This window comes from Mesoplodon mirus (genome assembly GCF_964341445.2).
Source record: "Mesoplodon mirus genome assembly, chromosome: 19".
Lineage (NCBI taxonomy): Eukaryota > Metazoa > Chordata > Mammalia > Artiodactyla > Ziphiidae > Mesoplodon > Mesoplodon mirus.
In genome coordinates this window covers 29,170,923-29,309,361 of record NC_138995.1, presented here as the reverse complement: position 1 = coordinate 29,309,361, position 138,439 = coordinate 29,170,923, and the positions used below count along the sequence as shown (strand labels likewise).

The 138,439-nt window shown below is 48.7% G+C and overlaps 9 protein-coding genes and 2 long non-coding RNA genes across 14 annotated transcripts; 3 read left to right on the top strand and 8 right to left on the bottom strand.

The window, feature by feature from the left end:
- The first annotated feature begins 30,546 nt into the window (after positions 1-30,546).
- On the top strand, positions 30,547-59,923 carry LOC309795425 (liver carboxylesterase-like). Of its 2 annotated transcripts, none has more exons than XM_082607747.1 (14): positions 30,547-30,639; positions 34,509-34,713; positions 38,947-39,091; positions 41,534-41,667; positions 43,656-43,809; positions 45,287-45,391; positions 47,495-47,599; positions 50,241-50,279; positions 50,605-50,745; positions 52,893-52,973; positions 53,677-53,824; positions 58,098-58,229; positions 59,182-59,254; positions 59,530-59,923. In XM_082607747.1, exons 1-14 carry the CDS (start codon positions 30,588-30,590, stop codon positions 59,711-59,713), a joined length of 1,698 nt encoding a protein of 565 aa, XP_082463873.1. In that variant the 5' UTR covers positions 30,547-30,587; the 3' UTR covers positions 59,714-59,923. The 2 variants fall into 2 exon arrangements, with proteins under 2 accessions (XP_082463873.1, XP_082463872.1); XM_082607746.1 differs by having other exon boundaries at positions 34,506-34,713.
- A 4,137-nt stretch (positions 59,924-64,060) lies between these two features.
- LOC309795423 (metallothionein-1E-like) lies at positions 64,061-66,338 on the bottom strand. The gene is made up of 3 exons (XM_082607744.1): positions 65,638-66,338; positions 64,997-65,062; positions 64,061-64,291 (listed from the first exon to the last, which is right to left on the bottom strand). The coding sequence occupies exons 1-3, from the start codon at positions 65,663-65,665 to the stop codon at positions 64,200-64,202; spliced, it is 186 nt and encodes a 61-aa protein (XP_082463870.1). The 5' UTR covers positions 65,666-66,338; the 3' UTR covers positions 64,061-64,199.
- Positions 66,339-69,392: 3,054 nt separating this feature from the next.
- LOC309795421 (metallothionein-1E-like) lies at positions 69,393-71,837 on the bottom strand. Its single transcript, XM_082607742.1, has 3 exons — positions 70,970-71,837; positions 70,329-70,394; positions 69,393-69,623 (listed from the first exon to the last, which is right to left on the bottom strand). The coding sequence occupies exons 1-3, from the start codon at positions 70,995-70,997 to the stop codon at positions 69,532-69,534; spliced, it is 186 nt and encodes a 61-aa protein (XP_082463868.1). The 5' UTR covers positions 70,998-71,837; the 3' UTR covers positions 69,393-69,531.
- A 2,887-nt stretch (positions 71,838-74,724) lies between these two features.
- Positions 74,725-76,439, bottom strand: LOC309795422 (metallothionein-1E-like). Its single transcript, XM_082607743.1, has 3 exons — positions 76,302-76,439; positions 75,661-75,726; positions 74,725-74,955 (listed from the first exon to the last, which is right to left on the bottom strand). Exons 1-3 carry the CDS (start codon positions 76,327-76,329, stop codon positions 74,864-74,866), a joined length of 186 nt encoding a protein of 61 aa, XP_082463869.1. The 5' UTR covers positions 76,330-76,439; the 3' UTR covers positions 74,725-74,863.
- A 3,628-nt stretch (positions 76,440-80,067) lies between these two features.
- LOC309795424 (metallothionein-1E-like) lies at positions 80,068-81,673 on the bottom strand. The gene is made up of 3 exons (XM_082607745.1): positions 81,645-81,673; positions 81,004-81,069; positions 80,068-80,298 (listed from the first exon to the last, which is right to left on the bottom strand). The coding sequence occupies exons 1-3, from the start codon at positions 81,670-81,672 to the stop codon at positions 80,207-80,209; spliced, it is 186 nt and encodes a 61-aa protein (XP_082463871.1). The 5' UTR covers position 81,673; the 3' UTR covers positions 80,068-80,206.
- A 3,738-nt stretch (positions 81,674-85,411) lies between these two features.
- On the bottom strand, positions 85,412-87,262 carry LOC309795420 (metallothionein-1E). The gene is made up of 3 exons (XM_082607741.1): positions 87,127-87,262; positions 86,348-86,413; positions 85,412-85,642 (listed from the first exon to the last, which is right to left on the bottom strand). Exons 1-3 carry the CDS (start codon positions 87,152-87,154, stop codon positions 85,551-85,553), a joined length of 186 nt encoding a protein of 61 aa, XP_082463867.1. The 5' UTR covers positions 87,155-87,262; the 3' UTR covers positions 85,412-85,550.
- Positions 87,263-87,382: 120 nt separating this feature from the next.
- Positions 87,383-89,498, top strand: LOC309795427. The gene is made up of 3 exons (XR_014292256.1): positions 87,383-88,248; positions 88,705-88,858; positions 88,974-89,498. It is a non-coding gene; the product is annotated as an uncharacterized lncRNA (long non-coding RNA).
- Positions 89,499-90,086: 588 nt separating this feature from the next.
- On the bottom strand, positions 90,087-91,862 carry LOC309795419 (metallothionein-1C). The gene is made up of 3 exons (XM_082607740.1): positions 91,703-91,862; positions 91,026-91,091; positions 90,087-90,320 (listed from the first exon to the last, which is right to left on the bottom strand). Exons 1-3 carry the CDS (start codon positions 91,728-91,730, stop codon positions 90,229-90,231), a joined length of 186 nt encoding a protein of 61 aa, XP_082463866.1. The 5' UTR covers positions 91,731-91,862; the 3' UTR covers positions 90,087-90,228.
- Positions 91,863-91,896: 34 nt separating this feature from the next.
- Positions 91,897-109,017, top strand: LOC309795426. Of its 3 annotated transcripts, none has more exons than XR_014292253.1 (5): positions 91,897-92,093; positions 100,338-100,479; positions 102,009-102,075; positions 103,842-103,961; positions 108,632-109,017. It is a non-coding gene; the product is annotated as an uncharacterized lncRNA (long non-coding RNA). The 3 variants fall into 3 exon arrangements; XR_014292255.1 differs by having other exon boundaries at positions 108,925-109,013; XR_014292254.1 differs by lacking the exon at positions 91,897-92,093 and adding an exon at positions 99,631-99,959.
- Positions 96,575-97,513, bottom strand: LOC309795418 (metallothionein-2). Its single transcript, XM_082607739.1, has 3 exons — positions 97,359-97,513; positions 96,999-97,064; positions 96,575-96,783 (listed from the first exon to the last, which is right to left on the bottom strand). Exons 1-3 carry the CDS (start codon positions 97,384-97,386, stop codon positions 96,692-96,694), a joined length of 186 nt encoding a protein of 61 aa, XP_082463865.1. The 5' UTR covers positions 97,387-97,513; the 3' UTR covers positions 96,575-96,691.
- LOC309795417 (metallothionein-3) lies at positions 103,957-106,120 on the bottom strand. The gene is made up of 3 exons (XM_082607738.1): positions 105,796-106,120; positions 105,555-105,620; positions 103,957-104,693 (listed from the first exon to the last, which is right to left on the bottom strand). Exons 1-3 carry the CDS (start codon positions 105,824-105,826, stop codon positions 104,590-104,592), a joined length of 201 nt encoding a protein of 66 aa, XP_082463864.1. The 5' UTR covers positions 105,827-106,120; the 3' UTR covers positions 103,957-104,589.
- Positions 109,018-138,439: the final 29,422 nt, after the last annotated feature.

The window sequence follows — 138,439 nt, the reverse complement described above, 5'->3', positions numbered from 1 at the left end:
AATTAGAGCCTTGGAGTGGAGAAATCCACTCGGGTAATCCAGAAGTACTAGACATAGGTACTTGGCCACAAACCCAACAACTGGATTGATTTTTAAAACTAGCATAGGATCGTGCCTATGATAGAAAAACATTTGATTCATATGCAAAGGTCCAAGAAGTCAAGAGAACATTATAAATGGACATATGAGTCAGGTCCAGGATCTTGGGTAAGCTGTCTACTTCTGATGCTGTCTTTTTCTCATCCTGGTGTGAGTGTAGTTCCTCCTCTGTTTGAGCATTGTTTTAAGGTGATTTTGAGGTCAGCTGCCCTCTCTATAGGCCAGTCCAGGGCAGGGGCCCTTTGTGAGTGGAAATTAATCCAAGAATTAATTCCCTTTAGTTTTACTGTGTATGAGCTAGTTAAGAGTACCTGATAAGGGTCCTTCCATCCAGTTTGGAGATAGTCCTTTAAATTATGTCTTTTCCAGTATGTATAATCCTCTGGTTGTAGGTCGTGGGTCATCTGATCTTCATTCAAAGATAGATTACTGACATAAGCTTTAGAAACAAACTTAGAGTGGCCTTTAATAATTCAATTAAACTTTTTAGCAATATAACATAACAGCAAGGAACTATCTGGGAAGTGAGTCTTGGTAAACACAGGCCTCAATGAACAAAACTAGAATTTAATATTCAGTAAAACATAATTTTTTTTCTTCACTGTGAGGGCATTAACCTTGCAGCCAGGGAAGGCTTTATCCCATCAAATAAAAAATGAGGTTAGGGAGCCAGAAAAAGCCAAGCAGTCTTGGATTTTCCATAGCCCTGACTGTTTGATTGACAGCTATTGTTTACACATTTTTAATTCCCTGATTTAGGAGTAGGCTGTTGTCATGTTTTCAGGACATCAGGATGGCAAAAGTCTGACAATGAGGGGTTAATTTTTGTAGAAGCAGAGTGAACTTTATCTACATGTGCCATCATAATCTTTATAGATCATTGTGAAATAATACTTATTTACTTTGAAATAATACTTATTTACTTTACCGAAGTAACAAAAGATTTTAAAAGCAAATGTAAATCACTTAAAGGCAAAGAAATTTACATAGTCTGTTATTAAAGCAGCATTCCAAGAAAACTTTGTTCTCTTAACAGAGAGAGAGAACCAAATTTTAGTCTGGTATCAATAAACTTGGCCTGATGATTTATATAACTGTAATTGATCATATAGGCTTTTTGCTTGCTGAAACTTTTATAAGGAATCTCAGATTGAACTTTTAAAAGACCTCTCAGGGAAGTCACACCAAGGGCTTGTCACAGATTTCGCTTACCAGATGTAGGTGAATTCCTCCCTTTTCAAGGTCCCGAAAATACCATGAGATTCCTATACCTGTTAGTGAGGTAGCCTTCCTAATTTATCTGATAAAGCTGCTGGGGACCTAAGAGTTTCCAGTCTCTGGATGGAGCAGATAGAGAAGATAAATGTTTTAATTTTACCCATAAGTGTAAATCACCAAATTGTTGTAAACCATAAGTAGCTTGAGGAGAAGAGCTTCTTTTTTTTTTTTTTTTTTTTTTCTTTTTTGCAGTACGCGGGCCTCTCACTGTTGTGGCCTCTCCCGTTGCGGAGCACAGGCTCCGGACACGCAGGCTCAGCGGCCATGGCTCACGGGCCCAGCTGCTCCACGGCATGTGGGATCTTCCCGGACCAGGGCACGAACCTGCGTCCCCTGCATTGGCAGGCGGACTCTCAACCACTGCGCCACCAGGGAAGCCCGAGAAGAGCTTCTTTATATCCAATTTAGCATTATGGTCTGAAAGTCAGAAACTTGTATTTATCCAGAAGTCCTTTTTATAAATCTTGAAGAGGAAGCATTTTTGCAAAGGCATCAGAGTGAAACTGTGTCTATAGAGACAAAAGACTTAAGGCAAATTTAAAATCTGATTACAATGTAATTAACAAGGTAACTTGGTTACTGTTGTGACATATGACACTTAAGATAATAACTAGAATTATGACTGATAACATTTTACCAGGACATATCAGAATTTTTTTGAAACTCTATATGATTTCTAGACTATCTATATTAGTAACAATTACCATACAATATAACCTAAGAAGATTTATTACACATTTGACAATACTTCCCACATACTTTTAACATACCAAATGAACATAATTAGTGTAATCTCTCTCTTTGGGATGTTTCAGGGGCCATTTGAAGCACCCCAAAGTTACCTAGAGGTCAAAGAAACTTCATTACATTTGGTTTGGGAAGTTTTATCAAAAAAATCAAAAGCGTTTAGAACACTCAGTCAGATAAGATCATACATCACTGGGAAACAGTAGTTATTCACTTAGCCAAAGTGACGATAAAAGATTTTTTTTTTTTTTTTTTTTTTGCGGTAAGCAGGCCTCTCACTGCTGTGGCCTCTCCCGTTGCGGAGCACAGGCTCCGGACGCGCAGGCTCAGCGGCCATGGCTCATGGGCCCAGCCGCTCCGTGGCATGTGGGATCTTCCCGGACCGGGGCACGAACCTGTGTCCCCTGCATGGGCAGGCGGACTCTCAACCACTGCGCCACCAGGGAAGCCCTCCTCCGGCTTTTGATTATGGAGCCACCTAGAGCAGAATTATAATAAAAGGGGCACAAAGTCCTGAACATAAGGGAACCTCAGTCTATTTTCCCCATCCTGTGGCAATAAAGATCTAATTGTAGGAGACCCATTTTCAGGCCATTTTTCTTTGTCATTGGATCATAGCTACAGGTCGACCAGTCATTTAAGATTTTCCCTAAAAGTTCCCAGATGCGGGTGGAACCTTAGAGGAAGCGCTTCCCATTTTGTCTAGAGCAGTTGGTAACAGACATTAGATGTTAGCGTGCTCAAATCAAAACATAAACCTTCACCTCGTCAGCTGGAAGTCACACATAAACATAAACCATAAAAGGAAACAGCAAAGGGATGCTCAAAAAGAAAAAAGAGAAACATATGGCAGAGACCTGCCCAAACGTGACTTCCGAGTCCCACTCGACCTGGACGGTTGCCCCAAAGCGGCACCTTACATCAGAATCTCCCTTTGCAGGGAGAATTCCACATCAGGATTTCCCTTTGCAGGAAAATCCCCCAAATTGGAACCGAAATTCCCCTATGGGGACGGTCGGAGGTCACGGAGTGCACTCCTGGAGACTCACCGTAGGTGCAGACGGGGTGTGTCGCGACCTCCGTATGCCCTCTTTCTGATCCTCCAATATTTAGTGTTTTCTCAGAGTGGAAGTCCAGGCCGGCACGGGCAAGAGAAGAGAAGGTGTCCTTAAGGCAAAAGAAGCCTGGCAGCTGCTGGGTCAGCCTCTCCCGCGTTCTCTGCCGCAGCCTGGGAGTTCCGCAGCCAAGTCGTTGGGCCGGGTGTGATCGGGGCACAGCCCTGGGGCAGGGAGTCCCTGGCGATCTTGACTCAGGGATATCCTCGAACCCTCCGCTCTCCTGAAGGGCGTGGAGAGAGATCCCCAAGCTTCCGATCAAGCCGAGGGGCACTGCGGAGCCGCCTGCCTGCAAGCAGATCACGGAGGGGCCCCCATTTTGTGGACGAAATCTCGGCTTCTCTGTGCACCGATGCGGAACAGAAATTTGGAGCCAGAGATTTTGGAGGAAGAGAGAGATGACTTGACTTTTTTGCCAGGCACAAGGGAAGACACAGCAGGCTAGCGCCTCAAGGACTGTGCCCCCCACCCTCCTTCGGGAATCGGAGAAGATTTTATATGTGGGGCTACAGTCCGGGTGGGGGTATATGATAAGGATCAAAGTAGTGAAGGTCTTGCATTCTTCTTCCCGCATTATTTCAAAACAGTCACAGCTGGCGTCAGGCGGTCGGGTAATTGGGTCCGTTTGTCTCTGGGTTATCCGTCTGTGACCTTTTTTCTGAAATGCAAATCCTACAAGGGGTGATTTACTACAAGGGAGTGCAGGATGTAATTCATATAGTGTTAAAGAATAATAGGTTAGCTTTGTGAAGTACAAATCGAGTTACAGAAACTACAGATGCTAGTAACAGAACAAAAAACAAAAAACTAGGAGTGATTAACTCTTTCAGGCAAGATTATGTTTCTTCTCTAGCCTGTTCACTGTTCCTTTTATTTTCCTTGTTCTCAGGAGAAGGGAAACTTCACTTCTATTTTTGCTGCAACAGAACATCAAGCCAAGGAGGAAAAAAAGGCAAAGAGGCATTTTTAACCTCAAGCAGAAACTATGAGATCTCTGTGTCTGTCTGGATACATGTATGTCTCATTACATGTCTTTGGATAATATTGATGAGGTTAATTTGTAAATGAGCTCAATTTAATTGTCTTAAAGTAAGCACTTACAAATCAAACATTTCTAAATACAAGAGAAATTAAGCTAAATAAATTTCAAGTTCACATGATCAGAGGAATATTAAGTATTAAATTAATATCTAGTAATAAAGTCAGTTTAAGTTCATTGTTTAAGTATGTTAATTAGCAAGGCACATCTTTAGAATCATCAACGTTAAGTATAGTACTTTTATTGTACTTGGGCTTACTGAGAGTCAATAAGTTCATACTATTGGGATTGCCAAAAAGTGCCTTCGGTTTTTAAGTAAAAATAAGACACAGTTTTCATTTTCATCAAGAACTTTATTGAACAACGTATTCACCCTTTTGTTCCACTACCTTCTGCCATTTTTCAGGCAACTTCATAATTCCATCTTCCCAAAACCTATCTTTTTGAGCAAAGAACTGTTCCAGGTGCCTTTTAGAGTCTTCCAGGGAACTGAAATTTTTTCCATTAAGAGAATTTTGTAAAGACCGAAATAAATGGAAATCCGAAGGTGCAATGTCTGGTGAATATGGCAGATGAATCAGAACTTCCCAGCCAAGCTGTAACAGTTTTTGTCTGGTCATCAAAAAAAACATGCAGTCTTGCATTATCATGATGGAAGATTTTGCGTTTTCTATTGACTGATTCCGGATGCTTTTCATTGAGTGCTGCTTTCAGTGGGTGTAAATGGGAGCAGTACTTGTTGGAATTAATCGTTTGGTTTTCTGGAAGGAGCTCATAATAGAGGACTCCCTTCCAATCCCACTATATACACATCATCTTCTTTGGATGAAGACCAGTCTTTGGTGTGGTTGGTGGTGATTCATTTCGCTTGCCCCACAATCTCTTCCGTTCCACATTATTGTACAGTATCTACTTTTTATCACCCGTCACAATTTGTTTTAAAAAGGGAACGTTTTCCTTACGTTTAATTAGAGAATCACGTGCAGAAATACGGTCAAGAAGGTTTTCTTAGCTTAACTTATGTGGAACCCAAACCTCAAAGCAATTAACGCAACCAAGATGGTGCAAATGATTTTCAGTGCTTGATTTGGATATTTTGAATATGTTGGCTATCTCCCGCGTGGTATAATGTTGATTGTTCTCAATTAATATCTCGATTTGATTGCTATCAACTTCAGCTGGTCTACCCAACCATGGAGCATCGTCCAGCGAGAAATCTCCGGCACGAAACTTTGCAAACCTCTTCTGACACGTTCGATCAGTCACAGTACCTTCTCCTTACACTGCACAAATCTGTTTTGCATTTCAGTTGCGTTTTTACCTTTCTTGAAATGATAAACCATAATATGCCAAAAATGTTGCTTTTTTTCTTCCATCTTCAATATTAAAATGGCTATACAAAAATTCACCAATTTTGATGTCTTTTTTTAAATGCAGGCTGATATGACAGCTGTCACATACAGTCTAACAAAATTGTTTCGAATGAAGTTAAAGAAAACTAAGTGCTACTAGAGACATCTTATGAAAAAACCGAACGAACCTTTTGGCCAGTCCAGTATATCTATTGCAAAATTTGTCAACAAGAAAATTAACTTGGTATGGGATAAAAGCTTTTGGGTGAACACTTTGGGAATAATTATGTTTTAGAAATGTCTACTTAAAAATAGTTTTTCCAGATTTCTGGTAACTTGAAATTTAAGAGTTTTGCTAAATTAAATTAAATGATAACATTAAATGTCAAAATCATTTTTAAGGTAAAATACTGGAACATTGATTGCTGAACAAATCTAAGTTTACCTACTTTTGTCTTCTTACGAGAGGGAAACTAAAGATGTTTGGGTTTATTAGACATGCATCTTGTACCACATGCAAGAGAAATCATGCTATGAGGAAACTGTATGTTTTTGGAGGTTATGAAATAAATTCTTAAGTTTGCTAATCAAGGAATGCTGATATCACAACCAGTTAAATTACTTGTTTCTTGGTTTTGTTAAGGTTTCTAAGAGTTCAAAAATTATTATATATAACTAAAGCTACTAAAATAATAAGGGAAACATTTCAATATGTAAAGATAGTAGGATATATGTTGTCAGTGACAGAAGACATGAAGACTGGAAATATATTCATGGGGGAAAAAAAGGAGAATAATTTTGTCCTAGAGCTGGTTGTTTATAGTTTTAAAAAAGGGGACAAATTAACATGGACATATAAAGTTATGGAAGGTTTACAGAAAAAGAACCTTGAAAAAAGGAGGGTTTTTTAATGGTCAGGATTGATTAAGATTAGATTGAATTTAATTAAATAAATGGATTTTGTTATTAACAGTAAGGTGGTACCAAAAAAAAAAGAATTTGGTTTTCTCTCTGTTAAAAGAACAAAGTTTTCTTGAAATGCTGCTTTTGATAACAGATTATGTGAATCTCTTTGCCTTTAAGTGACTTGTATTTGCTTTTGAAATCTTTTATTACTTTGGTTGAGTGAATAAGTATTGTTTCAAAATGACCTATAATTCTGTTCACCAAGTGTTTTGAAACTTTTTGATATTTTTGACAAACTTCCCAAAAGTCAAATTCTAGTTAAGGTTCTTCTGACCTCCAGCTAACTTTGAGGTGCTTCAGAGGGCCCCTGATGCATCTCAGAAAAAATATTAAACTAACTAGGATTATTTGGTAGATTAAATTAGAGGGGAAGCATTGTCAAATAAAAGGTAACATTAAGCCTTCTTTTTGTTATGTCTATATAAATATATTGTGGGTGTTACAGAAATTATATGAAATTCCTTAAAATCTTATATACCTGACATAAAATGTTATCCATCATCAAAATTGAGGCTCACACCAAAGGGACTGAACCTGAGTATTAGGGAAATGCCCTAACTGACTTTCATGCAAAGGCAACAACAGAATCTATAAAGATTATAGCACATGTAGATAAACTCCATTCTGGTTCTACAAAGAAACTTAACCCCTCATTGCCATCCTGATGTCTTTATAACATGGCAACAGTCTGCTCCTAAATCAGAGAAATTAAGATAGGTAAACAATAGCTGTGAGTTAAACAGTCAGGGCTATGGGAAACCCAAGACAGCCACTTGGATTGTCCCAGCTCCCTGGCAAACCCCATTTTTTATTTGATGGGTTAAAGCCTTCCCTGACTGCAAGGCTGATGCCCTCACAATGAAAAAAGAAATGGTTAGAAAATGTGTTTTCCACTTGGGATATTCTTTCTACAATCATAATTTGGCTATATTTGGTAAAAATGAGGGTACTTTTAGAGAGAAAAGATTGTTTCAATAGATGTTAAATTCTAGTTTTGTTAATTGAGGTCAGTATCTACCATCTAAAACTCTCTTCCCAAATAGCTCTTTGTTACTATGTTACGTTATTGTAAAGTTTAACTGCATTATTAAGAAGATATCCTAAGCTTATTTCTGAAGCTGATCACTGTAATCTATCTTTGGATGAAGATCAGGTGCCCCATGATCTATAACAAAGGGGTTATGCATACTGGAAAAAGCATCATTTAAAGGACTGCGTCCAACCTAGATGAAAGGCTTCTTATCAGGTATTCTCAAGTACCTCATGCACAAGGAAACTGAAGGGAATCAACTCTTAAATTCGTATTTCCCAATTAAGAAGGACCTCTGCATTGAACTGTCTATAGAAAAGACTGCTGACCCCACCAGGATAAGAAGACGACAGCAGTGGTAGGCAGCTGACCCAAGAATCTGTATCAGCCTTGAAGAACCATCCAACTAATTTAATTGAACTGTTTACCAAATGTTTGTCTTCCTATCAAAATGGAAAGTTATTGTTTTACTTCTGACCATACTTTTAACCCCAATGTTCAGGATGGAAAGAAAATTCTCTAGTGAAGTTGTCTAACTATTCATGACATATATCATTGCTTGCTTTGAGTGTACTGCTAAAAGCACATCTGCAATGTTTGAATGACAATTTGGTACAATTGCTTAAATGCATAGCCTATAAAGTGTTTCCCTGTCAGCATACCTCACTATATTTGTTTGTCCTATTTGATTAGTTTTCCCCCAACGTGGAGAACTAGGCAAAGGTATAAATGAAGAGTAAGCCTAGCACTGAGGGACATGAATGGACCTGGAGCAGGCAGCTAAACCACTCCAACAACAATGGAAAAATGTATTGATTATCAATGCTTTCTATGGAGAGATTTGCAACTAAAGGGAAAATGATGGAGGAAATTTTCACATATTGAGGTATGGGAAAGTCATTCTGGCTTATACATTATTTTGAACTTCAGGCTAACCAGAACAGCCTGTTTATGTCCTGTTATATATACTTTGTACATCTGCTTTAACCATTAAGAAAAAGTATACATTTAAAAATCAAAATAGAGTAACTGTGGTTCAGGCATTGAATACAGAGCTGGATGGCTGTTATGGATGTGGTTTCAGACATGTTTCTGTACTACTGAGAACCTGGTGGCTGACTGCAACCTTATGCCCTCCAAGGTGTTAATATAACAAAAGGTGACATCAGGCCAGAAAGAAAGAAAAAGCCTCTCTGCTTATCTTGCAGGATTCTAGAGCATCTTTTGGGACAAGCGAATCCTTTAAAATGAAAGTCCAGAACTTTCTCTCTTCTAATCCTCCCCAATTTTAACACTGCCCCTGTTCAGCAGGAAGTAGCCAGATGACTTTTTAGTCCTCACTCCCATAGATATGGAGGGTTATAATTGACAGTGGGGAATATGTAGCTGAATATAGATTTAAAAATTTAACAACTGACCTTCTCTTTTAACTCATGCATTAAATCAAATAATGTACACATGCTGTTTCTGTCTGCTAACTATGCTGATAAGTTCTAGCCTGTTTGGCTAGTTCTTCTTAATTTGAGTCACAGGTGTGTAGGATCAAGCAGAAGAAAAACAGAACATCTTGACCAGAGGCAGACCACTGCAATGGCCATGAATCACAGATATATCGAAAGAAACAGCACCAGCCCAGTGAGGTCTTGGTCACGTAATCCTGTGACCCCTACCCTCAAAATTCTCCTTAAATAGACCTGCCCTCTTTCAGAGAGTAAGACAGTAGTTTTCAAGATGTTAGTCTCCTACCCTCCTCATTTGCTGGCAAAATAATGTTTCTCAAGGGAATTCCCTGGCAGTCCAATGGTTAGGACCCTGCGCTTTTACTGCAGAGAGCGCAGGTTCAATCCCTGGTCAGGGAACTAAGATCTCACAAGCCATGTGGGGTAACCAAAAAAAAAAAATATATATATATATATATATATATATATATATATATATATATATACACACACACACATATATATATATAAATGTCTCAAGGACTCCAAAATGACACTGGCCAGCACCAGTGTGCTTGTGGTAGAATGAGCTACCAAAAATGGCTACTGCCAGCAACTGTGTCCCCAGGGTGAGCTCCAATTGCTTCCCGCCTCTCCAGGAGACTCTTCTAGAACAGCAGAGGTGACTCAGGAGGCCCTGGAAGATCTCAGCATCACAAGATGGAGAAGCCAGATACCAGATCACAAGGGAAGGCCAGTTGCAGTTGGCAAAACTCATTTGGACTGTGATGTGAGTGAAAAACATATGCTTGTTGAATGAAGGAATAATCAAAGAGCTAAACAACTGGAATGTTTCTAAGTACCAAGAGCAGAAGAGTACAGGGTTTTCTGTGAAACTTTGGAAAGGATGATGAACTACTTGATAAGAAGTTTTTCTCACTCCAAACAATTGGGTTGGGTCAACTGGCACTTTGGTGAAGCTATCCTGAGAAGCCACTATTCTTTTCCATTTTCTCCTGCTGCCCCCACATCTAAAGAGCACAAAGTGTTTCTAAGGCTATAGATAGCCATGTGGGATGGTATTGTAATTAATACTGAGTTCTGAAGACCCTGGTTTTGCTAGTGCAATGATAGGAGAATGATGTGTGTACGTTAAAAGAAGTGCTGTTATATTTAAATCTTTTCTCTCTTTCCTTTATTCTCAAAACCTTGTCCTCATTATCATTTGGCATTGGGAACGGGGACCAAAATTTTGGTTACATGCTGAGCAGAGCATTTCTGCCCACTCCAGGCTCCTGCTCCCCTCCTCTGTCCTGACAGGGCCCCTTGGCAATGGAGGAAGACAATCAAAATAGAACATGAGGCTTCCCCCACCTCCACAGTGCGGGATGTTTTAATCCCAGAGGTGTCGCCCTCCTGGCGCTCGCCAAGGTCCCCACGGACCCGGAACAGCCCCCATCTAATCAGCCGGGAAGAAATAAGTGCAGCAAGACACTCCAGGAAAGTCGAAGAGAGGAATCTTCCATTCTTCCTCCCAGAGGATGTAAGCTGATCTACCATCATTCTGGCTGCTGGGCAGGGAAAGTGGGTGAGGCATTCGCCACCCGCCTCCAGCCGGGTAGATGAAAGGCTCTTGGTGCTACAGCCAGGAGTCAGTGCTGTGCCTCTGAAGTGGGAGAGCCAACTTCAGGACACGGGTCCACAAGAGACCTCCCAGCTCCACATAATATCAAGCAGCGAAAATCTCCCAGAGATCTCCATCTCAACACCAGCACCCAGCTTCAGTCAACGACCAGCAAACTACAGTGCTGGACACCCTATGCCAAGCAACTAGCAAGGCAGGAACACAACCCCACCCATTAGCGGAGAGGCTGCCTAAAAACATAATAAGGCCACAGGCACCCCAAAACACACCACCAGACGTGGACCTGTCCACCAGAAAGACAAGATCGAGCCTCGACCACCAGAACACAGGCACTAGTCCCCCCCACCAGGAAGCCTACACAACCTACTGAAACAACCTTAGCCACTGGGGACAGACACCAAAAACAATGGGAACTACGAATCTGCAGCCTGCAAAAAGGAGACCCCAAACACAGTAACATAAGCAAAATGAGAAGACAGAAAAACACACAGCAGGTGAAGGAGCAAGATAAAAAACCTACCAGACCTAACAAATGAAGAGGTAATAGGCAGTCTACCTGAAAAAGAATTCAGAATGATAGTAAAGATGATCCAAGATTCTATTTCCAAGATCCAAAATCTTGGAAATAGAATAGACAAAATGCAAGAAACAGTTAACAAGGACCTAGAAGAACTAAAGATGAATCAAGCATCGATTAAAAACACAATAAATGAAATGAAAAATACTCTAGATGGGATCAATAGCAGAATAACTGAGGCAGAAGAACGGATAAGTGAGGTGGAAGATAAAATAGTGGAAATAACTGCTGCAGAGCAAAATAAAGAAAAAAGAATGAAGAGAACAGAGGACAGTCTCAGAGACCTCTGGGACAACATTAAACGCACCAACATTCGAATTATAGGGGTTCCAGAAGAAGAAGAGAAAAAGAAAGGGACTGAGAAAATATTTGAAGAGATTATAGTTGAAAACTTCCCTAATATGGGAAAGGAAATAGTTAATCAAGTCCAGGAGGCACAGAGAGTCCCATACAGAATAAATCCAAGGAGAAATACGCCAAGACACATATTAATCAAACTGTCAAAAATTAAACACAAAGAAATCATATTAAAAGCAGCAAGGGAGAAACAACAAATAACACACAAGGGAATCCCCATCAGGTTAACAGCTGATCTCTCAGCAGAAACTCTACAAGCCAGAAGGGACTGGCAGGACATATTTAAAGTGATGAAGGAGAGAAACCTGCAACCAAGATTACTCTACCCAGCAAGGATCTCATTCCGATTTGATGGAGAAATTAAAACGTTTACAGACAAGCAAAAGCTGAGAGAGTTCAGCACCACCAAACCAGCTTTACAACAAATGCTAAAGGAACTTCTCTAGGCAAGAAACACAACAGAAGGAAAAGACCTACAATAACAAACCCAAAGCAATTAAGGAAATGGGAATAGGAACATACATATCAATAATTACCTTAAATGTAAATGGACTAAATGCTCCCACTAAAAGACACAGATTGGCTGAATGGATACAAAAACAAGACCCATATATATGCTGTCTACAAGAGACCCACTTCAGACCTAGAGACACATACAGATTGAAAGTAAGGGGATGGAAAAAGATATTCCATGCAAATGGAAATCAAAAGAAAGCTGGAGTAGCAATTCTTATATCAGACAAAATAGACTTTAAAATAAAGACTATTAGAAGAGACAAAGAAGGACACTATATAATGATAAAGGGATCGATCCAAGAAGAAGATATAACAATTGTAAATATTTATGCACCCAACATAGGAGCACCTCAATACATAAGGCAAATACTAACAGCCATAAAAGGGGAAATCGACAGTAACACACTCATAGTAGGGGACTTTAACACCCCACTTTCACCAATGGACAGATCATCCAAAATGAAAATAAATAAGGAAACACAAGCTTTAAGTGATACATTAAACAAGATGGACTTAATTGATATTTATAGGACATTCCATCCAAAAACAACAGAATACACATTTTTCTCAAGTGCTCCTGGAACATTCTCCAGGATAGATCATATCTTGGGTCACAAATCAAGCCTTGGTAAATTTAAGAAAATTGAAATTGTATCAAGTATCTTTTCCGACCACAATGCTATGAGACTAGACATCAATTACAGGAAAAGATCTGTAAAAAATACAAACACATGGAGGCTAAACAATACACTACTCAATAACGAAGTGATCACTGAAGAAATCAAAGAGGAAATTAAAAAATACCTAGAAACAAATGACAGTGGAGACACGACGACCCAAAACCTATGGGACACAGCAAAAGCAGTTCTAAGGGGGACATTTATAGCAATACAATCCCACCTTAAGAAACAGGAAACATCTCGAGTAAACAACCTGACCCTGCACCTAAAGCAATTAGAGAAAGAAGAACAAAAAACCCCCAAAGCTAGCAGAAGGAAAGAAATCATAAAGATCAGATCAGAAATAAATGAGAAAGAAATGAAGGAAAGGATAGCAAAGATCAATAAAACTAAAAGCTGGTTCTTTGAGAAGATAAACAAAATTGACAAACCATTAGCCAGACTCATCAAGAAAAAAAGGGAGAAGACTCAAATCAATAGAATTAGAAATGAAAAAGGAGAAGTAACAACTGACACTGCAGAAATACAAAAGATCATGAGAGATTACTACAAGCAACTCTATGCCAATAAAATGGACAACCTGGAAGAAATGGACAAATTCTTAGAAATGCACAACCTGCCAAGACTGAATCAGGAAGAAATAGAAAATATGAATAGACCAATCACAAGCACTGAAATTGAAACTGTGATTAAAAATCTTCCAACAAACAAAAGCCCAGGACCAGATGGCTTCACAGGCGAATTCTATCAAACATTTAGAGAAGAGCTAACACCCATCCTTCTCAAACTCTTCCAAACAATTTCAGAGGAAGGAACACTCCCAAATTCATTCTACGAGGCCACCATCACCTTAATACCAAAACCAGACAAGGATGTCACAAAGAAAGAAAACTACAGGCCAATATCACTGATGAACATAGATGCAAAAATCCTCAACAAAATACTAGTAAACAGAATCCAACAGCACATTAAAAGGATCATACACCATGATCAAGTGGGATTTATTCCAGGAATGCAAGGATTCTTCAATATACGCAAATCAATCAATGTGATACACCATATTAACAAGTTGAAGGAGAAAAACCATATGATCATCTCAATAGATGCAGAGAAAGCTTTCGACAAAATTCAGCACCCATTTATGATAAAAACCCTGCAGAAAGTAGGCATAGAGGGAACTTTCCTCAACATAATAAAGGCCATATATGACAAACCCACAGCCAACATTGTCCTCAATGGTGAAAAACTGAAACCATTTCCACTAAGATCAGGAACAAGACAAGGCTGCCCACTCTCACCACTCTTATTCAACCTAGTTTTGGAAGTTTTAGCCACAGCAATCAGAGAAGAAAAGGAAATAAAAGGAATCCAAATTGGAAAAGAAGAAGTAAAGCTGTCACTGTTTGCAGATGACATGATACTATACATAGAGGATCCTAAAGATGCTACCAGAAAACTACTAGAGCTAATCAATGAATTGGTAAAGTAGCAGGATACAAAATTAATGCACAGAAATCTCTGGCATTCCTGTACACTAATGATGAAAAATCTGAAAATGAAATCAAGAAAACACTCCCATTTACCATTGCAACAAAAAGAATAAAATATCTAGGAATAAACCTACCTAAGGAGACAAAAGACCTGTATGCAGAAAATTATAAGACACTGATGAAAGAAATTAAAGATGATACAAATAGATGGAGAGATATACCATGCTCCTGGATTGGAAGAATCAATATTGTGAAAATGACTCTACTACCCAAAGCAATCTACAGATTCAATGCAATCCCTATCAAACTACCACTGCCGTTTTTCACAGAACTAGAACAAAAAATTTCAAAATTTGTTTGGAAAAACAAAAGACCCCGAATAGCCAAAGCAATCTTGAGAACAAAAAACGGAGCTGGAGGAATCAGGCTCCCTGACTTCAGACTATACTACAAAGCTACAGTAATCAAGACAGTGTGGTACTGGCACAAAAACAGAAAGATAGATCAATGGAACGGGATAGAAAGCCCAGAGATAAACCCACGCACATATGGTCACCTTATCTTTGATAAAGGAGGCAGGAATGTACAGTGGAGAAAGGACAGTCTCTTCAATAAGTGGTGCTGAGAAAACTGGACAGGGACATGTAAAAGAAGGAAATTAGAACACTCCCTAACACCATACACAAAAATAAGCTCAAAATGGATTAAAGACCTAAATGTAAGGCCAGAAACTATCAAACTCTTAGAGGAAAACATAGGCAGAACACTCTATGACATAAATCACAGCAAGATCCTTTTGGACCCACCTCCTAGAGAAATGGAAATAAAAACAAAGATAAACAAATGGGACCTAATGAAACTTAAAAGCTTTTGCACAGCAAAGGAAACCATAAACAAGACCAAAAGACAACCCTCAGAATGGGAGAAAATATTTGCAAATGAAGCAACTGACAAAGGATTAATCTCCAAAATTTATAAACAGCTCATGCAGCTCAATAGCAAAAAAACAAACAACCCAATCCAAAAATGGGCAGAAGACTTAAATAGGCATTTCTCCAAAGAAGATATACAGACTGCCAACAAACACATGAAAAAATGCTCAACATCATTAATCATTAGAGAAATGCAAATCAAAACTACAATGAGATATCATCTCACACCAGTCAGAATGGCCATCATCAAGAAATCTAGAAGCAATAAATGCTGGAGAGGGTGTGGAGAAAAGGGAACACTCTTGCACTGCTGGTGGGAATGTGAATTGGTACAGCCACTATGGAGAACAGTATGGAGGTTCCTTAGAAAACTAAAAATAGAACTACCATATGACCCAGCAATCCCACTACTGGGCATATACCCTGAGAAAACCATAATTCAAAAAGAGACACGTACCAAAATGTTCATTGCAGCTCTATTCACAATAGCCCGGAACTGGAAACAACCTAAGTGTCCATCATCGGATGAATGGATAAAGAAGATGTGGCACATATATACAATAGAATATTACTCAGCCATAAAAAGAAACGAAACTGAGCTATTTGTAATGAGGTGGATAGACCTAGAGTCTGTCATACAGAGTGAAGTAAGTCAGAAAGAGAAAGACAAATACCGTATGCTAACACATATATATGGAATTAAAAAAAAATGTCATGAAGAACCTAGGGGTAAAACGGGAATAAAGACACAGACCTACTTGAGAATGGACTTGAGGATATGGGTGGGGGGAAGGGGAAGCTGTGACAAAGCGAAAGAGAGGCATGGACATATATACACTACCAAACGTAAGGTAGATAGATAGTGGGAAGCAGCCTCAGAGCACAGGGAGATCAGCTCGGTGCTTTGTGACCGCCTGGAGGGGTGGGATGGGGAGGGTGGGAGGGAGGGAGATGCATGAGGGAAGGGATGTGGGAACAGATGTATATGTATGACTGATTCACTTTGTTATAAAGCAGAAACTAATAAAAAAAAAAATAGAACATGAGCACTGTGGCCACCAGGTAGCACCAGCACACACTCCTGCTGCCAAGCAAAGGCTGAGGGAAGCCCAGAGGACTAGGGGTCTTTGTTCTCTGGACCCGTCTCAGAGCCTATCTGAACCCTCAACACCTCCCTGACCAGGGGAGTGAAAAGCGGTTCTTGTTTGGATGAAAAGACCCATTGTGTTTTGTATTGTTATATCTTGGGTGGCATTATTCACTCTTTCATTCACTGATCAAAATCATACCCAGCCATTCCAGGAAGGAAATAGAGAATACAAAGAAGGAATAACCCTGTCCTCGGGAACTCTCAGTCTAATGGAGAAAACAGACGGTGTGCTAATAAGGAAACAGTTATTGAGCACCTATTGCATGCTTTCTTAAAGTCCTCTAGTGGCTCCCATTGCCTTCAAGGTAAATCCAAACTCCCCCTCCTCAGCCCACCCTACCTCTCTGCTCCAGTCATCCTGTACTACCTGCAGGTGTGTCCCCAAGCACACCCAGCCCCTTGGGCCTCATACCTGTGCATTTCTCTGAAACTAATTCCTATTTGTCCCTCAAGGTGTCACCTCTAAAAAAGCCTTTCTGAACCTATCCTTGTCACTGCATTTACCACAATTTGTCAAACTGATCTTTCAGGGGACCAACAACTTTGGGGCCAGGAGGTCACAACCACTTACTTTTATTTGTATATCCAGTGCCTAGACAAGTATCTGGAACATGGTTGGCCCTCAGTGGGTGGTTGGGTTTACAGATGAATGAGAGAAGGCCATTTCATGACCTGGCAGTGAAGTCACGCACAGAATCCCACTTAGGGAGACAGGGCTCCCCATTACCGATGGCACTTGAGCTGAGTCATGAGGGAAATTCCAGGTCGTGAGAGTCACAAAAGTGACAGCACAGAAGTATGAAGCAGTACAAGGAATACAAGGGTTTGCAGATTTGAAGGGTCTACGTGAAAGGGCTGCAGAGGGACATAAAATCCAGAAGACAGGGGCCCTCCTATTCTGGATAAGGAGATGGAACTTCTTCCAGAGGGCAGTGGGGAGTCACTGAAAAGCTCTAGATTGGTGGAATAATGTGATCAGACTTGGGTGTTATATAGTGTATCAGTGAGCAATTGCTGTGTAACAAACCACCCCCAAACTGAAAACAACAACCATATATTTGGCTCCTGAGTCTGTGGGCTACCTAGGAAGTACTGCTGATTTGGACCAGCCTCTGCTGATCTTGACTGGGCTCACCCATGTGTCTGCATCTGTGGGTCAGCCAGAGGCTGGCTGGTCTTTGTTGCCTCCAGGTGCTGTCTCATTCTCCAGCAGGCTCAGCTGGGCTTGTTCACATGGCGGTCACAGGGGCGCAAGAGAGTAAGTGTTTGCATGCAAGGCCTCATATCCAGAGCTGAGAGCTGGCACACCATCATGTCTGCTGTGTTTTATTATCAAAGCGAGTCAAGCAGCTGGCCCAGACTCTTCATGAGTGCAGCTGCAAAATCACATGGCAAAGGACACGTACAGAGAGATGTGAAAACGACTGTGGCCATTGAGATGAATCTCTCTGGGTCTGCAGGGTGGAGAACAGCAGCAGGGAGGACTAGTTAGATTAACCCAGGTAAGAGGCAAAAGATAGATATTCTTCTGAGAAATGCCCTGTGAGTGAAGTCTCCTTAGCACTTCCAAGGTGCCAGGTACTGGATTAGTTCCATCTTGGAGGCTGGGGAGTCCACCTGACCAGAAGGCATTAAATCTCAGTTTGAAGAGGAGGAATAAGATTTGGGAAGCTCCCACCCAAGTAGCCGCTGCATGGTTGGGGCTCTAGAGGCTGCAAGAGCCAAGGGATCAGTCCGAATGGTGTCCCTGGAAGTGTCAGCTCAGGCATAGTCACCATTATTAGGGAAAACTGCTGGGAGTCTGGCCCTGGGGTTGTCGTCCAGCTCCATCCCTGAAGGAGGGGTGGCTATATGGACAAGAGGACAGCAGAGAATCACCAGTCAAATGGGTGCCTTTCTCCAGAATCAGGCAATGATGTTAAAGATGAGAAGCCCAGGTAAAGATTTTTAAACCATGTTCTGTGTAGGAAGGAAGGATTACTTTGCACCTAAGGACTCAGGTTCTAGAGCCAAACTGGCAAGGGTCATATCCCGGCTCTGTCACCAGCTCTGTCATGGGTGTGAGACCTGTGCTGTCACACAGTACCCACTCAGAAGCCTCCAGGCTCCGTGGTACTCGGCTGTTGCCATCTTGAAATTCTTAATAATTTTTAAATTATTGCATGTGCAGTCCAGTTCCTTTAATCTTCACAAAGCCTTACTAAGTAGACATTAATATGCCCATTTTACAGATGAGGTAACTGATGAAATGGAGGCACCCAGTATGGGCTTTCTAAAGGTGGAACTGGCGTGGCCCTGCCAGGGGGTAAACAGCAGTAAGGGAATAATCTGCCCCTAATTTGGTTCTTACTCTGCTCTTACCCTCAGTTCCAGGCCTCTCACAGTGTCATAGGCCCAGGAAGAAGATAAAACCCAGTGGATCCTGGGCTGTCAGTGCACTGACAGCCAGAGCACTGGCTCTGGACTCAGGAGTTAGAGATAAAATTCAGAGCGTGATTTTCCGGTTGACCTTGGCATGTACATTTCCCTCTCTGAGTCTCAGTTTCTCCATCTATAAAATGGCACAGATGCATTCTGAGGTCTCTTGCCACACCCTTGTATTAACCAGGTCTTTTATGTTCTGTATTCTGATGCCTTGACATCTGGGGCCTTGCTGATTCTGGAGGGACTGCCCCTCCCAGAGTGCGCCCATCCCTAATGATAGGAATGAACTTCCCCTTCAAGCGTGCCAGAGCCTGTACCCCAACTACCTTCTTTACCAGGCCCTCCACATCTGGCCACTGTCATCCTGCCCTAATCACTCCAGGCCAAGTACCTGACAACTGTGGGAACTCCCTAAGCCCCGGAGCCCATTGCAATCGGCTGCCAATCCCAAACCTGCTTATTCTGCTTCACCTCTACCTTCCCCCCAGTAACCAAGATAAAGGTTCTTGCGCCCAATTCCTCCTTCCTTCCTCTGCCTCCTGATGCACCGGGTGCCTCACCTTGTGGCCCACCATGGTGGTGTCACGCCCCCTCCTCTGGGGAGCTGTGGGTAACAAACTATCTTTTCAGTGGCAGTTGGCTCCTGATCCGTGGCCTTACCACACCTCAGATTGTCTATTAATACACTATATCTTAAAACAACCCTTTTATTTATGAATTCCTTTTTTGCACTGTCTCCATTCCAGACACATTTTAGAAACAGCAACCCATTTCAATCTCACAGTAGCCCAATGAGGTAGATAACAGCTGTCACCCCCATTTTAGAAATACAAAACCAAGGCACAGAAAAGGGAAGGTTCTTGCCTCAGGACACACAGCTAGTAAGTGCTGAGCTGGGATGCAAGCACATGCACTATGGCTCCAGAGTCGGTATTAATATTCTGGTATGCCACTCTCCATGTTTTGGCCTCATCCATACTAATAATCAAGAGGAAAATAGTAGGCACTCTCCAAAGTTCTCAACAGCAAGGCGGGAGGTCAGCTGATTTCCCTCCTGCACGTGGCCCGTGCAGCTGTGTCTCTTGGTGTTTACCCTCCCCTGTGTCTCCTGCCACCAGATTGGCTAGGCTCAAAGCTCCAAGTCCAGAGGGTGAGCCATTGCTAGGGAACTTTTGCCCTGTATGCATCTCTGGCACCTTGTCCCAGACAGATTTCAAAACGTCACCCCGCTATTTGCATTTCAGGAGGATTCATGCCAAGCTGTGGAAGTGGAGAGGGAGGTCAGGACCAGAGCAAAGAGCCACAGTACAGAAGAGCAGCTCCCATGCCTACAGGTCTCTAGGAGTTTGGAGAGGCAGTACGGTCCCACCCCTCAGCTCTGTCCCCCTCCAGTCCTGCCCTCTCCAGCTCTGGCTGCAAGCTCTTACCCCCCGAACCCCCCCGGCCACCTCTAAGACACACCCTCCCCTCCCCAGAGTCTGCCCTCTTTTATACTGACAGCCAAGACTAAACCCTCCAATTACAGGTAGCCAGAGATTCTTCAAACAATTTGTTTCATAAGTGTTTTTGCCTTCCTGGACTCTAACCTTAGTGTGCTGTGGGCTACCAGGGCAGACACCAGCACACAGAGGCCTTTGGACAAGGGGAGGCTGTGGTCTGGGGTCCTCAGAACAACTCGAAAACTTTCAGAGCAACTCCCAGACCCACAGCTGCCCAGCTGGGGAATTAAGGGCAAATCTTTTCATTTCCCTGGGCTTCTATTTCATAGAGTTCCATGCTCTTATTTTGGAAACATCTTAAATCTCATTCAGTCTCCCTTCTGATGCCTAAATTAACTTCACAGTATTCCTGCTAAGTGACTCAGCCTCCTGTTGCACACCTGCAGGGTCAGGGAACTCATTACCTCTCCAGGCAGGGATCTTTGGACAGAATGTTCTTACAATAAAGGGACTCCCTCTCTCCATAGTCTTTGGCTCTATTCATTCATCCATCCCTCCATCTTTCCTTCCATTTATTCATTATTTCATTTATTCATTCATTCTCCAAACATTTACCAAATGCCTGGCACTATGCTAAGTGTAATGGATACAAAGATAAATCCAAGACATGTTGCTGTAAACTGGACTGGATCCTGAATTTTTCTAGTTTCCTCAAGTATCTGGCTATGACTCTCCAAACTAAAGTTTCAAGTTTTTTCCCACCCTTCTGATTTGGAATCACTAAGCACAAAGACTGTCCTTGAATCTCCTTGGAAGGGAACCCATTATAACAGGTCCTCCTGACTACCCAGATGACAGCCAAGTATCGGGGACTTATACCTTGGGTCCTCATTTCCTTTTTTTTTTTTTATTAATTAATTTAGTTAGTTTTGGCTGCGTTGGGTCTTTGTTGTTGTACACGGGCTTTCTCTAGTTGCGGCGAGCGGGGACTACCCTCCGTTGCAGTGCACAGGCTTCTCATTGCAGTGGCTTCTCTTGTTGTGGAGCACGGGGTCTACGCACACAGGATTCAGTAGTTGTGGCACGTGGGCTCAGTAGTTGTGGTACATGGGCTTAGTTGCTCCACGGCCTGTGGGATCTTCTCAGACCAGGGCTCAAACCCATGTCCCCTGCTTTGGCAGGCAGGTTCTTTTTTTTAATATATAAATTTATTTGTTTTATTTATTTATTTTTGTCTGCGTTGGGTCTTCGTTGCTACGCGCGGGCTTTTCTCTAGTTGCAGAGAGCAGGGGCACCTCTTCGTTGCAGTGTGCAGCCTTCTCATTGCAGGAGCTTCTCTTGTTGTGGAGCACGGGCTCTAGGCACGCGAGCTTCAGTAGTTGTGGCACACAGGCTCGGTAGTTGTGGCGCATAGGCTTATTTGCTCCACGGCATGTGGGATCTTCCTGGACCAGGGCTCGAACCCATGTGCCCTGCATTAGCAGGCGGATTCTTAAGCACTGCGCCACCAAGGAAGTCTGGCAGGCGGATTCTTAACCACTGTGCCACCAGGATAGTCCTTTGGGTCCTCATTTCTCAACTTAAAAGTATTCCTCTAGACGCTAGGAACTGCACACCTGCTGGAGACCTCAAAATCAAATTGACTAGGAAAAGAAGTAGCCAACATTGAGGTAGACTACTTCCTACCAAGACATTGGATCCAGAAAGTTTCATTCCATTTCTCCTTTGCTATTTGACCATTCTTTTCCTAATTCTTACACCATGAAAATATTTTATGATTCTTTTGTCCACCTTTTGCCTTGCTCTGGCCTGGAAAGATAATGCCATTGCTCAAATACCATTGCAAATAATGGTAATCCAACCACCAAATGGCCATTAGATTTGCCACGACGGTGGTGATTCTGTAGTTTTTCCTGTCACAAACTTACCCTGATTTCCAGTGCCTCAGTTTCCCTGGAACAAACTCAGTCCCCTCTGTACTGTGTCAGACAGCGTGACCCTGGGGGTCCATTTCCCTGTCTCTGATTCCCTGCCTGTGATCCCAAACTGTGTACAAAAAGATGGACACAAGGCAAGGATAACTGGAATAAATACGCCTGTGTGGTCTATCAACCCTCAAATTTTATTGACCTCCATGGCTGATGCCTTTCCAGCCCTGAGACACAGATTCAAGTGGGAATTATCAGAAGGCATTCATTATTCAGAATTAGCTTCCTGGGCTTCTCTGGTGGTGCAGTGGTTGAGAGTCCGCGTGCCGATTCAGGGGACACGGGTTCGTGCCCCGGTCCGGGAAGATCCCACGTGCGGCGGAGCGGCTGGGCCCGTGAGCCATGGCTGCTGAGCCTGCGCGTCCGGAGCCTGTGCTCCACAATGGGAGAGGCCGCAACAGTGAGAGGCCCGCGTACCGCAAAAAAAAAAAAAAAAAAATTGGCAGATTACTACTCTCACGGGTAGGAGTAAGTGCAAATGAGGCTGTGATCTGAAACCTCTCCTCAACTGTTAAAAGTATTGCAGGATCTTCTGCTAACATAATGGTTGCCCAACAAAAATCCTTAGACTCTCTAGACAGGTTGTTTTTTGTTTGTTTTGTTTTTTTAACATCTTTATTGGAGTATAATTGCTTTACAATATTGTGTTAGTTTAACAAAGTGAATATATAACTGTATAACAAAGTGAATCAGCTATACATATACATATGTCCCCATATCTCTTCCCTCTTGCGTCTCCCTCCCTTCCACCCTCCCTATCCCACCCCTCTAGGTGATCACAAAGCACCAAGCTGATCTCCCTGTGCTATGCGGCTGCTTCCCACTAGCTAACTGTTTTACATTTGGTAGTGTGTATATTGGACAGGTTGTTTTTGATAATAAAACTGCCATTGATTATCTTTTAGATGAACAAGTAGATGTCTTTGCTGTGGACCACGACACTTGAGGCACCTGGATTGACACTTCTGGGGAAGCTGAACATCAGTTGAGCATGAGATCACTGAGCAAGCCACATGCCTTAAGAAAGTGACTCTTTCAATGGGGTCTTTCCTTAACTTATTTGATTTTGATTGATTTTAGGTCTTGGGGACCACGGCTTTAAAGTACACTCTAGACATTGGGAATTATCCTGCTTCTAATAATCATAGTAATCTCCCTGGTGTGTTGTAGCCTCTCAAAATCTTAAATACATATTCGTAGCTAATCTCCCTAAGACTGGAACATCAGAAAAGGAACAAAGAGAATAACCAACAAAAAAAATGTGAATCGAAAATCATGACCTCTGAATACAACAGAGATTCAGCAAAGAACATCATGACCTGTGAAGACGACACAGAAGATCAGCAAAAACTTCAGAGTGGTAGCTGGGAGTGGCACTGATGCCTTAAATTTTTATCACGTCTCTCAGTTAAGCTGAGACTCTGACCAAAAGCAGAAAACTGTCAAAAGAGACAACAGCCCCAAAATGGAATCACTTGCACTAAGCACACATCACCAAACAGGTTTAACATCTAACTTAATTATAGTTCAACTTCTCCCAGGAATAAAATGTTAAACCAGTCAATCTGGAACTGCCTAGTCAGCACCAGTGAGGGCATTGGCCTGATAGACCCCTGCCATCCCCTCCTGTAAAATTTTTTTTTTATTGTGGTAAAAGTCACATAATATAAAACATACTGTTTTAACCATATTTAACTGTACAGTTCAGTGGCACATTGCTGTGCAACTCTCACCGTCATCCATCTACTGCATTTTTCACCTTCCTAAACTGAAACTGTCCCCATCAAACACTAACTCCCCATTCCCCCTCCCCATCCCCCCAACCCCCTAGCACCTGGCATCTACAAATGTACTTTCGTACTCCATGAATTGACTATTCAAGGTACCTTGTATAAGTGGAACCAAACAGTATTTGCCTGCACCTACTGTATATTGGAATGCATTTTTAAGGTTAACTTAATATATGTCCTACAAACAGATTGTACCTTCTTTTTTTTTCCCCTGTGCTAAACAATAGGTTCTCATTAGTTATCTATTTTATACATAGTAGGATATATATGCCAATCCCAATTTCCCAATTTATCCCACCCCCTTTTCACCCTTGGTGTCCTTTGTTCTCTATGTCTGTGTCTCTATTTCTGCTTTGCAAATAGGTTCATCTGTATTATTTTTCTAGATTGCACATATATGTGTTAATGTATGATATTTGTTTTTCTCTTTCTGACTTACTTCACTCTGTATGACAGTCTCTAGGTCCATCCACATCTCTGCAAATAGCACAATTTCATTCCTTTTTATGGCTGAGTAATGTTCCACTGTATATATGTACCTCATCTTCTTTATCCATTCATCTATTGACAGGCATTCCATGAACTGGCTATTGTAAATAGTGCTGCAGTGAACCTTGGGGTGCATGTATCTTTTCAAATTATGGTTTTCTCTGAGTATATGCCCAGGAGTGGGATTGATGGGTCATATGGTAATTCTATTTTAGTTTTTTAAGGAACCTCCATAGTGGCTGTATTAATTTACATTCCCACCAACAGTGTAAGAGGGTTCCTTTTTCTCCACACCCTCTCCATCATTTATTGTTTGTAGATGTTTTGATGATGCCCATTCTGACGGGTGTGAGGTGGTACCTCACTGTAGTTTTGATTTGCATTTCTCTAATAATTAGTGATGTTGAGCATCTTTTCATGTGCCTCTTGGCCATCTGTATGTCTTCTTTGGAGAAATGTCTATTTAGGTCTTCCGCCCTTTTTTTGATTGGGTCGTTTGTTTTTTTGGTATTGAGCTTCATGAGCTGTTGTTATATTTTGGAGATTAATCCCTTGTCAGTTGCTTCATTTGCAAATATTTTCTCCTATTCTGAGAGTTGTCTTTTCGTCTTGTTTATGGTTTCCTTTGCTGTGCAAAAGCTTTTAAGTTTAATTAGGTCCCATTTGTTTATTTTTGTTTTTATTTCATTACTCTAGGAGATGGGTCAAAAAAGATCTTGCTGCAATTTATGTCAATCCGGAATTGCCTGGTCAGAACCAGTGAGGTCATTGGCCTGATAGACCCCTGCCACCCCTTAATGTAAGGTGACCATGCCACAAAAAATCCACTCTTATTTAGTAACTTCCTTGTCCCACCTCCTTCTGCCTATAAGAGTCTTTCATTTTGTATAGCTCTCTGAGCATCTTTCTTTCTGCTATATGGGATACTGCCCGATTCATGAATTATTGAATAGAGCCAATAAGATCTTTAAATTTTACTCAGTTGAATTTTTACCTTTTTAACACCTTTAATTGATGACAATTTATAAACTTCCATTTATGGAAATGGGTAAAATTTTCTTTTTGAACAATTGCATTAAAACAAAAAGAATTAATTCATTTAAGAAAACTGCTCATAGGAACTTCCCTGGTGGCGCAGTGGTTAAGAATTCGCCTGCCAATGCAGGGGACATGGGTTCGAGCCCTGGTCCAGGAAGATCCCATATGCTGCGGAGCAACTGAGCCCATGCGCCACAACTACTGAACCTGCACTCTAGAGCTCATGAGCCACAACTACTGAGCCCATGGGCCACAACTACTGAGCCCATGAGCCACAACTACTGAACCCGTGTGCCACAATTACTGAAGCCCGCACGCCTAGAGCCCGTGCTCCGCAACAAGAGAAGCCACCGCAATGAGGAGCCCGCACACCGCAATGAAGAGTAGCCCCCGCTCATCACAACTAGAGAAAGCCTGCGTGCAGCAACAAAGACCCAACACAGCCAAAAATAAATAAATTTAAAAAAAAAAGAAAACTGCCCATAATAGTACAGACAGTATGCTGATATGGCTAAAAATGTGGTGTTAGCATGAGAGTAACAGATTCCAGAAACACTGTATATGTCTAGGCTGCATTGAAAAATTTCATAGAATTCCGGGTTCATAGAATGTTGATCCAAGGTGGATGGCGCATGAGGGATCCCCTCAGCCATCACCACCCCTGCCTCTCACCACTCCCTTTCCAAAAAGGACGTCCGAAGTCACCCTGTGGGTTTCCAGACCTCTGGTCCCCCAGTGCAGCGTTCTCCACCACGAAGACTCTGCCTGATTAATCCCATGATTAATGGACAGAGTCCAGCTGAATGGTCCTGGGCTCAGACTTGTCCAGTGCTTGTTCTAGTATGTGCTCGCCATGTATCTGCTGAGTGAATTGATGGAGACGGCAGGGGTCTGATTTGGAGCTTAGAGGTGTCTTCTTTCCCAAGACCTGCCCAGCTCCCTCGGCATTAAGGCCAGTATAGGATTTTCCTCTTCAGACTAGTTCCATATGGCAGTTTCCCAAGTTAAAAGCTGTAATCTCTATCAAATGCCACTGAAACCAGAGCTGTATCACTTACAGCTGGTGCGACCCAGGGATGGGGCACAGGTTAAGCAAATTGAGGTCTGGCTTGATGCCTCACCCATTTCTGCAGAGTCATCATGAGCCAGGAGTGGGCATGCAGGCTGCAGACACTTCAAGGTCTGGGCGTAGCTGCGCGTGTTTGCAGAACTGTGGGTGTCACAAGAGGGCATGTGATGGAACAGTGGGGCTGGGAGAATAATTCATCCTTACCTTTTATATTTTGCTAAGACAGCATCCTGCAGTCTTCATAGTCTAAGAGCCAGGTCTGCCTCAAGTTGCAAAGGCCAGCTGGCCAGGGCAAAAGGCAGGATGTTTTTGCCTTAACAGCTGTGTGTGTGTGTGTGTGTGTGTGTGTGTGTGTGTGCACGCACATGTGTGTGAGTGTATGAGTGCAAAGTGATTAGAAACAGCTTTGTTTTCTGCTTGGGAAGACAGCCTGGGTTGTTCATTGTGGATAGAGATAGGGGTGTTCTTTATTAGGGTGTTCTTTAGGACCCATGTTTCTTTCCTGGTAAAAGGGAGGAGCCCAGCCCAGGTCAGTCTTTGTAGAAGCAGTCACCTCTGGGGCCTGACTCTACTGCTGTCCCAAACTCAGCCCTCACCAGCCTGCCACAGTGGCTAGAATGGGTGCAAATGAGCATCACTCTTAGAATGTGGGTCTCCAGAAGCTTCATTTCAGCTACAACCTATGACGTTGGCCAAGAACCCGTGAGCTTTTCTAAGATTGTCATGTGCTTTATGGTTGCCCAATTCTTCCTAATGTTAATATTGGTCTGGCCTGGACAAGGTCAGTTTTGACAGATGACAGTTGGAAAACAGTGCAAGCATGGAGAAGGCACAGCTGCCTCTTCAGTCTGCTGCCCTAGAGACAACCCCTTCACATCTGCTCCCTCTCCATGGACAAGAACAAATTTCACATCTCACGACTCCGGTTAACACAATGTTTAGAGTAAGGTCTATAACACTGTGCAGCTTTTGTTCAAGTCTCAGCTCTTCCTCTTACTTGCTGTGTGACTGTGGGCCATTTCCTTGTCCTCACTGGGCACTGGGAGATCACAGTATCAATTCACAGGTTTATTTTGAGAACTAAGTGAGATCCTACATACAAAGCCCTCAGCACGGTCATTCCCACACTGTGAGTGCTCCGTAAATATTTGTCAAATGAATGTCTGAGTGAATACAAGTGGAAAATACTAATAAAAACACTCGCAGTATTATAGCCAGGAAATGGCTGTTGCAACACAAATTAGAGGTATAACCTTCCAAAATTTTTCCTCCCCAAAGAAAGATATTTTTTATATTATAATGGGATATTGTACATGACTAGATTTTTTATTTTAATTTATTTTTAAAATTTTTTAAAATAAATTTATTGATTGATTTATTTATTTTTGGCTGCGTTGGGTCTTTGTTGCTGCACGTGGGCTTTCTCTAGTTGAGGTGAGTGGGGGCTACTCTTCGTTGAGGTGCGTGGGCTGCTCATTGCGGTGGCTTCTCTTGTTGCGGAGCATGGGCTCTAGGCTCGCAGACTTCAGTAGTTGTGGTGTGCAGGCTCAGTAGTTGTGGCACACAGGCCCAGTTGCTCTGCGGCATGTGGGATCTTCCCAGACCAGGGCTCGAACCCATGTCCCCTGCATTGGCAGGCGGACTCCCAACCACTGCGCCACCAGGGAAGCCCTAGATTTTTAAAAATATTTATTTATTGAAAGATTATCCACACACCATAAAATTTCACCTTTCTAAGGCGTACACTTCAGTGGTTTTCGGTATATTCACAGAGTTGTGCAACCATCACCACTGTGTAATCCCAGAACATTTTCATCACCTCAAAGAGAAGCCTCTACACATTAGCAGCCACACATCATTCCCCTACCCCAGGCCTGCAGCAGCCACTAAACTACTTTCTGCCTCTATGGATTTGCTTTATCTGGACATTTCATACAAATAGAATCATACAGTATATGTCCTTTCATGTCTGGCTTCTTTCATTAGCATAATATTTTCAAGGTTCATCCATGTTTAGCGTGTACCAGTACTTCATTTCTTTTTATGGCTGAATAATATTCCGTTGTATAGATAGATATTATTTTATTTGCCCATTCATCAGTTCCTGGATATTTGGGTTCTTTCCACTTTGGGCCATTGTGACTAATGCAGCTATTTGTGTACAAGTTTTTGTATAGATATATTTTCAGCTATTGTGGGTATATACCTAGGAGTGGAACTGCTGGGAAATCTGGTAACTTTGTGTTTGATTTTTTTTAATTTTTAAATTTTTTTAGCCTCATCACATGGCATGCAGGATCCTCAGGGATCGAACCCGCGCCCCCTGCAGCGGAAGCATGGAGTCTTAATCGCTGGACTGCCAGGGAAGTCCCTGTGTTTGATTTTTGAGGAATTGCCAAACTGTTTCCTAAAGCAGTCATAACTATATTATAATCTGGTTTTTTCCCCTTCGCAATAGATCATGACTGCCTTTCCTTGTCAATAAATAGAGGTGTGTATGACTTCCCTGGTGGCTCAGTGGTTAAGAATCCACCTGCCAATGCACGGGACACGGATTCGAGCCCTGGTCAGAGAAGATCCCACATGCCACAGAGCAACTAAGCACATGTGCTACAACTACTGAGCCCGCGTGCCACAACTACTGAAGCCCCCACACCTAGAGCCCGTGCTCTGCAACAAGAGAAGCCACCCCCGTGAGAAGCTCGCGCACCGCAACAAAGAGCAGCCCCTGCTTGCCTCAACTAGAGAAAGCCCGCACGCAACAACAAAGACCCAATGCAGCCATAAATAAATAAATAAATAAATAAATAGATAGATAGAGGTGTGCATCACTAGTTTGAGTGAAAGCATAGTATTTCCTTAGCCAGCTGTACCAGAATGTATTTAGAGAATGTCCTATTGTTCAACATTTAATAATTCTGTAAAACAGGCTTTGAGCATTTTCCTTGTGTCCCTAGTGAGTAAGTGGCACTTTCACAGGTGTACTCAGAGCACTTTGTATCCCTCTACTTTGGTGCTTTCAGACTGCACTGCAATCTACCTATCACCTCTCCCTGCATCTGTCTTATTTATTACATGGTGAGTTCCTCCAGGAGATGGAACATGTCTTGAATTTATCTTTGTATCCATTGCACTTAGCATAGTGCCAAGTATTTGGTAAATGTTTGGAGAATGAATGAATGCGTGAAATAATGAATAAATGGAAGGAAAGATGGAGGGATGGATGAATGAATAGAGCCAAAGACTATGGAGAGAGGGAGTCCCTTTATTGTAAGAACATTCTGTCCAAAGATCCCTGCCTGGAGAGGTAATGAGTTCCCTGACCCTGCAGGTGTGCAACAGGAGGCTGAGTCACTTAGCAGGAATACTGTGAAGTTAATTTAGGCATCAGAAGGGAGACTGAATGAGATTTAAGATGTTTCCAAAATAAGGGCATGGAACTCTATGAAATAGAAGCCCAGGGAAATGAAAAGATTTGCCCTTAATTCCCCAGCTGGGCAGCTGTGGGTCTGGGATTTGCTCTGAAAGTTTTCAAGTTGTTCTGAGGACCCCAGGCCAAAGCCTCCCCTTGTCCAAAGGCCTCTGTGTGCTGGTGTCTACCTTGGGTAGCCCACAGCACACTAAGGTTAGAGTCCAGGAAGGGAAACACTTATGAAACAAATCGTTGAACCTGTAGGTGACTACCTGTAACTGGAGAGTAAAGTCTGGGCTCTTGATTTAAAAGAAGGTAAATTCTGGGTGGGCATGGCTTACAGCCCTAAACAGCAGCCCACAGGGAAGGGTGGGAGAGCTTTTCTGTTATTTCCAGATTAGGCTACTGAGCAACTGGGGCGGGAGCCTGTGCAGAGAGCTGGGGGCGGGGACTGGGGGCGGGGACTGGAACAGCCCCTCTGAGCAGGGCCGAGACCTGCGGGCACAGGAGCTGCTGTCCTTCCACGATGTGGCTCTTCGCTCTGGTCTTGTCCTCCCTCACCACTTTCACGGCTTGGGGTGAGTCCTCCTAAATTCAAATAGTGGGGGACCTTTGGAAATCCTTGTGTGGGACAAGGGGAAGGAGTGACAGGCGTGGTTCTGCAGCAGTGTGCGCTCTGTGGACTTGGACCCTCTAGCCCAGCCGGTTCCATGCAGCAGGAGACACAGTGGACTATAAACACCCTAGACTCGGCTGCACGCCGCCACACCAGAGGAGGACAACCAGCTAACCTCCTGGTTGGACAACCAGCTAACCTCACCCTCCAGTTGAGGACTTCGGAGAGTTCCGTATCTTTTCCTCTTGATTACTAATATGGACGTGGCCAAATCCTGGAGGTTAGCTTTACCAGAATATTAATACCGCCTCTGGAGGCAGAGTGTGTGGGTTTGCATCCCAGCTCAGCACTTACTAGCACTGTGAGCTTAGGCAAAGGACTTCCTTTTTCTGTGCCTCAGTTTCCCCCTCTGTAAAATGGGGGTGAAAGCTGTATCTACATCATTAGTCTGTTGTGAGGTTGAAGTGGGCTGTTGTTTCTGAGAGAGTGCCTGGAATGGAGAGAGTGCAAAAAAGGGATAAAGAAGTTGTTTTAAAAGACAGTGTTGGGCTTCCCTGGTGGCGCAGTGGTTGAGAGTCCGCCTGCCGATGCAGGGTACACGGGTTCGTGCCCCGGTCCAGGAAGATCTCACATGCCGCGGAGCGGCTGGGCCTGTGAGCCGTGGCCACTGAGCCTGCGCGTCCGGAGCCTGTGCTCCGCAACGGGAGAGGCCACAACAGTGAGAGGCCCGCATACAGCAAAAAAAAAATTAATTAATTAATTAAATAAAGACAGTGTACTGGAACTTCCCTGGCGGTCCAGTGGTTAAAGACTCTGCACTTCTACTGCAGGGGGCGCAGGTTTGATTCCTGGTCGGGGAACTAAGATCCCGCATGCCTCGCAGGGCAGCCAGAAAAAAATGACAGTGTATTAATAGACAATTTGGGGTATTCTAAGGCCCACAGATCAGGAACCAACTGTCATTGAAAAGATGGTTTATGAGTCAACTTCCCCACAGGAAGGAGTACAGAACTACCATGGTGGGCCTGGAGGTGAAGCCCTGGGTGGGTCATAAGACACAGGGAAGAAGGAGGAACTGGGGGTGAGGGGCTTTATCTTGGTTGCTGGGGGGAAGGTAGAGGTGAGGCAGGATAAGCAGGTTTGGGATTGGCAAAGTAGCCAATTTCAACAGGTTCTGGGGCTTAGGGACTGCACAGTTGTCAGGTACTTGGCGTGGAGTGATTAGGGCAGGATGACAGTGGCCAGATGTGGAGGGCCTGGTAAAGAAGGTAGTTGGGGTACAGGCTCTGGCACGCTTGAAGGGGAAGTTCATTCCTATCATTAGGGATGGGCGAACTCTGGGAGGGGCAGTCCCTCCAGAATCAGCAAGGCCCCAGATGTCAAGGCATCAGAATACAGAACATAAAAGACCTGGTTAATACAAAGGTGTGGCAAGGGACCTCAGAATGCATCTGTGCCATTTTATAGATGGAGAAACTGAGACTCAGAGAGGGAAATGTACATGCCAAGGTCAACCGGAAAATCATGCTCTGAATTCTCTATCTCCTGAGTCCAGAGCCAGTGCTCTGGCTGTCAGTGCACTGACAGCCCAGGATCCACTGGGTTTTATCTTCTTCCTGGGCCTATGACACTGTGAGAGGCCTGGAACTGAGGGTAAGAGCAGAGTAAGAACCAAATTAGGGGCAGATTATTCCCTTACTGCTGTTTACCCCCTGGCAGGGCCATGCCAATTCCACCTTTAGAAAGCCCATACTGGGAACTTCCGTGGTGGCCCACTGGTTAATAATACACCTGCCAATGCAGGGGACACGGGTTCGAGCCCTGGTCTGGGAAGATCCCACATGCTGTGGAAACTAAGCCCATGCGCCCCAACTGCTGAGCCTGCGCTCTAGAGCCCGCATGCCACAACTACTGAGCCCACACACTGCAACTACTGAAGCCACATGCCTTGAGCCCATGCTCTGCAACAAGACAAGTCACCCAATGAGAAGCCCACGCACCGCAATGAAGAGTAGCCCCCGCTTGCCACAACTAGAGAAAGCCCGCGCACAGAAACCAAGACCCAACACAGCTAAAAATAAATAAAATTTGAAAAAAAAAGGAAGTCCATACTGGCTGCCTCCATCTTCTCAGTTACTTATTCTGAAAAATGGGCATATTGATGTCTACCTAGCAAGGCTTTTGTGAAGATTAGTTTAAAGGAAATGGAATGCCCATGTAGCACATAGTAAGTGCTCAATATACTAACATTACATATAACACAAGTGGTAACTGCTGCCGTTACCTCTCAGCCAATCGCCCTCTTTTTCACCCTTGCCAGTTGGACATCTGTCCACTTCATCTCTCTTGAAGGTTATCATCGGATTTGTCTGTAAGACCAAATCTGGGTTATTCTTTTCTGTTCTGGCCACATACTTTGAGAGAGAGGTTGACCTTGTGTCTATATCTAAAAGGGAACAATTGGGAGGATGAGAGGCTGGAAATCGTTTCCTGTTAGGATGCTTAAACAAACTGAAGCTGTTGAGGACGGACAAGAGAAGACTTGAGGGATGGGTATGAACATGGGTCACTAAGGCTGCCTGTCACATGAAGGTGCAGGATGTCCCAGAGCAGGTAGGACCAGGACTGATGTGGCAGCTGCAGGGAGATGCATTTCAGCTCAGTGAGAAAGAACTGTCTGCTCCACGAGAAGGGGACAGATGGAATCTGAGCCCCAGTGTCGCTCCCTCTGGATGACCGTGCTCAGAGCCAGCAGAAGGAGCCTCTTCAAGCTGATTGTGTCACTCTCTTTTACTCCAGGACGGTTCACCTCTGCTCATTTACCCACTAGATAAAGCCCGAATCACTCGTCTGGCGTTTGAGACCCTCCCAGACATGAACCTGTCTCATCCGGGATTATGTTCCTCCCCCATTACTCTTCCTGACCCAAATGGGCCAATCGCTCTTCCTCAAGCAGGTCTTGCACTTTGCTGTCACAGAGCCTCACCTCTGCACAATCTCATCTCTGTTTATACCTTTAAGCACCCTCTTCCACCTCCCCTTGTCACTCCTTCCACTACTGCAAGTCCCAGCTCCAAGGTCACTGCCTCCATGAAGCCACCAGGCAGAAGGCCTCGCTCCCTCTTCTGTCTCCTATGGCACCTTACTTGGTACCTCTCTCAGGACACGGACCACTTTCTTCCCAGCAGTAGGGTCAGGTATGTATGTGGCTCATCCTCCACATAAGGCCAGATTTCTGAGAGGAGCAGCCTGCTCTTGTTCATCCTCTCATCCAGCGTACAGCTCGGCACCAGCGTCCAGTGATTGTTTCTAGATGCTCCTAAGTGTGGAAACTGAATGCCTTCTTCATTCCCAGTGGCTCTTCGTTTTGCATTTATGTCTTATTGGATGCTGTTATACCTCCAATTCCAATTCGCTCCTTCAGAGAGCGCTGTGAGTTAAGAAGGACAGTTAGCTTCACTCTCTCTTACATAAGAAGAAACTGAGGCTTAGAGAGTTGAGGGGACATTCAAGATCACGTGGCAATGGGCCTCCCTGGTGGCGCAGTGGTTGAGAGTCCGCCTGCCGATGCAGGGGATACGGGTTCGTGCCCCGGTCTGGGAGGATCCCATATGCCGCGGAGCGGCTGGGCCCGTGAGCCATGGCCACTGAGCCTGTGCGTCCGGAGCCTGTGCTCCGCAACGGGAGAGGCCACAACAGTGAGAGGCCCGCGTACAGCAAAAAAAAAAAAAAAAAAAAAAAGATCACGTGGCAAAAGTAACAAAATTCACCCAGAATCCAGTTCACACCTTCACCACTGACATGTCCTCATTTCCTCTCAATGTCCAGCAGGGCAACCACCCTCACCGCCTGTTGTGGACACCGCGCAGGGCAGAGTCCTGGGGAAATATGTCAGCTTAGAAGGTTTTGCACAGCCTGTGGCCGTTTTCCTGGGAGTCCCTTTTGCCAAGCCCCCTCTTGGATCCTTGAGGTTTGCTCCGCCGCAGCCTGCAGAACCATGGATCTTCGTGAAGAATACCACCTCTTACCCTCCCATGTAAGTCAAGGTGTGACTCTGGCATCTTCCAGTGGGAATGTTAGCCTCAAAGGGACGCAGGAAGGAGCCAAGGCAGTCCTCTGAGTGGCTCGTACTTCATCCTGGAATCCTCAAGATACTGTAGATCGTAAAAACATCCCAGGGGCTTCCCTGGTGGCGCAGTGGTTGGGAGTCTGCCTGCCGATGCAGGGGACGCGGGTTCGTGCCCTGGTCCGGGAGGATCCCACATGCCGCAAAGCGGCTGGGCCCGTGAGCCATGGCCACTGGGCCTGCGCATCCGGAGCCTGTGCCCCGTGGCGGAAGGGGCCACAGCGGTGAGGGGCCCGCGTACCGAAAAAAAAAAAAAAATTCCAGAACTCTCATAGCATTCTAGAGCCCTTTATTCAACTACTATTTATTGAGCAACTTTGCCAGGTATTTTCTAGTTTCCTGTAATCTATTAGTGAACAGAACAAAGATCCCACCTTCATGGAGCTTGCATTCTAGCAGGGGCAGATAGATAGTAAACAATATGCAAATTAATAAATAGACTATACAGTATGTTAGAATATGATAAGTGCTGTGGAAAAAAATAGAAAGTTGAGCAGGTGAGGGGTTTCGAAAGTAATGATTCTGTTAACCTAAAACAGTAAAACAACCAGATATTTTACCAGCAAAACCAGAGATTTATTTGGGAGCAGCAAAGAATTGCAACTGGGGACATACAACTATGGCAAACCACATGCAATTCTGGTAAAAGGAAAGGAAACTCTTTTATAGAGGCAAAGAGGAAACTAGGAGGCACTGTTATAAACAAAAAGTCCATTGGAGGAAACTGGGAGTTTGTTATGTAGTGGCTTTTAATTGGCTGAGTAATGGTAGTCTCTGATTGGCTGAGCTGTTGCCGGGCAAGAAGGAAATCTTTCCTGTAGTAAAGTCGTGTCACTTCTGGTCAGAGGTACACAGTATGTCTCTTCCTAGGGGGATCTGTATTGAGGTGGAGTGATATCTTCCTGAGATCTCCCCCTCCTGACCTCCAGATTCCATTTTAGTGAGGGTTCTCTTTATTAATTTTCAAAGTTCTATTCATTTTCCTTCTTGAACTTTACCATAGTGGGAAGTGAGGTGGGCCAGGAGATGTGTGGATGGGTAGTGCTTTGGGGTGTTGACTGGGCAAGTTCTCAACTCCCAAATGTGTCTAGGTACCTAGTCACAAGCAGAACAATGGTTGAGGTGTTCTAGTTAGCTGGTCAAGTTGGGCAAGAAGACTCACAACTCTCCCCCAAGACACCTTAGCTGTCTACAAGCATTGATTCAGACCTTATTTATCTCAGCAAGAGATTTCTAATAATTTCCAGGGTCCTGCCTCTTGCTGAATTTTCTTTTCTTCTCTTCTCTCCTTACTCCCTTCCTTCCTTACTTCTTCCGTTCTTTTAAAATAATATTCATTCTTTTTATTTCCTGATTGCAATTAATATGTTTTATTTATTTTTATTGCAAGTATACATTTTATTTCCTGATTGCAAGTAATAAGTAATACATACTTATTACATAAAAGTGAGAAAATATAGGTAAGTAAAGGTAAGAAAATGAAAATCATACACCACCTAGCAAGAACTGTTGTTCATACTTTAGATTCTATTTTTCCAGTCTTTTATCTGTTGCATAATTTCTCCCTTAAAATGTAATCACATAATTTTCTGTACCCAATTCTAATGTGTGTGTTTTTTCCCCCGCACCAAAAAGCAATTCTCACACACCATATGTGTGTACAACAATTTAGCTAATTCTGACGCTCTCTTCCTAGAGATAGCATCAGATTCCACAGATTAAGGGCTCAGCTCCACAATAACTCCCTCTGCTTCAGATGCCAGTTCCATGTCCAAGTTGTCACCTATGCTTCTGACCAACTGGCTATAAATTAGAGGTTCCTGTGACCCCTTCCTTAGGTTCTATTAATTTGCCGTAGCAGTTCACAGAACTCAGGAAATTAGCTTTTTCACTAGATTACCAGTTTATTATGAAGGATATTAAAGGATACAAGCCACTAGCCAGATGAAGATATCCATAAGGTGAGGTCCCTAACAAAGGAGCATCCATCCGTCCTTCTGGAGTTTGGGACCCAGCACGGTGGCAATTAGAAGAGTTCTGGTTCACCTACCAGGACGCCCTCTGAACCCTGTCCTTTGGGTTTCATGGAGCCTTCATTACATGGGCAGGATGATTGAAAGCATTAGTCACTGGTGATTGATTCCTCTCCAGCCCATCTCCCCTTTCCAGAGGTCGGGCCTGTGGCGCAAAGTTCCAGCCCTCTAATCACATGATTGTTCCTCTGGCAACCAGTTCCTGCTCTTAGATGAGGTCCAAAAGTGACCTCATTAACCCAACAGTATACACCACTCAGGAGATTTCAAGGGTTTTAAGAGCTCTTCAGCAGAAACTGGACAAAGATCATATACATATTTCTTCTTATATCACAATATCATATTACACGATACAGATACTTTATTTTTTAATTTATTTATTTTAATTTATTTATTTTTGGTTGCACTGGGTCTTCATTGCTGCATGCAGGCTTTCTCTAGTTGCGGCCAGCGGGGGCTACTCTTCGTTGTGGTGTGTGGGCTTCTCATTGCGGTGGCTTCTCCTGTTGTGGAGCACAGGCTCTAGGCACGCGGTCTTCAGTAGTTGTGGTTCACAGGCTCTAGAGCGCCGGCTCAGTAGTTGTGGCGCACAGGATTAGGTGCTCCATGGCATGTGGGATCTTCCCGGACCAGGGCTGGAGCCCATGTCCCCTGCATTGGCAGGCAGATTCTTAACCACTGCACCACCAGGGAAACCCCAAGACAGATACTTTAGATGCCTGTTTTGCTCATGAAAGTATATCATGAACATCATTCTATGTCATTAAATATCACACCCCGACATTTAATAGCTGCATTACATTGCATATTGAATGATAATTATCGCACCTCTTATTTGGGATTATTAACTGTTCTTGATGATTTTGATAATATAAGTAGCACTATGATGAATATCCTGTAGCTAAATCTTCATGCATGTTCATAAATATTTTTGGATAAGTTCTAAGAAATAACATTTCCAAGTAAGAGTATTTTTAAAATTTCCCTTCAGAAATATTCCAACTGCACCCCTTTAATTAATATATGAAAACCTCCATTAACTGAATTTTTAACAATGTTTTGGGTTATTAAAAATGATTTTGGGCTATTGAATAGGCAAAATAGCAGTAATTTTTATTATCATCGTCATTATATATATATTATTCTCTTTATTCTACATTTATCTGAATACTAGTGACATTGACTTATTTTTCTCTTTTTAAACTTTTGATTGTCTTCTTTTATGAATATTATGCCCCTTGCCTTGGTGATCTGGGGAAAGCACAGTGGGGAGTGGTGGTGGTGGTGGGATGAATTGGGAGATTGGGATTGACATATATATACTAATATATATAAAATAGATAACTAATTAGAACCTGCTGTATAAAAAAATAAATAAAATTAAATTAAAATGATAAAAAGAAAATCTCCAATAGGGCAACCAGTAGTTCTTGCCTGTGATGGGTTGATGATAGAATTTTAGCATGTCAGTGCTGCAGGACCGTTATGGAAATCACTCCCCTCATTTACACAGAGGAGCAGACTGGGGCCCAGAGCAGGCAAAGAATTCACCCAAGGAAACCCAGCAAATTAGGCTGAGGCAGGACTAGAACATAGTTCTCCTAAAGCTGCCCCACAAATATTTCACCCCTGACCTGTTGTAGGCCGTAAATAACTGCCATTTGAGTGATTCCTCCTGGTTTATGGAAGTGTCCCATGGACTAGAACATGTTTCCCTGTTGGCAGAATATGGTCACCCTATAGCAGGCATCATACAGCGCCCCGCGGAGAGCTGGTCTGGACCCAGGGCATGCAGGAAATGGTCCTTTCCCAGGCCCATCAGCATATAGGCAGCCTCCTTCCTTGACTCAGGGCATCCCAAAGGCCCTAGGAAGGGAAGAGGGTCAGGCCTCACCATACCTGGTCCGGGGAGACCTTGGTGAGCCTGAGAAGCCCCCATCAGATGCCCCTGGTAGCCTCCTACCTAACCCAGCGTCTTGAGTCTGGTGAGAACAACTCTATTTACTGCCCTAAACCTGCCAGCCCAAGACCTGGCCTGACCGCAGGAGACATCTCCTTGGTCAGCTCTGATTGAACTTCAAGAATTCTTTTCTCTCCTTGCCCCTCCCAGGTGCTCCCAAGACCCAGTGGCGGGGCAGAGGATCTCAGAGCTCTTTACCAACAGAAAGGAGAACATTAACCTCACGTTTTCTGAAGACTGTCTTTACCTAAATATTTACACTCCTGCTGACTTGAGGAAGAGAAGCAGGCTACCGGTAAGCAGTGGGAACAAATGGTCAAGGCTGGTGTAGACTGGAAGGGGATGAAGACAGTGTTGGGTTGGGGCGTCTTGGGCCAAGGCTGTTCCAGCGTCCCCAGGCTGTTCCCCAGGGGCCCCAGGGCTTTCTTTACCACCACAGCCAAACTTGACATCGGGGAACACAGGTTTTCCACACCTCAGTTTCCCATAGTGACAGACATAGGGCCTCTGGGGGAGTTTGCTGTACGTCTGTAATGAACATTTTAATTTGTCTAAGGTCTCTCATGCTAATAGATGGACAAGAGGATTACTCTTAATTGTTAGATTAGGAATCTGATACCCAGGGTGGCTAAGACATAATTTCCAATTAAGTCAGAGCTGGAAGGAATCTTGGAGATAAGCCAACAACCCAACCCTTGTGTTACAGATAGAGAAACTGAAGCCCAGTGAGGGGAAGGAGAGGTCACAGAGTACGGTTGGCAGGACTAGAGCACCAGTCTCCTGATCTTCAAGTCACGCTCTTTGACACACACACACTAGCAAGTGGAGCCTGTGTGTGGCCTTTCCTCAGCACACAAAGACCTTCTCTGACAAACTTTCAGTGTCTCAGTGTCACAGGTGGAGGGTGCTGAGCCTGGAGCAACAGAGAAGCACTTTCCTTTGCCTTTGCCAACTATCAAGATGTTATTGTAGATAATTTCACTTCCTAATTTACTTTGACACAAGCTGATGACCCAGTGAGTCAGCATTTCCAGAATAAATGGAAGCCCAGAGATGGGGCAGCCTTCCAGACTCAGGCTGGAGGGTGGGGCTGGTCTGCTGGGAAAGGAGGGGTCAGTGGGGTAGAGACAGGAGGGGTGTGAGCACCCAGCCATCTCCCAGGAACACCCCTGGCATGGTGCTCAGATGTGGAGGAGGGCATCTGTGAACTTGTGACTAGAAGGTGGCCCTGCACATGCTGGGCTCAAAGAGGTGGGGACAGTTGTTCATTCATTCATTCATGCATTCATTCACTCATTACCCTAGTACATACTCAGTGCCCCCATATGCGTAGCTAGAATTGGAGGTTGAGAGAAAGGAGGAACATAAAACCATGACCACACAGCCCCTGCCTTCGAGGATCTTAGCATCTGGGTTGCACAGAGCTGGACTAGCTTCTTCAGCAAATCACTGCTGGCCAGCCATTGGCTCAGCCTGGACTCAGAGGTGACTGCACACTCAGTCCCTCTGCCCAGAGGTAGGCAGGGATCAGAGATGTAGGAGGAGCAGGGGCTCCAGGAACCTGAAGCTGGAGAACCTCTACTATGGACACAGGCTCTGGAACTGCAGGGTCTGGGTGTAAATCCTGGTTCCGCCTTCTACTAGCTGAGAGACCTGGCTCTGTTTCCTCAAATCAGGGATAATCACACACAAGTGTTCAATGATGAATATCAAGATTTATGTCAGTATCTGACACAGCACATGAGGCAAGACTTGCTGATGCATTAGTGAGAGTTGAAGGGAAGAAATTCCTCCTGCCCCAACAGCCAGCCTACTGCACCGTGGCCATTGGCTGCCATGTGCTGGGCAGCTCAACATGTGGACTCTGGAGCCAGACTGACTGGGTTCAAGTCCTGCCTCCACCACCTATTAGCTGCGTGACCTCAGGGTGGTTAAGTGCCTCAGCTTTCCTGTCTGTGAAATGGGACAATAGTAGTCCCTATCTCGTGGATGGTTTATTTTTAAATGCTTAGAGCAGTACTTGACACATAGTTCATGTATGAGTTCTTTGATTTTTTTATTAACAAAATCATTATACTATTATTTTAGCCATTCTCACTTTCTTGCTATGTGAACTCTTTAAATTCAGGGCCATGCATTATGAATTGTCATGTCCACTCTCATCCTTAATTCTTACCACAGTCCCTGGCACCTAGTAGGTTTTCAGATCATATTCATCAGATGATTGAAGACTTCTTAGAGGAGGTGGCTTTTAGGCTGGGCTTTGGAGGATGGGTGAGATTTGGGGAACAGAGGAGGCAGCGGAAAGGCCTATTAAGAAGAGGTACCACCCGGGGCGTGTGCTTCTTGACATGGTCACCATTCACGTGAGAAGTTTATTTCACCCCACAAAAGGTAACTAAGGTGAGGCTGAAATAAGCTTCTAACCAAGGGCTGTTGCATGCGGAGTGTGCTGAGCTGCGTGAGGGGTCCAGGAGTGAGGACGGTGGGGGTGTTGGAGAGAAGATGATGCTCTTAGCCTTGGCTGTTCCCATGATGATGTTCTCAGCATGAAGAGCACGGGCAGGAGGTGGCACTGAGGCAGGGGAGACCGGCAGGGGCAGCCAGGGTGCACTGAGTGGGGTGGTGGCCTGGGCCACAGCTGGGAGAACGGGTAGATGACCAAACCAGACAGCCTCTTGAGGTCTTTCCCAGCTCTGTTTCCTATGCCCTGTACGGTTGCTTCCTCCCCATCCAGGTGATGGTGTGGATCCATGGAGGAGGTCTGATGTTGGGCGGGGCATCAACCTATGATGGGCTGGCCCTCTCTGCCCATGAAAACGTGGTGGTGGTGACCATTCAGTACCGCCTGGGCATCTGGGGATTCTTCAGGTAAGACACTGGACTCTCCTCACGGCCCATTGACCCTCATTGTGGGAGTGCTAGGACCCCACTCTGGTCCTGCAAGCCCTCAAAGGGATCTTTGCTAGGTTCCCTACTAAGACATGCAAGTCCCCTCGTAATTGGGCTCTACCTACCTTCTCCTTCCCCAGCCACCCTGGTCCACTTACTTGCATGTAAAATGCCTAATCTGCCTGACAAACTCCTATTATTCCTGCAAAGCCCAACCCAAATGTTACCTCGTCTGAAATGCTCATCTCCTTTTCACCTGTGCTGCCCAGCATGTTGCATACCTGTAAGATGACAGTTAACATGCAGCGCAGCAGTTAGAGGCTTATACGTCTTACCTCACGGGGAAGTAAAGAAGGAGCGGACTCACATGAGAGCTCCGTAAAGTCTTGTAGGTGGAGAAACGGGCGGCTGGAACTTGGAGGCTGTAACGAGCACCTGAATCCAGTGGACACGTCTACGGGGAGGAGCGTAGGGCCCACTCACCCCATTTCCTTCGTGGAGTTTGGCACATGCGTGAGCGAAGCTTCGAGTCTCCTCCATGGAGTCTCCGTGGGGACAGGAACCGGACTTCCTGCAGGCACAGTTACTGAGCCTTTTCTGAATGTACAGCCCCAGGACCTCTTACCCTCAGATGGCTGGTGGGTGGGCTGGGGGAGGGGTGGTCATCTCACTGGAAAGACCTATGGGCTGGAGGAGGGTTGTCCCAGGCGAGTCATGTCCTGGGATGTGTCACCTTTACTGAGACTCCTCATCTCCTTCCCCCACAGCCCACGGCTGCTCCCAGTTACAGTATAACTGCATACACTCCCCCTTCCCCTCCCCCAGGCTCTCCTCTACCATGTCAGGGTTTCACCCCGACCAGACACCACACTGCTCTGGTCCAGGTCACCAGCGTCCCAGCCTTGGCAGCAACCACACGTCACCCCTCAAATCTTTTTGAAAAATGTCCTTCTCTTGGCTCCTGGCCACCTCCTCCCTCATGGCTGCTCCTTCTCGGCCCTTCCCGGACCCTCCCCCTCCCCTCCCCCTCCCCGTCTCAGCCTCTGTGTGCATCTTCTTCTCTGTCCCACTGGTTCCCTAAGTGACCTCAGGGGGCACTTCCAAGCTCCCTATTTTTAGCCCATTTCTTCTTTGAAACCGGCAGGTACATCATTAACTACCTCCTGCCATCCCCATGGGACACCTGAGGGCGCCTCTCCCTTCCACTGACAAACTTAACCCTTGACTCCCGATGCCCTTCCCCCCAGACCCTCCTCCTTTCTCCACAGGGCCTCCTGCTCAGCTGCAGGCAGCTCCACCCTTCCAGTTACTCAGGATAAAAGCCTGTGGGCACTTGGATTCTTTTCTTTTCCTCACACCCCACATCCAGTCACCAGCAAGTCCTCTTGGCTCCACTTTTACAATATATTCAGAATCCAGCCACTTCTCACCTCCTCCCTTGTAGTCACCCTGTTCAAAGCACTCTGCGTGTCTCCCCTGGATTGTTGTAATAACACCTACTTTTATAACCCTGCTATTTTACACCATGTCTGATCCACACAGTAGCCAAAGTGATCATTTAAGACATAAATGGAATCATGTCATCCCTGCAATGGCTTCCTAACTTACTCAAGATGACATTGACATCTTTACTAAGGCCCTCAGGGCCCTCTGTAGCTGTATGTCCTAGACTCACACTTTTGTTCACTGGACGCCGGGGCCTTTGCATGTGCTCTTTCTTCTGCCTGGAATTCCCTTTGGAACTGTAGAATAGCCGATACTCAATAAATAGATGTGGGATGGATGTATAGAGCGCTCCAGTGGAACAATGCTGCAGGATGGGAGGCAGGTGAAGACCCCAGTGTCAGGGCTGTGGAAGCCCAGCCTTTTCCAGAAGGCTCACCCAGACCCCCCAGCCCCATCTGTGGTCCTGAGGGCCCTGCTCTGACATCTCTGCTCTCAACCCCACCCTGTCCTCTTACTCACAGCACGGGGGATGAACACAGCCGGGGGAACTGGGGTCACTTGGACCAGTTGGCCGCACTGCACTGGGTCCAGGAGAACATTGCCAACTTCGGAGGGGATCCAGGCTCTGTGACCATCTTTGGAGAGTCAGCAGGAGGGGAAAGTGTCTCTATTCTTGTAAGTGTTCCTGGCCCTGATGTGGCTACCAATGGGACCCCTTGCAGACCAGCCAGTCTAGTCATGGGACCTGGATTCAAGGCTGACCCTACTATGTGCAGCGTCAGATGGTGAAAAGTTATGGCCAAACTTTCCTTGGTCCCCAGGGAGCTCAGAGCTCAGCTTAGCATCCTGGGACCATATCTCCAGCCACGGCTGCAACGGAGACATTCCTCCTGTCCCGTGTTGGTTGAGCTCTTACTCTCCTTCCTAATCATTTTACCATTAGTACCCACCTCGCTCCTCTTGGGAAGTAGGGGTGGGTGTAAATTCTGAATAAAAAGAGGCAACCATGCAGTTGGGTGCCATGTCATTATTTGGCTTGAAGCCAGATCTACAATTCAAGGGGACACGAACACTAAGAACAGGTCAGAGGCCTCCTCTGAGGAGGTCTGATGGCTTGTTCATGCTCAGGAAGGAGGGCAGCAGCCTCTGGGACTGAGGATGGAGCTGGGCTGGGGGAGGAGGGGTAGAGAGAGGAAGGAGGATGGAAGGGGGGATGGGACCCGGGAAATGGAACACAGACACGACCTGGGAGGCTGATGTGGGAATGGGAGTTGGGAGACACCGAGGGAAGCAAAGGTGGAAAACCAGATTAGAGGTGCTGGGAGCTTTTAGAAACCCTCCAGCTGCCTCACAGTTGAGCAGAAGGTTAACACTATTACTGTATTTTTAAAACATATGTTGGGTTCATAGTTGAATATTCAGAGGAAAATGTTTTTAGTTTATAAAATGGAGAAAAAGAAAAGCATAGATAACTCCCCCAAAATAAAAAGTCATCCACAATCCCATTAGCCAGGGATTGTCACCATGGACAGTTTTTTATTTTTCTAGTCTTTTTTCCATGAATCTATCTATCTATCTATCTATCATCTATCATCTATCTACCTATCTATCTGTATCTATGAATTTTTAAACAAAAAAACTTCCTTAATATTATAACACAAATATTTCCCTAACCATTAGTTATTCTTTCATATTTTTTGTGTGTATAGTCGAGTACAGTATATTATTTCATTGTAAGAATGAAAAATACCTTATTTACCCAATGTCATATATTAGAACCTTGCGTTATTTCCAATTTTTACTGTTATAGATAACACGAACATTTTAGAGATTTTTATGTACCTCCATGATCATTTTCCTTAAAATAAATCCTAAGTAATGGAAATGGGGAATCAGAACTGTGCCTTTAAAGTGTTGCTAGGAATTGCTGAGCTGCCTTTCAGATACTTTGATTGTTATAATCAGTGTGTGCCACACACTTCCTGTTTTGTCCTTCACTCTGCTCCTGGCTCCTTCCAGCTGAGGTTTTCTTGCAGAAGCCAGGCCCCATGGTCTCCAGGGGAACAGCCCAGGATAGGGATGTGGATGGGGGTAGCTCTTGAAGACCCCTCCCCGTGAGCATAAACTCCCTTTCTCGCCACCCTCCTCCCAGGTGTTATCTCCCCTGGCCAAGAATCTCTTCCACCGGGCCATCTCTGAGAGTGGTGTGGCCCTCACTTCTATCCTGGTCAAGAAGGACATGAAGGCCGCAGCTAAGGTAGGTCTCACACTGGACTGTCCCCACACCCTTTGCTGTGCTCTCCTGGAGTTGTCAGGGTCTTTCTTGCTGTGGGAGCCAGCTGACATCCTCAAAGAATCACAGAAGTGAGGGTGGCTGAGCAGGGAGGGCAAGGACACATCTCATCCCACCTCCACCTTCTACCGCTGAGCAAACTGGGGCAGAGAGCAGAAGCACTTGCCAAGGTCTGCGAGTGATCAGAGCAGAGCCGGACTCAGTCTCATGACTCTGGACTGCCAGCCCCATGCACTTTCCACTGAACACACTTCCCAAAGTGTTCCAGGTGGGGTGCTGGCCTGGACAGTGGTCAGTGAACTGTCATCCTATCTTGCCTCGCTCAGGGTCTGAAATCTGATGAACTCATTGGCACCATGTGGGCCTGGAGTGGATTCTCCTTGGGGGCTTGTGACTGGGGTGGGTTCCTGAAGAATTCATTCATTGATTCATTCATTCACTCAACAAATAGTTTTGATATAATCTGAAATCTCGCAACCTCATGAAGCTTCTGTTATAATTGAGGAGACAGATTAATAATTATATAATTGCACAACTTACAAAATGTCAACTGTGACTAGAGCAATAGAGGAGAGATACCTGATGTTATAACAGAATCCAAAAGGAGCACTTAGTCCAGTGAATAGGGGGAGGTTTCCAGGAAAGGCTTCAGGGAAAAAAGTGATCAATGAGTTGAGATGAGAAGGATGAGCAGTAAATTACTTGATAAGAAAAGAATATCCAGGAAGAGGAACAGCCTGTGCAAATGTCCTGTGGCAGGAGCAGGTATCTCAAGTGAGAGAGAGTGAGAAAGGCTGCTGTGGCCAGAGCAGAAAGAGCAGACGGAACCTGGAGTGAAGTGAGGATGGAGCCATCGGCAGGGCCATGCTGCATAGGACCTGGTGAGGACTTTGTCTTTATTTGGAGAGTGTTAGGAAGCCAAGGAAGGGTGAGCAACAGGGAGGCTCTGCTGAGGAGTGTGCGCTGGAGTCATTGATGTGGAGCATTTTCGTCGGGCTGTGACAGCTGGTTAGGTGGACGGGTGGGGTCAGCAGCCACTGGGAAGCAGGATGGGAGGAGATAAGACACCAAGAATTTTAAAAATTGTTGAGACTGTTTTTCAGAATTCTTTGGCTATTAACAGCAGAAGCCCATTGATCAGACTTAAGTCAAGAAGGGGGAGTTTATTTAAAGGAAACAAAGGTGGCAGAAATGGTGCTGGATTTTGCTATCAAACAGGACCAGAAATTGGCAGAATGAAGAATCCAAGACTCATATTCTTGTTCTCTCTCTCTCTCTCTCTCTCTCTCTCTCTCTCTCTCTCTCCCTCTCCTCTCTCTCCTCTCTCTCTCTCTCCCTGCTCTACTTCTTCATGTGCCTTTTAATTTAATTTTTCACCAAAAACATACTGAGCATTGATTGTATGTCAGACACTGGACCAGGCTCTGGGCAGCCCATGTGCACTCTCCATGGTCCCGCCATCATGGAGCCTGACTTCTCTCCTTCTGCATCTTCCCCTCTGGCTGCACTTTGCAAGTGTCTAGCCTGAGGCCAAACTCACCCATTAATTGGGTGAGCCGAGATTTGAAATTAGACAGTGGATTCTGGATTCCATGCTCTTAAGCCCCACTCCATGCTGCCTCTCTTTAGCTGTTCAGCTTTGAGATCATTATGTCCACTTGAACAGAGATAAGGCAGCAGAGGCTGAGGAGTATAATAGGCACGTCTGGGATCCAGGACGTACTGGTCTAGAGGATCTTCTGCTGCCACGTGTTGACTTTAGAAATTGAGGTTGGGGGCTTCCCTGGTGGCGCAGTGGTTGAGAGTCCGCCTGCCGATGCAGGGGACACGGGTTCGTGCCCCGGTCTGGGAAGATCCCACATGCCGCGGAGCGGCTGAACCTGCGCGTCCGGAGCCTGTGCTCCGCAGCGAGAGAGGCCACAACAGTGAGAGGCTCGCGTACCACCAAAAAAATAAATAAATAAATAAATAAAAATAAAGAAATTGAGGTTGGAACAGAACACCTCTTTATTGATGGAGGGAAGAGACAGGGCTCTTGAATTCTGCTGTCACCTGTGATCTCTGCAGAAAATTGCTGTCTTTGCTGGGTGTAAAACCACCACCTCGGCTGTCCTCGTTCACTGCCTGCGCCAGAAGACAGAGGACGAGCTCTTGGAGATAATGCTGAAGATGGTGAGTACATCCACTCTCATGGCCACACAAGCTCCCCGCCCTGTAAATATGGCCCCAGGCTTCATCATTTCAGCTGTCCCCTTGCCCTGGAAAAACTACCTAGGACAGTTTCTCACCTCTCAAGAGCAGTGTCAGACTGGATCTGAATGGGGAATTTCCTTCTTTCTTTTTTATTATGGTATATCTCAGATGTTAGCAAAGATAAAAAATAACATAATGAACAACTGTGTAATAACTCCTCATATCTGTCGAAACTTACTTTTTCCAATCTTGTTTTTCTGATAGATTTTTTTATATGTGACTATTTTCTTTATTGTAAATATATATATGTCACATATAATTTACCATTTTAACCATTTTAAGTGTACAATTCAATGGCATTAACTACACTCATAGTATTGTGCAACCATCACCACTATTTCCAAAACTTTTCATCACCCCAGACAAAAAATCCCTACCTCTTTAAACAGTTACTCTGCCTTCTCCCCTTCCCCCCAGTCTCTGGGAACCTCTAATCTACTTTCTGTCTATGAATTTGCCCATCCTAGATTCATTCATATAAGTGGAATCTGATTGGTTTTTAAGAAGTTAAACATTACACGTTCTCAGAGGTGATTACCATCGTGAATTTTAGGAATGGGGTTATTTAGAACAAAGCTTTTCAGAAAGGTTGCCACAATTGTCTTGGTTAATTTAGAAACCACCTCAATTATAATCCAGTGGTGGCCCAGTTTTCTAGATTTTCTGCATGTCTGCCTCAATAGTGATTCTCACATAATCGTATATCTACCCATTCATCCATCCAACCATCCATCCATCTATTCATCCATCCATTCATTCATCATCTTATTATACATCTGTCCATCCACCAATGAATCCAGTTCATCAGTATCTTTTCATCAATCTAATATCAACTCATCTATAACATTCATTCATCTGTTATCAATCATTCATATATCTGTATTTCATCATCCATCTCTCTAAAATCAATGATCCATCCATCACCTAATGTACTAGCTATCATCCATCTATCCACTTATCCCCCCAATTCAATACTCCAAATATTGACTCATTCCATCCACCCATCCATCTGTCTTTGCTAAGCGTATGGGGGGAGGTAACAGTGTGGGTGATGCAGACATAACTGGATATAGTCCCTGCTCATAAGGAACTATTCCAGGAGAAACACGCCCATATCCGTAGTGGGTTAAGTGTGGTGGGAATACAGAGAGGGGACGCGTTCATTATAGTAAGCAGGGATGCTTCACAGAGAAGGTGACATTTCAGGATTGGTGGATGGCTATGGTAGTGGGTCTTCACAGGAAGCTACAGCACCACAGATACCCAGAGATCAACACTTACAAGATCCGCTTATAAGGGGAGAGTCTGGCCCCTGGACCCCTGAGGATGCTCCTGGACCCCCAGCGGCCAGCCTCCAGCATTGCACTCTGCTCTATTTCCATGGGTTAAGTCCAGTGTAGCCTTGGATCCTGGTTTCTCAGGCTCAAATAAGGTGACCAATGTGTTCAAAGATAAAAACACATCTGTTTTCTGATGCCTAGAAAGAGGTAAATTTATTTCAGCAATTCTCCATGTGGCACAAGAGATCCGCTTATAAGGGCAGAGTCGGTGACTTTGGGAGAATCCAGAGAACCCAAGAGCCCATGTTATCCTTCTGAGATCTTCTGAGATCACGTGGAAGTGTTTCCATGATTATCCTCTCTCCCCAATAACACACGCGGGTGCGCACGCGCACACACACACACACACACCTGGATTGTGGGGTACAACCCATAACGGAGGGACCCTTACTGGGACTTCCTGCATACTGGTCAGGCCTGTTAGCTGCAGTGTCACAATAAAATCAGCACAATCTTGGTGAACTCACAACAAAGGGAAGCGTGGGGTGGGGTGAATTTCAGTGAGCTTGTATGGGTCAGGATTTTCTAATGCAAGACGAGAAAACTAGAAAGGGGTATGTTGTAACAGAATCTTCAGGTAACTAACTGAAAAGTCCAGGAGTTGATGGCTTCAGGCATGTCCGGATCCAGATGCACATATGATATCATTAAGGCTCTGTCTCTGTCCCTCAGCTTTTTACCTCTCTGTGTTGGCTTCACTCTCAGGCAGATTTGTCCCCTGGGGAGGTTAGACAACAACAGTATCCTAGACTTACATCCTATCTGCTTAGAAACCCTCTTTCCCAATAATTCCAGCAAAAGTTTTGGGTAAACTCTATTGAACTGCCATGGGCACATGTCCATCCCTGAAGTAATCCCTGTCTTCAGGGAGATGGTGCATCTCAGGTCACATATAGATGCCTGGAATCATGGAGTGAGGCTGGGGAAGAGGGAGTCCCCCAAAGGAAAATTGGGGTGTTTTTGCCTGGAGGAACAAGAAGAGGAAATGGGTGGAGGGCAGGGCAGGCACAAGCAACAGTCCTCTCCAGAGCTCCCCTCCCCCGTCCCATACCTCCACCCTGTGCCCATGCCCAGGGGAGCTGGTGCCCTGCCCGCTTCCTTTCAGCCCAGCCAGGGTGTCACCAGGAGGGAGAACTTGTACCTTTGACGCACAGCTCACCAGGATCAGCTTTTCTCTCAGGAAGGCTTCTCACCCACAACCTCTGCCTTTGTCTTCACAGAAATTTTTCGCTCTTGATTTACATGGAGACCCCAGAGAGGTAAGATGCTTACAAGAACTGACTATAGATCGAGAGTTGCATATAGATATACATACCCTTCACATTAAATACACATTATGTTATATAGTTTATACCAACTTGAGTGAAGATTTGCCCGCATCACCTAACCACTGCTGGCCCTCGTCAGAGTTCTGCCCTCTGGGGTCCACAGACTTAGCCCCCTTTGTTAGGACCTTGAGTGTGTGGCCACCGCCCATGGGCACACAGGTCTGCGATGCCGGCCGTGAGCTCAGGCAGGTGGAGAGGGGGACGCGAGTGTGACCTCGAAGGGGAGGCACAGACACGACGCTGTACTCTTCCCCAGAGCTTTCCTTTCCTGCCCACCGTGCTTGACGGAGCGCTGCTGCCAAAGACGCCCGAAGAGATTCTGGCTGAAAAGAATTTCCACCCCGTTCCCTACATCGTGGGAATCAACAAGCAGGAGTGTGGCTGGCTTCTGCCGATGGTGAGAAAGTGCAGGCCTCTTAGACTCGCCTCCCCTGCCCGTCACATCACCCTTCCCATCTCTGGTCATAGGACCCCTCCTTCTACGCACCCCCCTCTGGGACCTTCATACACCTTGACGTTTCTGTGGAAACCTTCTCCACGATGGCCCAGGTGTCACCTGGCTGGTGCGGCCCTGGGGACCCACATCCCCACACACTCTCTGCTTGTCCTCCCATCCAAGAATCCTGAAATGTCAGTGCCAGGAGGGCTGGTAGAGATAGGGATTGGGCAGATGAGAAACCCAAGGCCTGGAAAGGGGACGGGGCTTGGGAGTTAAGGAGAGTGAGGCCTCAGACCTGTAGCCTCTCCCCTGGGCTTGGTGCTTTCATAGTTTCTCCATAAATTCCACCCGCCCACACCTCATGCTCTCATTCATCTAACTGGAAAGATTCAAAGGAGCCTGCTTCCTTCTGAGTTAAAATTGACTTCTAAAAGTCCCTTCAGTCAAAAATAAACAAAGCCGGACACTAGTTGAATCGGTAATAAGTTTGATTCAGTGACACTCTTGCTATAGGGAAAAGATCAATTGTAAACTGAACCCAAATCCCTGAAACAAAAGGCTGGAGCCTATCTAAGGCTGCGGGCGTGGGGAGGGGGGATTTGTCCATGAAACTGGACCACCTGGATTTGTTAGCTGGCATTTATCTGGAGAAGAAACAAACTTCTGTCTTTATGACAGGAGACTGTGGTGTAAGTAGAAGCAAGGCTCCCACTGAAGTTAGGCATTATCTTTCCACAGGGACTGGGGGAGAGAGCAAGAATTATCCCCTGAATGTTTGCTTTTCATAAAAGTTGGCTCTCAGGTCCTTGAGAAAACAGGTTGGAGCAGTGGTTTTACATCCCAAAGGGCAGAAAAAGGATTTATAATGACAAGGTTTCCAAAGTAACTGCACTAAGAAAGGGTCAAGGACATACCTGCCTATCACCAGGTTTTGGCTAGAACAAACAGTAAAATCTCCTGGCAGCACAGAGCTTTATAAGGGGGCCTGGGGTCATCCTGGGGACATGGCCTTAAGCTGCTTGTAGCCGTGCTAGAGTTTGGTCAAGTCACTTAGTGCAGAATTTTGATGGAGTCATTATGTGCAGAGTTCTACAGTTCTTCATAACGATTTCAGAGGTTATACCAAAGGACCAAAACCATAATGGCAGAATTTGGGGCTTTCTCTGCTATCTAACACAGGTGGGGTATTTGTGAGGTCTGTGTCATCTGCCCCAGAGCCCTCTACTTGAACACTTGGCTGGTTGAAACCTTCCCTCTCTGTCTTGATGACCACTCTGGAGACTCTAGCCTAAATATATATATATATATATATGCACACATATATATGCACGCATATATATACACACACACACACACACACATATATACATATATATACATACACACACACAAAGACTGGGACAGCTTCCCTTAACAATTACTTTATCTTCTTTGCATTCCTTGATTTCTAGATATAAAAGTCCATTTGATTCATTGATTTTGCCCAACTCATCAAAGACCCATGCCCTACAGAGTGAAGTAAGTCAGAAAGAGAAAAACAAATACCATATGCTAACACATATGTATGGAATCTAAAAAATAAACAAAAAAATGGTCATGAAGAACCTAGGGGCAAGATGGGAATAAAGACACAGACGTAGAGAATGGACTTGAGGATATGGGGAGGGGGAAGGGTAAGCTGGGACAAAGTGAGAGAGTGGCATGGACATATATACACTACCAAATGTAAAATAGCTAGTGGGAAGCAGCCGCGTAGCACAGGGAGATCAGCTCCGTCCTTTGTGACCACCTAGAGGGGTGGGATGGGGAGGCGGAGAGGAAGGGAGACACAAGTGGGAAGAGATATGGGGATATACGTATATGTATAACTGATTCACTTTGTTATAAAGCAGAAACTAACACAACCATTGTAAAGCAATTATACTCCAATAAAGATGTTAAATAAATAAATAAACAATAAAAGACTCAAAAAGAAAAGAAAATAGACCCATGCCCATCAAGATATGACAGTGACCTTCAGCCTGCATTGGTTTGGTTTGCTGGTAACTTTGGTTTTTCCTGTCATTACCTGATGATTCACAATTGCTTAACCTTTGTTTTAACAGTTCATGGGCTACTCATTCTCTGAAGGCAAGCTGGACCAGAAGACGGCCACATCACTCACGTGGAAGTCCTACCCCATCCTTGTAAGAGTCTAGGAATCACAGGAACTGGCTGAGCCCTCAAGAGGGGAAGAGGCTTGTCCCCAGTTGCAAAGCAACTAATGGCAGAATGAAGACTGGGGCTGGGGGTTCTGCCCCACTTTTTCTGCTTTTCTTATCACTACCCATGGTTGGGGGAGGGGGAAAGTTTGCACTGGGCTCAAAAAGTTCACCATTAACACAAGAAGAGAAACTGTGTCACTCACCAGGGGTGGTGAAGTCAAAAATCCAGAAATAGCTAAATTAAAACCACCGAATGAATGAAGAGTATTTTTAGTAAGAGTTTATGGTACATAAAAAATAGTTCACGCCCTGGGGGCTTCCAACTTCAAAGACTGGTAGGAAGCTCGGGGGCCTGAAGTTACAAGATGGCTTATAAAGTAAAAATGAGGAAGTTGTTAACATTTTCAGTGATTGCTTATTACAATAGAGGTTTTCAGGTGGCAAGGGATTGGTTAAAAGTGATTATCTCATACTATTTTCGGGAGATGACTTAGTTTATTTTGTGAATGTTAGAGGGATTTACAAAAAATAACCTAAGTTAGATTTTGCTTATGTGCATGAAATAAGCTAGAGTTAGTTTTGCTTACATGGCTTAAATGGTTTTGTCTGCACAGATAATTCATAAGTCTGGTCTCCATTTTATATTTAACTTTAACAGTGGTCACTTTCACTCGATCTATTTCAGAGCATCCCTGAGGAACTGACCACGGTGGCCACTGACAAGTATTTAGGAGGGACGGACGACCCTGCCAGAAAGAAAGACCTGTTCCTGGACTTGATTGCAGATGGGATGTTTGGTGTCCCATCTGTGAATGTGGCCCGTCACCACAGAGGTGAGTCCCAGACATTGGACGGGAGAGGGACACTGACCGCTCCAGCTTCACTGACTGTCCTGCCCAGCCCTCAGCACAAACACATGTTCAAATTGCTGAGGGTTGTACATCCAAGGCTGATTGCATTTGGCCTGGGGTGGGGCACTGTCCTATTTTGGTTTCCACCAGAAGCAGACTCCGAGAAAAGGATCCAAATGCAAAGAGTTTCTTTGGGGGGTGATCCCAGAAAACACCAGTAGAAGAGTGGAGAAGTGACATGAATGGAGAGGAAGCCAGTCCATACTGCACTGTCAAGAAAGCATCCACTGTGGACACCTGGACCCGGGGAGCTCTGGGAAACCAGCAGAACACATGTCTCAGGGTTATCCCTAGTGAGTGGCAAGAGAGCTGGGGTATTTATCCTCCAACTTTGACGAGTCATTGGTTGAAGACTGTTCCCAAGGGCAGTTAATTCCCTGGTGCTTTGACCTGTTGCACACGTGGGCAGAGTGGTCTCTGGCTGCCAAAGACCTCAGGCAGAGAGCTATGGATGCAGGAGGTGGAACTCAGGCTGGCATGCCCGGAAGCAGGGGATATGGGGAGGTACCGACAGCATCTGCCACAGGGCTCCTCACCTGAATTGTGGTGGTCTGTGGGGCTAGAGGGGAAATCTTGGAAGATAGGTGTTGGAAGGTTTCCAAGGTCAGAGCTATCTGCAAACTAGTTTGTTAAGCAGTGGAGCTGGGGGTGGAGTGAGGCCAAGCATAGGATCAGGATGTTGTCTGGGACCAAGAAAGCTGGAAGGAGTGAGTAGTGGAAGAGTGGGGCCACGTGAGAATGTCAATGTCTGTGGCCGGCTGTTGTTTCTCCCAGTGTGTGCTGTGTCTACCACAGGACCTTCCAACATTGACCCAAGACTGTGTGTAGGGTGTGAGGTCAGGGATGGGTGAGCTCACCTGGAGAGGAGGTGTCCCTTTTGGGTACCTTTTGAGTTACTCACAGGACCCTTCACTTCTTGGAGACCTCATTCACCTAGTCTGCAAGCCAGGAGATGGTTCTGGGGTCCAGACCTCTCTGCCTAACCGTGCTAGAAGGGCTGTAAACCTTGAGACTTTATAAGCATGATAAAACGTAGCTGTGGCTGACTTACTGTGTCCCCGAGCACTCAGTACAGTAATTTGGAGGTACTAGTTACCATTTCTTCCTCCCTAGGGTCCTGATGACCAGCCAGGGACTGCCTGGGGTCAAATCTGTTCTTTCATGAATTTGGTCTTGCCTCTTGCTACGTGTCTTGATTTGTAGTATCCCCTTCAGCATCCATGCTGCTTCCAGCCATCCTGGACTTGAGTTTTTTATCTGACATCCCGTGACTTTGAATTCAGGGTCTTATTGCCAGCACTTCCCAGAGTTTATCAATGTTATTTTTTCATCGTCGTATTTCTCTCAATCTCTTTTTGATAAAGTATTTTTCTGAGTATAAAATTAATCTTACCATTGTAGAAAGTTTTGAAAATATGGGAACATGTTAAAGAAGCAACTATATATTACTCATAATTCCTTCACCTAGAAGTATCAGCTATAAAGTTTTGTTTTTTTGTTTTTTTGGTTTTTTTGCGGTACGCAGGCCTCTCACTGTTGTGGCCTCTCCCGTTGCGGAGCACAGGCTCCGGACGCGCAGGCTCAGCGGCCATGCGCCCAGCCGCTCCGTGGCATGTGGGATCTTCCCAGACCAGGGCACGAACCCGTGTCCCCTGCATTGGCAGGCGGACTCTCAACCACTGCACCACCAGGGAAGCCCCAGCTATAAAGTTTTGACATTTTTTTTTCTATTAGCCTTTCCATGTCTTACACGTAATTTTAAAATTAATTTTATGTTCATAGACAACTATATTGTAGGCATTTCCTCAATGTCAATAAAAATTCATGGAAAATATCAGTTATTTCATGGTATGATGGATTAAAATTTACTTTAGTATTCCTGTCCTATTGGGTATTTAGCCTGGCTGCTCATTTTGATGCTACAGAAAACATCATACTCAGCCTTATGTGCATAAATCTTTAACCAAGTCTCAAATAATTTTCTTAAGAGTTGGTTTCTAGAAGTGAAATTATTAAGCTGGGCTGTAGTAGAATTTTAAAGTTCTTGATACATTTTGTGAAATTGATTTCTAGTGTATGAGAGTGTGGATTTCTTAGCCCTCTCACTTGGGATAGTCAGATTAAAAGAATAAAAATAATGCTGCCAATTTTATATAAGTCCTACCTCACCAAAAAAAGAACATCACACTGTTTTAATTCGCATATTTTTATTACTAGCTCTCTCCTTCCCCCTGCTTCTCTTGTTGCTCCTAATTGTTATTATTGAACTATTTGCCCTACTTTCCTTTGAAGACGTATGTTGTGATTGTAGGAATTTTAAAAAAATATTTATTTATTTGGCTAAGCCGGGTCTTAGCTGTGGCACACAGGATCTTCAGTTATGGCATGCGGGATCTTTAGTTACAGCATGTGGGATCTTTAGTTGCGGCATGTGGGATCTAGTTCCCCGATCAGGGATTGAACCCGGGCCGCCTGCACTGGGAGCATGGAGTCTTAACCACCGGACCACCAGAAAAGTTCCCCCGTAGGAATTTTTTTTATAAATCTCAGTGGTTTAAGGCAAAACACTGAAAAAAAAAAAAAGAAGAGGAATGAAAAGAAGAATATCTTTTGGGCAGCATGCTGCCATAATTAAGTTCTCTCATTCACACTAGGTCTTTCTTTGTATGGTTGGGTTCTGAGTTCCTTTCTAACACTTCTGAGTAGTAGAGGCAAGGGTAAACACCCTCCTTTCAGTGAGTTCTGCTTGACCCTGAAGCAGCTGTTTAGCAAGTGGATTATGGAACCACAGACGGATTGCTTCTTCCAAACAATAACCACAGATGGATTGCTTCTTCCAAACAATGCCTCTTTGCTAAACCAAGAGTGCAGTGGAGGGGGGGGGGCAATTAAATAAATTATTCTACATCCTCCTGTCAGGATGGCATATATTGTTACACTAGGTAGTGGACAAACATTTAACGATATGAAGAAATTATTATAGTCATTACAAAACTACACATCCAATAGTATCCTTATTTTATATACATAAGTGAGATAAGTGCTAAAATATTAACAGAGGTTTCTCTGAGCGGTGGGATTAGATGCAATCTTTTTGTTCTTATTCCTTTTTTCTGCATTTTCCAAATGTGATTCTGTCCCCAGGAAGGGAAAAAGTGTGATATTTCCCCACCAGTCTGACTTGGGGCCTGACCCTTCCCGGGTAGAGTCACTCGCTCTGGGCATAATGATCAGTGCAAAGCACAGAGCTCCCCGGGCGGGTGGCCCGTGAGTTAGCCCTGAAGGAGCAAGATGGGCAACGCTGCTGAAGCATCAGCAGGAAAACTGACATCTTCCTGGGGCTTAGAGAGGGGGTGGTGAGCGTGGGGGTGGTGAGCGTAGGGGCAGGGGAGAGGAGGAGGGAAGAGCTGTACCCTTCCTCGGCCTCTTCTTCCTTCTGCCACTACCTTATCACTCCCTGGGCCAAGCAGGAAGCAAGACCTGTGAGATGACAGAGGAAAAGGAAATGCTGAATTGTGGTTTCCTGAGACACAAAGAATAGACTGTCCCCTTTCTGCATAGGCTTGTATTTAAATATCTGCACTTTCAGACTAGCAACTTGGATTTACTTCACTCTTCTTGGAATACATGTGAAAAACACCAGAAACGCTCAAAAATGGGCATAATAGAAGACACCTGTCAGGCTGCAGGTATTCTCCAAGGGAATGAAGACTAACCTGTTAGCAATGAAATGTCGTGGTATTTCTGTGTACATAAACTATGTATCTAGATGTTCTGGTGTGTGAATGCATCAATAGGCAAAGAGGTTTATATGTATCGACCCAATGCCTCTATAACGATAGTTATTTTGAATCAATTTCCCCGAAGTTTCAACATTCATTCATTCAATAACTGGCTCAAGTCCAGTTCCACTTCCACCACCAGTACATCCTTAAGCAAGTCATAGAACTTTTCCCAAACTGTTTTTCTCTGTTATGCTGATAACCAGAGGCCTCCTGCGGGGACACACAGGGTCTGGCACACAGTTGCTTCTCACAACGGGCAACTTCTGTTAATATTGTTGTTCACTCAGGACCAGGCATGCCCCCAATTTCCTGATTGCTCACAGCGCCCCTCCCACCCACCTCTGGAGCCCTTGATACCATCCAGGTGTGCGTCTGCTGAAGTGAACTGTGCATGAATCCATGTCTTCCAGATGCCGGAGCCCCCACTTACATGTATGAGTTTCAGTATCGCCCAAGCTTCTCATCAACGATGAAGCCCAAGACGGTGATAGGGGACCATGGGGATGAGCTCTTCTCGGTCTTCGGGGCTCCATTTTTGAAAGGTGATGGCCCTTTGGTGACTACAGACTTGGAGTTAGGGGATCTGGGTTCAAGTCTTGGTTTGGTGGCCTTGGGAAAGTTCCTCCTTCTCTCCAGGTTTTAGTTTCCTGAATTCACCATAACACAGTTGAAGGACAAAGAGTCCCAACCTTTCTCTTGCTCTAATGTGCATGATGGAGAATGTGTATCCTTGCGCCCTCATCCATGGTCACTCTAAGAATCCAGACCTGGGCATCAGTAAGACAGGAGGTGGGTCACCTGCAGGGCCCTGCTCAGGGCTAGAATGCCACCACTCACTTCGCACTCACAAGAGCATATCAGAAGGTACGTGAGAGTAAGGTTAGAATTGCTCTTAACCTTGAATCAGGACTAATATGTGTCTGTCTATCCAACCATCTATCTATCTATCTATCTAAAACTCATATCTTTTAAAATTAAATATGTTTAGGATTATAATATTTTAAAGAATACCTCTCACAGATGTCTTTAATGTCTTAACCCTCAGCAGTTACAGACAACTTGTGTTTGACACCCCCCAGGGCTGTTCATGACACCCAGTGCCTCTGGGCATTTTCTGGTTAGGTGACTCTTTGGGGGCCTTGCAGCTTGGTTATTTTTCAGATTCTATGAAATGTGTGTGGGTGTAGGAGATTGAAAAAAGACCCAAAGGAGAGTATCCTGGGAGGTGGGGTTACTGTAGCAGAAACCCTGGGGTGTGGCCCTGTGACCCAGCGAGTTTATGGATTGACTACAGCCCTTCACTGAGCCCGACCTAGGTCGGTAACTGTCAAGCTTAAAGTGCACTTGAATTGCCCAAGATCTTCTTAAAATATGGTTTTGACTCAGTAGGTCTGGAGTAAGGGCTCCGTTTCTGAATTTCTAACAAGTTTTCAAGGGCTGATGCTGCCCCTGAACCACACTTTGAGTAGCAATGGCTTTGTCTCCTCCCCACAGATGGTGCCTCAGAAGAGGAGACCAATCTCAGCAAGATGGTGATGAAATTTTGGGCCAACTTTGCTCGGAACGGGTGAGCTGGTGGCACAGACGGAGCAGGCTTGGGAAGGGGCAGGGCGTGTCTGCTGGGTGGGAGGAGCTTCAACGTGTGCTGGGCAAACTCCCCGCCCTGTGACCCCTGATGTGAGAGCTCCCTCAGTGGACAGGCTGCCCAGGAGATAGTCAGCCTCCTGTCTCTGGAGGCGTATGAGCCTTTGGCAGAGATGAAGCCAGAGGGTCCCTGACAATCTCTGAGGGTTGTTGGGGCCACACAGTAGCTTTGGGGAATTTATGTGATTCTGTTCCCAGGAATCCCAACGGGGAGGGGCTTCCCCCTTGGCCACTGTATGACCAGAAAGAAGGGTACCTTCAGATTGGCGTCACCACCCAGGCAGCCGAGAAGCTGAAAGACAAGGAGGTGGCTTTCTGGAACGAGCTCCTGTCCAAGGAGGCGGCAAAGAAGCCACCCCAGTTAAAACATGCTGAGCTGTGAACGGGAGGCTCAGCTGGCCTTGGGGGCTTGTGGGACCCCAGACACGGGTATTCTATAGAAGGTGTTTGTGGGCCAAAGAGGTATCTTATTGTGGAGGCTGGGGAATTATCTGATGGGAGTAGCAGAGGTCAGGGAGGGGGACTTTCTGTTTCTGTGGCCTCAATTTTGGAAATAAATGTTCTTTTGGAGACCAAGTCAGTGTCTTTGTCTTGGGCTGGAATTAAGTCATCCTCATTAGCGAGAGAAGGATGAGAGAGGGCACCACTGGCAGGAAGGTGACTCGGGCAGCTGTGGCTTGGCCTCTCGACAGGAAGAGTCCAGTAGGCTGGGCCCTGGGAGGGGCTGAGGGGGACACTGCATCTGCTCCATGTCTCTGGGCCGTCAACAACTCCAGTAAGTGGATGTGAGGGAACCAGAGTGCAGTGTCCCTCTCCTCCATGTGGAGCCGCCTGTAGACATGGAGGGGGCACAGACCGAGGATGTACCTGGAGTGGGAAAGAGGGGGACTTGCCATGGTGACACTGTGGCACTGTTGTGTGGCCCTTACTGACCCTCCCACAGGTCTACAATTCTTTCTTCAACTTACACAGTATCCTCCCAGGCCCCTCCCTGAGGCCGTCTCTTCCAGCAATTCCTCTGAACCCTTTCTGCAGCCTGGACCCCATCAGGTCCAAGCAGGGACCACCTTGAAGTGAGTCCCTGAAGTGTCACCTGAAAACTGACTCTTTCAGAATCCCTGGGGTGACTTCTGCCTCCGGGGATATAGAAAGCTCTAAGGAATGCCACTCCCACCTTAACAGAAAGAAACAAATGGATTCTCCTCAAAATCCTGACTTTCTCTGACTCATTCACAGAGGTTGCAGGGCCAACAATGACCCTGAAATCTCAGGGAAGATGCAGGAGGAGAGATGGGAAGTGAACACTGGCTTCGGGTCTGGCGACAGATGGAAGATGGAGCCACCACATGTGTGAGTACAATGACTCTAAAAATTCGAATCAAGGGCTAGAGGCCAAATGTGGGTGAGTATGAGAGTGTGAAATCCTAAAAACCACACACCCACAGGGAATTCACACTTGTTACAGGCCCTTCTCATGGACCTCTATCAGGGACCCGTGAGAAATACTGGGAACAGGTAGTAAGATGAGAGAAAACCTGCCTCAAGGGTGCAGGCTTCAAGTCTCCTCAGACACTTCTCCATTAAAAAATAAAATCCCGGGCTTCCCTGGTGGCGCAGTGGTTGAGAGTCCGCCTGCCGATGCAGGGGACACGGGTTCGTGCCCCGGCCCGGGAGGATCCCACATGCCACGGAGCGGCTGGGCCCGTGAGCCATGGCCGCTGAGCCTGCGCGTCCGGAGCCTGTGCTCCGCAACGGGAGAGGCCACAACAGTGAGAGGCCCACGTACCACACAAAAAATAATAATAATAAAAAATAAAAAAATAAAATCCCCAAACCACTGACGAAAGGTCAGCAAACCCACTTCCCTTGGAGCCCTGGGAAAGACCTATTGTGGCTGAGGAAAAGGAAAATTTTAGAACTTTATATACATATAAAAAATCTTGGGCGTCCCGGGTGGCGCAGTGGTTAAGAATCCGCCTGCCAATGCAGGCGAAATGGGTTCGAGCCCTGGTCCAGGAAGATCCCACATGCTGCAGACCAACTAAGCCTGTGCGCCACAACTGAGCCCACATGCCACAACTACTGAAGGCCAAGTGCCTAGAGGCCGTGCTCCTCAACTAGAGAAGTCACCGCAATGAGAAGCCCGTGCACCACAACGAAGAGTAGCCTCCACTCGCCGCAACCAAAGAAAGCCCGCGTGCAGCAACGAAGAACCATTGCACTCAAAAATAAATAAAAATAAATAAATTTATTTTAAAAACAAAAACAAAATGTTAAGTATAATCCTACTGCAGGTGACAGCAGAAATGCGAGGCATCCTCCCGCAACGTTTTGAAGGACAGGGACAGTCTAGATCATGGCTTTACATCTAAAGTGCCAACTCCTCTTTTCTGGGAAAGATGATAACCCTTTCTGGGAGTTCGCACATGCTCACAGGATTGATGAGGACGACACAGGACACACAGCTATGCACAGCAGCCCTGTCTTACTGGTTTGTAAATAGGAAAATATCGCCTAAAATCTGACGGATAATAATAAAGTAATAGCTAATGTTTTGGTAACTTACTGTGTGCCAGGCTTAAACTTAATATTGTTGCATCAATTAAATTCTTAAATCTTACTAAATTCAGATATCATAATTTGTTGCATAGATAAATTCTTAAATAACCAGGCATTATTATTTTACACTTTTGCAGCAGAGGAGAATGACCACACAGGTTATGACACCTGGCAGTAACAGAAACGTGTGGTACTGGCCGTCCTGCAGGCTGACTGCAGCCCCCAACCCAACCGGACACCATGTCATCCCATGAAAGGTGAGAACACGGAACACCTGGCACAGAGGCAGCAGTGGGAAAGCCCTGAGCTGGCAGTCAGAGCCCTCTGCACAGCTCTGTGACCTCTCTGGGCTTCAGCCTCCCACCTGTGCAGCCAGGAGCACAGCTGGACTGTCTCCGAAGACCCTTGCAGCCCTGAAAAAGGAGAGGCCGGATTCAGCCTCCAGTGATGTCATAACCGGCACCCTGTGGCCGGGAGGTGAGACAGCTGTAGTGTAGGCGTAGTCCTCTGAGTATAGGCTGTGTGCCCTTGGGTAGGTTGCTTAACCTCTCTGCAATTGGCACCATCACTCCAGACCTTGCAGGTTCACTGAGTCTGTGCAAATGCGGTGGCGGTGCCTCGTTCCATGGGGCTTGTTGGAGAACATCCCCACGCCCTCTGGCACTGGATAAGCAAGGTTCCTATCCATCTGTGCCCTCACCATGAGCTTGCTCGCAAACCAGGGAGCCTTTCTCCAGGAGCTTGTTGGGAGCTCAAGGATTCTCTGTGCACAAATGTCAGTGTGGAGAGAGCGATCATAAAGGACACCTGTCGGGAAGCCCGAGCAAGGAGCCAGGCCACTATCTGGCTTATTCCCCCTCACTGAAATTAATCTTTTTTATCGAAAGGAGGAAATGAAATCTCAGAGAGTATCAGTGACTTGCCAGGTCAGGAAGTGGCATGCTGGCTGTGAACCCGAGTGCCTGACACCAACACCCACGCACGCAGAACGGGCCGGCTCCTGAAATGCCCCCCTTCACACAGGGCACCTGTGGGCAATCTTGCTCCTGACTTCTGAGCCACGTGTCTCCTCTTTCTCTCCGAGTGCCCATCAACTAGGAGTTCCCTCCCCAGACCGCCAGGGGGCGCAACACCTGAACTATATTTCCTGTTCCCTCAGCACAGGCTTCTTGCTCATAAACACCAGCAGGCCCTCCGCACTGCAGCACCACCATCACTCTGCGGAGGAACACATGAAGTCCTTCTTCTGAAAGCAAGTCTCAGGGAAACAGCTGGGAAATTCCCACCAAATTCAAATCGCTATCGGGGTGTCAAGTAGCCACGGGCTGCACTTGAGGGAAGGGAAGATGTCAGCCTGATCTAGGGAGGAACTTGCGAAGGTTCAGAGCCAAGGCCCTGCAGGGAGCTGTCACGGGTGGCGAGTGTCCTGTCAGTAGCCCTGGGCAAGCCAAGACTGATGTTCCCTGTGGGGAGGCAGGGGGCAGAGCTGCTCCAGGCGTGTGTGGTCCGCACAGTGGGGCGTCTGTGACGCGTTCCCAGGACTCGGGCAGGACTTACTCAATGTAAGTGCAGCATGTGAAAGCGTCCAGCTTTCAGAATTGCTCCTCCACGTCTGAAGGTGATTTGACGTGTTGAAGGGAAAAATGGGTGTCACATATAGTGTCCTTTTCTATTTTATCTTAGCGATTCTTTTTACTGACCAGGGTTAAAACGGTGGCAGAAAATACAAATAGGTCTTTCCAGGGTGTTTTAGACGCCAGTCGCGTGTAGAAGTCAAACAAGAGGGGTGTGGGATTCCATCCCCTCTGGGTACTTTTCCAGGCTCTCATCACCGAGCACTGAGTTTGGCAGGGGCCCCCAGAGAAGGAAAATGAGAAATGGACAACGTTCTCTGCAATCCATACTCGTAAGGGGAATAGAGGGAGTGTGTCCTCTGTGTGTCCAGTGCCCTATGTCATCTGGCGAGGCTTTCATTTGGAGCTGAGAAACTGAAGCTCAACTTAACCTAAGGGGCTAAGACGCTCCGTGGGCGTGGGTTTTGGCGGGTGGGGGGGGGGTACTCTTTGGTCCAGAGCCGAGGTCTCTGCACGTCCAGTCCAGTTCCCCACGCCAGCCCTGATGGGCACGGCGTCCCTTTGCCCAAGACAGACAAAGGAAGACAGAGCCAGAATAAAGTCAACAACTTTTATTACAACTCACATATTTCATAGAAAAAGGAATGTAGCGTCAGGTCCGCTTGTATGAAAAACGGTAAAATGCAGGTTTGTCCTGGCTGCTCTGTTGACACCTGGGGCAGGCTCTCCGCGACATCAGGCACAGCAGCTGCACTTGTCCGAGGCCCCTTTGCAGACGCAGCCCTGGGCACACTTGGCGCAGCCCACGGGGCAGCAGGAGCAGCAGCCTGGGGAGGCAAGGGCAGCGTGCAGTCGGACCACGCGTCGTCCGCAACCACCCTTCCCAACACCAGGCCTGGCCCAGCCGCCCTCAGGCCCAGACCCTGAGTTTACGACGGTGTCCTCTGTCCTGAGATAATTGCTCTCAGGCACTAGGTTCAGGTTGCCTGCCCCATCTGTGCCCAGGACAGGGCACAGCGCCTTGGAGAGACACTGAGCAGGGCCTCTGGGGACAAGACAAAGCCAGCCCCCAGCACCACCAGTGATGTGAGCCAAGTCCTCAGGATCAAAGTGGAGGCAAAGCCCTCACAGAGCAGCTCCCGCTCGGGATAGGGAGGCTCTGGGCTGCTTCGACAGGAAGGGGCTGCACCAGGTCCGAGAAGCCACACAGGGTCACTCGTTCATGTCCCTACAGTGCTTCAGTCCCTGGGAGGATTCAGAAGCGTGACTCAGGAGGGAGGAGGACTAGTTCTAGTGACAGGTCTGAGGTTGTTGGTTGGTGACCCGTCTGGGCCTCAGTCTCCCTGTTCTCTAGTGCGCGCCTGGGTCTCGGTCATGTCGAAGGTGATTCCAGCTCTGATTGGGAATCCCTTCCTGGTGAGGGGGGTGCCGGGGAGTTTGGTCACTGTCCTGCTCCTGCCTGCTGAGCTCTGGGCTCCCTCCTCGCACTCAGCCCACACCCCGCATTGCCAGAGAAGGCCCCGCACACTCACTCTTCTTGCAGGAGGTGCATCTGCAGGCCTTGCAGGTGCAGGAGCCAGCGCAGCTGCAGGAGCCGCCTGCCAGGAAGGGAAAGGCCAGCAGTGAGCGGGGAGAGGGATGCAGGAGCTACAGCAGACGGTCAGCCATGCCTCCCTGAGCCCTCCTCCTCCGTCAGGACGCAGCCCTGGGAGCTCGTGTCCACTCAGGCGGATAGAGAAGCCCCCGCTCGTCTCTTCTGGTCCAAGGAGAGTAGGTCCCCTCCTGATGGGACTCCACAGGGAAGGTCCCAGGCTCCAGACCCAGCCCAGGCTGACTGGGGCTGGGGGCCAGGGCCCATGGCCTGAACCCCAAAGAGGCAGTGTCCCCTCCTCCCATCCCGTCCTGGCAGCTCCGAGGCCTCCTCCAAACACTGGGTCCCGGTCTAGCAATCCCCTGACCAGCTGGGTGACCTCAAGAAGGACAGCCTGGAGCCTCCGTGCCCTCAGTGTCAACAGAGAGGCAAAGGGAGACTGACATGCTCCCAGGGGCCTGGCTACCAAGAAAGCCCCGGACCCGTGACAGGAGTCCTCCTGAGCTCAAACTCAAAACCCTCCCTTGTCGTCCTGTGCCTGGGAAGGGGGCATCCTAAGGCTCAAAGCCAGGGCTCCCTTACCAGTGGGGCAGGAGCACTTGGGGTCCATCTGGAGGAGAAGTGAGGCCCGAGGTGCAAAGCAAGGGGCGAAGCGGCTGCACGGGTCCGGTGGGGGCCGTGTGGGAGCGAGGAGCCCGGGGGCTCAGTTATAGGCCGAGGAGGCGGCCCGGGCGCAGAGGCCCCGCCCCCGCCTTGCACGCGCCCCGCGGATCCGCGCCCGCGCCCGCGCCGTCCGCAGCGGCCTCAGCGCCCTGGGCCGGGCTGTGAGCAACAGGCGGGGCCGAGCGCACGATTCCACTTCGGTGCCGGCTGGAGCGGAGGAACCGGGTGCCGTGCGGTAAGCGGTGTCCCAGCCCCCTGGCCGCCCCTTCCCAATGTGCCCGACGGGAGCAGCCACCCTGTTGGCGGGTTGTGCAGGAATCCAGCTCCCGCGTCCTCCGGTCTTCCCCGCCCCGGGCCCCGCGCCGCCGGCCTGCGGGTCGCCGTTTCCTGCAGCCTGAGAACAGCCCCCGCCTCCCGCTCGTGTCCCTGGCTTGGCTGGAGCCGGGGAGCGGTGTCAGAGACGGCAGGCGGATGTGACCCTCACCACCGTTTCGCCCAGCCCATGTGTCCCCAGGCGTTGCCAGCCCCGGTCCCCACCACGGTCCTTTGGAAGCATGTTTCCGGTACCGTCTCCTGAAACCGCAGCGCGGTGAACATTGCCTTCAGCCGCTAGTCCTCCTCACTTGTGTCCTCCTTTCCTGGAGGGATCATGGCTCATTTCCGCGGGGGCTTCTTTGCCTCAACTTTCCAGGGGGGCTCCTCACTGTAGCCGGTCCACCCCACGCCAGGGTGGAGGTTCCCTAATCATGGGATGCTCCCCAGGGACGGCGTCATTGTAGGTGATAGGCAGACCTGGCGTTAAATAACAAAGCGAGACAAGTGGATAGTTCCCTTTGACTCACCGTGGAGTCCAGGCCAAGCCTTGTTAATCACTTTTGCTCTTTGAACTGTCACACCAACCGGGAAGGGAGATCCTAGCCAGGAGCCCGTTTCCCAAAGGCCAAACTACCTACAGTACAAGGAGGCTCCGGAGGCAGGCACACGGTGCTGGGGAGTGGTGCCCTGCTTCTGGGCTTTTGTCGCTTCGCAGCTGAGAGAGGGAGTCAGTGAGAAAGCTCCCCTTTGGCCCAGAGCTGTGTCCTCAGTCCGTCTCTACCATGTCCAGCTCAATCCTGGGGGCGACCAGAGTGACAGAATAGGAATGTATTTATGACTTTGTGGCTACCTTCTGACTGTCTCCTTCAGTAGTGTTCAAGAGGTTTCTTTTGGTATAACATATTTCGGAAAATCGCTGAAAAGAAAATGGTAAGGAAATCCGGATGCAGGTGACAGCAGAAATGGCAGGATCCTTCTGTATGTGTCAGGAGGACAGCGACTGTGTGACTCACGGCTTTCTACCTGTAGTGTCAACGGCTCTTTGCGGGAAGGCAGGATAACCCTCTCAGGGGAACTGGTCCCAGGCTCACAGGGTTGATGAGGACGGCCCAGAGCACAGAGCTAAACACACCATCCTTGCTTGCGTGTCTGGAAGGAGGACAATGTCTCCTAGGCTAATGACAACACATAAATAAAGAGATAAATAAATGAATCGGTGATACGATGGATTACTCACTGAGTGCCCAGTAGGTTCTGACCTTCTTTGCGTGTATTCAATTCTGTAATCCCGAGAGCCAGACACTATTATTTTGCCCTTTAGAGCAGAGGAGACTGAGCCAGAGAGAGGTTATGTCACAGGGCTATATGTGACACAGATGGGACTGGCCCTCCTGCAGGCTGACTGCAGCCCCCCGCCCAACCGGACACCATGTCATCCCATGAAAGGTGAGAACACGGAACACCTGGCACAGAGGCAGCAGTGGGAAAGCCCTGAGCTGGCAGTCAGAGCCCTCTGCACAGCTCTGTGACCTCTCTGGGCTTCAGCCTCCCACCTGTGCAGCCAGGAGCACAGCTGGACTGTCTCCGAAGACCCTTGCAGCCCTGAAAAAGGAGAGGCCGGATTCAGCCTCCAGTGATGTCATAACCGGCACCCTGTGGCCGGGAGGTGAGACAGCTGTAGTGTAGGCGTAGTCCTCTGAGTATAGGCTGTGTGCCCTTGGGTAGGTTGCTTAACCTCTCTGCAATTGGCACCATCACTCCAGACCTTGCAGGTTCACTGAGTCTGTGCAAATGCGGTGGCGGTGCCTCGTTCCATGGGGCTTGTTGGAGAACATCCCCACGCCCTCTGGCACTGGATAAGCAAGGTTCCTATCCATCTGTGCCCTCACCATGAGCTTGCTTGCAAACCAGGGAGCCTTTCTCCAGGAGCTTGTTGGGAGCTCAAGGATTCTCTGTGCACAAATGTCAGTGTGGAGAGAGCGATCATAAAGGACACCTGTCGGGAAGCCCGAGCAAGGAGCCAGGCCACTATCTGGCTTATTCCCCCTCATTGAAATTAATCTTTTTTATCGAAAGGAGGAAATGAAATCTCAGAGAGTATCAGTGACTTGCCAGGTCAGGAAGTGGCATGCTGGCTGTGAACCCGAGTGCCTGACACCAACACCCACGCACGCAGAACGGGCCGGCTCCTGAAATGCCCCCCTTCACACAGGGCACCTGTGGGCAATCTTGCTCCTGACTTCTGAGCCACGTGTCTCCTCTTTCTCTCCGAGTGCCCATCAACTAGGAGTTCCCTCCCCAGACCGCCAGGGGGCGCAACACCTGAACTATATTTCCTGTTCCCTCAGCACAGGCTTCTTGCTCATAAACACCAGCAGGCCCTCCGCACTGCAGCACCACCATCACTCTGCGGAGGAACACATGAAGTCCTTCTTCTGAAAGCAAGTCTCAGGGAAACAGCTGGGAAATTCCCACCAAATTCAAATCGCTATCGGGGTGCCAAGTAGCCACGGGCTGCACTTGAGGGAAGGGAAGATGTCAGCCTGATCTAGGGAGGAACTTGCGAAGGTTCAGAGCCAAGGCCCTGCAGGGAGCTGTCACGGGTGGCGAGTGTCCTGTCAGTAGCCCTGGGCAAGCCAAGACTGATGTTCCCTGTGGGGAGGCAGGGGGCAGAGCTGCTCCAGGCGTGTGTGGTCCGCACAGTGGGGCGTCTGTGACGCGTTCCCAGGACTCGGGCAGGACTTACTCAATGTAAGTGCAGCATATGAAAGCGTCCAGCTTTCAGAATTGCTCCTCCACGTCTGAAGGTGATTTGACGTGTTGAAGGGAAAAATGGGTGTCACATATACTGTCCTTTTCTATTTCATCTTAGCGATTCTTTTTACTGACCAGGGTTAAAACGGTGGCAGAAAATACAAATAGGTCTTTCCAGGGTGTTTTAGATGCCAGTCGCGTGTAGAAGTCAAACAAGAGGGGTGTGGGATTCCATCCCCTCTGGGTACTTTTCCAGGCTCTCATCACCGAGCACTGAGTTTGGCAGGGGCCCCCAGAGAAGGAAAATGAGAAATGGACAACGTTCTCTGCAATCCATACTCGTAAGGGGAATAGAGGGAGTGTGTCCTCTGTGTGTCCAGTGCCCTATGTCATCTGGCGAGGCTTTCATTTGGAGCTGAGAAACTGAAGCTCAACTTAACCTAAGGGGCTAAGACGCTCCGTGGGCGTGGGTTTTGGCGGGTGGGGGGGGGGTACTCTTTGGTCCAGAGCCGAGGTCTCTGCACGTCCAGTCCAGTTCCCCACGCCAGCCCTGATGGGCACGGCGTCCCTTTGCCCAAGACAGACAAAGGAAGACAGAGCCAGAATAAAGTCAACAACTTTTATTACAACTCACATATTTCATAGAAAAAGGAATGTAGCGTCAGGTCCGCTTGTATGAAAAACGGTAAAATGCAGGTTTGTCCTGGCTGCTCTGTTGACACCTGGGGCAGGCTCTCCGCGACATCAGGCACAGCAGCTGCACTTGTCCGAGGCCCCTTTGCAGACGCAGCCCTGGGCACACTTGGCGCAGCCCACGGGGCAGCAGGAGCAGCAGCCTGGGGAGGCAAGGGCAGCGTGCAGTCGGACCACGCGTCGTCCGCAACCACCCTTCCCAACACCAGGCCTGGCCCAGCCGCCCTCAGGCCCAGACCCTGAGTTTACGACGGTGTCCTCTGTCCTGAGATAATTGCTCTCAGGCACTAGGTTCAGGTTGCCTGCCCCATCTGTGCCCAGGACAGGGCACAGCGCCTTGGAGAGACACTGAGCAGGGCCTCTGGGGACAAGACAAAGCCAGCCCCCAGCACCACCAGTGATGTGAGCCAAGTCCTCAGGATCAAAGTGGAGGCAAAGCCCTCACAGAGCAGCTCCCGCTCGGGATAGGGAGGCTCTGGGCTGCTTCGACAGGAAGGGGCTGCACCAGGTCCGAGAAGCCACACAGGGTCACTCGTTCATGTCCCTACAGTGCTTCAGTCCCTGGGAGGATTCAGAAGCGTGACTCAGGAGGGAGGAGGACTAGTTCTAGTGACAGGTCTGAGGTTGTTGGTTGGTGACCCGTCTGGGCCTCAGTCTCCCTGTTCTCTAGTGCGCGCCTGGGTCTCGGTCATGTCGAAGGTGATTCCAGCTCTGATTGGGAATCCCTTCCTGGTGAGGGGGGTGCCGGGGAGTTTGGTCACTGTCCTGCTCCTGCCTGCTGAGCTCTGGGCTCCCTCCTCGCACTCAGCCCACACCCCGCATTGCCAGAGAAGGCCCCGCACACTCACTCTTCTTGCAGGAGGTGCATCTGCAGGCCTTGCAGGTGCAGGAGCCAGCGCAGCTGCAGGAGCCGCCTGCCAGGAAGGGAAAGGCCAGCAGTGAGCGGGGAGAGGGATGCAGGAGCTACAGCAGACGGTCAGCCATGCCTCCCTGAGCCCTCCTCCTCCGTCAGGACGCAGCCCTGGGAGCTCGTGTCCACTCAGGCGGATAGAGAAGCCCCCGCTCGTCTCTTCTGGTCCAAGGAGAGTAGGTCCCCTCCTGATGGGACTCCACAGGGAAGGTCCCAGGCTCCAGACCCAGCCCAGGCTGACTGGGGCTGGGGGCCAGGGCCCATGGCCTGAACCCCAAAGAGGCAGTGTCCCCTCCTCCCATCCCGTCCTGGCAGCTCCGAGGCCTCCTCCAAACACTGGGTCCCGGTCTAGCAATCCCCTGACCAGCTGGGTGACCTCAAGAAGGACAGCCTGGAGCCTCCGTGCCCTCAGTGTCAACAGAGAGGCAAAGGGAGACTGACATGCTCCCAGGGGCCTGGCTACCAAGAAAGCCCCGGACCCGTGACAGGAGTCCTCCTGAGCTCAAACTCAAAACCCTCCCTTGTCGTCCTGTGCCTGGGAAGGGGGCATCCTAAGGCTCAAAGCCAGGGCTCCCTTACCAGTGGGGCAGGAGCACTTGGGGTCCATCTGGAGGAGAAGTGAGGCCCGAGGTGCAAAGCAAGGGGCGAAGCGGCTGCACGGGTCCGGTGGGGGCCGTGTGGGAGCGAGGAGCCCGGGGGCTCAGTTATAGGCCGAGGAGGCGGCCCGGGCGCAGAGGCCCCGCCCCCGCCTTGCACGCGCCCCGCGGATCCGCGCCCGCGCCCGCGCCGTCCGCAGCGGCCTCAGCGCCCTGGGCCGGGCTGTGAGCAACAGGCGGGGCCGAGCGCACGATTCCACTTCGGTGCCGGCTGGAGCGGAGGAACCGGGTGCCGTGCGGTAAGCGGTGTCCCAGCCCCCTGGCCGCCCCTTCCCAATGTGCCCGACGGGAGCAGCCACCCTGTTGGCGGGTTGTGCAGGAATCCAGCTCCCGCGTCCTCCGGTCTTCCCCGCCCCGGGCCCCGCGCCGCCGGCCTGCGGGTCGCCGTTTCCTGCAGCCTGAGAACAGCCCCCGCCTCCCGCTCGTGTCCCTGGCTTGGCTGGAGCCGGGGAGCGGTGTCAGAGACGGCAGGCGGATGTGACCCTCACCACCGTTTCGCCCAGCCCATGTGTCCCCAGGCGTTGCCAGCCCCGGTCCCCACCACGGTCCTTTGGAAGCATGTTTCCGGTACCGTCTCCTGAAACCGCAGCGCGGTGAACATTGCCTTCAGCCGCTAGTCCTCCTCACTTGTGTCTTCCTTTCCTGGAGGGATCATGGCTCATTTCCGCGGGGGCTTCTTTGCCTCAACTTTCCAGGGGGGCTCCTCACTGTAGCCGGTCCACCCCACGCCAGGGTGGAGGTTCCCTAATCATGGGATGCTCCCCAGGGACGGCGTCATTGTAGGTGATAGGCAGACCTGACGTTAAATAACAAAGCGAGACAAGTGGATAGTTCCCTTTGACTCACCGTGGAGTCCAGGCCAAGCCTTGTTAATCACTTTTGCTCTTTGAACTGTCACACCAACCGGGAAGGGAGATCCTAGCCAGGAGCCCGTTTCCCAAAGGCCAAACTACCTACAGTACAAGGAGGCTCCGGAGGCAGGCACACGGTGCTGGGGAGTGGTGCCCTGCTTCTGGGCTTTTGTCGCTTCGCAGCTGAGAGAGGGAGTCAGTGAGAAAGCTCCCCTTTGGCCCAGAGCTGTGTCCTCAGTCCGTCTCTACCATGTCCAGCTCAATCCTGGGGGCGACCAGAGTGACAGAATAGGAATGTATTTATGACTTTGTGGCTACCTTCTGACTGTCTCCTTCAGTAGTGTTCAAGAGGTTTCTTTTGGTATAACATATTTCGGAAAATCGCTGAAAAGAAAGTGGTAAGGAAATCCGGATGCAGGTGACAGCAGAAATGGCAGGATCCTTCTGTATGTGTTAGGAGGACAGCGACTGTGTGACTCACGGCTTTCTACCTGTAGTGTCAACGGCTCTTTGCGGGAAGGCAGGATAACCCTCTCAGGGGAACTGGTCCCAGGCTCACAGGGTTGATGAGGACGGCCCAGAGCACAGAGCTAAACACACCATCCTTGCTTGCGTGTCTGGAAGGAGGACAATGTCTCCTAGGCTAATGACAACACATAAATAAAGAGATAAATAAATGAATCGGTGATACGATGGATTACTCACTGAGTGCCCAGTAGGTTCTGACCTTCTTTGCGTGTATTCAATTCTGTAATCCCGAGAGCCAGACACTATTATTTTGCCCTTTAGAGCAGAGGAGACTGAGCCAGAGAGAGGTTATGTCACAGGGCTATATGTGACACAGATGGGACTGGCCCTCCTGCAGGCTGACTGCAGCCCCCCGCCCAACCGGACACCATGTCATCCCATGAAAGGTGAGAACACGGAACACCTGGCACAGAGGCAGCAGTGGGAAAGCCCTGAGCTGGCAGTCAGAGCCCTCTGCACAGCTCTGTGACCTCTCTGGGCTTCAGCCTCCCACCTGTGCAGCCAGGAGCACAGCTGGACTGTCTCCGAAGACCCTTGCAGCCCTGAAAAAGGAGAGGCCGGATTCAGCCTCCAGTGATGTCATAACCGGCACCCTGTGGCCGGGAGGTGAGACAGCTGTAGTGTAGGCGTAGTCCTCTGAGTATAGGCTGTGTGCCCTTGGGTAGGTTGCTTAACCTCTCTGCAATTGGCACCATCACTCCAGACCTTGCAGGTTCACTGAGTCTGTGCAAATGCGGTGGCGGTGCCTCGTTCCATGGGGCTTGTTGGAGAACATCCCCACGCCCTCTGGCACTGGATAAGCAAGGTTCCTATCCATCTGTGCCCTCACCATGAGCTTGCTTGCAAACCAGGGAGCCTTTCTCCAGGAGCTTGTTGGGAGCTCAAGGATTCTCTGTGCACAAATGTCAGTGTGGAGAGAGCGATCATAAAGGACACCTGTCGGGAAGCCCGAGCAAGGAGCCAGGCCACTATCTGGCTTATTCCCCCTCATTGAAATTAATCTTTTTTATCGAAAGGAGGAAATGAAATCTCAGAGAGTATCAGTGACTTGCCAGGTCAGGAAGTGGCATGCTGGCTGTGAACCCGAGTGCCTGACACCAACACCCACGCACGCAGAACGGGCCGGCTCCTGAAATGCCCCCCTTCACACAGGGCACCTGTGGGCAATCTTGCTCCTGACTTCTGAGCCACGTGTCTCCTCTTTCTCTCCGAGTGCCCATCAACTAGGAGTTCCCTCCCCAGACCGCCAGGGGGCGCAACACCTGAACTATATTTCCTGTTCCCTCAGCACAGGCTTCTTGCTCATAAACACCAGCAGGCCCTCCGCACTGCAGCACCACCATCACTCTGCGGAGGAACACATGAAGTCCTTCTTCTGAAAGCAAGTCTCAGGGAAACAGCTGGGAAATTCCCACCAAATTCAAATCGCTATCGGGGTGTCAAGTAGCCACGGGCTGCATCTGAGGGAAGGGAAGATGTCAGCCTGATCTAGGGAGGAACTTGCGAAGGTTCAGAGCCAAGGCCCTGCAGGGAGCTGTCACGGGTGGCGAGTGTCCTGTCAGTAGCCCTGGGCAAGCCAAGACTGATGTTCCCTGTGGGGAGGCAGGGGGCAGAGCTGCTCCAGGCGTGTGTGGTCCGCACAGTGGGGCGTCTGTGACGCGTTCCCAGGACTCGGGCAGGACTTACTCAATGTAAGTGCAGCATATGAAAGCGTCCAGCTTTCAGAATTGCTCCTCCACGTCTGAAGGTGATTTGACGTGTTGAAGGGAAAAATGGGTGTCACATATAGTGTCCTTTTCTATTTTATCTTAGCGATTCTTTTTACTGACCAGGGTTAAAACGGTGGCAGAAAATACAAATAGGTCTTTCCAGGGTGTTTTAGACGCCAGTCGCGTGTAGAAGTCAAACAAGAGGGGTGTGGGATTCCATCCCCTCTGGGTACTTTTCCAGGCTCTCATCACCGAGCACTGAGTTTGGCAGGGGCCCCCAGAGAAGGAAAATGAGAAATGGACAACGTTCTCTGCAATCCATACTCGTAAGGGGAATAGAGGGAGTGTGTCCTCTGTGTGTCCAGTGCCCTATGTCATCTGGCGAGGCTTTCATTTGGAGCTGAGAAACTGAAGCTCAACTTAACCTAAGGGGCTAAGACGCTCCGTGGGCGTGGGTTTTGGCGGGTGGGGGGGGGGTACTCTTTGGTCCAGAGCCGAGGTCTCTGCACGTCCAGTCCAGTTCCCCACGCCAGCCCTGATGGGCACGGCGTCCCTTTGCCCAAGACAGACAAAGGAAGACAGAGCCAGAATAAAGTCAACAACTTTTATTACAACTCACATATTTCATAGAAAAAGGAATGTAGCGTCAGGTCCGCTTGTATGAAAAACGGTAAAATGCAGGTTTGTCCTGGCTGCTCTGTTGACACCTGGGGCAGGCTCTCCGCGACATCAGGCACAGCAGCTGCACTTGTCCGAGGCCCCTTTGCAGACGCAGCCCTGGGCACACTTGGCGCAGCCCACGGGGCAGCAGGAGCAGCAGCCTGGGGAGGCAAGGGCAGCGTGCAGTCGGACCACGCGTCGTCCGCAACCACCCTTCCCAACACCAGGCCTGGCCCAGCCGCCCTCAGGCCCAGACCCTGAGTTTACGACGGTGTCCTCTGTCCTGAGATAATTGCTCTCAGGCACTAGGTTCAGGTTGCCTGCCCCATCTGTGCCCAGGACAGGGCACAGCGCCTTGGAGAGACACTGAGCAGGGCCTCTGGGGACAAGACAAAGCCAGCCCCCAGCACCACCAGTGATGTGAGCCAAGTCCTCAGGATCAAAGTGGAGGCAAAGCCCTCACAGAGCAGCTCCCGCTCGGGATAGGGAGGCTCTGGGCTGCTTCGACAGGAAGGGGCTGCACCAGGTCCGAGAAGCCACACAGGGTCACTCGTTCATGTCCCTACAGTGCTTCAGTCCCTGGGAGGATTCAGAAGCGTGACTCAGGAGGGAGGAGGACTAGTTCTAGTGACAGGTCTGAGGTTGTTGGTTGGTGACCCGTCTGGGCCTCAGTCTCCCTGTTCTCTAGTGCGCGCCTGGGTCTCGGTCATGTCGAAGGTGATTCCAGCTCTGATTGGGAATCCCTTCCTGGTGAGGGGGGTGCCGGGGAGTTTGGTCACTGTCCTGCTCCTGCCTGCTGAGCTCTGGGCTCCCTCCTCGCACTCAGCCCACACCCCGCATTGCCAGAGAAGGCCCCGCACACTCACTCTTCTTGCAGGAGGTGCATCTGCAGGCCTTGCAGGTGCAGGAGCCAGCGCAGCTGCAGGAGCCGCCTGCCAGGAAGGGAAAGGCCAGCAGTGAGCGGGGAGAGGGATGCAGGAGCTACAGCAGACGGTCAGCCATGCCTCCCTGAGCCCTCCTCCTCCGTCAGGACGCAGCCCTGGGAGCTCGTGTCCACTCAGGCGGATAGAGAAGCCCCCGCTCGTCTCTTCTGGTCCAAGGAGAGTAGGTCCCCTCCTGATGGGACTCCACAGGGAAGGTCCCAGGCTCCAGACCCAGCCCAGGCTGACTGGGGCTGGGGGCCAGGGCCCATGGCCTGAACCCCAAAGAGGCAGTGTCCCCTCCTCCCATCCCGTCCTGGCAGCTCCGAGGCCTCCTCCAAACACTGGGTCCCGGTCTAGCAATCCCCTGACCAGCTGGGTGACCTCAAGAAGGACAGCCTGGAGCCTCCGTGCCCTCAGTGTCAACAGAGAGGCAAAGGGAGACTGACATGCTCCCAGGGGCCTGGCTACCAAGAAAGCCCCGGACCCGTGACAGGAGTCCTCCTGAGCTCAAACTCAAAACCCTCCCTTGTCGTCCTGTGCCTGGGAAGGGGGCATCCTAAGGCTCAAAGCCAGGGCTCCCTTACCAGTGGGGCAGGAGCACTTGGGGTCCATCTGGAGGAGAAGTGAGGCCCGAGGTGCAAAGCAAGGGGCGAAGCGGCTGCACGGGTCCGGTGGGGGCCGTGTGGGAGCGAGGAGCCCGGGGGCTCAGTTATAGGCCGAGGAGGCGGCCCGGGCGCAGAGGCCCCGCCCCCGCCTTGCACGCGCCCCGCGGATCCGCGCCCGCGCCCGCGCCCGCGCCCGCGCCGTCCGCAGCGGCCTCAGCGCCCTGGGCCGGGCTGTGAGCAACAGGCGGGGCCGAGCGCACGATTCCACTTCGGTGCCGGCTGGAGCGGAGGAACCGGGTGCCGTGCGGTAAGCGGTGTCCCAGCCCCCTGGCCGCCCCTTCCCAATGTGCCCGACGGGAGCAGCCACCCTGTTGGCGGGTTGTGCAGGAATCCAGCTCCCGCGTCCTCCGGTCTTCCCCGCCCCGGGCCCCGCGCCGCCGGCCTGCGGGTCGCCGTTTCCTGCAGCCTGAGAACAGCCCCCGCCTCCCGCTCGTGTCCCTGGCTTGGCTGGAGCCGGGGAGCGGTGTCAGAGACGGCAGGCGGATGTGACCCTCACCACCGTTTCGCCCAGCCCATGTGTCCCCAGGCGTTGCCAGCCCCGGTCCCCACCACGGTCCTTTGGAAGCATGTTTCCGGTACCGTCTCCTGAAACCGCAGCGCGGTGAACATGGCCTTCAGCCGCTAGTCCTCCTCACTTGTGTCTTCCTTTCCTGGAGGGATCATGGCTCATTTCCGCGGGGGCTTCTTTGCCTCAACTTTCCAGGGGGGCTCCTCACTGTAGCCGGTCCACCCCACGCCAGGGTGGAGGTTCCCTAATCATGGGATGCTCCCCAGGGACGGCGTCATTGTAGGTGATAGGCAGACCTGGCGTTAAATAACAAAGCGAGACAAGTGGATAGTTCCCTTTGACTCACCGTGGAGTCCAGGCCAAGCCTTGTTAATCACTTTTGCTCTTTGAACTGTCACACCAACCGGGAAGGGAGATCCTAGCCAGGAGCCCGTTTCCCAAAGGCCAAACTACCTACAGTACAAGGAGGCTCCGGAGGCAGGCACACGGTGCTGGGGAGTGGTGCCCTGCTTCTGGGCTTTTGTCGCTTCGCAGCTGAGAGAGGGAGTCAGTGAGAAAGCTCCCCTTTGGCCCAGAGCTGTGTCCTCAGTCCGTCTCTACCATGTCCAGCTCAATCCTGGGGGCGACCAGAGTGACAGAATAGGAATGTATTTATGACTTTGTGGCTACCTTCTGACTGTCTCCTTCAGTAGTGTTCAAGAGGTTTCTTTTGGTATAACATATTTCGGAAAATCGCTGAAAAGAAAATGGTAAGGAAATCCGGATGCAGGTGACAGCAGAAATGGCAGGATCCTTCTGTATGTGTCAGGAGGACAGCGACTGTGTGACTCACGGCTTTCTACCTGTAGTGTCAACGGCTCTTTGCGGGAAGGCAGGATAACCCTCTCAGGGGAACTGGTCCCAGGCTCACAGGGTTGATGAGGACGGCCCAGAGCACAGAGCTAAACACACCATCCTTGCTTGCGTGTCTGGAAGGAGGACAATGTCTCCTAGGCTAATGACAACACATAAATAAAGAGATAAATAAATGAATCGGTGATACGATGGATTACTCACTGAGTGCCCAGTAGGTTCTGACCTTCTTTGCGTGTATTCAATTCTGTAATCCCGAGAGCCAGACACTATTATTTTGCCCTTTAGAGCAGAGGAGACTGAGCCAGAGAGAGGTTATGTCACAGGGCTATATGTGACACAGATGGGACTGGCCCTCCTGCAGGCTGACTGCAGCCCCCCGCCCAACCGGACACCATGTCATCCCATGAAAGGTGAGAACACGGAACACCTGGCACAGAGGCAGCAGTGGGAAAGCCCTGAGCTGGCAGTCAGAGCCCTCTGCACAGCTCTGTGACCTCTCTGGGCTTCAGCCTCCCACCTGTGCAGCCAGGAGCACAGCTGGACTGTCTCCGAAGACCCTTGCAGCCCTGAAAAAGGAGAGGCCGGATTCAGCCTCCAGTGATGTCATAACCGGCACCCTGTGGCCGGGAGGTGAGACAGCTGTAGTGTAGGCGTAGTCCTCTGAGTATAGGCTGTGTGCCCTTGGGTAGGTTGCTTAACCTCTCTGCAATTGGCACCATCACTCCAGACCTTGCAGGTTCACTGAGTCTGTGCAAATGCGGTGGCGGTGCCTCGTTCCATGGGGCTTGTTGGAGAACATCCCCACGCCCTCTGGCACTGGATAAGCAAGGTTCCTATCCATCTGTGCCCTCACCATGAGCTTGCTTGCAAACCAGGGAGCCTTTCTCCAGGAGCTTGTTGGGAGCTCAAGGATTCTCTGTGCACAAATGTCAGTGTGGAGAGAGCGATCATAAAGGACACCTGTCGGGAAGCCCGAGCAAGGAGCCAGGCCACTATCTGGCTTATTCCCCCTCACTGAAATTAATCTTTTTTATCGAAAGGAGGAAATGAAATCTCAGAGAGTATCAGTGACTTGCCAGGTCAGGAAGTGGCATGCTGGCTGTGAACCCGAGTGCCTGACACCAACACCCACGCACGCAGAACGGGCCGGCTCCTGAAATGCCCCCCTTCACACAGGGCACCTGTGGGCAATCTTGCTCCTGACTTCTGAGCCACGTGTCTCCTCTTTCTCTCCGAGTGCCCATCAACTAGGAGTTCCCTCCCCAGACCGCCAGGGGGCGCAACACCTGAACTATATTTCCTGTTCCCTCAGCACAGGCTTCTTGCTCATAAACCCCAGCAGGCCCTCCGCACTGCAGCACCACCATCACTCTGCGGAGGAACACATGAAGTCCTTCTTCTGAAAGCAAGTCTCAGGGAAACAGCTGGGAAATTCCCACCAAATTCAAATCGCTATCGGGGTGCCAAGTAGCCACGGGCTGCATCTGAGGGAAGGGAAGATGTCAGCCTGATCTAGGGAGGAACTTGCGAAGGTTCAGAGCCAAGGCCCTGCAGGGAGCTGTCACGGGTGGCGAGTGTCCTGTCAGTAGCCCTGGGCAAGCCAAGACTGATGTTCCCTGTGGGGAGGCAGGGGGCAGAGCTGCTCCAGGCGTGTGTGGTCCGCACAGTGGGGCGTCTGTGACGCGTTCCCAGGACTCGGGCAGGACTTACTCAATGTAAGTGCAGCATGTGAAAGCGTCCAGCTTTCAGAATTGCTCCTCCACGTCTGAAGGTGATTTGACGTGTTGAAGGGAAAAATGGGTGTCACATATAGTGTCCTTTTCTATTTTATCTTAGCGATTCTTTTTACTGACCAGGGTTAAAACGGTGGCAGAAAATACAAATAGGTCTTTCCAGGGTGTTTTAGACGCCAGTCGCGTGTAGAAGTCAAACAAGAGGGGTGTGGGATTCCATCCCCTCTGGGTACTTTTCCAGGCTCTCATCACCGAGCACTGAGTTTGGCAGGGGCCCCCAGAGAAGGAAAATGAGAAATGGACAACGTTCTCTGCAATCCATACTCGTAAGGGGAATAGAGGGAGTGTGTCCTCTGTGTGTCCAGTGCCCTATGTCATCTGGCGAGGCTTTCATTTGGAGCTGAGAAACTGAAGCTCAACTTAACCTAAGGGGCTAAGACGCTCCGTGGGCGTGGGTTTTGGCGGGTGGGGGGGGGTACTCTTTGGTCCAGAGCCGAGGTCTCTGCACGTCCAGTCCAGTTCCCCACGCCAGCCCTGATGGGCACGGCGTCCCTTTGCCCAAGACAGACAAAGGAAGACAGAGCCAGAATAAAGTCAACAACTTTTATTACAACTCACATATTTCATAGAAAAAGGAATGTAGCGTCAGGTCCGCTTGTATGAAAAACGGTAAAATGCAGGTTTGTCCTGGCTGCTCTGTTGACACCTGGGGCAGGCTCTCCGCGACATCAGGCACAGCAGCTGCACTTGTCCGAGGCCCCTTTGCAGACGCAGCCCTGGGCACACTTGGCGCAGCCCACGGGGCAGCAGGAGCAGCAGCCTGGGGAGGCAAGGGCAGCGTGCAGTCGGACCACGCGTCGTCCGCAACCACCCTTCCCAACACCAGGCCTGGCCCAGCCGCCCTCAGGCCCAGACCCTGAGTTTACGACGGTGTCCTCTGTCCTGAGATAATTGCTCTCAGGCACTAGGTTCAGGTTGCCTGCCCCATCTGTGCCCAGGACAGGGCACAGCGCCTTGGAGAGACACTGAGCAGGGCCTCTGGGGACAAGACAAAGCCAGCCCCCAGCACCACCAGTGATGTGAGCCAAGTCCTCAGGATCAAAGTGGAGGCAAAGCCCTCACAGAGCAGCTCCCGCTCGGGATAGGGAGGCTCTGGGCTGCTTCGACAGGAAGGGGCTGCACCAGGTCCGAGAAGCCACACAGGGTCACTCGTTCATGTCCCTACAGTGCTTCAGTCCCTGGGAGGATTCAGAAGCGTGACTCAGGAGGGAGGAGGACTAGTTCTAGTGACAGGTCTGAGGTTGTTGGTTGGTGACCCGTCTGGGCCTCAGTCTCCCTGTTCTCTAGTGCGCGCCTGGGTCTCGGTCATGTCGAAGGTGATTCCAGCTCTGATTGGGAATCCCTTCCTGGTGAGGGGGGTGCCGGGGAGTTTGGTCACTGTCCTGCTCCTGCCTGCTGAGCTCTGGGCTCCCTCCTCGCACTCAGCCCACACCCCGCATTGCCAGAGAAGGCCCCGCACACTCACTCTTCTTGCAGGAGGTGCATCTGCAGGCCTTGCAGGTGCAGGAGCCAGCGCAGCTGCAGGAGCCGCCTGCCAGGAAGGGAAAGGCCAGCAGTGAGCGGGGAGAGGGATGCAGGAGCTACAGCAGACGGTCAGCCATGCCTCCCTGAGCCCTCCTCCTCCGTCAGGACGCAGCCCTGGGAGCTCGTGTCCACTCAGGCGGATAGAGAAGCCCCCGCTCGTCTCTTCTGGTCCAAGGAGAGTAGGTCCCCTCCTGATGGGACTCCACAGGGAAGGTCCCAGGCTCCAGACCCAGCCCAGGCTGACTGGGGCTGGGGGCCAGGGCCCATGGCCTGAACCCCAAAGAGGCAGTGTCCCCTCCTCCCATCCCGTCCTGGCAGCTCCGAGGCCTCCTCCAAACACTGGGTCCCGGTCTAGCAATCCCCTGACCAGCTGGGTGACCTCAAGAAGGACAGCCTGGAGCCTCCGTGCCCTCAGTGTCAACAGAGAGGCAAAGGGAGACTGACATGCTCCCAGGGGCCTGGCTACCAAGAAAGCCCCGGACCCGTGACAGGAGTCCTCCTGAGCTCAAACTCAAAACCCTCCCTTGTCGTCCTGTGCCTGGGAAGGGGGCATCCTAAGGCTCAAAGCCAGGGCTCCCTTACCAGTGGGGCAGGAGCACTTGGGGTCCATCTGGAGGAAAAGTGAGGCCCGAGGTGCAAAGCAAGGGGCGAAGCGGCTGCACGGGTCCGGTGGGGGCCGTGTGGGAGCGAGGAGCCCGGGGGCTCAGTTATAGGCCGAGGAGGCGGCCCGGGCGCAGAGGCCCCGCCCCCGCCTTGCACGCGCCCCGCGGATCCGCGCCCGCGCCCGCGCCCGCGCCCGCGCCGTCCGCAGCGGCCTCAGCGCCCTGGGCCGGGCTGTGAGCAACAGGCGGGGCCGAGCGCACGATTCCACTTCGGTGCCGGCTGGAGCGGAGGAACCGGGTGCCGTGCGGTAAGCGGTGTCCCAGCCCCCTGGCCGCCCCTTCCCAATGTGCCCGACGGGAGCAGCCACCCTGTTGGCGGGTTGTGCAGGAATCCAGCTCCCGCGTCCTCCGGTCTTCCCCGCCCCGGGCCCCGCGCCGCCGGCCTGCGGGTCGCCGTTTCCTGCAGCCTGAGAACAGCCCCCGCCTCCCGCTCGTGTCCCTGGCTTGGCTGGAGCCGGGGAGCGGTGTCAGAGACGGCAGGCGGATGTGACCCTCACCACCGTTTCGCCCAGCCCATGTGTCCCCAGGCGTTGCCAGCCCCGGTCCCCACCACGGTCCTTTGGAAGCATGTTTCCGGTACCGTCTCCTGAAACCGCAGCGCGGTGAACATTGCCTTCAGCCGCTAGTCCTCCTCACTTGTGTCTTCCTTTCCTGGAGGGATCATGGCTCATTTCCGCGGGGGCTTCTTTGCCTCAACTTTCCAGGGGGGCTCCTCACTGTAGCCGGTCCACCCCACGCCAGGGTGGAGGTTCCCTAATCATGGGATGCTCCCCAGGGACGGCGTCATTGTAGGTGATAGGCAGACCTGGCGTTAAATAACAAAGCGAGACAAGTGGATAGTTCCCTTTGACTCACCGTGGAGTCCAGGCCAAGCCTTGTTAATCACTTTTGCTCTTTGAACTGTCACACCAACCGGGAAGGGAGATCCTAGCCAGGAGCCCGTTTCCCAAAGGCCAGACTACCTACAGTACAAGGAGGCTCCGGAGGCAGGCACACGGTGCTGGGGAGTGGTGCCCTGCTTCTGGGCTTTTGTCGCTTCGCAGCTGAGAGAGGGAGTCAGTGAGAAAGCTCCCCTTTGGCCCAGAGCTGTGTCCTCAGTCCGTCTCTACCATGTCCAGCTCAATCCTGGGGGCGACCAGAGTGACAGAATAGGAATGTATTTATGACTTTGTGGCTACCTTCTGACTGTCTCCTTCAGTAGTGTTCAAGAGGTTTCTTTTGGTATAACATATTTCGGAAAATCGCTGAAAAGAAAATGGTAAGGAAATCCGGATGCAGGTGACAGCAGAAATGGCAGGATCCTTCTGTATGTGTCAGGAGGACAGCGACTGTGTGACTCACGGCTTTCTACCTGTAGTGTCAACGGCTCTTTGCGGGAAGGCAGGATAACCCTCTCAGGGGAACTGGTCCCAGGCTCACAGGGTTGATGAGGACGGCCCAGAGCACAGAGCTAAACACACCATCCTTGCTTGCGTGTCTGGAAGGAGGACAATGTCTCCTAGGCTAATGACAACACATAAATAAAGAGATAAATAAATGAATCGGTGATACGATGGATTACTCACTGAGTGCCCAGTAGGTTCTGACCTTCTTTGCGTGTATTCAATTCTGTAATCCCGAGAGCCAGACACTATTATTTTGCCCTTTAGAGCAGAGGAGACTGAGCCAGAGAGAGGTTATGTCACAGGGCTATATGTGACACAGATGGGACTGGCCCTCCTGCAGGCTGACTGCAGCCCCCCGCCCAACCGGACACCATGTCATCCCATGAAAGGTGAGAACACGGAACACCTGGCACAGAGGCAGCAGTGGGAAAGCCCTGAGCTGGCAGTCAGAGCCCTCTGCACAGCTCTGTGACCTCTCTGGGCTTCAGCCTCCCACCTGTGCAGCCAGGAGCACAGCTGGACTGTCTCCGAAGACCCTTGCAGCCCTGAAAAAGGAGAGGCCGGATTCAGCCTCCAGTGATGTCATAACCGGCACCCTGTGGCCGGGAGGTGAGACAGCTGTAGTGTAGGCGTAGTCCTCTGAGTATAGGCTGTGTGCCCTTGGGTAGGTTGCTTAACCTCTCTGCAATTGGCACCATCACTCCAGACCTTGCAGGTTCACTGAGTCTGTGCAAATGCGGTGGCGGTGCCTCGTTCCATGGGGCTTGTTGGAGAACATCCCCACGCCCTCTGGCACTGGATAAGCAAGGTTCCTATCCATCTGTGCCCTCACCATGAGCTTGCTTGCAAACCAGGGAGCCTTTCTCCAGGAGCTTGTTGGGAGCTCAAGGATTCTCTGTGCACAAATGTCAGTGTGGAGAGAGCGATCATAAAGGACACCTGTCGGGAAGCCCGAGCAAGGAGCCAGGCCACTATCTGGCTTATTCCCCCTCACTGAAATTAATCTTTTTTATCGAAAGGAGGAAATGAAATCTCAGAGAGTATCAGTGACTTGCCAGGTCAGGAAGTGGCATGCTGGCTGTGAACCCGAGTGCCTGACACCAACACCCACGCACGCAGAACGGGCCGGCTCCTGAAATGCCCCCCTTCACACAGGGCACCTGTGGGCAATCTTGCTCCTGACTTCTGAGCCACGTGTCTCCTCTTTCTCTCCGAGTGCCCATCAACTAGGAGTTCCCTCCCCAGACCGCCAGGGGGCGCAACACCTGAACTATATTTCCTGTTCCCTCAGCACAGGCTTCTTGCTCATAAACACCAGCAGGCCCTCCGCACTGCAGCACCACCATCACTCTGCGGAGGAACACATGAAGTCCTTCTTCTGAAAGCAAGTCTCAGGGAAACAGCTGGGAAATTCCCACCAAATTCAAATCGCTATCGGGGTGTCAAGTAGCCACGGGCTGCATCTGAGGGAAGGGAAGATGTCAGCCTGATCTAGGGAGGAACTTGCGAAGGTTCAGAGCCAAGGCCCTGCAGGGAGCTGTCACGGGTGGCGAGTGTCCTGTCAGTAGCCCTGGGCAAGCCAAGACTGATGTTCCCTGTGGGGAGGCAGGGGGCAGAGCTGCTCCAGGCGTGTGTGGTCCGCACAGTGGGGCGTCTGTGACGCGTTCCCAGGACTCGGGCAGGACTTACTCAATGTAAGTGCAGCATATGAAAGCGTCCAGCTTTCAGAATTGCTCCTCCACGTCTGAAGGTGATTTGACGTGTTGAAGGGAAAAATGGGTGTCACATATAGTGTCCTTTTCTATTTCATCTTAGCGATTCTTTTTACTGACCAGGGTTAAAACGGTGGCAGAAAATACAAATAGGTCTTTCCAGGGTGTTTTAGACGCCAGTCGCGTGTAGAAGTCAAACAAGAGGGGTGTGGGATTCCATCCCCTCTGGGTACTTTTCCAGGCTCTCATCACCGAGCACTGAGTTTGGCAGGGGCCCCCAGAGAAGGAAAATGAGAAATGGACAACGTTCTCTGCAATCCATACTCGTAAGGGGAATAGAGGGAGTGTGTCCTCTGTGTGTCCAGTGCCCTATGTCATCTGGCGAGGCTTTCATTTGGAGCTGAGAAACTGAAGCTCAACTTAACCTAAGGGGCTAAGACGCTCCGTGGGCGTGGGTTTTGGCGGGTGGGGGGGGGGTACTCTTTGGTCCAGAGCCGAGGTCTCTGCACGTCCAGTCCAGTTCCCCACGCCAGCCCTGATGGGCACGGCGTCCCTTTGCCCAAGACAGACAAAGGAAGACAGAGCCAGAATAAAGTCAACAACTTTTATTACAACTCACATATTTCATAGAAAAAGGAATGTAGCGTCAGGTCCGCTTGTATGAAAAACGGTAAAATGCAGGTTTGTCCTGGCTGCTCTGTTGACACCTGGGGCAGGCTCTCCGCGACATCAGGCACAGCAGCTGCACTTGTCCGAGGCCCCTTTGCAGACGCAGCCCTGGGCACACTTGGCGCAGCCCACGGGGCAGCAGGAGCAGCAGCCTGGGGAGGCAAGGGCAGCGTGCAGTCGGACCACGCGTCGTCCGCAACCACCCTTCCCAACACCAGGCCTGGCCCAGCCGCCCTCAGGCCCAGACCCTGAGTTTACGACGGTGTCCTCTGTCCTGAGATAATTGCTCTCAGGCACTAGGTTCAGGTTGCCTGCCCCATCTGTGCCCGGGACAGGGCACAGCGCCTTGGAGAGACACTGAGCAGGGCCTCTGGGGACAAGACAAAGCCAGCCCCCAGCACCACCAGTGATGTGAGCCAAGTCCTCAGGATCAAAGTGGAGGCAAAGCCCTCACAGAGCAGCTCCCGCTCGGGATAGGGAGGCTCTGGGCTGCTTCGACAGGAAGGGGCTGCACCAGGTCCGAGAAGCCACACAGGGTCACTCGTTCATGTCCCTACAGTGCTTCAGTCCCTGGGAGGATTCAGAAGCGTGACTCAGGAGGGAGGAGGACTAGTTCTAGTGACAGGTCTGAGGTTGTTGGTTGGTGACCCGTCTGGGCCTCAGTCTCCCTGTTCTCTAGTGCGCGCCTGGGTCTCGGTCATGTCGAAGGTGATTCCAGCTCTGATTGGGAATCCCTTCCTGGTGAGGGGGGTGCCGGGGAGTTTGGTCACTGTCCTGCTCCTGCCTGCTGAGCTCTGGGCTCCCTCCTCGCACTCAGCCCACACCCCGCATTGCCAGAGAAGGCCCCGCACACTCACTCTTCTTGCAGGAGGTGCATCTGCAGGCCTTGCAGGTGCAGGAGCCAGCGCAGCTGCAGGAGCCGCCTGCCAGGAAGGGAAAGGCCAGCAGTGAGCGGGGAGAGGGATGCAGGAGCTACAGCAGACGGTCAGCCATGCCTCCCTGAGCCCTCCTCCTCCGTCAGGACGCAGCCCTGGGAGCTCGTGTCCACTCAGGCGGATAGAGAAGCCCCCGCTCGTCTCTTCTGGTCCAAGGAGAGTAGGTCCCCTCCTGATGGGACTCCACAGGGAAGGTCCCAGGCTCCAGACCCAGCCCAGGCTGACTGGGGCTGGGGGCCAGGGCCCATGGCGTGAACCCCAAAGAGGCAGTGTCCCCTCCTCCCGTCAAGTCCTGGCAGGTCCGAGGCCTCCTCCAAACCCTGGGTCTAGCAATTCCGTGACCTGCTGTGTGACCTCAACAAAGGCAGTCTTGAGCCTCTGTACTCCCCATTCAAAAATAGAGGCTGGAAATCTCTGGCGATCTAGTGGTTAGGGGACAGCGCTCTCACTTCCTCGTGTCTGGGTTCCGTCCCTGGTCAGGGAACTAAGCTCCCACAAGCTGAGTGGTACAGCCAAAAAACAACAACAAAAAAAATAGATTAAAAAAATGCTGTCGCTGCCCTGGCTGGGAAGAAAGCACTGGGTGAACCGCGGCCGTCCCCTTGTGCTCAAATTGAAACTTCTTCCTCATCTAACCCCAGGGACACTGTGTCCTGGGCTGAGAAGCGGGCATCCAAGGCCCAGAGCCAGGGGTTCCTTACCAGTGGGGCAGGAGCAGTTGGGGTCCATTTGGGGCCAAGGCGAGGCCGGGGGTCGAAAGCAAGCGGCCAAGAGGCCCGTGAGCTGGTGGGAGGCGTGTGGAGCCTAGGAGCCTGCTTGCAGTGTTTGTACCCAGAGGAGGCGGCCCGGGCGCAGAGGTCCCACCCCCTCCTTGCACCCGCCCCGCGGATCTGCTCCCGCCCCGCCCGCAGCGCCCGGGGCCCGGCTGTGAGCAACCCTTGGGGCCGAGACAGGATTCTCCCAGTGTACGTGGGTCCGCTCTGCGCACGGAGAGCCGTCTTTGGTGCCTGCTCGCCGGTAGGGACTGTTTGCCAGGAGGTGCGCGGTGTCCTAGCCTCCCTGTCCGCCCCTCCCGATTTTCCCTAGGGCGGCAGCCACCTTGTTCCGGGATTTTCCAGCAACCCAGCCTCTGTATCCTCGCTGTCTTCCCCACCACCGGCCCCCGCGCTGTTGTCTTCAGGTTCCCCCTTTCCGGAGCCCGTGTGCAACCCTAGTCTCGCGCTCCCGTCCCAGGCATGGCTGGATCCTGGGAGTTGTGTGCAGAGAGCGGCGGTGGATGTGACCTTCACCACCAATCCTCCGACTCCCTCTTCCCCCACCATTCCCTGTCCTGGTCCCCAGGCAGCGTTTCTCTAACGTTTCTCCGTAAGAGCACCGCGACCAACTCAGGCCTCTGCCTCCCATCCTTCCTTCTTTTCTGCACTACTGAATGGATGGATGGGCACACTTGTCCCTGTGCTCCTGGCCTAAACTTGGCAGGGGATTTCCTGATCCTAGCCAGTCCACCCTCCACCAGGATGGAGGTTCCCAAAGGATGAGATCCCACCCCGTGGAAGGGATCATTGTAAGTGATGGGCAGACCTGGCATTAAAGAGCAAAGCATGAAAAGTGGTTATTTCCCTTTCAGTATTCAGCAGTGGGAAGGGCACTGAGCAGGCAGTCACATCCCTCTGCATAGCTCTGTGACCTCTCCGGACTTTAGTCTCCCATCTCTGCAGCCAGAAGCACAACTAGACTGTCTGAAAGGACACTTCCAGCTCTGAATAATGATAGGCAGGACTCAGCCTTCAGTGACCTCCTAATCGGCGACCTTTGGCAAGGAGGTGAGACAGCCTTGCTATAGCTTCAGACCTCTGAATATGATCTGTGTGCCCTTAGGCAGGTTGCTGAAACTCTGGGTAGCTGGCGCAATCATTCCAGCCCCTGCAGGTTCACTGTGTTACTGGTTCAATATAGATCAAGTGATAGGAAGGGTGGGCATTGATTTTGTGTTTCTCCAAAGGGTGTGGCAGCATTTTATCCTAGGGGGGCTATTGCAGGGCATCCACACTCCCCCTGCCAGTGGATCAGTAAATTTGCAATCAAACCTTAACCTCCAGCCTCGAGTAATGCTTGCAAAACCATGAGCCTTTCCCCAAGAGCTTGTTGGAATTCAGCAAGATTGTGTCCCAGTAAAGTCACTGTGAACAGAAGCATCCTAATAGACAGAGTTTATTAAGCCCTAGTGAGGAGCTAGGCCACTCTCAATACCACACAGGGATATCATCTCCTTTTTATAGGACATGGAGACTTAGAGAGGTCGAGCGACTCATTTAGGATACGCGGCTGGTAAGTGCCACTGTGGTCTGTGAACCAAGACTGCCTGACACCAGCACCCATGCACCCAGCACAGGCTGGCTCCTGAAATCCCCTCTTCACACAGGACACCTGTGGGTGAGTGCGGTCCTGACACTTGGGCCACGTGACTCGTCTTTCTCTTTGACTTTCCATCAAATAGCAAATCCCTCCAGAAGTTGTCAGGAGGACCAGCTCTCGCCATTATTTACAGGTCACTCAGCGCCTCACTCCTTCCTAATAAATACCACCACCACGTTGTAAATGCAGAATCTGACACTACCCTGCACAGGCAGACATGAAGTCCTTCATCTGGAACCAATTTCCAGGTACTCTGCCTCTTGTTGGGAAATGGCTGGGCATTACCTACAAATTCCTAGTCACTTTGCTGGTTTCCAGTAGCCAAGGGCTGGATTTTGAAGGCAGCGTTCAGCCTGACCTAAAGGAACTTCCAAAGATTCAGAGCCAACTCACCGCAGGGAGCTCTCAGGGGTAGCAGGTGTCCTCTCACTGGCACAGGGCCAGCCGAGACGGATGTTCCCTGTGGGGATGGTGGGAAGAGCTACTTCAGGTGTGGGTGATCCACACAGTGGGGCGTTTGAAAGTGTTTTCCGTGTTCAACATACTCCTTTGATGAACTCATGGGTTTTTTTTTAATAATTGAAGTATGGCTGATTTACAATATTGTGTTAGTTTCAGGTGAACAAACATGTTTTTACTTTTTAAATTTTTCCTGTATTACTCTGATCCTCATACATTTATTCAAATTTATTGAATCAAAAATTGGGTTTTGTATTTTGTGTCCTTTGAAATTTTTCTTAGTAGTTCACTTAATTTTATTTTACCAAAGTTTAGGTTTGTGAAGTTAGAAAATAAAAACCACAGCTAGAAAATTCACACATCTTTCAGTGCAGGGAGTTTGAGACTTCCAGGTAGGGATTCAGGTAACTGGAGGTGTGATTCCAACTTCTTTAGAGTCTATGAAGCCTAAAATCTAGGAGGAAGTGAAGTTAGCCAGGGAAATCAGAGGATGGGAAATGAGGCATTGAGAAGTCACCAACCCTTGCCATGCCACGAACCCTTGCCATGAGAATGGAGGGGACCTTGTATCTGCTCAACACCCTTAGAGCATCTGGTCTAATGCTCTTCCATTTTACGGAAGATGAACCCAGTGAGGGAGTGTGGCTTGTCTTAGGCACTCAGTTTGTTAGGGACTCACATTTTGTTCCAGTACCCAAGTCTCTGCACTTCTCATCCAGTCTCCTACACCAGCCCTGGATGGCACAAAAGCCCTTATTCCCAATGCACAGAAAAAAGAGCCGAGTCGGAAGAGTGTCAACAACTTTTATTACAACTCACATATTTCATAGAAAAAGGAATGTAGCGTCAGGTCCGCTTGTATGAAAAACGGTAAAATGCAGGTTTGTCCTGGCTGCTCTGTTGACACCTGGGGCAGGCTCTCCGCGACATCAGGCACAGCAGCTGCACTTGTCCGAGGCCCCTTTGCAGACGCAGCCCTGGGCACACTTGGCGCAGCCCACGGGGCAGCAGGAGCAGCAGCCTGGGGAGGCAAGGGCAGCGTGCAGTCGGACCACGCGTCGTCCGCAACCACCCTTCCCAACACCAGGCCTGGCCCAGCCGCCCTCAGGCCCAGACCCTGAGTTTACGACGGTGTCCTCTGTCCTGAGATAATTGCTCTCAGGCACTAGGTTCAGGTTGCCTGCCCCATCTGTGCCCAGGACAGGGCACAGCGCCTTGGAGAGACACTGAGCAGGGCCTCTGGGGACAAGACAAAGCCAGCCCCCAGCACCACCAGTGATGTGAGCCAAGTCCTCAGGATCAAAGTGGAGGCAAAGCCCTCACAGAGCAGCTCCCGCTCGGGATAGGGAGGCTCTGGGCTGCTTCGACAGGAAGGGGCTGCACCAGGTCCGAGAAGCCACACAGGGTCACTCGTTCATGTCCCTACAGTGCTTCAGTCCCTGGGAGGATTCAGAAGCGTGACTCAGGAGGGAGGAGGACTAGTTCTAGTGACAGGTCTGAGGTTGTTGGTTGGTGACCCGTCTGGGCCTCAGTCTCCCTGTTCTCTAGTGCGCGCCTGGGTCTCGGTCATGTCGAAGGTGATTCCAGCTCTGATTGGGAATCCCTTCCTGGTGAGGGGGGTGCCGGGGAGTTTGGTCTCTCTCCTGCTCCTGCCTGCTGAGCTCTGGGCTCCCTCCTCGCACTCAGCCCACACCCCGCATTGCCAGAGAAGGCCCCGCACACTCACTCTTCTTGCAGGAGGTGCATCTGCAGGCCTTGCAGGTGCAGGAGCCAGCGCAGCTGCAGGAGCCGCCTGCCAGAAAGGGAAAGGTCAGCAGTGAGCAGGGCGGGGGATGCAGGAGGTACAGCAGATGGTCAGCAATCCCTCCCTGCCACCTCTTCCTGGGTGCAGGGCCCAGTGCTAGGGACTCCTGTCCAGCATAGAACAGACAGAAGTCTCACCCCTCCTTCTCTGCCCTTCTATACAAAGGGCCGTGTACTGCCTTGTATTTACCCCACAGGTATGGTCCCAGGCTCCAGAGCCCATTCAGGATGCCTGGGTCTGGTGGCCAGGACCTTCTGTCTGAGCCCAGAAGAGGCAATGTCCCCTCGCACCCGGCACAGGGAATGCAGAGGCCTGGACAGAGCACTGCGGTCGACCCAGAAGCCCCCTGAGACCTGGATGATGTGGCGCAGAACAGCCTTGAGCCTCAGGCCTCTCGCCTCTGAAATGGAAGCCCCAGTTGGATGGAAACGCTCTAATGGGGGATGAAGGCGCTTGTCCAGGGAGAAAGCACGTGCCGGGTTAACTACAGAAGCCCACTTCAGCTCAAGCTCAAAATATTCCTCCCTCCTCCAAACACAGGGATGCTTCTTGGTATTGGGGAAGGGGCATCCAAAGTTCCAGAGCCAGGGGTTCCTCACCAGTGGAGCAGGAGCAGTTGGGGTCCATTTGGAGGCGAGGTGAGGCCGGGGCTCCAAAGCAAGTGGCGAAGAAGAGGGTCTTGGGCCGGTTGGGGGCGTGTTGGAACCTAGGAGCCGGTGGGTTCAGTTTATACCCAGAGGAGGCGGCCCGGGCGCAGAGGCCCCGCCCCCGCCTTGCACGCGGCGCGGGGATCTGCGCCTGTGCAGCCGGCAGCGCCCGTTCGGGCTGTGCGCAGCTGGCCGCGCCGAGCGCAGGGTTCCGTGAGCAAGGATTGGGTCGGTGTGCAGCGCTGCGGCCGCCCCTTTGGCGCTAGAACTCGCGGAGGGGCGGTGTGCCGGGCGGCTCTCGGTGTCCCAGCTTCCCTGCCCGCCCCTTCCCAATTTTCCCAAGGTAGGCAGTCACCTTTGTTCCGGAGTCTTCCAGGAACCCAGTCCCCCCGCCGCGGCCCCCTTCCCCCTCCCTCCCCCCCGGCCTGTGCTCACGTCCCTGGCTTGAAGGGGGCGGTGGAAAGAGCCGAAGGAGTTGTGTGCAGCGTCCCAGCGCGGATGTGACGTTTGCCTCCCAGTACTTTTCCTTTCCCTGTGCCCAGAGGGACTTAGGCCCTATTTTTCTGTCTCAGTTTCAAGGCGGACGCTGGCCTCTGTCTGCTCCATCCTTCCTCCACTCTCTTAAGTTTGAAGGGATTTATGGGCACATATGTCTGGATCCTTTGCACAAAACTCTCCAGAGACTCTCCACAGCCTAGCCAGCCCACCTCACTCCAGGGAAGTTGTTCAGAAAGTGGGATGCCTTCAGGGGAGGGATCATTTTAGGTGATAGGCAGATCTAGCATGTGCATATCAAGAAAAATAATTGTTTCCCTTTCATTATTACTGACCATTAGACAGTATTGTGTGTGTGTCCCACCTGGTTAATCGTTTTTTTTATCTTTCAACCCTCACAATGACTCAAAAAGAGGAATACTGTTATTTATGAGCCCATTTGGCTGGTGGGAAAGGTAAGTCACAAGGATGTTAAATAACTTGCCCAGGGTCACAGAGCTGGGAAGTAGTGCCACTGGATCTGAATCCAGTCAGCTTCCCAAGGGAAGAAGATCAAAGATAAAGTTTTCCTTTGGCCCAAAGTTTTCCTTTGATGTATCTTCAACATCAGTGTACTGCTTGAAATCTTTTAAACAGAGATAAGCCTCAAGCTTATCATCTCTCCAGGCCCATGTCATGATTTTGTTTTCAAGGACCTAGATTGCCTTTTCTTTCTGCAAGACATCATACTGGTCCAGTACACTGATGATATTATGCTGCTCGGAGCTAGTTGTAAGAAGTAGCAACTACTCTAGGCTTATTGGTTAAGACTCTGCAATGGCTGTAAAAAAGCCTATGGAATAGAGAAGATCCCTTAGGGCATCTCTTAGTACTACCCTGCCCTGTGATTAAAGTCAGTGAAAAACCACTATAACAACCCAATCAAGGCAGGACTGATAAAGGCTCAGACCCTTCAAAAATGAAGGTTTGGGTCACCCCAGCATCGTAAAGAACCATGACCAACTGAGGTGCATGCAGGGAGCAAAGGGAATACAGAATAGGTCGAGTAAGAAGATGTTTATAAATGTCAGCTATAACCACATGACCAGTTCCAGAAACAGAAATGACAACTATAATTGTTGGGAGTACTTCATTACTTTGATATAAATATATATATACGGCAAATATCTTTGTTTTCTTCCCTCTTTTATCCCCTTCTCATATAACATAGAATGTGTTGACTTTATATTGTAGTATTTACGTATTGTTAACATCACAGTATTTGTTACGTGATATCAAGTACAAAAGTGACCATCACCCAAGTACTTTGTGTCCTCCTTTGGGGACAGTGTTATACATTTTCAGTTGTAGGTAGGATAGTTGTGTCATATTAGGCAGAAGTATGACCTTGTTATTGTCTTTGTTGGGAGATTAAGTACGGTTTACGAAGTTGTGTGGGTGCTAGTTTGATAAGTGGTGGTCTATAACGGTTAGTTTTATGTACCAACGTGTTTTAGGCTGTCATGCCCAATCCTTGATCACACACTAGCCTGATGTTGCTGTGAAGGTATTTTTCAGATGTGATTAACATTTAAATCAGTAGACTTTGAGAAAAACAGATTACCCTTCATAATGTGGAAGGCCTCATCCAGTCAGTGAAGGCCTTAGAGAAAAACTGAGGTCTCTTGAAGAGGAGGGAATTGGGCCTCCAGACGGCCTTTAGACTCAAGATTGCAACCAACATCAACTCCTACTGGAATTTCCAGGCTGCTGGCTAGCCCTATAAATTTCAGTCGTGCCAGCTTCCACAGTTCCATGAGCCAATTTCTTAAAATAAATCTCTCACTCTCTCTTTATCTATCTCTCTATCTACCTACCTACCTACATCCTGCTGGTTCTGTTTCTCTGGAGAATGCGAATACAAATATATTTTAAAACATATAAATCATTAAAGGAAAAATGTTAAGTAAAATACTGGTGCAAGTGGTAGCAAAGGGCACAGGCTGTTGTGCTCAGGTTCATAAATCCCCAGTGCTGATCAGTTGATGAGGACAACACAGGACACACAGCTAGGCACACCACCACTGCTTCTGTGTCTAGAGGTAAATAAATACCCCCTATGTTAATAATAATAATAAATGGCTAACACTGTAGACCACTCACCCCGTGCCAAGCACCATACTAAGTTCTTTACATGTACTAGTTCTTTAATCTTCTGAATCATATGCTTTTATTTTGCCCCTTTAAAAGTGGAGGAGACTGAGCCACAGAGAGATTATGTCCTGTGGCTATAAGTGACGCAGGTGAGATTGGCACTCATGCAGGCTGACTGCAGCATCATGCCCTCACCCACGATCTTACACCAGGACTTCATATGACAGATGAAGATGTTGAAAGCTGGCACAGAGGCAGCAATGGGAAGAGCACTGAGCAGGCAGTCTGTATAGTTCTGTGACCTCTCTGGAATTCAGTTTCGCATGTGTCAAGCCAGGAGCACAATCTGTCCATTTCGAAAGGTCCTTCTAACTCTGAATAGTGAGAGGCAGGATTTAGCATTCAGTGACATCATTATCTGCCAGCTGTGGCCAGGGGGTGAGGTCAGCTGTAGTGTAGGTTCAGACCTCTGACCTCTGAGCTGTGTGACCTTGGGCAGGTTGCTTACCCTCTCTGGAATCAGCACAATCATTCCAGCCCCTGCACATTCACTCTGTCACTGGTTCCTGTGCAGATCAAATGACATGAAGCATGGGAATGGCTTCTGAGTCTGTCCAAATGCTGTGGCAGCATCTTGTCCTGGGGGTCTCTTTGGAGGTCATCCATACTCCCTTTGGCACCGGATCAGCAAATTTCCAATCCCACCCTTAACCTCCAACCCAGAATAATGCTTCTAAACCAATGAGCTTTTCCCCAAGAGCTTGTTGGGAGCTAAAAGGATTCTCTCTTCTTGAATGTCAGTGTGGACATAATGATCATAATGGCCACTGCTTATTAAGCCAGGACACTATCATTTAATCCCCACATAGAGATATAATCTCTTTTTCACAAATGGGAAAATAGAGACTCAGATGTTGAGTAACATGCCCAGGCCATACCATCTGTGGCGAAACAGGCTGTGAACTGAGACGCCCATGCCCTCAGCACAGGCTGGTTTCTGAAATCCCCTCTTCACACAGGGCAACTGTGGGCAAGCATGGTCTTGACTCTTGGGCCACGTGACTTGTCTTTCTCTTTTATTTTACATCAAATAGCCATTCCCTCCACAAATAGCTAGGGGGACTAATTGCTGGCATTAATTACAAGTCACAGGGCACCTCACTCCTGCCTAATAAACACCACCACACCCTCAAAACTGCAGAATCTGCCGTCACCCAGCATGGGCGGACATGAAATAGTCCATCTGGAACTAATTCTCAGGCACATGCCCTCTTCATGGGAAATGACTGTGTAATTCCCTCCACACCCCTAGTTATTTTGCTGCTTTCAAGTAGCCAAGGGCTGGATTTTGGAAGGACAGATTGCAACGGTGCTCAATGGACACCTTTGATGAACATGTGTGCGACGTTTTTAAATCTCTGATTTTGTTTGTTTTTCATATATTGATTGAAATTACACGTGTGGAATCTAAAAACCTGGGCTTTGTATTGTTCTGTGGCATTTTTATAGTTTTGTTTTTGTTTTTTTACCAAGGTTTAGGTCTGCAGTGGATGGGAAATGAAGTCTGTTCCTTCACCACAGGGATTTTTAAAAAAATTATTATTATTATTATTATTATTTTTTGCGGTACGCGGGCCTCCCACCGCTGCGGCCTCTCCCATTGCGGAGCACAGGCTCCAGACGCGCAGGCCCAGCAGCCATGGCCCACGGGCCCAGCCGCTCCACGGCATGTGGGATCCTCCGGGACCGGGACACGAACCCGCGTCCCCTGCATCAGCAGGACTCCCAACCACTGCGCCACCAGGGAGGTCCTACAGGGATTTTTTAGACGCCCCATTTAGATTCAAGCAGGTGAGGGAGTTTTCCACCCCTTTAGTCACTTTCAAGACTAAAATCCAGCGAGGAACTGAAGTTGAACAGGGAAACCATGGAGAATGAGAATTCTGGATTGAGAAGTTTCTGTGCCACCAACCCTTGACTTGAAAACAGAGGGCACCCTGTATGTGCCCAGTGTCCTTATAGCATCTGGCCTGAGGCTCTCCCATTTTACAAAAGTTGAAGCCCAGTGGGGTAATGTGGCTTGAACAAGGCACTGGGTTTGTTAAGGGCTAACATTTTGGTCCAGAAACCAAGTCTCTGTACTTCTAGTCCAGTCCCTCACCCCAGCTCTGGTCAAGTCAAGGAAAACAGCCAGAATAAAGCCAACCACTTTTATTAAATCATTTTTGTATTTTATAGGACAAAAAAAAAAAAAGAGGAATGTAGGTTTGTCCTGGTTGCTCTATTTACACCCGGGGCAGGCTCTCCGTGACATCAGGCACAGCAGCTGCACTTGTCTGAGGACCCTTTGCAGATGCAGCCCTGGGCACACTTGGCGCAGCCCGGAGGGCAGCAGGAGCAGCAGCCTGGGGAAGGGAAGGAGGCGGCAGAGATGAGCGCTTGGAACAAAGGATTAATAAGGCTTCCCACCCTCTCCAGTGGAGGCGCCACCGTCCCTAGGGAAGGGGCACCTACTGCCCTATTTAAATTCCCTCCGTGGTGTAGAGGGCTGGGGGCGTGGGGGCGGGCCTGGCGGGGGGGTGGGCGCGTTAGGGGTAGATGTAGAGAAAATTCCACTTACTCTTCTTGCAGGAGGTGCATTTGCACTCTTTGCATTTGCAGGAGCCGGCACACGGGCAGGATCCACCTGCAAAGAGAACGGCCGATATAAAAACGGTTCCCGGAGACTCGAACGCGGGCATGGGTGTAGGAGCCTGAGTTTGAGTCCCAGTTCCACAACCAACTCGTGGGAACCTGGGCAAGCCACGAACTCTGATCTCCTTATCAGTCACACGGGATCTCCTAGTTTAACTTAGAATAGAGACGGGTACACCAAAACGCTTTCGAAAGGGGCAATTTGTGCCCGGAAAGTGAGTGATGAGTCAGAAATTGCTTCTCTAGTTCTACAGTTGACACCCAACCCCGAATCAGATCTCCTTACCCGCGGTGCAGGAGCAGTTGGGATCCATGGCGAGAGGAAGCGGAGGCTGGGGTCCGGAGGCTGCGGCACGAAAGGATAGCAAGGATGTCGAGGGGGCGTGCTGGAGCGGAGGGCCCGTGGCCTGCCTTTATAGCGGGAAGGAGCCGGGGCGAGTGCAAAAGCCCTCCGGGGCGGGCGCTGCCTGCACACGCCCCGCGCTGAGTCACTGGCGGCCCGCGCGGCGCCCCGAGCGAGCTGTGCACACGGGCCACCGGGCACCAGTTCTCAGTAGCCGCCCTACATGCGCCTCGGCGAAGGAGGGCCGGGTGCAGAGCGCGGACCCCGCGTGCAGGGCTGTCCCGGGCTGTGCGCGGAGCACCCTGACCCCTGCCCTTTGCTGTGTGCGCAGTTCCCGCCACCGCCTTCCCCCTCCTCCAGCACGCCCCACCCCAACCCTCCCCACCGCGTCCGTCCGGTGCCCTGTGCTTGAACCTGAGTAGTTAAGAGAGTGGGTCTTGCGGACCCTGCTCGGGGGGGAAAACCGGTGGGAAGTCAGGACAGATTAAAAAAAAAAAAAAAAACCTCTTTGCACCCGTCAAGGCTTAAAAATTGTGTAGCGTCATATTAAAGCCGTGGGCTGGTTATTGATGACATACTGTATATCGAGTGCTTTAGCATGTGATAGGGAAGGTGTAAGCGTGTCATGTGCGAGCTCTCATTTAATCCTCTAACAACCCTGTGAGGTAAGGACTAGTCATCATTCCCATTTTAGAGTATGGAGGCCCAGAGAAGTTAAGTAACTTGCCCAAGGTCGCAGAGCTAGTGAGTGGCAGAGCCTGGTTCAAATCAGTGGGCCCAGCAGATGCTGAAGTCCCTCTAAGGGTAGACAACACCAACAGGGGAGAATAAGGATCAAGAAGCCACAAGCCTTGTACTCAGGAAACTCATAGTCATTGGGGCAGCCTCATGGGTGTGTGGGGAAAAGTAATACCAGGGTCATGGCTAGGATGGAGGCAGGGGGAACAGAGGGGAGACCCAGTCCAGCCTGGGAGGAGGTGGGCCAGTCAGGTGGGCCATTGCCTTGGGCCTGAGGCTGAGAAAGTCTTCGCCAGGCAGGGGAAGAGGAAGGAGTTGTATTCCAGCCCATGGAAGAAGCAGCCGGATGGAAAGTTGGCATTCCCATGGAACATTTGGAAGGGAAAACCTCACAAGAACTTTCTTCCCCAGTGGATGCAGAGGGGAAGAGTGGGAGTGCGGTCCAAATTCCTTTCTGGGGAGGTACATCCTGCTTCCCTGCTGGAACATGTCTGGCTGCTGTGAAATGGATCTTAGATCATTATCCTGGGATTGCCCAGAGTGTGTCTTCAGAAGAGCAGGTTACTGGAAGGTTGGTGGCAGGCTTAGGGAATGCTGGTTGCTGCAGTGGGGAGTTTAGTGAGGAGGTGGGCGGAGGACAGGCCGTCCTCACAGCATTTACCGTAAAGTCCTGTGGAAATGTCTTCACAGCTCAGCTCAGACGTCACTTTCACCTGGGAGCCCGTCCTGACCCCTGTGCTAGGTCAGGATGCCTGTGGAATGTGCTGGTAAACAGCTTGTCCTTTTCCTTCCTGGCACTTCCCATGTCTGTAATACATAGGAAAGTGTGTGATTCTGGGATCTTTGTCCCTCCACACCTACCTGCCACTGAAAACACCAAGAGCACTCACTGCCCCTGAAATGTGCTTCCAGCCCTCGGCCCAGGGCCAAGTTTACAGTTGGCGCTTAATAAATATTTGTCAAATCAATTAATAGGGGTAAATCCCCTGATGTGTCCTCCCTTCCCAGCCCTGCCCCCCAGCATTAGGACCGATTACAAAATGAAAGTAAAAAACTTGTTTTTCACCGCTCTGGGACCTGTGTGTTCACTCAGAAACTCCAAGCAGGGCAGGAGAGTTGAACTGTCAGAAGGACTAAATTCTAATGGTCACTCTGCCACTCACTTGCTGAGTGACCTTGGGCCTGTTATGGGCCAGGACTCCCCTGAGCATCAGTCTACTCATTTGTCAAATGATCAGATTGTACTAGAATTTGAGGGTCACATGCAAACATGCTCTGATTTTAGAGCCAAGGTCTCAGAAATCTCGCTGTGTCTGGCAGCCCCGTGGACCGAGAGCACATGGAAGGGCTGCTCTTTGGATGGTGGGCAGATTTTGCTGTTCTTGTTGTTACATATGCACCCACATTACGTGCAAAATTCCTGGTTTCTTATAAATCAGATGGTCACTTGTCCACTCAGGGAAAACAATCCAACTCAATGAGGAGAAAATAACACTTGTTTTTGCCCTGTAAAGTATTGAATCAAGCCCTGGTTTTGGGCCATCTGTGTTGGCAGTAAAATTTGTTTTCCGGTCTAAGCTGTCTCCCTTAAGTCATTTTGACTCTGAGAGGAGAGGGATGACCAATCAGCAAAGGTGCAGGACAGCCCAGGCCCAGTTTTGCTCATCTCTGTACCCCTGTAAGCCTTGTGGGACAGAGGTGGAGAGAGAGGACTTTCTAATGCCTGCAGTCCACATGTGGTAGGAAGTGAGGAAAATGAAGCCAAGCAGCATAAGATGAGGAAAAACACCCCTCTGCAAACTTGGTGTGAGTTATCAGTATGAGGCAATGATGTGGCCCTAGTCTGCATTAATAGAAGTATGCCATCCAGAATGAGGGAGGTGATTTTTCATCTCTTTTTAACTGCTAATGTGGATATTTTTAGTTCTGCTGCTGAATCATCCATTCATCCTTACCCTGTGACAATACCCCCAGGTTTCCTTTGTAGAATCACCCTTCCCTACTCCTAGTCCACGTGGACTAAGATGATGGATGGAGTAGGCCCCATTCATGGGCTCCCAGGAAATTCCATCTTCCTGGACATAGTGATTGGCTCTGATTGAGTCACCTAGCCATGAACCAGAGAGAATCAATGGAACTCCTCCTGGAAATGCTAGGAGAATGACAGATACCCTTTCCATCTAGACTTCAACCTGAAAGCGTGTGAAGCTGAGTTTCTAGAGCCTTTGTCTGCATGAGAAAGAGCCTGAGAATAAATTTATCGTAAAGGAAATGGAGCCTGACAATATCATTGGAGCACCTGGATCCAGCCAAGCCTGAAGCCACTGTGAGTCCAAAATTTCCTTTTTTGTTTAAATCATTCTGGATAGATTCTTAACTGGCACAGTTGGGCAGACCACCCTGAGGGCTGTATTCATTATTGGGCTTCAACAGTCCAGAAGACAGTTGATCACAATAGTCCTAAGACTCAAAACCCCATCATGTGAGCAACAACTGAGAGGGGTGGGCAGGTCCAATCTGCAAGAAAACAGTTACCTTCGGATATGTGGACAGTGGTTGCTCCTGTAGCGGTGCAACAAATCACCCAAAACTGCAGTTTAAACAACAACCAGTTTATTGTCGCTCCTGGTTTTGTGGGTCAGGAATTTGAGAAGCGCTCATTTGGGTGATTCTTCTGTTTCATGTATCACTGCCTGAGGTCATTTGGTGTCATTCAGTTGGTGGATGGGCTGGTCTGGAAGATCTAAGACAGCTTCACTCAAGTGTCTGGCACTCTAGCAGGCGTGGCTGGAGGGCTGAGCTCAGCTGGAACTAAAGACCAGAGCTCCCTCCTGTGGCCTCTTCAGCATGGTGGCCTCAGGGCAGTTAGATTCCTTACATTTGACTCAGGGCGTCAAGGGTGAGACTCCCAAGAGACAGGAGTGGTAGCTGTGTCTCTTAAGCCCTGGGCCCTGAAACTAGCACAGGTCACTTTCATCACTTTTGATTGGTCAAGAAGCCACAGAGCCTGCCCAGATTCGAGGGGAAGGGATGAAAACACCAGGTCTTGATGGAAGGAGTCAACATGTTTGCAATTATCTCTCATCTGCCATAGTAGTCATGGGGCATAATATTGAGCACGTACTATGCATCAGGACATTCTGAGTTTATTTCACTTAGACCTCGGCAGAGTCCTACAAGGCAGATGCTGTTAGTATCTCCGTTTTACAGATGAGGCACTGAAGAGTTACATGGCCTGTTCAGGGTCACACAGCTGTAAGTGGCAGTGTGGGGATTTGAACCCAGGACTTTCTGGTGCCACACCTACATGTTGATGCCATGCTGAAAAAAAGAGAATAGACTTGTGCTCTGTGGTCCCAAGGGCAGTACCAGGAATAAAGATTCTGCTCTGGGTGGGAAAGGCCTTTCTTGCAATTAGAGCTGGTGACGACTGGAAGGGACCGCCTTGGGAGATAGTTTCCTGTCACCATGGCAATAGGAACAGAGGCTGGTGGATTCTGGCATTAGATGGTGGGATAGAAAAAATAGATATATTTATTGTGAGAAGATCATCAACATCGTGGAGGTGACGAACTAGCCTACCTCTGCAAGATCTCCTTCCAAATCACCGACACCCTGAGCACCTCTGTCACTACCATCATGCACACGCTCATCAGAGACACCCTTGCCCATATATATATATATACACACACATATACACATATATAAATTTCCCTTTTAATGTGATTAGCATTATACTATACATACACCTTGGGGTTTTTTCCCCACTGAATGGTAAGATGTGGTGGTCTTTCCACTGCAGATGTGTTTTTATCAGATGTTCATTATGACCATTTTTATACTTCACTCCTGAAGGATATTTAGCTTGTTTTGAGACTTCTGCTGATACCAACGATGGGACAGTGAACTTCCTGGGTTGAAGGTATGTACGTTTTAAATTTGAGTAACTACTGTTAAAATACCCTCCAAATTTCTCTTCAAGACCCTGCTTTCAGTTCTTTTGGGTATATACCCAGAAGTGGAATTGCTGGATCATAAGGTAATTCTATTTTTAATTTTTGGAGGAACCACCATTTTACATTTCCTCCAATAGTGCACAAAGGTTCCAATTTCTCCACATCCTTGCCAACACTTATTTTGCTTTTTTGTTATCTTTGTCTTCCTGATACTGGTCATCTGCTACGGTCTGAATATTTGTGTCCTTTGGGGCCTTTGAGAGGTGCTTAGGTCATGAGGGTAGAGCTCTCATGAATGGGATTAGTGCTTTTATAAAAGAAACCCCACAGAGCCCCTAGTCCTTTCCACCATATGAGGATGCAATGAGAAGTCTCTGACCCAGAAAAGGGGCTTCACCCAACCATGCTGGCACCCTAAACTCAGACTTCTAGTCTCTCAAACTGTGAGAAATAAATTTCTGTTGTTTATAAGCTGCCCAATCTGTGGTATTTTGTTACAGCAGCCCAAAGGGACAGACACTATCCTAATGGGTGTGAGGTAATTTAGCTTTGATGCTTTTTGTAACACAAGGCAAGCCAGAAACAAGCAGAGAAGACAAGCGTGGTTAGGTTTAAGAGCCTAGACTTTAGTCAGACAGCCTGGGTTCAAATCCTGGCTCTACCACATTCTAGCTTTGTCGCCTGTTAAGCACAAGACAGCAGGCTCAAAATGGAGTTGCTTATGCTAAGCCCCATGTCACCAGGGACTTCGGCTCTCCCAGAAATCTTTAACCAAGCAGGAATCACCTGATCAGCACTAGTTAGGTAATCTGCCTGAGAGGCCTCTGCCATCCCCTGAAGGAAAGTAACTGCAATAACCAACCTGCTTTTTTGCCTGTTATGACTTCCTTGTTCCCTTCTAGCTAAAGTCTTTCATTTTGTGCAGCTCCTCTGAGCTCCTTTCTATCTGCTACACTGGATGCTGCCCGATTTGAATAGATATTTGCTCAAATCAACTCTTAAAAATTTTAATATGCCTCAGTTTATCTTTCAGTAGACTGCATGCAGATTACCCTAAGCCCTATTGCCCCATCTGTAAAATTGGTTTAATAATCATACCATTCTTCTAGAGTTGTAAGGATCAAGTAAGATAACGTACTTAAGAGAACTTTGTATGAGATAATCTCACATTTATCAATCTTTTTGGTGTCTTAGTTAAAAGAGGTATCTCCACCCCAAAGTAATAAGCATTCTCCTATTTTCCTCTTCCAAATTCTTTTACAGCTTTGATTTTGCTCCTGGGTGTTTAAGTCAATTGGAAATTATTTTTTATCTGATATGCAAAGGGATAGCCCATTGTTTCAGCACTTTTCACTAACTAGTGTATCCTTTCACTGCTGATTTCATGTCTCTTACTTGCAGCTGCACTGAGGTCTATTTTTGAACTATCCTCTCTGTCCAACTGTTCTATTCCTGAGCCGACACCACTTCCTAGAGCTTTAGAACAAGTACTGGTATGTGGTTAGAACAAGCCTCTTTTGTTGTTCCTTTCCAAAACTGGCTTGGCTTTTCTGGCACTCTGTTTTTTGAAACTCAGCCTGTTAGGCTAAGAAACAAAATCCTGGTGGGCTTTTGAATGGACTGTCCTGATAAAATAACTTGGAGGAAAACTGACATGTTAGCAGCACTGTGTTCTCTTAACTGGGAAACTTTTCTCTGCCAGAATTCTGTTTTTCTTTTCCATTCAACCCAGGTAGATCTGCGTGTTCCCTTTTATCAAGGACTGCACCACAACTACCGTGGATTAAAGCACTCATTACCCTACTTCCCCTTGAAGAAGGAAGGAGCTGGACACAAACTGCCAAATGAGAAGGTTTGAAAAGGAGCTGAACGATCTGTTTGGGGAGACAGGCTGCTCAGGGCGGTGACCTTGGAAACGAAGCTGACGGTTTCCCAAGACAGGCCCCAGGCCTCCTGGCCTCTCCTCTAATGACCCTGAAAACAGGCAGCTTTGCAGGAGCAGCTAGACAATTCCAGAAACAGCAGGCCTTTGGGGCTGGGGGCTGGTTTTAACTTCCCCCAACCCCATTGTACAGATGCAGAGAGTGAGGCTGAGAGGCAGGAGAAAGAGACCAGACCCATATGGGTCTGGTCTCTTTCCCCAGAGTTAAGCTTGACTTGGCAAGAGGGTCAAGTGCCATATGAAGGTGCAGGAGGATGTCCTCAGCGCCCAAAGTTCCATCCGAGTTCCAGAAAGACCAGTGGCCAATCTCAGGATTTTATATTCCAACTGAGCCGTCCCCTCAGATGAGGCTCCTTCTACCCTCCATGTCCTTCCCCTTTAAGAAGAGACCGGTCCTTGGTTTACGCTATTCATAGGATTTATTGTCACTTGCCAGTGGCTCGCAGGGGAAGGGGACACACTGCCGAGCCTCACCACGGGGACAGGTGGCGCTGGGCCACCCAGCAATATTTACACACGTTTTGCACGGGGCACGTCCTCACTGGCAGCAGCTGCACTTCTCAGCTTCGGCGCCCTCTCCGCCTTTACACACACAATCCTTGGCACATTTCTCACACTCTGCGGGGCAGCAGGAGCAGCAGCCTGCAGATAAAATAGGGGCACCCAGTCTGATGGCCTCTCCTCCCCCATCTGTCCCCATCAAGAGGGAGGGGGAAAAGGAGGGATGCCAGAGGTCACTGCCCCCTTCCTAGTCTCACACCTGGGTTGACTCAGCATCTCTGTTGTGTCAGCTACGCTCTGGGCTACCCTGGGAGAGGATTACCTAGTAACTAGCCCACAGCCCCTTCTGTGAGCACAGGACTCCCGGGGATGGGGGGATTAGGCCCACGCTGGGGAGTTGTAGGCCTGGAGGAGAAAACATCCAGGGTAAATGGACTTGAAGGATAAAGCTGCAGGAGCAGAGATGGTACAGGTGTAGGGAGTCCAGGAGATTCATGGCGGGGGGATGGGGTGGGGTGCTCCACGCCTAGTCTAACACGCAAAGAAGAAGGGTGCCTTCCCCCCACCTCCTTCTCCCCCTGCGTGTTCAGCTGCTTCGGGGAGATTCAGGGGAGGTAAAATCGAGGGTATCCACAAAGGCCCGAGATGGCCCAAGGGACCCCAACTCCAGAGCTAACCCCCAGCCTCACTAATGGCTCCCCAGGCACTGGAGGTTTTGAGGGGAGGAATTGGACCAGGATAGCAGTTCTCAATCCCAACTGCCCATTAGAATCTTCCGGGAATTTACAAAAACATCTTGCCACCGTAGGGCCTAAGGTAACAATCATTGAGGGAGGGGCCGCCCCTGCAACTGAGTCTTAAGGCCTCCCGGGTGGTTCTGTTACAGTAAGAGTCAAAGCAATGTAACAGGGGGCCTAGGGGTCGCTCTGTATTGCATGGACAGGCCTTGTGCTCCGGGGAGCACACCGGGGAGGGGAAGGGCAGAGGGGTCCCCACACTCACTCTTCTTGCAGGAGGTGCATTTGCATCCCTCACACTTGCAGGAGTCAGCGCAGGTGCAGGAGCCGCCTAGAGAGGGAGGTGCCACAGGAAGGGTTAAAGTGGTAAAACTTGGGGTGGGGCCAGGCCCCTTGGGGGAAATAAGGCTCCCTTTCCCCAAATGTCCTTGAGCAAAAGCATAGGGCATGGGGTTCTTTGCAAGTAAAGGGGCACGCTGTGCCGCAGGATGGGGGCGGGGGCTCACCAGTAGGGCAGGGGCAGGTCTCAGGATCCATGTCGAGAGGAGCTGCCGCCGGAGGAGGTGAGTTGGCTTCTCGGGCAATTGGACGCACTAGCGGCAGCAGGTGGCGAGGATTTTATAGCCCCAGGCGGGTGCGCGTAGGCACAGCGCTCCAGGCGCGCGCGCGTCTCCGTCTGGGAGCACCAGCCTGGGCGGAAGCGCGCCCTGCGGCAGCCGTTCCCCCTCCCCCGCCGTGTGCACTTTCGGGCGCTGCCCCCACCACCCCCACCCCCGCTGCCTCGCGCACAGCCGGGTGCGCGCAGCCACCCACTTCCCACCGTGTGCAGGGGGGGACACTGCCCCGCCCGCCTGCCCGCCCCTGTGTACCGCCGCAGCTGCCTACCCGCAGACAGTGCACACTGCCCGCCTCTGAAAGCGGAGGGAGAGAAAAAGGCTTTGTTACTCCCCAGCCCTTCCCTGCCTCTTATCCGTTCCACCCCCCTTATTCCTTATTCTATGATTCCTCATCCAAGTGGGCTGCTGAGCCAGCGTGCTGCTTTAGGACTCCGTTCTCTGTGTGTCTCATGGGGAGAGAACACCACCAGAAGGGCCCTCGCAAACTGGCTTCGGGAGAGACCTGCTCTGGGAGGCCTAGAGGGCAGGTCTGGGGTGACTAGTGGGAGTTTGGGGACGGAGGAAGGGTAGCGGCGCTAGGTGGCTGCATCTCAGCTTCAGAGGGAAGCGGATCTCCTTTCATCTGTTCCTTCTGCTGGGTTTCTGACTCCCTTGTACTTGTGGTAGGCTGAAAAACGGCCCCTCAAGAGCGATCCATGTCAAATCCTGGAATCTGTGACTATTACCTTATTTGGAAAAGGGGACTGGCAGATGTAATTAAATTAAGGATCTTAAGGTGAGATCATCCTGGATTATCCAGATAGGCCCTAAATCCAGTGATGAGCATCCTTAGAAGATCCACAGAGAATAGAAGAGGAAGAGGCGACATGACCACAGAGGCAGAGATTGAAGTGATGTGGCCGGCAGCCACAGAAGCCGGACACAGAACAGTTCATGTCCTTTGCTAATAAGTCTGTGTCCTCACTCAGCAAATCAAGACACTTAGTCCCTAGGAAACAGAGGAACAAAGGACAGCATTAGACAACTGGTCAAGGGTTAAGGAAGCAGGAGAAAGGATTGCTAATGGCATTTCAGACAGGGCAGTCACATGGCGACCCCCATGGGGAAGCCTCACTTTTCCTGCTTGTAGTGCAAGCACCTTTCACATGGGTATATTGGGCTTCACAGGGGCAAGGCTCATCTAGAGACAGTGAAAAAAAAAATTATCCCAGGACTCCTGCAGTAAAATATTTGAAAGGTGAAGGTGGGAGAAGTTAGCATCTGGCATTTGGTTGGAACACCTATTTCCTTGCCAAGAATGGAACTTCCTCCACAAGCCCTCCCAAAGGGATCTTATCACCTTCTCACACCCAATTTCCACTTTTTTAAAAGAGATACTGAGATAGGCTGGGACCTGGGACTCTCTACCAGAGTGCTTGCACTTGAACCTGGACAAACATCTCTTCATTTACAAAGAAACTATAAGAGGGACTTCCCTGGCTGTCCAGTGGTTAAGACTCTGTGCTTCCAGTGCAGGAGGCACAGGATAGATCCCTGGTCGGGGAACTAAGATCCCACATGCCGCACAGCGTGGCCAAAAAATTAAAAAACAAAACAAAACTGTGAGACGAAAAATAACCACGCATGCGCAGTCGGGGCAATTATGAACAGCAGGATACTTTAAAAGGGCCACAAACCAACTGCCATTTCTGAAATGCCAAGAGTAAAATCAGGGTACTGCCCATGATCTCTGCACACAGCACCACCGTGGGAGTGGGCAGACCACCTAAGCCACCCCTCCGGCCCAACCCCCCAAACGGCCCCTACCCTCACCCCATTTAAGGAATGAGCCCACCCTCCTTGGAGAGCGAGCAAGGGCACCTGTTTCTCGTTTTCACTCCCTTGCGCTGCAGCACGAGCCCCAGTAAAAGCTTGCCTGAATTTCTCATCTGGCCTCATCAATTTCTCTTGATTAAAGAGTCAATACCTGTGTAGGATTTGCAGCCCTCCCTCTTTGGAGGTGGTCCCAAGGCTGCTTCCCAAGGAAGGCAGGTCTGGTGAGTCCCCAGGCTTTGGTTCCGCTGAGCGGGGGAGACAGAGACTCGCTAGGCGAGAGTGGACCTTGCTCCGAATCTCCCCCATGCAAAGCTGAGCCTCTTCTAAATCTGAGCTGGACAAAGCAGTTTAAAATGTTGGTTGGAAACTCCCCACCCCCAAAATACTAGCTTCCAAGTGGCCTCCAATAAGGGGTTGAGCTAGCTTTCTCCAGGCTTTTGCAAGTTTGCTACGTGTTGCCCCACAAGTCTTAAGTTTCAGTAAAGTTGAAGGAAGGGAAAAAGGGAAGAAAGAGGAGTCCAAAGAGGAGGCGATATAATCTTACATCCCAAGGTATTTAACGTGAAGCCCGGGTTGGTTCTCAACAGTGGCTTCATGCAATTTCAGATCACAGAGCCCACCATCTCTAGCACTACTGTTTATTTCTTGTTTGTTTGTTTTTGTTTTGCTTGAGGGCACTCCAGCCTCAGACATGTCTGGCCTAGGCCCTAGCCTTGACCCCACTCAAGGCCTCACTATCTCGGGCTTTCAGTGCCAGGTGAGATGCGTATCCCAACACACTCAGCCAAAGCTGCCTCCCCGCCATTTCCCCTCGGGCCTCAGATTTCCTCGGGATTTAGGCTTGAGCTGGGAGAACAATCTCCGCCCCCCACCCACCGTGATGGGTAATTTTATGTGTCAACCTGACCAGGCTCAGGGATGCCCAGATAGCTGATTAAATATTACTTCTGAGCACGTCTGTGAGGATATTTCCAAAAGAGATAAGCATTTGAATCAGAAGACTGAGTAAAGAAGATCACCCTTACCATTGTGGGTGGACATCATCCAATCTACTGAGGGTGCAAGTAGAACAAAAAGGCAGAGGAAGGGTGAATTCGCTCTCTGCCTGAGCTGAGACATCCACCTTCTCCTGCCCTCGGACTCCTGGCTTTCCGGCCTTTGGACTTGGACTGGGATTTACACCATCGGCTCCTCCGTTCCCAGGCTTCCAGACTCGGATTGAATTACACCACCGGTTTTCCTGGGTCTCCAGCTTGCAGGTGACAGATTGTGGGACTTCTCAGCCTCCATAATGATGTAAGTCAATTCCTAACATCTCTCTCTCTCTCTGTGTATATGTATATCTCCCACTGTTCTGTTTCTCTATATCACCCCACACCTAAGGGTGACCAGGATATTGAGAGATCTGAAAACAACAACATCCTTCGGAAACACCCTCCCCCCAATTCTTCACATGGCCAGGCCCCTCATCCTTCAGTTCTCAGCTTCTGTGACCTCCGAAGAGCATTTCATGTAGATGTGTCACTCCAGAGGGTTCCCCATCACCCCCACCTTTATTTCCCTCTGACCCCTTGTTAATTCTCACAATGTGAACTTATTCTATGCTCCTTCTGCCACTGATGCTCCTTCCCCAGATATCCACATGGCTCATTCCCTTCTTTCTTTGTTCTAAACTGTTGCTCAAATATTGCTGTCTCCATGAAGCCCACCGTGATCACCCTGTTTAAAATTGCAACACATACCTCACACCCACAGGACTCCTGATCCCCCATACTTTGCTCTATCTTTTCTTTTTTCATAGCATTTAACACCTTCTAATGAAGTAAATTACTTATTTGTAAAGCTTATGTGCTGTCGCCCCCTGCTAGAATTTAAGCACCGTGATCCAATAAGGAATCATTTCTTTTGTTCACTGACATATGAAGTGCCTGGAACAGTGTCCTGTACATGGGAGACATTCAGGAGATATTTATTGAATGAATGAATGAATGAATGGCTCTGAAGTCAAGTTGTTGCCTTGGTTACCGACCGGGATTCTTGGCCTCCTTAATCAATAGAAATTGATAAGAGACCAGACAAGAAATTCAGGCAAGGCTTTTATTTTTATTTTTATTTTTTAATATTTATTTACTTGGTTGCACCGGGTCTTAGTTGCGGCTCGAGAGCTCTCCTTAGTTGTGGCATGAGAACTCATAGTTGCAGCATGCATGTGGGATCTAGTTCCCTGATGTGGGATCTAGTTCCCTGACCAGAGATGGAACCTGTGCCCCCTGCATTGGGGGCACGGAGTCTTATCCGCTGCGCCACCAGGGAAGTCCCCAGGCAAGACTTTATTGGGGCTCCTGCTGCAGCAGGATGGGGGTTCCCTTGCTCGCTCCCTGAAGGGGGGTGAGCTGGTTCCTTATATGGGGTGAGGGTAGGGGTGGGTCCGGGGGTCAGCCCAAGGGGTGGCTTAGGTGGTATGCCCACCCCTTTGCTGGTGCTGTGTGGGTTTTTGGTCTTTTTGTATCTTGTTCATAATTTGCCTCAACTGTGCATGCACGCAGTTATTTTTAGTCCCCTATAGTTTCTTTGTATTTTGTTGCTCAAGGAGAGGTTTGTTCAGGTGCAAGCACTGCAGCAAAGGGTCCCAGGTTCCAGCCTGTCTCACGTTCACAGTCTGACTCTGCCACTTACTAGTAATGTGACAAGTTACTAGCAAGTTGCTAACATTTCCGTGGAGGGTAAAATGGGAACAGGTTTGTCAAGGGCTTAAATCGGATGGCACTCGGAAAGCTCTCAGAGCACGGCCCTAACCATGTTGGCTCTTACCAACCATGCAACTAAGTCTGAGACTCAGGAGGTCAGGGGAGGACTGTGCAGGAGCCCGGGATCCCCACAGCTCCTACCTGACACCCAGCTTCAGTGTTAGCCTCCGTTCTGTGCTTCTTAAATTGCAGCTGCCTCTGATTAACATGGGTTCCAGGTGTTGGCTTGGACCAGCTGAGTCACAAACATCAATCTTCACCCTGGGCCCTGCACCCAATCCCAGTGCTTCCTGGGAGAAGGCAGCTCATGGAGATGCCTATCTTTTTAATTAGATTGGGGCCAGGAGGCAGGATCAGGTAGGTTGAGGGGTGGAGATCATTCAGGGTCACACCAACTAATGGATGGAAAATCCCCAGGTGATCTCAGAAAAAAGCAAGGAGTCCAGCAAGTCCCACCCCTGGCTGAAACTGGTTCAGTGCAGGATTAAGACTGTTGGTGTTGCTCTTAAAAAGACTTTCCCAATTTATTATCCTGGGACTGAAAATTGGGCAATAGTTTAGAAGCCTGGGAAAACAGTAGTATACCAAATGAGTTTGCAAACTTGCTTATCTGCAAGTAAAGTAATTTCTTGGAGAGATCTGGAGACTTATTAGTAGAATGATTGTTGAATGAGCAATGTTATTCACAGGAGCAGCTGAAGCAGGGGAAGAGGCACTGGTCTAAGAGCCCCATGGTTCCTAGTTCCAGCTCTTCCAATAACTAGCTTTCCGAACTCACAAAAGTGTCTCTTCAGTTTTCACATAGGTTGACCAGATGACTACTAGTGGCTAATATGGATAATGTCCACCACTTGCTGGGTGCTTACTATGCATATTGAGGCACCATATTGAGCACCATGTGGAGCTAAACACTCCACATATTATATCACTGACTCTTTCCAATAACTGTATGGTAGGCATTGTTAAACCATTTTGTAGATGAGGAAACTGAGGCTGGGGAGAGTAGGTGATTTGCCCTGGAGGCAGAGCCAGGACTTGAATCTAAGCACAATGCTATTCAGCTTGCCCTGATATCTTTAATTCAATTTGCCATGAGTTCCAGTTTTTAAGCGCCTATTATGTGCCAGGCTTGTGAATAGCCAACTATGTTTTTTGTTTGTTTGTTTGTTTGTTTTGCCAACTACGTTTTGAAATCCCAAGTAAACTGTGGAATTGCAGAATCTTCAGGTCTGCAACAAAGAAAGTCATCCTGCCTCTTTACCCACAAGGCAGGTCTGAGGCCCCTGATAATGCCCCATATAGGCCCTCCATGATGTGCAGTGCCCTGAGTGAACCCAGCCTGTCCAACGATACAAGTGGTTTTCCACACCTGAGAGTGGCAGGAGGCCATCAAGGCCCTGACTTAGACCTCCCAGTGGAGATGGACTCTCCACTCTAAGCCAACCCTAGCCTGGACCAGGTTCCACCCCTACAATGTCAGGGGCCCAGTTCTCATCTCCAGGGGACCACATCTCTGAGCCTGGGGCAGTCGTGAGCTGCAATAACTAGGTTCTGGGGACCCAATTCTAGCCTTTTGTGCCATTAGCTTCCCAACTGCCAGCAGATTATTGATGCACCTGGGGTCTTACCTTTGATTTGGCAAAGTGCCCTTCCCCTCCCTGTCTTATCCTTGCCCCACTCACCTCAGGGTTTGAGTAGTGGTTGAGACTCCTCCCAATAACCCATGCCATGGGTACCATCTGCCTTATTTTAACAGATGAGGAGACCCAGTGACAGCAAGGGTCTTTTCCAAAGTCACACAGCAAGGATGTAGTGAAGCCAGAACTTGAACCCCATTTCTTGACTCCAAGTCTAATTCCAGTGGTCCAGCTTCCCAAAGTGAGATGAATTTATTAAACAACCCGGACACACATAAACACGAGGTTATTCCCCTTTCAGTTCTCCCTCAGTCTTCCTAATCACCTCAAGGAGACGCCATTCGGTGCTAGGATGTCTTCAGTGCTCGTCCCACACTTGCCCTGTTCCTCTTTTTAACAGAGAGAGAGGGTAAGGAGTCAGGGAAGGGATGCGGAGGGAGCCTCAGCCTGCTACAGAACCTGGCTAGAAATGGCATAACTTTGCTTCATTTCTTCTCTGTCTCCATGGTTACCCCCTGTTTATGGCACATGATGCGATTTCTCCTCTATAATAGCGATACAAGATTTCCTTTCCAGATGAATTTCAGTATAATAATAGACCAGGTGATATGTGATGACTAAAATACTGCAGGTGGTTCTGAAAGGACTGCAGTTGGGGAAATACTGCCTTACACCAGGCTGACCCCCCGAGTGCTCAAAGCCAACCCGGCTGCTGGTTCTGTCTCCTCTCCCCTCCTGCGTCCTCCCTAGCTGAGCATGGGCACCTTTGTGTGGGGTTGAAACGCCACAAGGAAAGTCTGCGCTTCTCTTTGGCTGTTGATGGGATGGGGGTGTTGGAGGAAGGAGGTGAGGAAGGGCTGTCTCCACGCTTTCAGGTTTCATAAGGTGGCCAGGATGACCCCAGCACATGTGCCAATATCTTGGTGCTCAGTGTGTACGCCTGGCTCTACGGATTGAAACTCGGAGTGTTCGCTAGAGGCTGAACCTCCTCAGTAGAGTAGGGACAGAGGGGGCCTGCCATCCCCTCTCGGTGGGGGGCCTGGGCGAGTAGTTATTAAACCCTGAGAGAGTTAGAGGCTCAGCCTGAGCTGATTTTGAGGCTTGGTGGGTTGGGATTCAAGGGCCACCCTGTCACAGAAGTTCTTGTTCGGGGCTCCTCTGTGGCTCAGAGGGAGGGCGCTATGATGGGGGGAGGGTCCCCTTTAGCCGGGGCTCCTTAACTGCAGGGGCCGCTCTTGGGTGTCTGCTGGGCTCCCGCAGCAGAAGCACAAGGGGGTTTCTGCACTGCCCACAAAACCCAGACCACCCTGACACCACTTCCCGAATCTTCGAACTGCAGTGAGTGAAGACTGCAGTTCTTAAGAGCAACTGGCTTTGGTGTCAGACAGACCTGAGTTTCAATCTCCCTAGTTCCCCTCAGCTATTCAATGGGGATAATAACACTCCTTACCTCTTGGGTTATGGTGAGCATTAAATGACATATTTTAAAACATTTTATTAAAGTACAGTTGATTTGCAATGTTGTTTTAATTTCTGCTGTACAGCAAAGTGACTCTGTTATACATATATATATTCTTTTTCATGTTCTTTTCCATTATGATTTATCACAGCATACTGAATATTGTTCCCTGTGCTGTACAGTTAGACCTTGTGGTTTGTCCATCCTGTATGTAATAGTTTGCCTCTGCTAATCTCAAACTCCCAATCCTTCTCTCCCTTACCCTCCTTCACCCTTGGCAACCACAAGTCCGTTCCCTATATTTGTGAGTCTGTTTTTGTTTCGTAGATATGTTCATTTGTGTTGTATTTTAGATTTTAGATTCAACATATAAGTGATATGGTATTTGTATTTCTCTTTCTGACTTTGCTTGTTATGATAATCTCTAGGTCCATACATGTTGCTGCAAATGGCATTATTTCATTCTTTTTCATGGCTGAGTAATATCCCATTGTATGTGTGTATGTGTATATGTATATATATACACCACATCTGTTTTATCCATTCATCTGTTGATGGACATTTAGAATGATTCCATGTCTTGGCTACTGTGAATAGTGCTGCTATGAACATAGGTGTGCATATATCTTTTTGAATTATGGTTTTGTCTGGGTATATGCCCAGGAGTGGGGTTGCTGGATCATATGGCAACTCTGTTTCTAGTTTTTTGAGGAACCTCCATACTGTTTTCCATAGTGGCTGCACCAATTTACATTTCAACCAATGGTGTAAGAGGGTTTCCCGTTCTCCACACCCTCTCCAGCACATTAAGTGAGGTTCTTCAAGCTGATTGCCTAACACGTAATATGTGCTCAATAAACAGTGCTCAGTGAACACTTCTGTCTTCAGAAATCTTCTAGGATCTAGAATTTGCAAATGATGGATGCCAGTTCCCCTTAGCCTGCTTTTCCAATCTCTTCATTGTCTGGCCCCCACCTCCCCTGGCAACCAAATGTAATCCATGCTAACCCAGAAATATGCCCCAAGCTCTCCTGCCTCCATGCTTCTGCTTCTGCTGTTGCCTCTTTTTGTAATTTCCTGCCCACAATTTCTACCTGTTTAAAATCCTTCGAGGCCACCTCCTTCAGGAAGTCTTCAGTCTTGCCTACAGCCAGATGTAACTGCCCTCTTTGGAACTTCTATGGGGGTTTGTCTAGATACTTTCTACCCTGTAGGAGAGGAGACAAGTTAGTCTGACAGTCTCCCTAGCCGACTCTGAGGTCCCAGAAGGCCGAGGCTGAAAGAGGCGATTCCTTCCTCTCTTCTTGATTCTGTTCTTTAGCAAAGCTCCCTGCACACCTGAAATGTCCTTTGCTTGTTTTTGTTTTTGTTTTTAATTTATTTATTTTTGGCTGCTTTGGGTCTTCATTGCTTCGTGCAGCCTTTCTCTAGTTGAGGCGAGCGGGGACTCTGTTGCGGCGTGCAGGCTTCTCATTGCAGTGGCTTCTTTTGTTGTGGAGCACGGGCTCTAGGCCCGCGGGCTTCTGTAGTTGTGGCACGTGGGCTCTAGAGCTCAGGCTCAGTTGTGGCACACGGGCTTAATTACTCCACGGCATGTGGGATCTTCCCCGATGAGGGCTCGAACCCGTGTCCCCTGCATTGGCAGGCCGATTCTTAACCTCTGTGCCACCAGGGAAGTCCTATCCTTTGATTGTTGAGTGAATGAATCAATGCGAGAACCAAGAGAGCCCAACTTTGGGCTCAGTTTTTGTGGACACTGTTGAAGGCTGGGTCAGGAAAAGACTCAGGTGGAATTAAATATGTATTAATCAAGTTATCCTATGGTCCCCAGCATCCTGCTTTGCCTAGTGAGTCATGTGGTGGTGAATTCTTTCATTTCATACCACAAATCTTTATTGAGCTCTGCCTTAATGCAGACATTGTGCTAGGAACAGCAGACACAAAGCTGAGTAGGACAGTGCCCGTCTTCTCCAAGAACCCACCCTGTGGGTAAGGAGCCGTTTAATAAAAAGTCAACACACAGTAAGATGAGCACTGTGTAGGGTAGTAGCACCTATGCCTTTTTACACAAACCAGTCTCCCCTCTCTTCCTTCCTTATTGGACCCCTCCCCCTCCTGCCCCGGTCTGGGGACAAGTGGCATCGCCTAATCCAAGGAATGACCCTGGGGACAGTCTATTTCACATCTCATCTTACTTCAGTGTTTCTCACCTGTGGACGATTTTGCCTCCCAGGGGACATTTGGCAATGTCCAGAAACTTTTTTGGTGGTCACAACCTATTGGGTGGGGAGAGGCAGCTATTCCACTGGCATCTAATGGGCAGAGGCCAGGGATGCTGCTAAAGATCCTACAATGCATAGGATAACCTCCCAAAACAAAGGATTGCCTGGCTCCAAATGTCAGTAGTGCTGAGGTTGAGAAATCCTGCTTTACGTTTACCCTATAAAACTGTGAGATGAGTTTTAGCAGCTCAAACATGTAGGGAAGGGAGCCAGGGGAATCAGAAAGCCTGCTTTCCAACCCCTGCCTTATCACAAACTTGTATTGGACCTCTGGGTCATCCTCCATCAAACGTGGATAGTCAGGGCTAGCCCTGCCTCCTTGATGAAGATATTTGGGGGCTGAAATATGCGAAAGCAATTGAGAGCACCTGCCAGGGAAGGTGGGTGATGAGGCTGGGTTTGGAGGGGGTGGGAGGCCCCCATCTAGCTAATGTCTATTGCAGACACTTGGCCCAATTGTTCTAAGACAGTTTTAATTTCAAATACTCTGCCCTTCCCCTGTCTTCAAACATAAATTGTACAAATCAGGCCATCTGTGCCTCAGATTAAAAGACACCTGGATCTAGCTCCCCTTCCCTTCTTTTCCCTTTTTTGTTTATTGTAGAAAGTTTTCAAAACTTAAAAAAATACATATGTAATCCTTTCAAATATAAAAATAGAAGCCTAAAGTAAACACTGCTTTACAAATGACTTTTCCCTTGCTTATCTGTAGATTATGAACATCCGTCCATGAAAAAAGTTTGACATCTACAATTTCATTTCAGTAGGTTCATTCCACAATCTATTTAACGGATCCCCAAGTTTGAAACATTTTTGTTGTTTCCAAATCTTCACTATTATACTCCATGCTGTGATAAACATCTTGGTATCTTTTGTGTGTGTCCATTCATAATTTTTTCATTAGGACACAACATGCCTTGAAGTAGAATTTCTGGCTCAAAGTACACATAATTTTTTCTTTTTCAAACAGTATTTATTTTTAAAAATGCTACTTCAGTAAAATGTGGAAAATTCAGAAAAATAGAAAGAAGGAAAAGTAAAGAATTATCTTTATCTACCATCTGAACACAACCACTGTTGACATTTTAGTATATTTCATTTCCATATTTTGTATGGCTTCTTTTTTCTTTTTTTTCTTTTTTTTTTTTTTTTTGCAGTATGCGGGCCTCTTACTGCTGTGGCCTCTCCCGTTGCGGAGCACAGGCTCCGGACGCGCAGGCTCAGCGGCCATGGCTCAAGGGCCTAGCTGTTCCGCGGCATGTGGGATCCTCCCGGACTGGGGCATGAACCTGTGTCCCCTGCATCGGCAGGCAGACTCTCAACCACTGTGCCACCAGGGAAACCCTGGCTTCTTTTTCCAAAAAAAATTCCTGCGTAATGAATTTGTAGCCTAATATTTATTTAAGATTGTTACCATAATCATTTCCTGTGTTTTTGCATTTTTCATGGTTGTATCATATCCTGTTGTGTGCACAGACCATGGCTTACTTGAGCAGCTTCATGGACTTAAAGTTATTTCCAGTTGTTCACAATTGTAAATAGTGAAAATGAATCTTTTTGTGAGTGAGTGAGGCTTTTTTTTTCCCCTGAATTTGTGGTGAACTCCTTAGAATAGATTTCCAGAAGTGAAACTACTGGGACAAATGGGGACGGTTTTAGTCTTTGACGTACATTGCCAAATTATTTTAAAAGCCTTCTGCCCTATGAATGTGGGCGGTTTGCACCTTGTTAAGGCCTTTTCCACCTAAAGCCTAATCGACCCTTGGAGAACTTGTCCCGATTTATCCTCCGGCGGCGGTGTCTGAGAGTTCTAGTCCCTTCCTGAGATCTTTTGGGCTCCAAACCCAGCCAGACTGAGGTGGGAACAGGTCTTCAAACACGCCTCCCCCCTCCCACCCCCAGGTACAATTCCCTGGGACTCAGGGATTACCCCGGCCGCCCTTGCCTCTGTGTCTGGAGCGCCCCCTGCAGTCCACGTGAGGAACTTCCCTCCCCGCCCTGGGACCTGGGCTCCATTCCTTTCCCACCAAACCCTCTTCTGGTCTCCATCCAAGTTGGAGTGTGGCCTGGGCGGGTGCAGCGTCTATCACAGCCTATCTGAGGTCTCCATTGTCCCTTAGGCAACACAGAAGCACAATCCATGATGTGTCAGCCTGCTGACACAGTGCTTTCCTACTCCACATGGCTCTGCCATGTGAAAGCTCTCTTTTTCTTGACCTAAACTAGCTTTCCTTGGTGGGGTCCTTGCTCTGCTCAGGTGTTACCCATTCAGGACTACGTGTAACCACTCGGCTCCCTTTTCACTTCGGCCTTTTCCGCAGCTCATTTTCCCTTATGGTCTTCAAGCTTCTCTCTCAGCTGGTCCTGCCTGAGTGAGGGAAAATATCCTTAACTTCTCTGAGTCTAGTTTCTTCACCTGTAGAATGAAGATAATAATCCCTATCCTGCAGGGTTGTTGCAGACATTCAAATAATACCAATAAAAAGCCGAGCCCAGATGTTTGGTTCAAGATAGAAGGCTGAGCATGTGCGTTTACCTGTCCTTCCCCCTGAAAATCGATGGAAAGAAACTAAAGAAAGACAGATAGAGAGAAAAACTCATAACAGCAGAGAATTGGTGTGGGGGAGGATGACTTGCATCAATGAATCAGATTTTAACATTTTCCTGGAATACCGGAAGGGGTCGAATCACATTTATGGGTACATGGGAGCAGAGGAAGCCACGGCTCAGATCAAGAAGTAGAGAAGTCTACGGGGTCGGGGTGGGTATTCTGTTCTGTTGTAGCTGAGGAGTCAAACAGGGAGAGAAGAGGAAGGAGGTGCAGAAACCAGGGTGGTGACTGATGGGAGAAGAGGCTGTAGTACTGCCACGTGGCTTCCTTCGCTTCCACTTGTCTGGGTCCACCATCTTCTCTCAGGCTGAGACCGTGAGATATCCTCCAAAGAAATGAAGTAACCAGTCTAACAGGGGCCAAGCTCCCAGGTGAGGGACAGAAGAGGGCCCTTCTTGTTTTGACACTGAGGCACAGGCCAGAACTTGCCGCCAGCTGCCTACCTGGGCACGCTAGAACCAAGTCCGCCAGCCAACAGGTCTCACTCGCACCCACAGAGCCTGCTTTCAGCTCAAAGAAACAGAAATAGCTCAAGAAACTGTCAGAAAACTTAATAATAAGAGTAAAAAACCTTTAAGTCATCAGGGAGATTCAGGAAATGACTCCATTCAGGAAAAATAAGACCTGGGTATTATGATAAACATTCAGAGAAGGAGTTCTTATATATTAAAAATATGATTGACAACATTTTTAAAGATCAATAAAAGTATTGCAGAAAGGCTGAGAAATTTCTCAAAAACAGACTTACAGTGAGAAATAAAGGTCATGTTAGTGTTCATAGCAGCAACACTGAATGTTGTAAAGCAATGGAGCAATACCTTCAAAAGGGCTAAGAGAAAATGATATTGAACTTTTTTTTTTTTTTTTGCGTTACGCGGGCCTCTCACTGCTGTGGCCTCTCCCGTTGCGGAGCACAGGCTCCGGACACGCAGGCTCAGTGGCCATGGATCACGGGCCCAGCCGCTCCGCAGCATGTGGGATCCTCCCAGACTGGGGCACGCACCAGCGTCCCCTGCATCAGCAGGCAGACTCCCAACCACTGCGCCACCAGGGAAATCCAATGATATTGAACTTAAAATGGGACATCCAGCGAAATTATCAGTCAGGCAAGAGAGAAAACTTAAGGTGTTTTCCAACATTTAGGGATTCTGAAAGTTTCCCCTAATTCATCCTTTTGGTAAAAGATTGCTTGAGGATGTACTCCAGCAAATAAAAGTCCAAGATAGAGGATGACAGGGTATCCAAGAAGCAGTGAATCCAACCCAGGAGAGCAATGTAAAGGGAACCCAGAATGACCGTCAGACAGACGATCAGGAAAGAAGGTAATGGATATTAGATCATTTAACACATAGCAGGAGAGAAAATTCCTGGCAATTAGAAATGCCAGGAAAAACAAAAGCCCTGTAAGAAAATGGTAGTCGAAATATGAAGCAAACTAAAAAGTATCCTGTATCCTGATTCTGAGCATGTCTCAGAAGAGAGTATCCTTCTTATCTCCTTTCTCCTTCAAGTAGCTCAATTTCAGTGACATCAAGTTACATATCCTTCTCTGTGGATCCATTCACCCTTAGTTCTCCAGTAAAGAGTATTTATTTATTCATAATATCATAAGAACTGTTTATTTCAAGTGTCATAATCAATCTACAGACAGAGCATGGAGGGTTTAATCATACTTACACGATGTATCAAATTGCTTTCAGCTGCACAGTGGCTTAGGCAAATGAGGTTATTTTCTCCTTGTTTCAAGAGGACCAGAAATGGTCGAACTTGCTGAAGGAGGCTACCAAGGACATCTAGTTTTTTCCATCTAGCTTCACTGACCTATATTATTTAATTTTATAAAGAGTTAATGAAATTTTAATAAGAATTTTTATAAAAATAAAATTGTTCATAGTTCTAGAGTTCAATGTGTATCTAACTGACATTTATAAATATGTGTAGATATATAAATTTAAGAGTAATATGAAATGTTTAATATTACAGAATATTCCTCAGTTGCCTTCTGAAACTTCTACAAATAGCATAAACACATGAATGTTCTGGAAACACAAGTTAGAACACAAAGAAAACTAAGAGAAATTCATGTGTCACACTAATGGGAAACGATACTTTATGACATGAGAATCTATTGCATTCATGCTTTTTGAGGAGAAAGATTTATGAGTTAATTTGTCCTTTCTCTCATTTCTTCCACTCAGACCCACCCTGCACTTTTTTAAATTTGTTTTAATTAATTTATTTTTATTTATTTTTATTTTTGGCTGCGTTTGGTCCTCGTTGCTGCATGCAGGCCTTCTCCAGTTGCGGTGAGCGAGGGCTACTCTTTTTTGTGGTGCATGGGCCTCTCATTGCGGAGACTTCTCTTTGTTTCAGAGCACAGGCTGTAGGCACGTGGGCTTCAGCTGTTTTGGTATGTGGGCTCAGTAGTTGTGGCTCGCGGGCTCTAGAGCACAGGCTCAGTAGTCGTGGCACACGGGCTTAGTTGCTCTGCGGCATGTGGGATCTTCCCAGACCAGGGCTTGAACTTGTGTCCCCTGCATTGGCAGGTGGATTCCTAACCACTGCACCACCAGGGAAGTCCCCAGGCAAGACTTTATTGGGGCTCCTGCTGCAGCAGGATGGGGGTTCCCCTGCTCACTCCCTGAAGGGGGCTGAGCTGGTTCCTTATATGGGGTGAGGGTAGGGGTGGGTCCGGGGGTCAGTCCAAGGGGTGGCTTAGGTGGTATGCCCACCCCTTTGCTGGTGCTGTGTGGGTTTTTGGTCTTTTTGTATCTTGTTCATAATTTGCCTCAACTGTGCATGCACGCAGTTATTTTTCGTCCCCTATAGTTTCTTTGTATTTTGTTGCTCAAGGAGAGGTTCGTTCAGGTGCAAGCACTGCAGCAAAGGGTCCCAGGTTCCAGCCTGTCTCACGTTCACAGTCTGACTCTGCCACTTACTAGTAATGTGACAAGTTACTAGCAAGTTGCTAACATTTCCGTGGAGGGTAAAATGGGAACAGGTTTGTCAAGGGCTTAAATCGGATGGCACTCGGAAAGCTCTCAGAGCACGGCCCTAACCATGTTGGCTCTTACCAACCATGCAACTAAGTCTGAGACTCAGGAGGTCAGGGGAGGACTGTGCAGGAGCCCGGGATCCCCACAGCTCCTACCTGACACCCAGCTTCAGTGTTAGCCTCGGTTCTGTGCTTCTTAAAGCTGCCTCTGATTAACATGGGTTCCAGGTGTTGGCTTGGACCAGCTGAGTCACAAACATCAATCTTCACCCTGGGCCCTGCACCCAATCCCAGTGCTTCCTGGGAGAAGGCAGTTCATGGAGATGCCTATCTTTTTAATTAGATTGGGGCCAGGAGGCAGGATCAGGTAGGTTGAGGGGTGGAGATCATTCAGGGTCACACCAACTAATGGATGGAAAGTCCCCAGGTGATCTCAGAAAAAAGCAAGGAGTCCAGCAAGTCCCACCCCTGGCTGAAACCGGTTCAGTGCAGGATTAAGACTGTTGGTGTTGCTCTTAAAAAGACTTTCCCTGTAATATTCTTTTTGTTTTGTTTTGTTTTGGGTTTTTTTTGTTTTTTTTGTTTGGGTTTTTTTTTTTTTTTTTGCTGCACGTGGGCCCATCACTGTTGTGGCCTCTCCCACTGCGGAGCACAGGCTCCAGACGCACAAGCTCAGCGGCCATAGTTCAAGGGCCTAGCTGCTCCGTGGCATGTGGGATCCTCCCGGACTGGAGCATGAACCTGTGTCCCCTGCATCGGCAGGCGGACTCTCAACCACTGCGCCACCAGGGAAGCCCTGGCTTCCTTTTCCAAAAAAAATTCCTGCGTAATGAATTTGTAGCCTAATATTTAAGATTGTTACCATAATCATTTCCTGTGTTTTTGCGTTTTTCATGGTTGTATCATATCCTGTTGTGTGCACAGACCATGGCTTACTTGAGCAGCTTCATGGACTTAAAGTTATTTCCAGTTGTTCACAATTGTAAATAGTGAAAATGAATCTTTTTGTGAGTGAGTGAGGCTTTTTTTTTTCCCCCTGAATTTGTGGTGAACTCCTTAGATTTCCAGAAGTGAAACTACTGGGACAAATGGGGACGGTTTTAGTCTTTGACGTACATTGCCAAATTATTTTAAAAGCCTTCTGCCCTCTGAATGTGGGCGGTTTGCACCTTGTTAAGGCCTTTTCCACCTAAGGCCTAATCGGCCCTTGGAGAACTTGTCCCGAGTTATCCTCCGGCGGCGGTGTCTGAGAGTTCTAGTCCCTTCCTGAGATCTTTTGGGCTCCAAACCCAGCCAGACTGAGGTGGGAACAGATCTTCAAACACGCCTCCCCCCTCCCACCCCCAGGTACAATTCCCTGGGACTCAGGGATTACCCCGGCCGCCCTTGCCTCTGTGTCTGGAGCGCCCCCTGCAGTCCACGTGAGGAACTTCCCTCCCCGCCCTGGGACCTGGGCTCCATTCCTTTCCCACCAAACCCTCTTCTGGTCTCCATCCAAGTTGGAGTGTGGCCTGGGCGGGTGCAGCGTCTATCACAGCCTATCTGAGGTCTCCATTGTCCCTTAGGCAACACAGGAGCACAATCCATGATGTGTCAGCCTGCTGACACAGTGCTTTCCTACTCCACATGGCTCTGCCATGTGAAAGCTCTCTTTTTCTTGACCTAAACTGGCTTTCCTTGGTGGGGTCCTTGCTCTGCTCAGGTGTTACCCATTCAGGACTACGTGTAACCACTCGGCTCCCTTTTCACTTCGGCCTTTTCCGCAGCTCATTTTCCCTTATGGTCTTCAAGCTTCTCTCTCAGCTGGTCCTGCCTGAGTGAGGGAAAATGTCCTTAACTTCTCTGAGTCTAGTTTCTTCACCCGTAGAATGAAGATAATAATCCCTATCCTGCAGGGTTGTTGCAGACATTCAAATAATACCAATAAAAAGCCGAGCCCAGATGTTTGGTTCAAGATAGAAGGCTGAGCATGTGCGTTTACCTCTCCTTCCTCCTGAAAATCCATGGAAAGAAACTAAAGAAAGACAGATAGAGAGAAAAACTCATAACAGCAGAGAATTGGTGTGGGGGAGGATGACTTGCATCAATGAATCAGATTTTAACATTTTCCTGGAATACCGGAAGGGGTCGAATCACATTTATGGGTACATGGGAGCAGAGGAAGCCACGGCTCAGATCAAGAAGTAGAGAAGTCTACGGGGTCGGGGTGGGTATTCTGTTCTGTTGTAGCTGAGGAGTCAAACAGGGAGAGAAGAGGAAGGAGGTGCAGAAACCAGGGTGGTGACTGATGGGAGAAGAGGCTGTAGTACTGCCACGTGGCTTCCTTCGCTTCCACTTGTCTGGGTCCACCATCTTCTCTCAGGCTGAGACCGTGAGATATCCTCCAAAGAAATGAAGTAACCAGTCTAACAGGGGCCAAGCTCCCAGGTGAGGGACAGAAGAGGGCCCTTCTTGTTTTGACACTGAGGCACAGGCCAGAACTTGCTGCCAGCTGCCTACCTGGGCACGCTAGAACCAAGTCCGCCAGCCAACAGGTCTCACTCGCACCCACAGAGCCTGCTTTCAGCCCAAAGAAACAGAAATAGCTCAAGAAACTGTCAGAAAACTTAATAATAAGAGTAAAAAACCTTTAAGTCATCAGGGAGATTCAGGAAATGACTCCATTCAGGAAAAATAAGACCTGGGTATTATGATAAACATTCAGAGAAGGAGTTCTTATATATTAAAAATATGATTGACAACATTTTTAAAGATCAATAAAAGTATTGCAGAAAGGCTGAGAAATTTCTCAAAAACAGACTTACAGTGAGAAATAAAGGTCATGTTAGTGTTCATAGCAGCAACACTGAATGTTGTAAAGCAATGGAGCAATACCTTCAAAAAGGCTAAGAGAAAATGATATTGAACTTAAAATGGGACATCCAGCGAAATTATCAATCAGGCAAGAGAGAAAACTTAAGGTGTTTTCCAACATTTAGGGATTCTGAAAGTTTCCCCTAATTCATCCTTTTGGTAAAAGATTGCTTGAGGATGTACTCCAGCAAATAAAAGTCCAAGATAGAGGATGACAGGGTATCCAAGAAGCAGTGAATCCAACCCAGGAGAGCAATGTAAAGGGAACCCAGAATGACCGTCAGACAGACGATCAGGAAAGAAGGTAATGGATATTAGATCATTTAACACATAGCAGGAGAGAAAATTCCTGGCAATTAGAAATGCCAGGAAAAACAAAAGCCCTGTAAGAAAATGGTAGTCGAAATATGAAGCAAACTAAAAAGTATCCTGTATCCTGATTCTGAGCATGTCTCAGAAGAGAGTATCCTTCTTATCTCCTTTCTCCTTCAAGTAGCTCAATTTCAGTGACATCAAGTTACATATCCTTCTCTGTGGATCCATTCACCCTTAGTTCTCCAGTAAAGAGTATTTATTTATTCATAATATCATAAGAACTGTTTATTTCAAGTGTCATAATCAATCTACAGACAGAGCATGGAGGGTTTAATCATACTTACACGATGTATCAAATTGCTTTCAGCTGCACAGTGGCTTAGGCAAATGAGGTTATTTTCTCCTTGTTTCAAGAGGACCAGAAATGGTCGAACTTGCTGAAGGAGGCTACCAAGGACATCTAGTTTTTTCCATCTAGCTTCACTGACCTATATTATTTAATTTTATAAAGAGTTAATGAGATTTTAATAAGAATTTTTATAAAAATAAAATTGTTCATAGTTCTAGAGTTCAATGTGTATCTAACTGACATTTATAAATATGTGTAGATATATAAATTTAAGAGTAATATGAAATGTTTAATATTACAGAATATTCCTCAGTTGCCTTCTGAAACTTCTACAAATAGCATAAACACATGAATGTTCTGGAAACACAAGTTAGAACACAAAGAAAACTAAGAGAAATTCATGTGTCACACTAATGGGAAATGATACTTTATGACATGAGAATCTATTGCATTCATGCTTTTTGAGGAGAAAGATTTATGAGTTAATTTGTCCTTTCTCTCATTTCTTCCACTCAGACCCACCCTGCACTTTTTTAAATTTGTTTTAATTAATTTATTTTTATTTATTTTTATTTTTGGCTGCGTTTGGTCCTCGTTGCTGCATGCAGGCCTTCTCCAGTTGCGGTGAGCGAGGGCTACTCTTTTTTGTGGTGCATGGGCCTCTCATTGCGGAGACTTCTCTTTGTTTCAGAGCACAGACTGTAGGCACGTGGGCTTCAGCTGTTTTGGTATGTGGGCTCAGTAGTTGTGGCTCGCGGGCTCTAGAGCACAGGCTCAGTAGTCGTGGCACACGGGCTTAGTTGCTCTGCGGCATGTGGGATCTTCCCAGACCAGGGCTTGAACCTGTGTCCCCTGCATTGGCAGGTGGATTCCTAACCACTGCGCCACCAGGAAAGTCCCCATCCTGCACTTTGAAAGCAGTTTCCATCTCTGACATTGGCGTTGGGACCATCCATAAACTCTCTTGGCATACAGATACTTTTTTAAAGTAGGCTTTATTTTTTAGAGCAATTTTAGGTTCAGAGCAAAACTGAAAGAAAAGTATAGAGATTTGCCTTGTGCTCTCTGCCCCCACACATGCATAGGCTCCCCCATTATCAACATCCCTCACCGGAGTGTGCATTTGCTACAACTGGTGAATTTGCATCGACACATCATAATCACCTGAAGGCCATAGTTTACATTAGGGTTCACTCTTGGTGTTGTACATTCTATGGGTTTGGATAAGTGTTTAGTGACATACAGTCACCATCAGAGTATCATACAGCGTCGTTCCACTGCCGTAAAAATCCTCTGTGCTCTGCCTATTCGTCCCTCCCTCCACCAGCCCCTGGCAACCACTGATCTTTTTAATGTCTCCATAGTTTTGCCTTTTCCAGAATGTCATCTAGTTGGAATTATGCAGTATGTAGCCTTTTCGTATTGGCTTCTTTCACTTAGTCATATGCATTTATCTCCTCCATGTCTTTTCATGGCTTGATCACTCATTTCTTTTTAGTGATGAATAATATTCCATTCACACTGTGGGTGTCCCATAGTTTATCCATTCATCTACTGGAGGACATCTTGGTTACTTTTAGATTTTGGCGATTATGAATAAAGCGGCTATAAAACATTCATGTACTGGCTTTTGCGTGGACATAAGTTTTCAACTCCTTTGGGTAAATACAAAGGAGCACGATTGCTGGATTATATAAGAGTATGTTTAGTTTTGTAAAAGCTGCCAAACTGTCTTCCAGAGTGGCTGTACCATTTTGCATCCCACCAACAACAAATGAGAGTTCCTCTTGCTCCACGTCCTCGCCAGCATTTGGTGTTGTCAGTCTTCTGGATTTTGGCCATTCTAATGGGTGTGTAGTGGTATCTCCTTGTTGTTTTAATTTGCATTTCCCTGAAGACATATGATGTGGAGCATCTTTTCATATGCTTCTTTGGCGTCTGTATATCTTCTTTAGTGAGGCATCTGTTAAGGTCTTTGACTCACTTTTTGTTGATTTGAGGACATAGGACAAGAGCTGGAGGAGTATTTTCTTAAGGAACAGTGTTAGACACAAGAGCAGACCAGGGTTTAGGGTTAATTGATCACACTGTGCCAAATAAGTACTAGCTCGTGAGTGACAGAGGCCCCATGTATTCTTTAATAAATTTGTGTTTTGAGTGTTTAGATATGTAGGCTCTCTAAAGCACAAGGCCCAGGACAGGGACCTCTTATGCCTGGGTGTGGGGCAGGATTACCTGCAGCCTTCTCTCGGCTCCATCCATCTAGCATAGGCATGAGCACAACCTCTAAGTCATGCAGCCCTAAATTCAGGTCCCAGGTCTGCCCCTTACTAGCCTCATAACTCTGAGCAAACCATTGAATCTCTTGAGCCTCGGCTTCGTCATCTGTAAAGTGGGGTCAAAACAGGATTCTTCTCCAGGGTTGTTAGTGGAGGCCTCCCCCGAACACTTGCTGGGCTTTTGGGGCAAAAGCAAAGGTGGAGGATTGGGCTGTAGTTCATCTCTTCTCCTCCCACCCCTGCCTCCGTTCCACACTGTAAACATCAATGTGCAAGCCCTCAGTCCCTATCCACACATCTCCCATCCTTGAATACAGCTGCCCCTTGGCCATCCCTCAGCCCTAGGAGTGCACAGACTGGTGGTATGGTCTACCCTCAGGCAGGACCAACCTGGGAAGGAGGCCCACACAGACTCTGGAATTGGCCCCAGGTACCCAAAGCCTTGTCTAGTTGGTGGGATGGGGACAGTGGGGGAGGGACAGGTATGAGAGTTCCAGGTGGATGTGTCTCCTTGGACCCTCAGACTCCTCACCTGTGGGGAGGGGGGCCAGAGACAGACCCTCCAAAAATAAGTAAATAAATAAATAAAATAAATTAAAAAAAAAAAAAAAAGAATCTGCCAGCCAGAGCAGGGAACACAGGTTCAAGCCCTGGTCTGGGAAGATCCCACGTGCCGCAGAGCAACTAAGCCCGTGCATCACAACTACTGAGCCTGCCCCCTAGACTGAAGCCCGTGCGCCTAGAGCCCGTGCTGAGAAGCCACCGCAATGAGAAGCCTGTGCACCGCAACGAAGAGTAGCCCCCGCTTGCCGCAACTAGAGAAAGCCCGTGCGCAGCAACGAAGACCCAATGCAGCCAAAAAATAAATTAAAAATAAATAAATAAATAAAACCTTACTTAAAAAAAAAAAAGATTAGGTTACCCTGAAAGCGGACCCTGTACAAGTAGTTTCTTTGCGTGGGGATCCCAGGAAGCCCTGGAAAGAGGCTGGAGAAGTGAGGCAGAGAAGGAAGGAAGCCAATAAGGAGTATGTTTACCTCCGTGGGCTATCGGAGTTCATTGCTGCTGAGGACTTCTGGAGGATGGTATAGAACATGACTCAGATTTGTCCCATTGTAAGGGTAAAGATGCTGCTGTTATGAATTCACTAACTCCTGTTTGTCATCTGTTAAGGGCTGTTCCCAGGGGCAGCCTGCCCTGTGCATGCGTCAAGCAAGCTCGTGCTGCATGAGAAAACCCTCAGGCAGAGCGGTAGGATCTCAGGGTTAGCAGCCATCTGCAGAATGGGTACAGGCTGGCACCTACTGTATCTTCATGGGACCAGCCCTTCTTGGCCCTGCTGGGCTAGGGTAAAACATTGCTCTGAGCCACCAGACAACCACGAGTGAAAACTTTATTGCTCCAAACACTTTATATGAATTTCACCACCACATGACCTGGGCAAATATATAAAAAGCACAACCTATTGTACAGTCATTCCAACTCCTTGACTAATGCACTGTACAGATGCTTTCCAGGCCTTGTCCCCAGCACGATGGATGCATTTCAGTGGCAGCAGCTGCACTTGTCCGAGGCCCCTTTGCAGATGCAGCCCTGGGCACACTTGGCGCAGCCCGGGGGGCAGCAAGGACAGCAGCCTGGAAGGGGCAGGAGATGGACAGATCAGCTTTGAGTCAACACTCTTATCTGACCACTTCCCCCTTCACCACTTAGAAGGAAGTAGGAAAACGAGCATGCTACACACAGGTTCCGATCCACATGAGCAAAAAACCTGGGACAGGAAGTGTTGGGATGTTAGAGCTGGAAGGGACCTCAGGGGTCACCCAGAGTCCATCAGAGGCCAGGGAGGGGAAGGGGTTGGCCCACCGCCATTGGTCAGTGGCAGATCCAAGGGCTCATGACGCCAGGCCATTCCCTTCACTACTGGGCAGGCTGGAACCTCCCCTCAGCCCTCTTCTTCTCCAAACCCCTGAAACACTGAGGATGCCCTCACCCCCAGGTCAGCTGCAGCCCGGGGGACTCAGCTTTCATTTCAGATCCCTCCCAAATGGGTAGAGGCATCCAGGACCCCCTCAATCCCACCGTGACTGGAGGGTTGAGGATGGCAGAAACGGACTCTAGCTCCCTGCCGGCAGTTCACGGCCCCAGTCACCAGACTCACTTTTTTTACATGTTTTACAGCTGCAGGTTGTGCATTTGCAGTTGTCTCCGCAGGTGCAGGTTCCTCCTAGGAGAAAGAACAGAGCCACAAACATGAGCATCAAGGTGGAGCAGGCACACAGGCATGCTGCAGGCCATCTTGGTGACCGGGGGTCTGGGCTGCCCTTGGTCAGTGGATGGACAAGAGGTTGAAGATGCTGCTGAGAATCACCCCAGTGGTGAAGACCATCCAGTGGTTCCCAGTCACAGTCCATGGACAGAAACTGGGGGGACTACATCAGAATCCCTGGGGGTACTTATTAAAATGCAGATTCCTAGGGCCAACCTTTGAGATATTATGATTCATAGGTCTGGGTGAAGAAAGGGAATCAGTATTTTTTAAAAAGCAACCCAGGGACTTCCCTGGTGGTCCAGTGGTTAAGACTCCTCGCTTCCACTTCAGGGGACATGGATTTGATCCCTGGTCAAGGAACTAAGATCCTATGTGCTGCGCAGTGCGGCCAAAAAATAGACAAAAAATAAAAGCAACCCAGATGATTCTGATGTACAATCAGGTTTGAGAACCACTAAGTTAGGCCAAGCCCAGGGTCCCCTGGGGACTCTCAGAAACTTTAAGGTATCAGGCAAGATGGAAATCCTCAACTCCTCACCTTTTCAAGGTATCAGGCAAGGTGGAAATCCTGAATGTGTAGGAGGAAGGGCAAAGGATATAAACCAGCCCAAATGAGAGTCACAGCTACCACTTGTTTCCATATCATAAAACCATCTATGTTAAAAAAAAAATCATCCCGCTTCTTGTTTTGAGTCTCAAGATGCTGAAAGCTTCTGTCTTTTTGGCAAATTTTGGGGACAGACATGTCCTGTTAGGAACCAGGGAGGCTTGTGAGACTTCTTGATGCCGTTTCCAAAGGTCATAAAAAGCAAGATGGCTCTGAACCCTGACCTCACTTCTCCTGGCCAACATGCTTCCATGGAATTAAGCAGTTTCAGACTTGGAGGTCCACATATGCTTCGAATAACTCCCCTGACATCTGCAAATGCTTTATGATTTTAACCCTTTCACAGCAACCCTAGGAGGTGGGCAGCTGGGGATCAGTAACCCTATTTTTCAGATGAAGAAACTGAGGCTTGGAAATAATAAGTGTCAGGAGTGGATGGGAGCAATGGACCAGAAGCAGGTTGGTCTGGGCCAGAGCTCTTCCCCCGCCCTGGTGGCTGCTCCCAGAGGCTTGCCGCTAGGTCCCACCACAGTCATTCCTAAGCCAGGTTATTAATTCTAGCAAATCAAGCTGGTATCCAACAGAGAGCGGGAGCTGCCGCAGAGGTGGCCAGTCTGACACAAACCCCATTGGTGCTTCTAATTGGAAGAAGAGAAGCATTAATCACAGTCCTGCAGGCTCCCTGTGGGAAGCTGGCGAGAGGTCGCAGAATCTCAGGGTGGGCATCCTTACTCACCAGACATGCAGGTACATTCCCCAGGGTCCATGGTCCAGGTGTCTGAGAGGCTCCGGCACTGTCACAGCTGGGGAAGTGAGGCTGAGTGAGCAGTGACCAGAGACCAGAGACTTCTTATTGCCATGTGGGTGTAGACTTGGGCTCACCCCACCTCTCCCTGGGGCCAGACGCCCTGCACACAGCCCAGCCATGGGCTGGGTGTTGGCAGAGGAGGGCAGAGGAGAGGGCAAGCAGTACAGTCATTTAGGTGGCTTTTCACAAAGGGTTCAGGTGGTTGTACCTGCCACCTGCTGAGGTGTCAGGGAGCCAGGCTCAGGCTCAAATTGCAGTCACATCGCACAGATTGGGAGCTACCTGTGTCCCCTCTCCAAGTCCTACACATACTATTATCTGCCATTTCTGTTCCCTCCTTCACAGGGGCTACTCCTGTCCTGGCCCGGGGTCTCATCTGTCTCCCCTGGTTGACTATAAAAGCCCTTACCATGTGCAGGCGGGGGCCCCTATTCTGGGCCCTGTCTTTAGAAGGCCCCACTGAGGCCCCCTCCTGGCCATGCCCCCTAAAGTCAGGGGCAGGTGCCCACTCAGAGCCTGTAACCTCTCTTTCTAGACCACATGTGGAGCACCCTGGATGCTGGAATCTTCTGTCTTCCCAAGCCTGCTTGCTTCTAAGGATTTGCTCAGTCCTCTTCCCCAGGCTCCCAAGGACACATGTGCAGCCAGTGTGTGTCCCTCTAGGCCTGAGAGGTGGCCGCGGGTGGCTGTTTGCTGGGGGTACAGACAGAGTTTGGATGTGTGGGCTGGTGCCCACAGGGGTGTGTGAAGGAAGGAGCTAGGGGTGGGGAGAGAAGGGAGAGGGACCACAGATTGGGGGTTGGGGCCATGGGGTAGATCTCCAGGCACCTCTGCATTCTAGGTTGCAATGTTAAGGTAGGAGGGTAGAAAGTATTTTATTTGTTTATCTGATTTATAACTTTAAACTATTTCAGCCGGGTAGTATGTGGACCTCCCACTTGTATTCTTGCTCTGCCCCCCTAAACATTAGGAGGGGCCTGGAACTAGCCTCCTGTGTTCTCGCCCCCTCCTCCTCACTCTGAAAGGCCAAAAAGCGGTCCTGGCCACCACCAGTGGAGATAGTTCCTCCCGTGTGTAAGTTAGTGGATTCTCCTTTACTCACCCGCAAGGACCACTAGGGCCTCAGTCTGACCCATGGAGCCATGGGTTTGAGCTGAGAACTTCTAGTGAGGAGAAAGGGATTCAGCCCTATGGTCATCAGGGCACTGGGGAAGGGTAGGGAGGGGCAACATTGTAATGGTCCCCAAATGGTCCCTGCCCCAAAGGAGTTCACAGCGTAGTCGGGGATCCAGGCCCATTCATTCATTCAGCACCTTTCAAGGGCCAGCACTGTGCTGGGCACTGGGGAGCCAGGGGTGAGTAAAAACAGAGCTAATCAGCCAAAAATAAATAAATAAAATAAATAAATTTATTTTTAAAAAAGGGCTCCTCTGGTGGCACAGTGGTTGAGATTCTGCCTGCCAATGCAGGGGACACGGTTTCAAGCCCTGGTCCGGGAAGATCCCACATGCCGCAGAGCAATGAAGCTCGTGTGCCACAACTACTGAGCCTGCACTCTAGAGCCTGTGCACCACAACTACTGAGCCCTCATGCCACAACTACTGAAGCCCTTGCGTCTAGGGTCCGTGCTCCCCAACAAGAAAAGCCACCACAATAAGAAGCCCGCGCACCACAACAAAGAGTAGCCCCCGCTCGCCACAACTAGAGAAAGCCCGCGTGCAGCAACGAAGACCCAACGCAGCCAAAAATAAATAAATTTATTAAAAAAAACAAAAAACAGCTAATGGTGCAGAAGGGCTGGAGGATATCTCAGCCCAGGAAACCCACGACCCGGCAGGGCTGCTCTCAAAGCCCAAAGGCTGGATCTGCCTTCCCACGCTTGCATTTACAGCCCAGTCCCAGCCCATCTCTTGGAAGGTCCAGCTTCTTCCCCCTTGCCTTCCACTCTTGAGTGTGCCCTGTAGCAGATATGAATGCCTTGGAAGGTCTGGCCCAGATAAGTGAGCCCAGAGAAAGGAAAGGATTTCCCTTCCCCCTTATCTAAGCCGTCTCTCCTCCCTGCTCACTCTCTGAGCCAGGAGTTGCTTCTCCCTTGGATGACTGACACTGCAGTGTTGCTTAAGGCCTCAACTGAATGATAGTATCAAAATCCAATCCCCAAGCATGAAGCTATTTCCCAGTTTCTGGGCTGTGTGGATTGAAACAACCGTGTGTAGCATCAGGTGGTAGAGTCCATGTTGACTGCACCCGGGCTGTCCAGTTCCTGTTACATGGTGTCCCCTAGGGCCTGGGGAAGCGCATCCACAGACCCCGTCTGCCCTTTTGGCCATCTCCTGGGTCTCAGCTCCTGACCTCTGCATGGCAGCAGGAAAACAAGAACACTCACGCCACCCCAGGAACATGGAATGGCTGAGGGACACAGCTTAAATCTGCACTTAGAAAATAAATATCAGGGCAACTGGCCCTCCATTCCCACAGCGGTGGGACCCGCAGCTGCAGAGGGTGGACTGTGCTCGCCATCTTCTGTACGGGACTTCACTGTCCGTGGATTTTGGTATCCGCTGGGGTCCTGGAACCCATACGCTGTGGCTACTGAGGTATGACTGTATTTCTTCAGAGGTGTGATCCTTAGCCTTCTCAGGGTATTCAAGGGGCCCTTGAAAATCTGATGAAAGCTCTACCTAGGAAAAAAAAATGCACAAATACATGACATTTTCCTTTCCTGCTGCAAGTTCAAGGGATTTGTGGATCTCTGAAATCCCATTGCTGGGCCTCCTCCCACTCCCACCAGGGGCCCTGAGGTAAGAGCTCCTATGCAAAGAAGCAGTCCTGCTTGAGCAGCTTTTCTGTGGCCACACAGCAGTTGTAGCTCCTCTGAGCCACTGAGCCCTAAATATCTCCTCCACTTACGGCCTCTCTAAGTGGTTTTTCTCAGAACAATGAAATGGGCTGTTCCAGAGGAGCAGCTAACGCTCCACCTCTTAACCTAAATGACTGCGTTGTCATCTTCTCCCCCTCCCACAAAGGTCGAAGCTAGACACCCGCTGTTCCTGCGTCCAGCAGTTTCTGCCAGAAGTTCTGGGACTCGTGGCCTGGGAATGGAGGTTCAGCCACGAAGACGGCAGAGGAAGGTCCTGTGCTGTCACTCCACACCCTGGTCCACGTTTTGGGCTTGGGTCACCACCCTTTCCCATACAGGGCCCCTCCGGACATAGGTGTCTCCCCAGGAGCAGCCTGGAGCCACTGGGGGGTTTTTTTTGTTTTTTTTGCGGTACGCGGGCCTCTCACTGTTGTGGCCTCTCCCGTTGCGGAGCACAGGCTCCGGACGCGCAGGCTCAGCGGCCATGGCTCACGGGCCCAGTCGCTCCGCGGCACGTGGGATCCTCCCAGACCGGGGCACGAACCCGTGTCCCCTGCATCGGCAGGCGGACTCTCAACCACTGCACCACCAGGGAAGCCCGAGCCATTGGTTTTTATAACGCTGGTTTATAAATTGGCCTCTCCCTAGACCACGGTCTTCTCACAAACAGAGGCTGTGCTTATTCATCTCAGCAGCCGTGTGGCCAGGCGTGCTGAGTGCTGCTACACAGTGCTCAATAAATACGGATGAGCTGATGATGAATAAATGACTCAACAGAGTTACATGTAGGCTGTCTTCTCCAGCTCTTGTTGAAGAGATTTAGAGGATCTTGTCGCTCACCAAGAGCTGGAGATCTGGAATCATGCTGCCTGGGTCCTGATCCCGGTTCTGCTGCCTGATTGGGGGCAAGTTGCTTAACCCTTCTGAGCCCCAGTTTCCTCATCTGCAAAGTGTGGCTCATGAAAATGATAACCCCATGGCACTGTCATTGTGAGGGTTAAATGAGAGAATGCATATTCAGCACTTAGTTCAGAATCTGACACATAAATATTATCATTATTTCGCTATTCATATTATTATTATCTGTGCCTAATACAGCTGACAGATTGGTTCAGCCACTCACCCATTTGTATCACTCACCCATTTGTATGTTTCAGGCTCATAGACTCTTCTACAACTGGTCCCAGGGTCCTGAGTGGGATGCATTCATCAGCAGTTAAATATTGTGAAGAGTTTTAGTCTCTGGGTTCCCAGCTTTTAAGCTCAGCCTAGTTCCTTTTGGGTCCCAGGGCCTGGGGACCATGGGGCACTGCCCTTCCTTTCTGACTTCCCTTGCTGCAGTTTGCATCTGTTTGGAGTCAGAGTTGACCTTCCACCTACAAGGCCTTCTTATAGGGTATTTTTGGCTTCCTCTGTAGGACTAGGCATAAGATACGGGTGGACAAAATCAAAGCAGGCAGAAGCCCCAGGGGACACCAGCTTGAATCAAGATGGTCAGTGCTGGAAGAACCCTGAGAAGTCATGGGCCAGATTCTTGTCCAAATGGGGAAACAGAGGCCCAGAGAGAGGGTCAAGCCCTGGTCACCCAGCTTAGGTTCATGGTGGGGCGATTTGAACCTGGCTCCTTGACTCATTGCCAGCACGCACTCTTGAGTTCTAAGGCAGGACTGTTCGGCCGTTTGGAACCTTGTGGCTTTCTCTACTGTTTATTAATTAATTTTATTACAAAAGTTCAAACATACTAAAAAGTACAAAGAACAGTATTATAAATACCACTTTATCTGCCACCTGGAATTAACAGATGTCAACTTGGTCATGTTTGCTTCAGCTCTTTTATTTATAAGACATAAAAAATTATCAGGATCATGGCTTTAAATACCACCTATGTGCTGGAGACTCCCCATTAACACCCCCAACCTGGGCCTCTCTTTTCGACTCCAGGCTCATATTTCTGACTGCTACTCAACATGTCCGCGTAGACGTCAGACAGCATCTCAGACTCCCCAGATGAGCTTCTGCTCCGGGCATCACCTCCAAGCACACCAACATCTTGTCTGCCTCCATCTCTGTCACCTAGTTTGAGCCACCATCACCTCCCGTGAAGATTCAGGACTCATTTCTTAGCTGGCTTTCTTGCATCTGCCCTTGCCCTGGGCCCTTTGTACCACATTTTCTTTATTATAAAAATGCTGCTGGGGAATACCCTGGTGGACCAGTGGTTAGGACTCTGTGCTTTTACTGCTGAGGGCCCAGGGTTCGATCCTGGGTCAGGGAACTAAGATCCTACAAGCTGCGTGGTGCAGCTTTGGAGAGGGCGCAGGAGGCTCGGGTCCGTCCATCCTTCCTTATTTCATCCTCTCCTTCCTTTCTCCTTCCCTCCCTCCTTTCCTCCCTTCCCCCTCCCCCTTTCTTCTTTCCTTCCTCCCTCCATCCCTCCTTCCCTCCTTCCTTCGCTCCCTCCCTCCCTTCCTTAATCAATTACTCAGCAAACATATTTGGGGCCTACAATGTGCCTGGCTTTGGGTTAGCCCTCTGGATGGAGTAAGAGAGCCAGACACAGGGCCTGGTCCTCACAAGAGTGCTTTCCAGGAGGGGTGGTGAGCATGTCCATAGCTATCAGAAAAGGAGAAAGCAAGCAGGTTTCTGTGAGGACACACAAATGCAGGGCGGCCTTTGAACGGCCCTGAGAATGAGTATCTCCCTAAACGTTGCCCCCAAGGTGCCTCCCTTGCCTCACCCTAGTCTCAGCCCTTCATTTCTCTCCGTCTAGGTAACCTCTGGGTTCCTCATGGAATATTGGGGCTGGACTGGAGGTTTTTGCACTGTGCAGGCTCAGAGCCCCAGAGCTTCACAGAGGTGCGTTGCAGGGGCTTCTGTGGATGGGATGCTAGGTCCCATCCCTCTCCCCTCCCCCTATTTAAACAGGGCAGCTCCTCTTTCTAAAATCTGTTTTGTCTTATGCAACCCACCCCCTCAATCCCTCTTATAATGATTTTATCTGGGGGCTGGGGGGAGCGTGGTTTGCTGCTGCTAGGACCAGTTGGAAAACCACTGAACACAAGCCCTGCCTTCCAGGTTAGGGACCTTGCCCAGGGGAACAGTGGGAACTTCCAGATCTGCCCCTGGAATCCCAATTGGAACTCAGGCCCAGTGTGCTTTCTTTTTTTTCTCAAAACATTTATTAATTCTTTAAAATAACAATAATAAACCTATTACATGTGAATCTAAATAACATTAAAAAAATTTTATATTATAGTTGATTTAAAGTGTTGTGTTAGTTTCAGGCGTACAGCAAAGTGATTCAGTTATATATATATATCCATTCTTTTTCAGATTCTTTTCCCATATAGGTTATTACAGAATATTGAGTAGAGTTCCCTGTGCTATACAGTAGGTCCTTATTGATTATCTATTTTATAAATAGTAGTATGTATATGTTAATCCCAAACTCCTAATTTATCCCTCCCCACCAACGTTTCCCCTTTGGTAAGCATAAGTTCGTTTTCGAAGTCTGTGAGTCTGTTTCTGTTTTGTAAATAAGTTCATTAGTATCAACATTTTTTTAAGATTCCACATATAAGTGATACTGTATGATATTTGTTTTTCTCTGTCTGACTTACTTCACTTAGTATGATAATCTCTAGGCCCATCCATGTAGCTGCAAATGGCATTATTTCTTTTTTATGGCTGAGTAATATTCCATTATATATGTATACTTCATCTTCTTTATTCATCTGCCGATGGACATTTAGGTTGCTTCCATGTGTTGGCTATTGTAAATAGTGCTGCAATGAACATAGGGATGCATATATATATATATTTTTGTGTGTGTGTGTGTGGCACACAGGTCTCTTACTGTTGTGGCCTCTCCCGTTGCGGAGCACAGGCTCCGGACACACAGGCTCAGCGGCCATGGCTCACGGGCCCAGCCGCTCCACGGCATGTGGGATCTTCCCGGACCGGGGCACGAACCCCTGTCCCCTGCATCGGCAGGCGGACTCTCAACCACTGCGCCACCAGGGAAACCCTGCATATATCTTTTTGAATTATGGTTTTCTCTGGGTATATGCCCAGGAGTGGGATTGCTGGATCATATGGTAGTTCTATTTTTAGTTTTTTAAGGAACCTCCATACTGTTCTCCATAGTGGTGTTTTCTCCTTTTAAAATTATTTTTTAAACTTGGGATGATTTCAAAAACAGATAAGGATAGAAAATTAAATATAGAACCTTCCAGTGTTATCAGATATTAACATTGTCCTGTTCATTTCAATTGTTAAAGGAAGAAAATAATCAGAGTGGAAACCCTCCGTGTAAACTTTCCAAATCTCATTCTTACTCCATCACCAAACCCGAGAACCAATTTCATGAAGTGTTTATCATGCCCATGCATGTTCTTCTAGTTTTACTACATATGTATCTATAAAAGTTACACACCCTTGTTTTACAGGTTTATAAACCTTTTATAAAGTGGCATCATTCTCTTTGTAGCCTTACAATTTTTTTTTTTTGCTTTTTTGGCTCAGTGTTTTGAGATTTATGATTTTAATTGCTTTATATTATTCTATTATATGACTACTTCACAATTTATCCAGTTGATGGGCATTTAGGTGTTTCCACTTTTTCATTGTTATAAGCACTGCTGC

Excerpts from the sequence above, each read along its gene's own strand:
- LOC309795425 (XM_082607746.1), top strand. The coding sequence starts at position 30,588 with ATGTGGCTCTTCGCTCTGGTCTTGTCCTCCCTCACCACTTTCACGGCT. Across the intron at positions 30,640-34,505 it reads CACCACTTTCACGGCTTGGG|CAGGGCAACCACCCTCACCG; the intron begins GTGAGTCCTCCT and ends CTCAATGTCCAG. Across the intron at positions 50,280-50,604 it reads TACATGGAGACCCCAGAGAG|AGCTTTCCTTTCCTGCCCAC; the intron begins GTAAGATGCTTA and ends ACTCTTCCCCAG.
- LOC309795423 (XM_082607744.1), bottom strand. The coding sequence starts at position 65,665 with ATGGACCCCAAGTGCTCCTGCCCCACTG. Across the intron at positions 65,063-65,637 it reads CAAGTGCTCCTGCCCCACTG|GCGGCTCCTGCAGCTGCGCT; the intron begins GTAAGGGAGCCC and ends CCTTCCTGGCAG. Across the intron at positions 64,292-64,996 it reads ATGCACCTCCTGCAAGAAGA|GCTGCTGCTCCTGCTGCCCC; the intron begins GTGAGTGTGCGG and ends TTGCCTCCCCAG.
- LOC309795421 (XM_082607742.1), bottom strand. The coding sequence starts at position 70,997 with ATGGACCCCAAGTGCTCCTGCCCCACTG. Across the intron at positions 70,395-70,969 it reads CAAGTGCTCCTGCCCCACTG|GCGGCTCCTGCAGCTGCGCT; the intron begins GTAAGGGAGCCC and ends CCTTCCTGGCAG. Across the intron at positions 69,624-70,328 it reads ATGCACCTCCTGCAAGAAGA|GCTGCTGCTCCTGCTGCCCC; the intron begins GTGAGTGTGCGG and ends TTGCCTCCCCAG.
- LOC309795422 (XM_082607743.1), bottom strand. The coding sequence starts at position 76,329 with ATGGACCCCAAGTGCTCCTGCCCCACTG. Across the intron at positions 75,727-76,301 it reads CAAGTGCTCCTGCCCCACTG|GCGGCTCCTGCAGCTGCGCT; the intron begins GTAAGGGAGCCC and ends CCTTCCTGGCAG. Across the intron at positions 74,956-75,660 it reads ATGCACCTCCTGCAAGAAGA|GCTGCTGCTCCTGCTGCCCC; the intron begins GTGAGTGTGCGG and ends TTGCCTCCCCAG.
- LOC309795424 (XM_082607745.1), bottom strand. The coding sequence starts at position 81,672 with ATGGACCCCAAGTGCTCCTGCCCCACTG. Across the intron at positions 81,070-81,644 it reads CAAGTGCTCCTGCCCCACTG|GCGGCTCCTGCAGCTGCGCT; the intron begins GTAAGGGAGCCC and ends CCTTCCTGGCAG. Across the intron at positions 80,299-81,003 it reads ATGCACCTCCTGCAAGAAGA|GCTGCTGCTCCTGCTGCCCC; the intron begins GTGAGTGTGCGG and ends TTGCCTCCCCAG.
- LOC309795420 (XM_082607741.1), bottom strand. The coding sequence starts at position 87,154 with ATGGACCCCAACTGCTCCTGCCCCACTG. Across the intron at positions 86,414-87,126 it reads CAACTGCTCCTGCCCCACTG|GCGGCTCCTGCAGCTGCGCT; the intron begins GTAAGGAACCCC and ends CCTTCCTGGCAG. Across the intron at positions 85,643-86,347 it reads ATGCACCTCCTGCAAGAAGA|GCTGCTGCTCCTGCTGCCCC; the intron begins GTGAGTGTGCGG and ends TTGCCTCCCCAG.
- LOC309795419 (XM_082607740.1), bottom strand. The coding sequence starts at position 91,730 with ATGGACCCCAACTGCTCCTGCTCCACTG. Across the intron at positions 91,092-91,702 it reads CAACTGCTCCTGCTCCACTG|GCGGCTCCTGCAGCTGCGCT; the intron begins GTGAGGAACCCC and ends CCTTTCTGGCAG. Across the intron at positions 90,321-91,025 it reads ATGCACCTCCTGCAAGAAGA|GCTGCTGCTCCTGCTGCCCC; the intron begins GTGAGTGTGCGG and ends TTGCCTCCCCAG.
- LOC309795418 (XM_082607739.1), bottom strand. The coding sequence starts at position 97,386 with ATGGATCCCAACTGCTCCTGCACCGCGG. Across the intron at positions 97,065-97,358 it reads CAACTGCTCCTGCACCGCGG|GTGGATCCTGCCCGTGTGCC; the intron begins GTAAGGAGATCT and ends TTCTCTTTGCAG. Across the intron at positions 96,784-96,998 it reads ATGCACCTCCTGCAAGAAGA|GCTGCTGCTCCTGCTGCCCT; the intron begins GTAAGTGGAATT and ends TCCCTTCCCCAG.
- LOC309795417 (XM_082607738.1), bottom strand. The coding sequence starts at position 105,826 with ATGGATCCTGAGACCTGCCCCTGCCCTACTG. Across the intron at positions 105,621-105,795 it reads GACCTGCCCCTGCCCTACTG|GCGGCTCCTGCACCTGCGCT; the intron begins GTGAGCCCCCGC and ends CTCCCTCTCTAG. Across the intron at positions 104,694-105,554 it reads ATGCACCTCCTGCAAGAAGA|GCTGCTGCTCCTGCTGCCCC; the intron begins GTGAGTGTGGGG and ends TTTTATCTGCAG.